The following is a 107,227-nucleotide window of genomic DNA, read 5'->3' as shown; positions in this document are numbered from 1 at the left end:
TGTAACTGGGAGGGCTCCAGTAAATAGACAGGTAAGAAGTGAGGATCTCAGTCAACCCAATCTGAATGCTGCAAACAGTCACTGAGTGAGCCTGGTGACAGACCCTTCTCTGGCTGCAACTTCAGATGAGATGCTAGTTCAGATGAGATTCCTAGTTCAAACACCTTCATTGCAGCCTTGTCATAGGCTGTGAAAACAGGGGACCCAAATAAGCCATGTGAGGTTTCTTGACCCAGAAACTATGAGATAATGAATGTGTGTTGCTCTGTAACAATAGATAATAAAAGATCCTTTTCAGTAAAACTGCTTTTATGTAAGTCCTTAAAAAAAAACAAAAAACAACTAATTAAATGAACAAAACTCATCTTCATATAAATCATGCCAATTTTATGAAACTCTCCTTTTCTAAGAAAGTCATATAATTCATCTGGCAAGGCAAAACAGTATCTACTATAATGTGTCTTCTAGATGTCAGACACTCATGCTATTTCTCCCTAAATCATCTGTTATGATGAAGAAGGGAAATGGGAGATATGAGATTCATCCAACAAAACCTACATGATACCAGAGGACCTACAGCTCACCTTTTTCTAGAGGGAAGGACAGTATCAAATTCCTTCACTAAGACCACCACAGAGTTTTGTGTCAGAGATTTCCCTAGTCATCATTTCCTTCAGACACAGAGGTGTACATACAATAATGTAAGATGGCTTCTTCCCCCATTTGACCTCAGGCAATTTACTTAGCTTCCCTGGATCTCCATTTTTTTATCAATAAAATGAAGTTTTTGGATTATATGATGATGTATAAAAACACCTCCCATAACTACTAAAATATTGCAAATAAGTGCATCTAAAAAGATGCTACATTCTTGATGTGGCCACTCCAGAAGCTTCTGATAAGAGACTATAATCTTTAATGCAAAGTTGTTGGTTGTACAGCCTGAATGTGCCAACAATTTATGCTCACACATTTTATTGCAAACTTAAATCCTCTGCAATCCACAGAGATTCTTTCGAGTAGAGCCTCTAGGCTTTTTTTTTTTTTTTTTTTTGGACACTTGTTTTTTCATATTCCTAGTTCAACTTTAAAAGTATTTATTCCTCACACAAAAAACCTTAAAATACCTAGGAATAAATCTAACCAAAGACGTGAAAAATCTATCCACTGAAAACTATAGAAAGCTTATGAAAGAAATTGAAGAAGACACAAAAAAATGGAAAGAGATTCCATGCTCCTGGATAGGAAGAACAAATATTGTTAAAATGTCAATACTACCCAAAGCAATCTACATATTCAATGCAATCCCTATCAAAATAACAACAGCATTCTTCACAGAGCCAGAACAAATAATCCTAAAATTTGTATGGAACCAGAAAAGACCCCAAATAGCCAAAGCAATCTTGAAAAAGAAAACCAAAGCAGGACACAACAACCCCAGACTTCAAGGTATACTACAAAGCTGTAATCATCAAGACAGTATGGTACCAGCACAAGAACAGACACTCAGATCAATGGAACAGAATAGAGAACCCAGAAATGGACCCACAAACATATGGCTAACTAATCTTTGACCAAGCAGGAAAGAATATCCAATGGAATAAAGACAGCCTCTTCAGCAAGTGGTGCTGGGAAAACTGGACAGGAACATGCAGAAGAATGAACCTGGACCACTTTCTTACACCATACACAAAAATAAACTCAAAATGGATGAAAGACCTCAATGTAAGACAGGAAGCCATCAACATCCTTGAGGAGAAAGCAGGCAAAAACCTCTTCGATCTTGGCCGCAGCAACTTCTTATTCAACACGTCTCCAGAGGCAAGGGAAACAAAAGCAAAAATGAACTACTGGGACCTCATCAAAATAAAAAGCTTCTGCACAGTGAAGGAAACAATCAGAAAAACTAAAAGGCAACCGAAAGAATGGGAGAAGATATTTGCAAATGACATATCAGATAAAGGGTTAGTATCCTAAATCTATAAATAACTTATCAAACTCAACACCCAAAAAACAAAGAATCCAGTGAAGAAATGGGCAAAAGACATGGATAGACATTTCTCCAAAGAAGACATCCAGATGGCCAACTGACACATAAAAAATTCTCAACATCACTCATCATCAGTGAGTTACCACCTTATACCTGTCAGAGTGGCTCACATTAACAACTCAGGCAACAACAGATGTTGGTGAGGATGTGAAAAAGAGGATCTCTTTTGCATTGTTAGTGGGAATGCAAGCTGGTGCAGCCACTCTGGAAAAGAGTATGGAGGTTCCTCAAAAAACTAAAAATAGAACTACCCTATGACCCAGCAATTGCATTGCTAGGCATTTATCGAAAGGATACATGTGTACTATTCCGAAGGGACACATGCACCCCCATGTTTATAGCAGAACTATCAACAATAGCCAAAGTATGGAAAGAGCTCAAATGTCCATTGCTGGATGAATGCATAAAGAAAATGTGGTATATATATATATACAATGGAGTATTACTTGGCAATTAAAAAGAATGAAATCTTGCCATTTGCAACTATGTGGATGGAACTGGAGGGTATTATGCTAAGTGAAATTAGTCAGAGAAAGACAAAAATCATATGACTTCACTCATATGAGGCCGTTAAGAGACAAAACAGATGAACATAAGGGAAGGGAAACAAAAATAATATAAAAACAGGGAGGGGGGAAAAAACAGAAGAGACATAAATATGGAGAACAAACTGAGGGTTATGGGAGGGGTTGTTCGAGGGGGGATGGGCTAAATGGGTAAGGGGCACTAAGGAATCTACTCCTGAAATCATTGTTGCACTATATGCTAACTAATTTGGATGTAAATTCAAATATAAATAAATAAATAAAACTAGTAAAAAAAAAGTAATTATTCCTCATAGTCGTTACTCTAGAAGTGACAATTCCTTTCCTTCAGAGCAAGAAAGAAATAAAAAAATGTTCCACAACAGGGGCACCTCGGTGGCTCAGCTCAGTCACTCAAGCATCTGACTCTTTATTACGGCTCAGGTCATGATCTCACAGTTCATGGGATTGAGCATTGAGTTGGGTCATGGGCTGATAGTGTGGAGCCTGCTTGAGATTCTCTCTCTCCTCTCTCTCTGCCCCTCCCTCTCCCTCCCTCTCTCTCTCAAATAAACAAATAAAGATTAAAAAAAAAATTCCACAACTGCCAAAGAGAAATAAGCACAAAACTGAATGATATTCCCTATGGTAACTCACTTTTAAATAAATTAATATTTATAAGGTGTTTAATGAATCTAAAACTAATGATAGAAGTCAGAGAAATTAGAAGAGGAAAAATAATCAGCACTGTACAAATAATAATTTACAAAAGAAAATCAGAGAAGCAAAAAATAAAGTAGGTAAGAAGCAGATGCTAAAGTGATTTTCTAAAAGACAAATGAAGTCACAAAAAATTAATTCCCTTAAGGAATAAAGATCTATTTTTCCTTGGCATTCTTGCTCTTAGACGTGCACTCTCCAGGATTGTTTAGTAATCCTTTAATGCCTATAGAGACATTTATTAACACCAATATCCACCATTGTTTCATTTACTGTCAGCACCTAGTTTTTCTTTGGGAGAACACCCTGCTGAGGTTTGAGGGCCATGTGGTTCTGACCAGAATGACAGCACATTCTCTGGGAGAAACACTGCAATAACCTTCACTTAGCTATTGCTGTACAGTTTGGGTTCTGATACTCTCTTAAACACTTCTAATCTTGGGGCACAGAGCACATGAGTCTTAATTTCAAGGTCGTGAGTTCAAGCCACATGTTGAGCATGGTGCTTGTGAAACACGGGCCTACGCCGGCCGACTCCACCTTGTTCTGTGTCCCTCACCTTGACCACGCCTCCTCCCCTTGAGTAACCTCCTGCTCACCCATTCAAACTTCCCGATCAAAACACGCCTGGAGACCTGCGTAACAGGACTCAGACCCTTCCCCAGCTAATTGGCTGAGGCCACAGCCATTACCTCACCAACTGCCCCTAGGCCCCAATAAAACCTTTGTGCTTTTGAAACTCGCTCTCTCTCCCCGGCATCTCACCGCTGCATTGGTGCAGGTAGGGGATTGAGCTCGAGCTAGCTCGAATAAAGGCTCTGTGCTTTTGCATCGGACTCGGCTCCCTGGTGGTCTTTGGAGATCACGAATTCTGGGCATAACACTTGCACTTCCAACCTTATGCCTCCCCATATTTTAGGAGGATAAAAATTACACATTAACATCCATAATAAATTACTTATTTAGGAATTTAACTTTTTATAACAAAATCGATTAAAATGTTTAATTCAGTATTTTCTTTAAGTAAAATACAAATGTTCACTGATATAGCTTTTGGAAAAAGACAGCTTTCATAGTTTTACTAGTGAAGATCTGTGCTCCCAAATATATGATATTCCAAAGAGTACAGCCATTGTTGAGCATTCCCTTGTAGTTACGAAAGCTACATGCCTGAAGGACACAGCAGCCAGGCTATTCATGTGTGACATAATTTGGTGCATGAGTACTATATCATTCCAGCAGGTCAAGACATTAGGCTAGGTCATCAAACAGGTTTTTGTATACCCAAACAATAAATATAGGAATCCAAAGACAAGTCATTTCAGTTATTTCTAAATCCCTGAATCAATAAGTTTCATGGAGGAATTTGTGAACCAGAAGCTTTGCTTTTAAGGTGTTTTTTTTTCTCTTATAAGTTTATTTATTTTGGGAGAGAGAGTGCAAGGGGGGGAGGGCAGAGAGAGAGCAAGAAAGAATCCCAAGCAAGTTCTGCACTGTCAACATGGAGTGGTATGTGGGGCTCAAACCCATGAGCTGTGAGACCATGACTTGAGCTGAAATCAAGAGTTGGATGCTTAACTGACTGAGCCACCCAGGCGCCCCACTCCCACCTTTTTTTTTTAAATCATAAAGACTAATACACCATGAAGTAGTTGAATTGTAAAGGCAGTCACAAGAGTCTCACTGGGGCAAAACAAAACAAAATGGTGCCTCTTCCCTTGTATTCTTAATCTTCTAAACCAATAGATGATATCTGTGATGAATGAAAACCACAGGCCAGTTGATACACTTCAAGTGTGAAATAGGAAAATCTTTTTTTTTTTTTTTTACTTTGGTGTTCTAAAAGTTGCCTTTTTCATATTCAATTCTCTTTTCAAGGCAGGCCAATTTTACCTTTTAGTCAAATTTATTTCTTCTCCATCCCTACCCTACCACTGCCCTAATAAGCCATCATCATTTATCTCTCAAACCTAACTTCTAACCTGCCTTCAAGCAGCTGTCAGATTGACCTACATGAAACACTATCTAGCCATGTTACTCCCCTTGCCTAAAACCTTTCCAAACCAGCAGCGGCTGTAACCACCTACAACATGAAGGCCACACTCCTCCTTCCATGGTCTGGCTTCTGATTTCTTTTCAAGCTTCATCTCTTTCTGAATTCTAAACTCCTGCAACCTAGAAGTGCTAGAAGTTTCCTACATGTATCATGCCTTTCCTCACATAGGATCTGGAATGCCATGCTCCACTTTGAATTATCAGCCTAGCTAAGATCGGAACACCAACTTAGGTGGCATAATTTTGTGGCCGATGGGATGATTTTGAAATCTATCAGAGTAGTGTTTGAATGTCCCTTTGTTACACACTATGTATGTGGATTCAAACAAACTATTTAACCTGCTAAAGCCTCAGTTTCCCCATCTCTAATATAGGGGATATAATACTGATTATAGAGTTGTATTGAAGATTAATTGAGAGAGTATTTATAAAATTCTTAGAGGAATATGTGGCACATACTAAGTCCTTATAAGTGTCTATAAATTCACTTTCACATGAAGACTCTTCTGAGACCTCCGCTCCCTGACTATGAAAGGTGCCTCCCTTCCATTCTCCTGCAACAACCTATCCACATTTCTATCATAGCAATTACAATATTGTAATACAATTATCTTTCATATAATGACTTTCTTCCCTTGATGGTGAATCCTTTCAGTACCATAACCACATCTATTTCATTTTTGCAACCCTGAATTAATACTGTGCTTTTGGATACTTACCGGAATTTCTAAAAAAAATGTAAATGCGCACCTCACATACTATTCCATGACTGTGAACTGTTTCTCTCATTTAACAAAAGAGTATCCTAGTGTGTCAAGTTATTTTCTCAACTAGTTTATTTACTACCCTCTGACTTCAAAAACTCCCACAGTGGTTGTCATCATCTTTTTATGTATGGTTTGCAAAATTCTAGCCCTGAACTTTTTTCCCAAGCACCTGTTAGATACTGAATATCTAAGTGTCACATTCTAGTAAACATCAATTCATTTTCCAGTATACCAAAGCTAGAAAATGTGAAGTCATCCTGGACTCCTACCTCTTTCTACATCAAATTAACCCTGTTAATTCTGTCTCCAAAATACCCACCAATTACTCTTTCATCCCTGTTCTCTGCCAGTGACTCATTCAGGCCTTTAGCGTGTCTCACCTAGATTATAAAAATCGGAGCCTCCCCTCTCTCTGTCTCCATTTCTCTCTCATCACTTCATTTGCTTTCCTCTTCAGTCTACTTACACCCCATTGTTACAATAGGTTTCTGAAAACAAAAACCTGATGTGTTATTTCCTTGCATACAGTACAATAGCTTCTGGGCAGGAAAATGGTGAAATGCTAACTAGCAAGACCTTTTTCAAAGTTCTTCACCAACTTGACTGAAATTGTTTTTTCCACACATAACTCCTGCCACTTTTCTCCCTTTTTCCTCAAATAACTTCGATTTTGTAATATGAAAGTATTTATAAAGCCCTAATTCGAAAATACATGAAACTCTAAAAATTATCACAGATTTTAAAAACTGACTTAAAAAATGAATTCTAAGCTGTAGTTTTCACTGGAGACACACGGTGGCACCATTTTAGCTGCCTAACAGTATTGGAGGTCCTTTGTTAAGGTCCCCTAAATACGCTTTTAAAGTTGTGCATGTGCTTGTGAGGACTGCTGTGATGTCATCCTAAACATTATTAACAGTATGCTAGGGTTAAAATGCTTCACAGTAACTTTGAAGCAAATTTAGAGGTGCTAGAATTATTTACGTATTAGGATTTTATTTATTATTCCCTTTATTATGGGCTAAATTGCCCCTCCCCCACCTCCAAATTCATATGTTGATGTTCTAACCCCAGTACACCTCAAAATGTGACTCTATTTGAGGATAAGATCTTTAAAGAGGTAATTTAGAATGAGGTTTTTAGGGTTGGTCCAAATCTAAAATGACTGGTGTGCTTGTAAGAGGAGATAAGGACACAAAGAGGTACAGAGGGAAGGCCATGCAGAAACAGGGAGAAGACAATCACCTATTATCCAAGGAGAGAGGAGGCCTCAGGAGAAACCAGCCCTGCTGACACCTTGATCTCTGACTTCTAGACTCCAGAACTATGAGAAAATGCATTTCTATTGTTTAAGCCAACCAGTCCGCGGTACTTTGTTATTGCAGCCCTAGCACACTGAGAAGCCCTTTAAACATGTTTTAAAATACATGTATACAATATACATAAATACAATAGTTGTGGATTGATGTAACCAATCCAATGTAACCAACTGATGTAATACTAAGGATGTAATCTCCCTATTATATAGTTATTCATGGGGGAGAGGATTCTTGATTTATGTCAGATTTTAATTATGTGAGTTCTTCAGAAGTCCTTGCCTCAAAATGCCACTGTCCCAAGTCTTGCCCATTTCCCTCTACCGACCATGAATTCAATAGTTCGTATGTTTTTACTTATTTTCCCTTGCTCAACAGACTTTAATGGAATGGTTAAGGGTGCAGACTCTGGAGTTAGACTGTTTGGGGTCACAGCCCACTTCATCACTAACTGTGTAACTGTGGGAAGTTTCTTAAAAAGCCACATTTTTCTCAGATGTCTGTAAAAAATAGTCACAAGAATACCAGCATTCCAGGGCCCTGTAAGGCTTAAACAAGTTGATAAAAACAAAGTTGTGTAGAGTAGTACTGGGAACATAGTGGGTACAATTATGCTGTCCACAATCCCTCTGCTTGGTTAAACTATAGTAAAACTTTTTATCCTTCCAGGCTCAGAGGATAATATACCTCCACTTTGAAACTTTATTGACTCAACCTTCCCTTTCTCCCAGATTGAAAACCAAATAAACTTGTGCTGTCAAAGATATTGCAGAGGGATGAGCTCTGGTTTCAAATACAGATTTTTCCATTTTACCTATTATGTGATTTCAGACAGTTTGCTTAATTTCTTCGAGTTCCCATATCAAGTCCAGTACCTGACACAACAAATGCTCAGTGAGTATTTTTCTAATGAATACACATCCGTGGGTTTGGGAATGTAGCATCAACCCCATAAGATATTGCAGTGTTCCCAGAATGTGGGACTAATGGAGGTACCAAGATGACTTTAGGTGAGACAGACATGGCATCCAGAACACTGAATCATACAGAGAAAATTCTTCCAATTTTATTTCAATACCGCTAATTGAGTCAAGGAGAAAAATCTTTGTTTAGTGCTATGTTTCTAAATTCTTCTGTAATGCCTGCTAATCCATGTTTTCAATCAAGAGAGATTCAGAGCCTTTCACAGGTAAGATGTTAGCATTGAATCACATTTTTTAAAAATTAATTACACTTATTTTTACTGTTTTAATTTATGACAGGTCATTCTTTTTCTATTTATAGTAAGGATACAAATTTTTCTTTTAAAATAAATTAAGTATCAAAGATAATTTGATTTAAAGAAAAATATTAAGTATATAAAAGGAGTATAAAGATATGGTGAAATCGATGAGAATAATATTCAAATTACTGCTGTTTGGGCAACACCGATTTCTGTAAAGTACCACGAATTATCATGTTCATTGTACTTCAAGGTACCTGTAAAGTTTATTCTCTAACAAAGGTGACAGTAGTAATTAGTGTTGTAACAAGTACTGTTTTGGTTAATTAATAGGAGTCCAAGAACAAACTAGAACCAATACAATGGTGAACTCAACACAGCTGCTGTTACCATTCCTCTGTATCGAACACTAGATAGTCCAAAAAAGCTCAAAGGTGATAGTGGGGGACAGACACTGGTCTCATTATCTCTTATCATTACCACCCACCTTACTTAGCCAGAGCTCTGCCCTCTGCAAGGTCAGTATTTGTTGACATCGTAACTTGAAGATGATGGAGACTTCTGGGAGTTCAGTGTGTAACTTTTTTTCACCTTCTCTCCTGTCCCAAACTTTCCCAGGATACATTATTGCAATCAATTTTACCACCCGTGTCCTTACAGGTGCACTAAAATATTAGCAATATCACTAACAACACGGGGACTCTATTTCGACTTTAAGACTTTCAAAAACAGTTGCAATATTATTTGCCATTTGATAGGAAGCTAAATGCCAACGCTGTTTCGAGCTCCAGACTGACACTGCTGGAGAGCGCTTCCCCTCACGTGACTCCCTTACAGCCCCGCGCAGAGGCACGCCGGCGTCACGACGTCGGGCGACGTGCAGGCGCCGAACAGCGGCGCTGCGTCCCCTGTGTCGCACCGGAGTCAGTAGTTGGGCGGAGTTGTCCTCGGCAGCTTTTCTTCTCCGCCGGTGTGAAACGGTTTAGGTCTTTTTCGCCGGATCTTAGCCGGGGGCATCTTGCAGGAAATCGCGCTACCGGCGATGGCGCAGAACTGTCTCGAGGTGCAGACCTGACGCCTGCGTCGCGCGAAGGGATGTGGACTCTTGTGGGTCGGGGCTGGTCGCACGGCCGCGCGCTAGCAGTGTGGGCCGCAGGGACCGCACAGCGGGGACGCCTGGAGCCTCTTCCCACGCCGACCCGTGGGGCCCCTGCCGAGTTCAGGGCTTGGGACAGGCTCTACACCTCGGCTGAGCGCAAGGTGACCGCCGTTCGGCTCTAATTAACTCTGTTTTAAAACTTGGGAGGGCGCTCCTGGCGGACTTGGACTCGTGAAGGGCTTCCTAAACTACCTGTGGACGCAGGTTGTGATTCTTTAAAGGCGGCAAAGCTGAGAGCTCAAGGTGCGCTCTGGGTTCTGAATCCTCCACCACTCCCCAATGTGACCTTGGACAAGTCACGTTCTGACTTTCCTAGTTTGTAATGTGGGTAACTATTGTTTATTTTATGTGACCCCAAACAAACTTGTTTTCTGAGCCTTTGTTCTTGTGGTGGAGAAGGCACTGTTTGATAACTATGAAGAGATACAGTGTAGGCAGAGAAGTAGAGTAACTGGATGCAAGTTATGAGTAATTGGAAAAAATAAGACTTAAATGTGATTAATTGCCCTTTTCTAAAATGCCTGGGGAATGTAAAATGAATTTATGTTGCAATTTCAAGTTCTTAAAAGTGGTATGGTCCTGTATATCTTTTTAATTGAATGCCAGTTGAAAGATGAAGGGGAGGAGGAATCCACTGGGCAAAAAAATTAGGTTGAGTTTTTTCTTAGAATTTCTTTCACATGTAAGTTGCACCTTCATTGTCTGCTTTGTATTAGAACATTTATAAAGGTCACGACTATTGTGGATTTCACTGTAATTTTCCTATTTTTAATGCTGGTTATGAAATACAGATTTGATTGGAAAAATAAAATATTTAGGGTACAAAAAACCAGACATACTCTACTCGTATACCCACTTTTAGCAGGTTGCAGTGAGGCTTCCTAAAGCATTAAAGATGATGTATGCAACTAAAACTCAGGAGTCACATTCTAAAATGTTTTTAAATTTTAAGTGATAAGAGTTTTTATTGTTTGTTTTTTGAGAGTTTTTTGCGGATGTTAAAACTTTTTTCTCTGTCCAAATAAGTTGTCAAACAACAACAACAAAAATATAAAACTTTTGAAGATAATATTAGGAGCACAGGTTTTTAACTAGATATGATTGCTGGTTAAATGTATTATGGGGGCAAAGAATTTCCTTTTTTTTCTCCTTAAAACATTTCTGTAGCTTTTGTTTGTATGTTTTTGTTTTTGGCCTCAAGAGGTTTTGTTAGACAAGGTGCTTGCTCTAAGCTTTTTCAGGAGCTCTAGGTGTCTTGGGTTCTTCATTCATGAAAGTCATTTTCTCAGTGGTGGGAATATTTATAAGGGACTCTTAATTAGCTAAGTTATCACCTTAACAGTGAAACTCATGTATTTGATGAGTGCTATTTTAATCAATTGTTTGTAATAAGAGTTTAGCTGTATATCTCTTTATTGTCAGAGGAATAATATAAATGTTATAAATGAAATTGTTCAAAGAAGACAAAAGGAACATTTTTGAATTAGTATGTTTGTTTCCTATCATGCAAAATGTATACTCATAAATGTTTCATTTCTCTCTTCTTTCTAGGAAAAAATTGACATGTCTAGATTCTCTGTTGAAAATATTAGAAATTTCAGTATCATTGCACATGTGGATCATGGCAAAAGTACTTTAGCTGACAGGCTCCTGGAACTAACAGGTATTTTCATTTTATAAATGGCCATGAGTGATTAATCATTATTTTTACCATGCTTTTTGAAGTTTTATTTTAATTTAATTTTTATTAAAAAAAACCTTTTAGTGTTTATTTATTTGTTTTGAAAGAAAGAAAGAGCTTGAGCAGGGGAGGGGCAGAGAGAGGGAGAGAGAGAATCCCAAGTGGGGATTCACAAACTGTGAGATCATGACCTGAGCTGAAATGAAGAGTTGGATATTTAACTGACTAAGCCACCCAGGTGCCCCAATTGGTTTAATTTTGTATCCAGTATTGTGTCTTTTTAAAAGCTCTTAGAAGTGTCAATAACTATTTCTATTTATAGGCACAATTGATAAAACAAAAAATAATAAGCAGGTTCTTGACAAATTGCAAGTGGAGCGAGAAAGAGGAATCACTGTTAAAGCACAGACAGCATCTCTTTTCTATAATTGGGAAGGAAAGCAGTACCTTTTAAATCTCATTGATACACCGGTAAGTTGAGAAATAACTTTGTTTTTATTACTAAAGTCAGCCTTGTATTAAGAGTGCAAACAAATCCTTGATCAATTTTTGAACTGAACATTAAATAAACACTTATTTCCTCAGTATTCTTATGTTTGAGTAACTTGTTTCACAAGCATCCACTAAAAAAAGAAACCTATTAACTTTCTATCAAGAGGAGTCAGTAGGTTTGGCATAAAAAAATAATTACGGCTAACTTCAGAAGTATCAATAATTTTTGTTCCTCAGGGCCATGTGGATTTTAGTTATGAAGTATCCAGGTCCCTCTCTGCATGCCAGGGTGTTTTACTTGTGGTTGATGCAAATGAGGTAGGTACTTTTAATCCTATGTGGTGTGACGTGCTCCTTGGTTGTTCAAGAGATTTTCCTTAAAATATATTTTGGAAGTAGAATTTTTATGCTTGAAAATACAATTTATTGTATTAGTTAACCAAAATCATATGCTTTGGTCCTGTTAATTTGAAGTTTTATTGCACTAAAGCAGTCTGGAATGGACTAGTCCGTATTTTAAACATTTTATGCTGATCAGAACTGTTAAGAGATTTATCCTTCCAAAAACTCAGTTTATAGTAGTTCTTAATTTGGGGTTTTAATACTAATTTTTAGCAAACCTTGAACATGAATTTATTTTAGAAGTCATTTTGGATAATTTTAAGGTAATAATTTGGGAAATGTTAGGTTTAAAGAAACATGCCAATAACATTACTAAGTTCTTTTGTGGTATAAAGATAAACAAAAACATATTGAGTGATGATGTAAGAGTTGTGATATACTATTTAAAGTAAGCTTTTGATGTATTTCAGCTTCTCATAAACTTTTCATTCTAAATCCGAAGGTATTTGTTGTGTTAGACCTTTCTTGATCTTTTCAGGGAAGGTCAAGGCCTACCTTATATGTATAGTACTAGGTTTTATAAACTGAACTGCATGAATGTGTTCTTTGGTAAGCTTTTAGGGTTCATGTTGCACGTTTTTGTCCCTAGTCCGAACAGTGTCCTCCAATAAACGTTTCCTGAAATGAAAGGAATTTTCACAAGGAATCATCCAGATGCATGGAAGTATAGATACCATAGTTTATACCTCTGCTTTTGGGGAAAATGTGTGGGATGGTATTATATTACAAGTTTTATGATAGTTGGTAGGTGGTCATATCAGTATCTTGTGTCTTGATATTTCTAGGGTATTCAAGCCCAAACTGTAGCAAACTTCTTTCTTGCCTTTGAAGCACAGCTATCGGTAATTCCAGTTATAAACAAGGTAATTCCAATGAGACAACAATGCTGTTTACTATTTTACCTTCTAAAAGTAAATTTAGCGTTTGATTATTTGGTATACTATTTTTATATGAGGGATCTTGAACTCTATATTAAATATATTGGTAGGATTTACTTCTTTGAATTTGCACACAATAGGATTGGCAACTCAAATTCCTGTATCCTTACATGTAGTTTAGAAGACAGTCTCCCTGAATTACATGGAGGGATTGAGGGCTATTTCTGCAGGAAAGGAATACAGGCAGGGCAGCCAAAATATGTCTGTTACACTAAAGCATAGATAGGAAGGGTGCCTGGGTGGCTCAGTCAGTTAAGTTTCCCACTTCCACTCAGGTCATGATCTCATGGTTTGTGAGTTTGAGCCCTCTGTCGGGCTCTGTGCTGACAGCTCAGAGCCTAGAGCCTACTTTGGATTCTGTGTTTACCCCTCTTTTTGACTCTCCTTGACTCATGCTGTCTCTGTCAAAAATAAATATAAAAAAAATAAAGCATGGATAGGAAAAGAAAAGGCACTTATAATCTTCGGGGAAATAATGTAATACATGAAACATAACAAGTGCTAAACTGAGCACTGTTGTTAAACTTTAACTTTTATGTTTTAAAACTAATAAAGAATCTTAATTTAAAAATCTACATTGCATTTAGTTGAATTTTTTGATATTGGAGTTAAATTTAAAAGAGGCAAAGTTGCCTTACAGGTAAGACAGTTTGTTGTCATAAGTTATATCTAACTTATAAAGTCAGTTTACAGTTTGGTTGACAAATTGTTACTGAACACTTCTCCTGCCTTGAGTTGCCAGCTGCCTAAATTTTTTGCACGCTCTGCTATCTGCCCTTGGTTTTTCAATGGCTATACTTGTTAAAATTGTATTGCCTGTATCTAGGTTATTTTAACCTTTTTGAAAAGAAAAATAGAGGGATCAATTAGCTTATAAGTATACTTTTAACTATTTCCAAATACTATTAATATGTAATACATTTTATTTTTACTGCATTAAGTAAGGCATAATGATTTTTTTTTTAAAGATTGATCTGAAGAATGCTGATCCTGAAAGGGTTGAAAAACAAATTGAAAAAGTGTTTGATATTCCAAGTGATGAATGTATTAAGGTAAGATACCCCCCCCCTTTTTTTTTGTGAAGACATAGTTATACTTTTAAAAATCTCAGGTATTGGCCTAGTGAAATTTCATAGTATTTGAGAGTCCATCATTATATAAAGTTTTCATAGTTTTACAAAGTTCTTCATATTTCATTTGATCCTCCCAGAAATCCTTGTTACATGGTTATGACAGATAGGAATTTTCTTGTGATACAGTTGTAAGAATGTTTTTTTAATGTTTATTTTTTGGCAGGGAGGGGCAGAGAGAGAGAGGGAGACAGAATCTGAAGCAGGCTTCAGGCTCTGAGCTGATAGCACAGTGCCCAGTGTGGGGCTCTAACTCACAAGCTGTGAGATCGTCACCTGAGCCAAAGTCAGATGCTTAACCGACTGAGCCACCCAAGCGTCCCACTTGAGATACAGTTGAAAGAACTAAGGCTCAAAGATTTTATTCCATTCTTAAGAGTAAGATCTAGAGAGCTAATGTGCCAGGACTAAAATGTAGGCCTTCTGCAATTGATTGCAGTAGTATTTCTTGTTAGCCATTTTGTCCCTATGGAAATACTTCCTTTGACGAGCAGGTTCAAACCAATTTTAAGACATTTGTATGTGTTACAAGTCGGGGAGAGGCAGAGAGAGACAGAGAATCTCAAGCAGGCTTTATGCTCTGTGGAGCCCAACTTGGGGCTCTGTCTCCCCAACAGCGAGATCATGACCTGAACTGAAACCAGAAGTTGTATGCTTAATTGACTGAGCCACCCAGGTGCCCCAAGTTAATACTAGTTTCAATTTGAATTTTCATTTTCAAGTGATGATTTAAGTGTTGAATAGCCACAACCAAACTGTGCTGTGCTAGTGCTTGTGTAGTAACTATGTTAGTGTAACAATGTAATGTTTAGCTTCCACTTTCAGTCTTGTTTGATTTTTGAAAAGGCATATTTCAGGTGATAACTGTTTTTTATCTATTTAACCTTAACACAGTGGTTGATTACATACAACATTGTAATAACTGAAGAGCAGTATTTTTTTTTTCCTTAGAGACAGATACACATACACAGAATTTAATGTTTTTTATTATAAAGAGGGACCTCATATAGCAGTCCTGGAATTATGGTTTCATAACTTGGGTTATGTTTTATTAAAGTGTAATTAACTATTCTGATTTTAATGCATCTTTACAAAATTTATTCAGGTACTTATTTGGTAGGTGTCAGCTAGGAGCACAGCAGTGAGCAGAATAGACAAGACCCCTGTCTCAGTTCATCAGAGAGGCCTCCCTAAGTTACTCTGCATCATAGCATCTCTCTGAGAAAAATGTCTCATTGTATTTACATTCTCCTTGGGGAGACAGTCATTTAATAAGTAAAGAAAGAAGTAAGCATAGTAAATAATTGAATAAGACAGGTGTTGTCATGGATATTCGTTTAACAAATTGTGGTGTTTTAGGTGGAATGCCATACTTATCATCCACATATATTGTTTATTCTCTTCACATGACGATCTTGAGATTTAGGAAAAATATAAATAATCATTTATTAGATGAGGAACTTGCAGCTCAAAGGAATACATATTGGTCAAAGTCATGCATTCCATACAGTCATAACTACTCAGATTTTTTAAAACTCTTAGACCACTGTTCTTTCAATACCATAATAGAATGCTTTTGTAATTTAATTAAAGAACTATAGAGTCACCCAACTGTAATGGAAGGACACTTGACGTATAGTATAAGTTTTGTGCTTCCTTTTACTACTTCTTTAAATTGATAACTGTTAGAATTCTTTCTTTTTTCTGATCATAAAACTCAGTCACCAGGTAGAAAAATAGTATTTAAATGCTTATTTTTTTAAATTTAGATTTCTGCTAAACTTGGAACAAATGTTGAAAGAGTTCTTCAGGCAGTCATTGAAAGAATACCTCCGTAAGTATTTTGCTATTTTTCTATAGTTTGTTTGTTTTTAATGGTATAAAGACTGTCAGTCTGATGTGTTCTTTTAAATTTTTTTTTTTTTAACGTTTATTTATTTTTGAGACAGAGAGAGACAGAGCATGAACGGGGGAGGGTCAGAGAGAGAGGGAGACACAGAATCTGAAACAGGCTCCAGGCTCTGAGTGGTCAGCACAGAGGCCGACGCAGGGCTCGATCTCCGGACCGCGAGATCATGACCTGAGCCGAAGTCGGACGCTTAACCGACTGAGCCACCCAGGTGCCCCCTGATGTGTTATTTTAGATTAGCCCATTCTTGTGGTTGGAGAGGATAAGTTATTTATTTATTTATTATTTATTTAATTTTATTACCATTTTTTTAATGTTTACTTATTTTTGAGACAGCACAAACGGGAGGAACAGAGAGAGAGGGAGACACAGAATCCAAAGCAGGCCCCAGGCTCTGAGCTTTCAGCACAGAGCCCGACCTGGGGCTCGAACTCCTGAGCTGTGAGATCTTGACCTGCGCCAAAGTTGGACGCTTAACCGACTAAACCACCTAGGTGCCCCTATTTTTTTAGAAATATTTATTTATTTTGAGAGAGAGGGTGCATGCCAGCTGGGGAAGGGCAGAAAAAGAAGGATAGAGAATCCCAAGCATGTTTCATGCTGTGAGCCTGACTCAGGGCTCAATCCCATGAGCCCCACTAACTGTGATATCATGACCTGAGCTGAACTCAAGGGTCAGGCACTTAACCAACTGAGCCCACCAGGCATCCCCTCATAAATCATTTTAAAACAGTCATTCATTTAAAACTTAAGGTTGAATTAAAACTGATTTAAAAATAGGCATTGTAATTTATGGGAAGATGTTTTTATCTTGACAGTTATCAGCCTTTCTCAGGTATAAGAGTAAATTAAGCATAATATTTGAGTTGAAAATAGACATTTTATTAAGATTTTAAATTTGTTATGTGTGTGTGTTTTTCCTTATTTTTAATAGTCCCAAAGTACATCGCAAAAACCCCCTGAGAGCTTTGGTATTTGACTCCACCTTTGACCAGTATAGGGGCGTGATAGCCAATGTAGCGTTATTTGATGGAGTGGTTTCCAAAGGAGATAAAATTGTATCTGCACATACTAAAAAGATACATGAAGTTAATGAAGTAGGAGTTCTGAATCCTAATGAGCAGCCAGCACATAAACTGTAAGTAATCTACAATAGTAATTAAAATACATTTGTATGTGTTTCTATCTCTGCCTTTCTTAGATTGATATCCTTAGTCCCAATTTCATAACTCAGACAAAACAAAAAACAAAAAACTTACCATTAAATGCAATTAAATATTAAATGCTTTTGCAATTTCATGTGTGAAGGACAGTATAAATTTGATGTATTTTTATTCCTTTTGACTAGTTGTGACAAATTTTATGATCCTAGTGCACATTGGGTCCTATATTGATATATTTGATGAGACAGTGAAAGAGATGGTTCTGTCACCCATATATATCCACATTATACTGGGTATTAGTTTTGATACTTAATTTTTTATAATTAGATTTTTCAACATAAAAGTAGTGAAGAAAATTTGGTAATTCTTTTCTTTAGTATGGAATTCATGGTAAAACTTTGATTGGGATCCATGGCATGTGGGGATTAGCGAAAAACTGAATTCTGAGTTCACTTACAAATATTTGCCTGCCTACTCCATCAGTATTCTGGGTACTGATGGGATAAATCACCTGGTACATACTTGGAGCATTCGAAGGTCTTTGTTTCCTCATCTGTAAAAATTAAGGTAGTAAATCAAGTGGGTATATAGTCACACTTGATCGTTTAATCTTGTATGTCTAAAACTAGCACTATTTTGCTCGTTACATTTTTTAATTGAGTCATAAAATCTATTTTATTTTTATTCTTTTTAAGTTTCTTTTTTTTTTAATGTTTATTTATTTTTGAGATAGAGAGAGACAGAGCATGAGCGGAGGAGGGGTAGAGAGAGAGAGGGAGACACAGAATCCAAAGCAGGCTCCAGGCTCCGAGCTGTCAGCACAGAGCCCGACACAGGGCTCGAACTCACAAGCTGTGAGATCATGACCTGAGCTGAAGTTGGATGCTTAACCTACTGAGCCACCCAGGCGCCCCTTAAGTTTCTTTTTAATGTTTATTTATTTTTGAGAGAGAGAGCAAGACAGGACATGAGCGGGGGAAGGGCAGAGAGTGAGGGAGACAGAATTGGGAGCAGGCTTCAGGTTCTGAGTTGTCAGACTCAGACAGAGCCAGACACAGAACTCGAACCCCCGAGCCATGAGATAATGACCTGAGCCAAAGTCGGACACTCAGCTGACTGAGCCACCCAGAACCCCCCTAGTCATAAAATCTATTTTAATTTTACTCAAATTGAGGTCTCAGTTACATCATATAGATCATAACATTGACTATTACTGTATCTTCACTAAAGATTTTGGTACTTTATCCTAAATGTGAATTAGTTTGTTATCATGTAGGAAATTTGCTTAAAAAAAAAAAAAAAGAACTAGAACTAAGGTAAAAACTCTGAAATTTTGGGATCTGCTCTTTTCCTATAAGAGGAACGTCAAATTGACGTCAGATTTGTTTAAGAGTTCACATTTTTCTGCTTGGTTAAAAATCTATTTTTTTTTTTTAAGTACATTTGTGACACAATTCACTAATAAAATAGTGTTTTACACTATAGGAAACATTTGATGTTTTTGCACTTAGTTTTACTGTGTTTACATTATATTTTAGAAGCTGTTGTTTAATTTGCAAAGGTGGGCAGAGTCATGAAGAAGACCATAGACTTGTTGTGTTGCAGAGGTCCTTGATAATGGATTGTAAAGCATGGTATGTTCTTTTGCTGGCAATCCTTAGCATTGAGAATTGTGATAAGTAATACTTACTTTGAATTAGACAAGGTTTTGTTTGGAAAGTGTAATAATTTCCTGGAAAGGTAGAGCTAATTATGAGTTTGCATTTGAAACACTAAAGCAGTCAATATTTCCATATAATAATTTTATTTAGATATGCAGGACAGGTGGGCTATCTGATTGCTGGGATGAAAGATGTCACTGAAGCACAAATAGGAGATACATTGTATTTACATAAACAACAAGTGGAGCCCTTGCCTGGGTTTAAATCAGCGAAACCAATGGTATTTGCAGGTGAGGAGCTCACAAATTCAAAGGATGAGGGCCAATTTGTTGTGTAAACTGAAATAAAAATTACTAGAAATACTCATTTTAAATAACAGCTAAACTAGAATTCTCTGCTTCTTTTAGATTTTTTGTGTGCTATTCATGTGTATTAGTTAATTTCATATGTGTAGTGAAACTTTATGTAGGAAATCATTTCCTAAACTTTTAGAACTTAGAAAATACAAGGGCTTAAGAAATAAGCTATCTGATGTATTAAAGAGCATAGTAATATGAATCTCCTTCTTGTTTTCGTAGAGAGTAAGTCATTACATTTGGAATATTTCTCTCTTTTTTTTTTTTTTTTAAGTGTATTTATTTACTTTTTGCTGGTGGCAGTGGGAGAGAGAGAGAACATGAGTAGGGGAGGGTCAGAGAGTGAGGGAGAGTGAGGCTTTGCCTGCCAGTGCTGAGTCTGACACGGGGCTTGGACTCGCAAACTGGGAGATCATGACCTGAGCCAAAATCAACAGTGGGATGCTTAACTAACTGAACCATCCATGAGCCCCTGGAATATTTTTCTAATTAGGATGTTTTTATCACTAATTACCAGTGGACATTTACTGAGTACCTTCCTGTTAGTTGGACTTTCTTTAATACTGTACAGTGCTGAGGGTGCTTAGGTGGCTCAGTTGGTTGAGCATCTGACTCTTGATGTCCACTCACGTCCTGATTTCGTTGTTTATGAGATCAAGCCCCTTATCAGGCTTCATGCTGAGTGTAGAGCCTGCTTGGGATTCTGTCTCCTTCTCTGTCTGCCCCTTCCCCACCTCAGAATAAATAAACTTAAAAAAAATATATTGTACAGTGCTAGTGTAGATAGTGGATAGTGGGGATAGTGTTACCCCTCCTGTGTATAACTTCACAACCTTTTACTACTGTGTGGTATTACAGACGTTTGAAAAAGAAACACCTGATTGAACGTCATTAAGTTACTCTATGCTGGGTATCTAGCGTTTGGTTTTCTCCATTTAGGATCTTGCACTGGGAAGTAGGAAGTTTGTTTATGCCCACTTTTAGGCAAAGTCAATCATATCTTTGGTTTTAATAGATTATCTGCCCTGAAGAATTAAGGATTTGGTGTAGTTTTTATTTTTACTTGTTTTTTTATCTACTAATGGAGTTTCATTTGTAGCTGTGGAATGTCTTCAACTTTTGTTTCTTGAAATATATTTTTCTTACAATAGGTTTAATTTTCATGGTTCTTCTTTATTTTAATTATATTTGTGCAAACACATAAAAACATCACTTGGAGTGTGAATCCAGTTGTAAATTCATAAGGCTTTGAAACTTAAAGATATTTAAAGCCAATGTAACTTAACATTCAGTTTTTTTAGCATGCCAGTTCTTGTGGTCAGTGAAATATAGGGAAGTAATTTAAAAGGTAAATGATTAATTTTGATCTTGGAAGCATTGTATATTTAGCTTTTAGGCATATTTTCACATGTGATAATTAGAAATCATTGTGTCCTCAGGAATGTACCCTATAGACCAATCTGAATATAATAATCTGAAGAGTGCTATAGAAAAACTGACTATAAATGATTCCAGTGTGACGGTTCATCGAGATAGTAGCCTTGCCTTAGGTGCTGGCTGGAGGTAAGATTCTATTACACCGTAGTGTCAGATTTTTATTGAAAAATGAAGTTTAAGTGGTTTACTGCTCCTGTACATTTGATTACTGAGGATAAGTTCTTGTTAGTGTAAAGCTAACTAAAACAACCATCTGCCTATTTCACCCTGTATTCATGTCCTGTGGGTAAGTTTTATAGCAATTTTAAATAGAATCCCAATGGAAATTTTGAGTCCTATTTAATAACAGCATTTAATTATGGTGTGAATTGCTTGAATGACTTTTGATTCTACCCTTCCTCCACAAAGTAAGACTATGTTCATCAAAGGAACTAGACCCCTGAGACAGATATTTGGAGCTTGGCTTTTTCTCCCCCAGGTTGGGATTTCTTGGACTTTTGCACATGGAAGTTTTCAACCAGCGACTAGAACAAGAATATAATGCTTCTGTAATTTTGACAACCCCTACTGTTCCATATAAAGCTGTTCTTTCATCAGCAAAATTGATAAAGGTACTGTTGTGAACCAGCATACATGGGAAAACTAAATACGTGTGTGTGTGTGTGTGTGTGTGTGTGTGTGTATGCGGAATGCAAGAGAAACTTTTTAGTACACCATTAGCTGAGTAGCTATTATGTGAGCTATTTCTTGATTAGTAGATATTAAAAATTGACTTACCTTATGACTAATGATAAAGAAGCCGCTTAACTAATCCATGCAGTATTTTTCTTAACCTGATAAAAATCTGTATATTGTCAATATTAGCCTGTTACTGAGAGTAAAAAGTAGAATTAGTAATTTAAAACTGTTCAAAATCTAGCACAAAAATGAAGAATATAATTTTGGTCATAAGTAGTTTATCTTATGAAAAGTGAAGCATTTATTGCTATCTGGCTGTAGGAAATTTTAGATTTCCGGTTAATGAGAGAGACAATACTGTATTCCATCTAAGTGGTAATATATTCATTCTAAACAAATTTTAACATTGGCATCTGTAAATATCTTCCAACAAAATTAACTTAGGAAGCTAATGCCTTATAATGGGCAGATTAAAATGTACTTTCACATCATACTATTTCTAAGTGGTACATGAGATGTATTTAGTAAATGTCGATGAACACAATATATTACTTATGAAAAATTGTTACTAAGTGGTTATAATTCGATAGTTTTAAAATATAAAGCATGTTAAGGTAATAGTCTAACCTTGAGGAATTATTTTGTTTTTATTCAACAAGTGCAATAACAAAATAAATGCTAACATATACTGTAAAAATTGAAAATTTTAAAATGTAATTATTAAGATCTTACTTAGCTATTGGTGGTTTTCTTATTTTTAGGAATACAGAGAAAAGGAAATTACAATCATCAATCCTGCACAATTCCCTGAAAAATCAAAAGTAACAGAATATTTGGAGCCAGTTGTTTTGGGTACCATTATCACACCAGATGAATATACTGGGAAAGTAATGATGCTTTGCCAGGTATAAATGTAATACAATTTAATATAAAAGTAAATTTAGTCCTCCCTAACTGGTTCCTGCTCAGGTTTTGAAAGATTTCCTTCTGCAGAGCACATTGAATTTATAAGAAATTTTCACAAAGGTCTTATCTACATGTGTATATATAAAGAGAGAGGTGTATAGATATCTATACTTTTAAAATCAGTTTGATTTTAAGTAAGAGAAAATAGAATTGCAATTTTGATCATCTGTCTTAATTTACTGAGTTGATAGTTTAGCAAAGGAAACAAACTTGATGCTTATTTATACTGACTAGCTAAAAGAATAATTTAGCCTTTTTATACTTGAAATTGAGGATAGTTTGAAGGATAACTATAATATTTGAGACTTCTGACTCAAGTTTTTGCCACATTGTAATAAATGACTTAATCCACAAATCACAGTCCTCAAAACAAACCTATTGAAATACTCTGACCTGTATTGGAAAGAATTCTAAAATGATTACTAGTGGACTTGCACTTTAATTCTGTATTCACAAATTAGAAAACTTTGGTCAGTCACTTAATTTCTTTGGGCCTAAGTTTTTTTATTTATAAACCAAGAAATTAGAACTTTTACTTTATCTATAATTACATTTGGTTTATTTTTGCATACTATGTAATTTTAAAAAGATAAAATTCTTAGATAAAGACAAAGGATTAAAAGCTTTAGTAATAAATATGTTATATACAAAATAGTCCTCTGTATTATAAGTATTGTTTTCAGAATTCTAGTAGACCATTAAAGAAATATTCCTTCATTTTGCCACTCTTTATTAGGATTTGTAAGGAAATTTTTAAATTAGTAATCAACCTCTTTCTGTATTCATTTTGAACCATTTAAATAGGTTATCATTAAACACATTTTTTTTCTTTTTTAGGCTCGAAGAGCAGTTCAGAAGAATATGATATTTATTGATCAAAATAGAGTTATGCTTAAATATCTTTTCCCTTTGAATGAAATTGTGGTGGATTTTTATGATTCTTTGAAGTCCCTGTCTTCTGGATATGCTAGGTAAAAATTTAATGAGAAATTGAGATACCTGGACAATTCGTTTGAAATATTGACCAGCATGAGTATTCTAATACTCTATTTATTTAATAATCTCTGCTCTCTTGAGGATAGTTGAGAAACCACTCTAAGGATAGAAAGTCTTGGAGCAACCTTGTAAGTGTTAGGGAGTACTCATAATTTGCTTATGGAAGAATGAGTTCCTTTGATTCATCAAGCTATTACCCTGCTTTTAGGAAAAAAAAATATTGTAGTATCCCCTTGATAAAAAGAGTGTACTCCCCCAGTCCCTTAGAATTATATGTAATTTCAAGAAGCTACTATGATGGAGTGCCCGGGTGGCTCAGTTAAGCGTCCAACTTTGGCTCAGGTCATGAGGTTCGTAAATTTGAGCCCCGTGTCGGGCTCTTTGCTGACAGCTCGGAGCCTGGAGCCTGCTTCAGATTCTGTGTTTCATTCTCTCTCTGTCCCTCCCCTGCTCATACTCAGTTTCTCTCTCTCAAAAATAAATAAAACATTAAAAAAAAAAGCCACTGTGATCTCAGTGGCACATTTAATATGTATTTGTAGTTATGTAATCCTAAGAGCACCTCTATACATTTGGAAAACAGAAGTACATATTTAGTCTGTAAAAAATGGTCGGTGTGCCCTTGTATCTGTGAACACTTTAATAACTTGTTCTTCCCTGGAATAAGTGATCCACATTATGAAAACCATGGTCTCATCCCCAGGAGTACATGGAGGAACAGTCCTCTAGAAGTGAAGGAAGATTTAATACTAAGTAACAACTCAATGCATAGCATTTTGGGAATAGTTTATATTGGGGTAAATAACTCTAGATGCCCTGAGTATCCTGAAATCTTAAATTACTGGAATATAAATATATTTTTATAAATATATATACATTTAATTTGTATATATTTAATTTAATATAAGTTTAATTATTTAAATTATAAATTATTTAAATATAAAATAAATTAATATATTTAACTTAATTATAAATATATAAATTACTGGAATATAAATATATTGGAATACAAAGAAAATATGGAATATGCTGGGGGAGTAGAAGGGAAAATGAATATTCACATCTGTAAAAAACACATTCAAAGAAAAATTACAGTACTCAAAGAAACATGCTACAGTGACCTGGAAATTTAGCTTTATGAAAAGGAGCTTTTTAATGAAAAAGTCATTATAACCCTTGATACAAAGGAGTATTCTTTGTGTGCGTTTGTATTGAGAAATTATTTTTTTCTGCTTTGTCACCCAATATTTTTCTTCTTTGTCTTCTTTCAGACAAGAACTTAAATAAGTGGCAATGGGATTTAAACTAAAATGAATTGAGGCAGCATGTTATTAAACAATTACCGTAATTAAAAGATCACTAAGCTAAGTGGTTATAAATAACATTTTAAACAAAAGCCTGTCAATTGTAGTTTGCATTTGGATACCACTGTGTGAATTAAGTGATCTTAAAATCTTTTAGTTTAGAAACTTAAATTTCAGATTAAATGAGAGAACATGTTTAATTTTGAACTATGTAAAAATAAAATAATGCCAGCTTCCAGAATTGAGGTAATTCTTATGTTCAAAATGTATCTTTTTTATATGCAGTCAATTCCTTACTTAAAAAAAAAATCCATCATAGCCTAGGTTATTGGCTTCTCATGGATTGAGATTAGGAACAATTTCTCTTAAACCAAGTGGCAAGAATCTTCTGCAGCTGGGTCAGAAGAGGAAATTCCTTTCTTATATAAAGACTATATTGAAGCTGCTTCTGACACTTACTTTGATAGACCTGTTTGCCCTCAAACCCCAAGTAGCCTTTTGGAATTCTGAATGTGTTTCCTTCATTCCAGTGGTACGCTTGAATGAATATTTTGAATAGAGGTTAGGTTTCCATTGGGCTGGCTTAGAAATACAGACATTTGTATAATGGCTTCTTTTGAAAAAATGAGTGAAGAAATTGTAAATTTTTGGAGCACAGAACATTTTTAAAGTTGTAAACGGGTGATATCTAGGGACTATGTCTAGGTCTTCTTACCTCTGTTTGTGTTCTGCATAGTCCTTATGATGGTATATAATAAATGCTTAATAATGTTTGTTGAAGAAAAAGGATTTAGCAAAACTTGATAATAATCTGGTTTTAGAGAGTATGAGTATCAACTTGTCACCTTCCTGCTAAAAGCTTTAGAAACCAAACATTTGCAACTCTAGGCATGAGTTCGTTTTCCAGTTAAGACAGTTTAAGACTATCCACGTTCTTATCCATAACTGAAAAGACATGCAAGCATAATTAAAGTTTTCTTTCTCATTGGACCTCAGTTTTGTAAGTTAACTGTGTTTTAATTGGCGTGATAAGCTTTGACCATATTGTTTAATAGTAAACAGCTGATGCTAACCAAGTGCTTCTATGTGCTAAGCTAGGCTCTGTTCTAAGTAGCTTGGGGGCGCCTGGGTGGCTTGGTCGGTTAAGCATCCGACTTTGGCTCAGGTCATGATCTCACGGTCCGTGGGTTCGAGCCCCGCGTCGGGCTCTGTGCTAACAGCTCGGAGCCTGGAGCCTGTTTCAGATTCTGTGTCTCCCTCTCTCTCTGCTCCTCCCCTGTTCATGCTCTGTCTCTCTCTGTCTCAAAAATAAATAAACGTTAAAAAAAAAAAAAATTTAAATAGCTTGTTTTTTTTTGTTTTTTTGTTTTTTTTTGTTTTTTTTGTATTAGGTACTATTCAAATGCTTTATATGTATTAATTCATTTCATCCCTAAAAAAGCAGATTCAAACTGAATAGCAATATATGAAGTCCGAAAGTCTTATTTATGACGACTCTTTATCAAAGCCATAACATTTATTTTACTGGCAACAGAAAACTAAACAGAAACCCAAACTTAGTGAAATTCTGAGAATTAATATATTCTATTGTCTACAGCCAGCAAGCAGCTGTTGGGAGGAAACGTTGGGAAGAATGTGACATTTGCCTTCATTGTCCCATTTTCCTAGACTGGCTTACCAATTTCTTTTCCTTTCCCCCATAAAGCATGTTCCCCTTGCTTTTGCCTCTCATTTCATAAATGTGAAAAGATGAGGGAGTTTGTTTCTCACTCTGGTCATTTAGATCTGTTTATGTGAAATGTATGTTTAATATTTTGATAGAAAGTTGGGTGGAGGATAGGGGAAGAAAAAAGATATTTTGCAAAGAGAAATAATCTGTTGGGAAGTATAACATTTATCTACCACTTGGATATTTTTCCTTCATAGTTTTGATTATGAAGATGCAGGCTACCAGACTGCAGAACTTGTAAAAATGGATATTCTGCTGAACGGAAATGTTGTAGAGGAGCTGGTAACTATTGTTCACAAGTAAGTTGAATAGAAATTAGCATTCATGGAATGTGAAAGTAACCACTTTTGACATGTTTTTAAATTATTGATCATTTTTATTTGACAATGACATTTTGAAAACTTAAGAGTAATTCATTAAATTTTCTTGTACTAGTTTCTCCTTCCATTCTTTTTCCATGCTTCTTTTTTCCAAACTATTAAATATGAAAGAAGAGAATTATAGTAAAAAAGGATAATGTCATGGAAAGAAATGTTTTCCTTACCAAAATAGGACAAAATAAATGATTTTTAAACTTCATGATAGGTTTAAAATTGAGAACAAGTTTTTATCTTCATAAAAAATTTTTAATAATGAAAAATGAAATACCTTACGCATTGAACAAATAGATTGATAAAAATAATGGAGCACTTGTTTAATAATCATGTTATGTTAAACCATTCTAAAACTATATTGCGGAGTACTGTTAAGTGACAAAAATGCCTACTAAATAAAAAGCCAAACACATATACATTATGTTCCAAACTGTAAAATAACAAATATAATATATATGCAGAAAAATAGCTGGACGGATATATGTTTAACACAGAGATTCTAAAATGTTTAACATTGGTTTTCTATGGGTGAGGGGAATGGTTTTTATGTATGTTTTTCTAGATTTTCTGTAATAGGTCATGTTATTTTTGCAATCAGAGAAGTCCTATCATTCAGAGAGAAGCGATGTTTATGACAGATGAGTTCCATTTGAACCTCCTGAAGAAATCACCTTTATTGGGCACCTGGGTGGCTCAGTCTCTCTCTTTTTTATTTTTATTTATTTATTTTTTTTTGAGAGAGAGAGTGCAAGCAGGGGAGGGACAGAGAGAGGGAGACAGAGAATTCGAAGCAGGCTCCAAGCTCTGAGCTGTCAGGCCAGAGCCCAATGTGGGGCTCAAACTTGTGAACTGCAAGATCATGACCTGAGCCAAAGTTGGAAGCTCAACCGACTGAGACACCCAGGTGCCCCAAGGTCAGTCTCTTAACTCTTGATCACATCAGCTCAGGTTGTGAGTTCAAGCCCCGTATTGGTCTCCACACTGGGCATGGAGTCTACTTAAAACAAGAAATGGATTAATCCAAAAAAAAAGAAAGAAATCACCTTCATGTTTATTATACATATAGGCTAGAAAGCTACTTTGTTATTATTTTTAGTTTTGAGAGAGCGAGCATGAGCTGGGGAGGGGCAGAGAGCTTGCACAAGCAGGGGAGGGACAGAGAGAGAGGGAGACAAAGAATCTGAAGCAGGATCCACACTGTCCGCGCAAAACCCGATGCAGGGCTCAGGGCTTGAACCCGTGAACCACGAGATCGTGACTTGAGCTGACACTGGACCCTTAACCTACTGAGCCACCCAGGCACCCCTAGAAAGCTACTTTAAATGTTTGTATTTAGGATGTGTAAATAGTTGCATTTTCTCTCTCAGAGACAAAGCACACTCTGTTGGCAAAGCCATATGTGAACGTCTGAAGGATTCTCTTCCTAGGCAACTGTTTGAGATAGCAATTCAAGCTGCTGTTGGAAGTAAAATCATTGCAAGAGAAACGTGAGTTGAAATTCATTTTTGTTCCCTGTTTTAGAAATGATAAATGGTTAGAAATGATATGACTTAAGAATGAAATAATACTGAAAAATTTAACTTCTCATTGGCCTAAGCTTTATTCCTACTCGGGGAAATACTAAACTGGTTTTTAATTCCATTTAATTAAGTGATGACTGTTATAATGATTTACTTAAATTTAACATTTTAAGCTATATTATGTATAATTATTAACATAATGGACATTGGTTTGATGAATTGCTTTATTTCCATTCATTTTACTGAATGACTACTGAATTTCCTGAGTTAGGAATAGTGTATAAGCTACTAGCAACTGAAACTTTTGAAGAAGTTTTGAAAAAAAAGAATTGTTGGAGATATTCTTCCAAAAGACAAAATTAAATTATGATTTTTACTTAAAGCACTTAATATTACTTCCTCAGAGTTAGCAGAATTATAAATCAGAAAGATGAGAGAAGAATGCTAATGTATTAAGCTTTGCATTGTAGGTTGATTATGTGATTCAGTAGACATGGAAAATAGGCTAATTTATGTAGGAAACTGGTCTTTTTTATGATATGTGATCTATAAATTGGGACATGGAATAAGCTGTTCTACTAGTAACAGTAAGTGCAAGAACTATCTGGTAGCATATTTCTTTCCTTGACTTCTGGGAAATCAGAAGTCTTTCCTTAGCTGGAAATTGCTATTCAGTTGTAGTTTAAACCCAAACTTGCATGTGTCAGTAGTGGTGAAGTGACAACCACCGTTTTTATATAGTCTTTGGATAAATTTTATGCTTGTATTTGTAACAAATTTTTCTTTCCTAACGCAATTTAGCTTTAGTTAATTGTTTTGAGTTTCGTGAATACCCGGAGATTGGTCAGGAATTGATAACCAGGGAACATCCTGGAAAGTGCAATTTAAAATATCAAATAATTCTAACATAAGTGTGTTGAAGTAGAATACCTTAAAGGAAAAAAATAGATTTTTATATCCTACGAATATATATAAATGGAGCTTTTTTCAAATTTCCTGTCTTCTACCAAATGCTGTAGAAATTTCTTAATTCTTATCCTTTTAGAAGCACTATAGAAAGATTAGTTTATAACTGCTTGAGTGGATATATTAAAATTATTTACTTTTCCCAGAAAAGAGTTTTATAAAAATAATATATTCTTTATATTCCTAGTCACTCTTCACCCACATTTGGTAGAGTTAGTGATGTGATGATAACCATTTTTAAATTTTTTGGTAGTAGTGCTTAGTAGTAGTTTTAGGTTGAGCCAGAAATTACTTTGTATAATTCTTATAATTAAGGTCATATAATTAAGGCTTGAATTTGGCCTAATCAAGAATACACACAAGCCTTGACCTTTTTTTATTTTTAATAAAATTTATGTTGATGTTCATGCTGAATTCATTTTCTATTTTATGTCAAATACACCCAAATAGATACAAGAGCATTTGAGCTAATTTTACTTACATATAACATGATCATTTAAATCTTTGGTAAAGGAGAGATTGTTTTTGAAAATAAAGTACTTTTAAAGAGTGTAATGAAATTATGTAATTCTTATATAAAATTTCCTCTTTTACAGTGTGAAAGCCTATAGGAAAAATGTTTTGGCAAAATGTGTACGTATCTACCTGTATTCTACTTTGAATAATAGATCTATTTTATGGGTTTAAAGTCAAAAGCAGTATAAATATATTGGTTTCCATTGTTTTTACAATAACTTTTTATTTCATCTCTAGGTTTTTGGTTTTTTTTTTTAATGTTTATTTTTGAGAGAAAGAGTGTGAGCAGGGGAGGGGCAGAGAGAGAAGGAGACAAAATTTGAAGCAGGCTCCAGGCTCTGAGCTTTCAGCCCGGAGCTAAACATGGGGCTCAAACCCACCAACCATGAGATCATGACCTGAGCCGAAGTTGGACGCTTAACCGACTAAGCCACACAGGGTCCCCTAGTTTTTTTTAAATAGGTAAATCTCAGGTTGACTAACATATTGATTTTGATAACATTCTTATTCCATCTTATTTATAAAAATTTCCTTATATTAAGTACTGTGTAAGATAGTATTTTGTAACAGTTAAGATCAGGATAACATTATTGACCTAATTTCCAAGGAGAGATTTTGAAGACAATGACTGTGGGAAGAGTATGGCAGTTTGAAATCCACCTCTCTTACATTGCTTTGTTGAGGTGTCTTTTCTGTTAAAACGTTTTCTTAACTCAGTTATGAGAATTAACCAGTAAATGCCTTTTCTAAATCCTTAGCATAGGGACTGGCACATTTGTGCCTATGTGAGTTTATTGGACTATAGATAAATGATGCAAAATTTCAAGACTTGAATCAGTAAGAGGATTGATAATTCTTCTTTGACATGCATAACATAGTACTAGATTTCATTGGTGAGTTTCATCTCATCCAAAATATAAATAAAGCCTTTATCATTCTTTGAGAAGATGTTAAATTGAGATCTATGAAAGGATTAGAAAGGTAACTGCAGATGTGTATCTCATGGGTAATAATTGTAAGGTTATTGTAATTGTGTTGATGTCTGTATGTAATTGTATGATTAATTTTCTATGGAGTAATTTGTTGGACTTCAAATTTTTAAAAATATTTTTCAGTATGGTGGTGATATTACCCGAAAAATGAAACTTTTGAAGAGACAAGCAGAAGGAAAGAAAAAACTGAGGAAAGTTGGCAACATTGAAGTTCCAAGAGATGCCTTTATAAAAGTTCTAAAGACACAATCTGATAAGTAATTGCTGGAAAAAAAATATAATGAATTTTCATAAATTAAAATTTGTGTATCTTTTTTCTTAGTAGCTGTATATGTTGACAACAGAGTGAAAATTATAAAACTTGCTTGTTGCTTTCAGGGTTTTTGGGTTTAAATAACCTATTAGCAGGGACACCTGGGTAACTCAGTCGGTTAAGTGTCCTACTCTTGATTTCGGTTCAGGTCATGATCCCATGGTTTGTGAGTTCGAGCCCCACATCGGGCTCTGTGCTAGCAACTCAAAACCTGCTTGGGATTCTCTTTCTCTCTCTGCCCCTTCCCCACTCATTCCCCACCCCCGCCCCTCAAAAATAAACAAAAATAACCTATTAGCTTTTCTTTGAAAAGGAAGTAGTAGATGGATAAGAGCTTGGATTCTGAAGCCATATTGTCTGGTTTCAAACTTCTGTTCCACCACTCACTGGCAAGGTAGATTGTTACTTAATCTCTGTTTACTCTTTAGTAAAATCAGGATTATACTATTATTTACCTCCATAGGTTGTTGGGAAGATCATATCAGATAGTATGCTTAGAATATTCAGAAGAGTGTATGACACAATAGTATGTACTTAGTGAATCTTAACTATTTTGTTTTCACGCATATTTTTTTTAAGTTTATTTTGAGAGAGCAAGCACACATGAGCAGGGAAGGGACAGAGAGAAAGGGAAGGAGAAAATCCTGAGCAGGATCCTTATTGTTGGGGCAGAGCTTCAGGGGGCCCCATCTCACGAACCAAACTGAGATCATAACCTGAGCTGAAATCAAGAGTTGGACGCTTAACTGACTCAGCCCCCCTGATGCCCCATGAGTATTTTTCTTACACTGAAAGTCCCCATACTTAAGATTCTCTCTAGTTCAACCCCAAGATATTCTCAAAATCACCTTATCAATTTATTGTTAGCTGGATAAATTTAGATTTATAGGAGTTATTGAAGTCAAATAGCATACTAGCTGGACATGTGCTGTTTAGTTTTTGTTAAAATTTTTATAAATATTTGGAACTAGACAATTTATATACACATCTAAATTAAAATTAAGGGTAGGAACTGTCTTAATTTTATAATTAAAATGCATTTGGTGCAAAATGATGGGTATTTGGTATTAGCAGCAGTATTAATAATATTATTAATTGCTAGATTTCATAATTGAAAATTTGAGCTTTAGTTAATTTAGTTGAAGTCACACAGGCAGTAAATGGTTGTCATGCTTTAAAATATGTCCTTTTAACTACCATGTTTACCAAGTTAATGAACAAATGAGAGGGCAGATGGTATTACAGTAAGAGAAATAATTTAGCGATTTAATTTTGTCCTCTACCTTGAATGTACTGAATGACATAAATGTCTTTTGGGGATAAGACTATTGATACATGTTATACTAAGGTTATTACATTATGAAGTAATTCTACAGAAGATAGGATTTATTAAAATTGTGTATAGAAGTTAATTACCTGTGATTTCATTCTTATATAACCTTAGATATCTTTCCTATCTCTTCTAGCTGTATTAGAACAGATGAAGTATGAAATTCTGTAACAGTATTTTGGAAAATGGCAGTTTATTTGAAACTAGAAGAGCATTTACATATAATTTCTAATACAGAGTGTTCTGTTCTACCATTACTTTCAGGAGAAAGAAGCTGGTACCTGACATGAAGTATACACGATGTGTGTACTATGTAATATTTGTGTTTTATTAGTAGGCATAGAATTTGGACACATTTAATTTTCTTCCTTTAAGCTCTTTTTAGGAAGCAATTTTACTTAAAGTAATAAAATATATTTTTCAAATTTTTTAATATAAGCTTAAGTTCTCTCCCCTGGTCACTCTACCAAACAGATGATTTTCATGGTTTAGAGTTGTGTGCCTTCTAAGTGTATCCCTGATAGGACCTTGCTATACTAAGATTTTTGCAGATACTACAATAATGTAAATGAGTATTAGAATAGCCACCATTTATTGAGTTTAATATTTGACAGCCACTGAACTGAGCTCCATAGGCATCGCGTCATTCAGTCTACACACAGTCAAGATACAGATACTATTACCATCCTATCTTACAGGGCAAGAAGCTCAGACTCCCACATTGCCAGTGTCATTGACAGAGCTAGGATTTAAACAGTGGTTTCTTTATCCAAACCCCACCAGTTCTTAGCTACCATAGTTTATTGCCTTGTGGAAATATCTATTAGCCTTCTTAGTTCTTTACTTAGCAGCAGCTTGGCCTCTGAGCTAGGGAGCTAGAGTCACCAGAAATCAGTTTGCTTGAGGACCTGAACCTAAAACCAGCACCTAACATCAGGGGCAGTGATGGAAAGATCTTCTAAACTGTGTTTCAGCTATCCCATTTAAAGCACAGAAGTTAACTACTGAACCATGTACTAAAACAGGTATCTTTAGCTATTTCACTATAATACTAGGACATTCTTAGTTCAGATTGTTTGTAGTAAACGGTACAATTTTATTACCAGGTGTGTGACTGGAAGATTATACTGACATACTAGTCATTTAAAGACCATCTGTAACACTTAAGGTTATTGTAACTGCATTACCTGTAATTAAAGGAGCATATTTTATTTTAAATGTTATATTTATTTTTAATTTTTATTGTTAATACATTTCAATCACATTTCAATTAAGGTATGCTTAATTATGTTAAATAATGTTCTTCTAGGTGCAAACAAAATATGCAGAAGGGAGCATTTTTTATTCCCCAAGGAGTGACTAAGAAATTATAGGTAGAATCATTGCCTTTTCACTTAGATCTCCCCAAATGCATGATGGCAACAAACAAAAATAAATGCAGGCTCAATACAACTATTAATGTTGGAATCTCTCAGATGTGTGTATTCAGTTTCACTTCTGGAAATAAAATTTAGATGGCATTTGTTTATTATAAGCTTTATTTGAATTAAAGATAGAAAACAATATAGTTTTATTTGCAGTTTAATGATGCAAGTTGTTAATGGCAATCTAAAATAGTTTACAGTAATTCCTTTTATATATACTTTATCATGTTATCTTTTTAGACATATAAGTAAGGAATAAAGCTAATCATTTATGAAGTTTAACAATAATCAGAAAATTGTCTTCAAAAGAATTTCCTTAAGAGTGTTGCTAGGTATAAAGTTCATAATTGCCAAAATACTTATTAAAAGCATGAACCCAAGTCATTAAATAAAAATAAGAGCACATTTGTAAAAAAAGTGCTGTAGAAGGTGGTGCACAAAAATCATGCACTTATACATACTTTCCAAAAGGACGTAAACTGTACTTTTAGGCACTGTCATTTCTTCAGATTTTCTGTTCCAACAATATACAGCAGGACTTTTCATGTCCAGATGCCACTGCAGGAAGGGGACTAAGGCAACCACGTGCAGAAAAGCTTGTGTGTAATGCACAGAAAATACAAAGATTACATTCCAAAACTAAAGGTTTGCAATGATTTTTTGATACCTGAAAGGTGGAGTGTCTTTATGTGATTAAAAAATAAAATTCTTGAGAATGCCACCAGATTCATATGAATGATACTTGATGTATATTCTTCACATTTAAAATGACTTGAAATTTTTAAACAGACATTTCATTTCTGCACTGTTTTATAGAGTGGCTGTGTGGCTTCTGTACTTTACAATAACAGCTATTTGTGAGAGCCAACTACTTCTCCTAAACCTTAGTATAAAATGGACACATTGTAAATATGGAATGTTTAACATATAGGTATTGGACTTCAAAAATGACAGTCTTCAAAAAATCCCCATGTTTTATCATATTGCATAGCTGAAAATTCATCTACTTATAAAAGTGTTCTGTTCATTCAAGCAGAATTTTGCTCCAATCTCCTTCAATTTCCTTCTTTCATACTGTATAGTGGATCCACAAGTTTATTGTGCACATGCATTAAACCTTAAAGAAAAAAAGCACAGTTCTAGTTTTATTTTTAATTTTGAATTATATCTCATTTACTTTAGAAACTAGAAGAGTTTATAAGACACAATAAGTATATCATTTCCTGTCTGATACAGAATAAAGTTTTATTGAAAAATGAAAATAGAAGTGTTCTATAATGGTTAGTTGTAACTACCTAGCAAACAGCAATTTACAGTATTTATGGAGCTGTATATCTAGGATGTGTACAGATTCTTTGGGAGTAACCGGAAGTAGAAGCAGTTCTTGTCTTCAGAGCTTCAGTATGGCAAAAATCACAAATGTGAATACTGACTTGATGAATACACTTTAATTGTATCTGTAAGTGTGTTGAATTTGATCCTCTGGCATTTCCTCTACCAGACTCCAGCTAGGGACAGAACTGTTGTTACACTAGGATAGTATTACCCTATTCCTTCATCTGGAAAATTATTTTCCATTATTTTGGCGTGTGTGTTTACAGTAATAAGCCACACTGAAGGAAGTTAGTGAAAAAAAATCCAAGGTACTATTAAAAAGTTGGACAATCCAGGGGCGCCTAGGTGGCTCGGTCGGTTAAGCATCCGACTTTGGCTCAGGTCATGATCTCACGGTTCGTGGGTTTGAGCCCCGCGTTGGGCTCTGTGCTGACAGCTCAGAGCCTGGAGCCTGTTTCAGATTCTGTGTCTCCCTCTCTTTCTGCCCCTTCCCCACTTGCACTCTGTCTCTGTCTCAAAAATAAATAAACGTTTAAAAAAAAAGTTGGACAATCCATATTTAAACGTTAACAAAAGAGTTAAACTTAGAATACAAGAAAAAATAGAGCAGTCAGTACTGAGCCATCTCTGACTCCCAAGTGCTGAGAATTGGAAGCTGCCCACCTGGCAGAAATCAAGTACAGCCCCAACTCTTAGGATGTAACAGAGCTAGAGACGGTTCAAGGAGTCTTTGAATCTCCCACATTAATATACAAATGTGTGTGAGCATGTGTGCATTTTTTTCTGAGGACAGTCTCTTCACCAGATTTTCAAAGTGGCCCATGACCCAGAAAGTGAAGAGCCATGACATGAACCCTGGTTTTTCTTTTTGCTCTTAACCCCTACCTTCCATTTTGCTTTAAAATTTTTGGAGTATAATCTGCCTGGCTGGCTCAGTTGGGAAGAGCAGGTGAGTATTGATTTCAGGGTTTAGTTCAAGCCATACGTTGGGTGTAGAGATTAAAAAAAAAAAAGTATAATCTAGCCCTGTTTTATCAATACACTTTAATGGTTCTCTGTTCTATTAACAGGAACTTTTTCTGCTGCTTTGTTAGCTCTTCCTTACATTTGTGCTATTGCTTTTGCCATTTCCTCCCAATCTAAATGCTACTATCCATTTTCTGGGGCTTTGAATCCTATCAAGTTAGAAGTTAAACTATGCTATTTAACTCTTTCTCCTTATTTAATATCCTTTGGACTTCATGGGGTTATTTATAGAATTCACTGCTTAGATGGTTTCATAGTCTTGTGTTCTCCCATCTATCTACCTATCCGACTATCCACCATTTATCAAATGCCTCCAGTATACCAAGCAAACTTCTAGACAGTGAAATCATGCAGTGAAAAAAACTTAAGTCCCCACCTCTATGGAGCTTTTATTTTAATGAAATACATTTTATTTTCTCAAATCACTTAATGAGCCAACTTTTTATGATACTGAGTCACCTACTTGCAGATAGGGATACTTGTTACATTTCTTTTTGCTAACACTATGGGAGACTATGTATTTGAAGGCACTTAAGCCCCTTGGCTGATGACACTAATTGGTAAATATACTTTTATGTTTACCAAAAATATACACTAAAAGGTAATGTGTATAGTGCAGAAGAAATATTTGCTAATAAAAACTATCAGATGATATCTCCTATTTAAAATAGGATTTAACTGAAAAGTTTAATTCAACAACCAATATGTAAAGAGCAGTAAAATGGGGACTAGAGAAAGCCAGGAGGAGAGGGAACAATAAAGACAAAGGTAATTTTAGCCACTTTGTTCAGAAGATGTATTCTCTTATGGAGAAGTAGCTATAATAAGGTTCATTCTACTTGATACAATTCATCTATCATTTACTTACAGCTTTGATCATGGAGATAATACATTAGAGACTTAAAACACAAAACAAAATAAAAGTTCAACTCTATAAGATTTAACTATATATTGGCTGTAACTTTTAAACTTAAGGCTGTTTCCAAACTAGAAATTATTTTGAAAATTTTATTACTTGCATTTTGGAGGACACAAAGAATTTACTATGACCTAAGGTTAACCTGACAACTTTCAATACAAGAATTTGATAGAAACAAACCATTGCTATTTAAATCACTAACAGACAAAAATAAATTGAATACTAAAACGTATAGACTTCCTGACATGTTGCCAGAAGAAGTGAAATGTCATAGATTCTAAATGTCAGTTTTATGGTTTTGGCTCAATCTGAACTCATTCAACCTCTGTCAATCTATTGGAGCAGGGCCTACAAAGGATGAAGCCAAAAAAATGTTCACTATGATGATGATGTCTTGAAAATACATTCTCTTAACATAAAATAAGTTTTATATAAAATTAGCAAAAACAAATCAGAAAACATTCAATATTAAACTATATTTTCCTGTGATTTACCGCTATCTTTTAAAAGGTATACCTGTATACTGAAATAAACTTCCATTAACTAATGATTTTTATTTTAGATGCAGTTAACCTAGATTTTCATAGAGAGCTAAATAATTAGAACCCTTTTAGGCACTTTTTAGTGATGGTAGAAGAAAGAGTAGTGATGTGAACACAATACGAAGAATTATAGACGGTAACCACAAGATTCATATTCTCCAGTACATCTTGAAGTGATAGAATAACTCAATGAAGATATGGAAAATATATAAAACTACATTTGAATATGCATAAATCTATGAATATTCAGTTCTACCCTGTATTAAAATACCGTACTATGAAATGAGGTCTGATATAATCAGCCTGAACAAGATCTCAATTCCATTTTTCTCCATATTGGAGGCACACTGACTGAGGCTGATACCCTGAACCTCTTCAGAAATATATGCAGCTCCCCTGAGGTACAAAATACAGTGTCTTCAAAAGAGCAGTGCAGTGATTTTCTCATAGTCTACACTTCAAGATGTTTCAGAAGAACTTAATCTGATAGATGAATTAAAAGAACAAAATATATATAATCACCTACCTCCTGTCTGTTTTAAATTACCTTTAAAATAGGTCGGAAGCAATTATTTTAGTATGAAAACTAAAATTGCTTTTGGAAGCAGTTGTTATAGTATGAAAACAACCCAAACAAACAGAAATATGGTTTAGATAGCCAATTTATACCTATTCTATGAGGCAGCGTAAGAGTGGACAAAAGCCTAGACTCCAGATAAGCGTGGTATCACTTAACCCGCTCTACCCACATACAAACTGACTTTGGGTGACAATATCTATATTAAGCCTGTGAACTCATCTATAAATGGGATTATATAAGAGTATCCACTTCATAGAATTGTGCAAATTAAGTAAATCAAGTATAATCCATTTAGAATAGTGACTGGTCATTTAATTATTATAGGCTATTGAGTATTTCATTAAATATTTGCTTCACATAAAATGTAAACTTTTTCTATAAAAAACAAATGGAGAAAGTCTGATAAGCACAGGGGTTTGAGGATTGCTGGTATATTAAAATATGAGAATGTTAAAAAGAATCTCCTTAAAACCGGCATTAAATAAAATATGTGGATAATGGGGATTCCTCCTGTTAATTTTTTCAAGGAGTCTAGTATTTGTAATGAAATCCAAAAGACTACATACATGGGTAAAACTCCATCCAAGAGCTCTGTCATATTCACAACTCATGACAGATATTTCTGCTTTTACCTGCTAACTTATTAAACAGAAATTTTTCAGTTTAATTTGATATCTGTGTGGCTTGGCAAAAAAAAAGTAATTTTGATGAAAATATAAATACTGGCAATAATAAGGAAATGTTTAAGTGAATTATGATACATCTACTTGACTATTATATAGTCATTAAATTTACTTTTGAAGATTATTTAGTAAAATAGGAAAATGCTCACAACAGTTAAGTACAAATAGAAACCATATAAACATCAAAATTGTGTTTGTTTACTGTTCATCCAACTTCCATCATTTGTGCATCACCTTCAAGATTTCTGCCACATTCACACATTTACATGAACTATAGAGTTAATTTAAAAATTTCCTTTAAATTGACATAAGTTACATACTATATTTCATGAATGAGACACTGAAGACTATAAGACACACATTATTTTATGTACCATTAAGAAAAAAAATGCTACCAGTAACTGACAGTGACACGAATTTTAAACACATCCCAGTTTCAGACAAAACAGATGAAAAAAGATGTCTTAGAGGCAATAAAATATGGTAACTTCTTTAGCCCTGTCAAAGCAATTATATTCATGAAATATAGGTTTGATTGGTTCAGTATATTTTTCCTAATACATGTTAAATAAATACCTAGTTACTAGCGTAAGAAAATTAAAAATACATATTCATTCATGTAATAACAGTATTACACATAACTACATACTTTGTGAATTACTGACATGTGTGTGTCTCTATATATATGACCAGTTATATTTTCGTATCAGCTACAGGTACTTTATAAAGAGCACCTATTTATACAGCTTTTCATGTGTATATGTGGAATTCACTCTTAAGCAGAGAACGGGTTCTAAACAGTATAGTCCTTGAAAACCTGTTAAATCACCCATTACATCAAGCACTTGTGGTTTCATGTATAAAACCTGGTACAGCAAGGTTTAAGAATTACTGAACTAGACTGCAGGAAGAGTCAAAAGGAAAATCTACATGCAGAAGTCTGGGCAGTCAAACCCTGCTTACTTGCAGAGTTTATTCCATACTGTTGACACAGAACCATTATAACTACATGGGAATAATTTGAATTTGTGAAGATTAGATGAGATAGTGGGTGACCCAACCTATCTGCTGATTAGGTTCCATTTTAAACATAGCTTGGCGAGGAAGATGGAACAGGGAAACAATGGAAAAATCAGAACATATATACATTTCCTTTTGGGTTATCTAATTTTGCATATACAATTATGAAAGTAAATATTTTATTAAATTTGGATTCAAGAAAAATATTGTTCACTGAAAATACAGATTGAAGAGATTCTCTTCATGAAAAAAATAGGAAAATATTCTGAAAGCAACTATTATCTGCAGTGAGACTTTTCTATTTTCCTTAAAAAAAAAAACAAAAAAAAAACTGGCTAGTGTGTTGGTAAAAAGCCAGTTTTCAATAGGCACAGTGCAGGATGTAACTCCACAGTCTCATTAGGTTTTAACTGTCATCTATAATGGAACGTTCTCACAATCTGCTTCTGAAATTTCAATGCTCACCTTTAAAGTATTTCACAGTTTTAACTCTTAATTCTAAAGTAGCATCTTCATCACACACAAAAATAGTTCGGGGATGCTGCTGGAAAGCGGAAACAGTCCACATGTGATTTACTCCTTCTTCTATTGCTTTGTAGAGAGCAAATGCCTTGTGTGCACCTGTTATGAGGATCATTACCTGGAAAATCATGACCATTACATATTAATTCTTAAAACATGTTTCAAATGACGAAAAAGCTTTTTTTTTTTTTTAAGAAACAAAGATGCTAGCACCAATATTCTTCTGAAGGCAAAACAAAAATAAATAGCTACATATTTCTTCACAGTTCAAGAGTTTTATTTCTGTTCAAGATAAAAGGAAAGCATAAACTGTATCTCTCTTCTGGTATGAAAGTAAAATAGTATCTTATTATAGAGTATTGCTGAATATACCATAATGCATAGTTATTAATACATTAAATACTGACGTGCAGAAGAGACCTGGGAGAATGAAGAAGAAAGGAAAGGGCTGTTTTGCAAAAGCAGAATTACAAGTCAGCAAAGAATTTATATAACCAAGAATGATATACCAATTGCTCTAGTCCAGACAAGCAATACAGTAGATATTACTTTGAAAGTAAGAGAAAGAAGCCTAAAGACTATTTCATTGAACATGTGCTATCTAAAGTTGTCTTGAAACAAAAACTAGATTTAAAAAAAGGATTAGGGATCTACTGAAATGCAAGAACTGCCCTTCAGGCACACATGACTGAGAATACCCTTATGAACTATAGAAAATCCAAGCTCTTGGTCCCCAATTCCTACAACCTATAATTCAAAGAACATGTGCAAATGAAAGTGGCTATGCATCAGAATGAATCCCTACCATTTTTAGCACTAAATCAATCCTATTTTGTAAGTTAATCTAAACAATATATGTAATCTTTTAAACATGACTTTTTCTCACTGGAATGGTTAACTAAAAAATGAATATTAAGGTGGTTTTAATTCAAAAATATTGTAACAACATAAAAATTCTGCTTTGCCTATTTTAAAACCACACTTCTAAACTAGGAAGAAATTAAAGATTAATGAAACAGATACTATACTTATTTTATCAAGATTTAATACTTTTCATTTTGAAGCTATACATACTCATTACTATTAGAGCCCATGAACTGAGAGATATGTATGAATTTCTACAAATGTTCTTACTGAGATTTCTTGTTCTTAAGTATAAAGATCTAGGCTAGTGGAAAATTCATCACATAAAAGCTTTTGTTTTTTTAAACAAAAACTGTATTTGATATAACAAGGTAAGCATAACACAGATTAACAGATTTGTTAATTAGTTTTCCCTGCTGGATATTAACCAGTGTTTTGTACTGTTTTGTTTCTTAAGAGTAATATATGTGTTATAGAGGCATTAAAAAAAATACAGGTTCTTTGTTTCATCCTGTCTTTCAATTTATGATCTTTGGAGTTAGGACCCAGGAACCAGGGTCCCCTAAGTGATTATTAAGCAATCTGGCAGAAGTCCTTAGACTAACACCTGAGAAGTCTCTACCAAGTTTCTTTCATGCTTTCTTAAATCTAGTGATTACAGCATAAAGGATACTTTCTCAAGTTTTATTTTAAGACACCGTCAAAATATGATTTGGTGGTTACAAAGTTCAAACACTGAACTTAGCACTTTCCTTGAATTACCTCATTTATCTCCTCAAAACAACAGCATGAGATACTGTTCTTATTCACATTTTACAGAAAATGAAATAGAAGCACAGATATTCTGTAACTTGCCCAATATTCCTGTAAGACTAAGATATAAACAAGTCTTATTCCAGGGTCTATATCCTTAACTACATTAGATTGTCTCTTGAGAAATAAGGAAACTGTTAAAAAGTCTGCCAATTAGACAATATGAGCTAACTGTCATTACTGAAGCAAATAATGTAAAATAGTAATGGGAGAAGTGGCAACAAATTTCTATGTTGAATGTATACTGTGAAAAAACAAAGACAAACATTTACCAATGAGTAAGGGTAAATACACAGTATTATGAAAAGAGTGAAATGAAAGGAAGCTGCTGAACGTCCGGTGTGGGATGAAGAATTACTCATTAGTGTGTGTGCAAGCCTAAGACATACATAACTTTTAACTGAGAATTAAGAAATATCTAGAAGAAATGAAAAAAATATTGCTCTCGGAATGTAATTTGATGGTGGTATGTGATTAGTTTTACTCTACGCACTCCAGTATTCTCAAGGAAAGTATTTCTCACATGAAAAAGCTTTAGAGTAGCTCCTATCTGAAACCAAGTCTTTAAAGATAAGCAGGAAAGCTCCACACAGGGGGCATGTCAGACAGTTATGGGGTGGTCAGTAAAAAGCTAGAAATTTGATAAGGCTGGAGTATAGGAAAATGAAAGGAAATGCTTGAACACTGGTAGAGATCTGATAATACAGAATCTTTTTATGGCAGAGAGGCTAGGCTTCATTTTTTGATAGAATAATAGGGCATCAGAGACTCTTAATTACATAGGTAAGTAATAAACTGAACTATGGTTTTGAAAAAAATAATTCAGAGTGTAACACACAGAACGTGATAAAGAATGGATATAGCCATGATTTAGAATGGGTTTGCAATAATTCTTGAAAAAACTGATATAGGCTTAATAGGCAGTGGTGATGGAGGGAGGGCAGGATCCTTATTTACCTTTAAGTAGTTTATTAAATAGTTGGAATTTGGTGACTCATTAGATGTAGAGAAGATGCTGAGAATGACCCACGTTTCAAGCTCAGATAATCTTCATGGTGAGTGCTGTTATTCACCAAGAGAGGGAATATTCAGAAGGGAAAGGCAAATTTGGTAGAAAGATAAATTTAAATTTTGGACAGTGTAAGTATATAAGGAGTCTTTAAACATCTCGATGTCAGCTAGAAGTTGGAAATATGAAACTTGAACCTTCAGAAAGTTAAGATAAAGATATGTATTATTATTACTGTACTGAGAGTACTTTATCTTTTTGGAATAGTAATAAAACTACAGAAAGAAGGTTACAAAGAGTTACTGCTGTTGACTTATTAAAAAAAAAAAAAAAAAAAAAGTCTTGCTCTAAAGCATGGAGAGTGGATATACAGTTCCAGGATGAAACCCTAGGGAACAACAATATTCAAGACGCAGATGAAGGAAGAACAGCCTGGGAAGCAGACTGAGAAGGAATGCTCAGAAAGAAAGAAGAATGCTAGAGTTTTATGATGGAAGGAATGGTCAACAGTCGTAGATGATGAAAAGACACTCAGTTGGACCAGAACTGCAGAGAAGATGCCAGTTTTAGCAATGAAGAAATCATTGGTGACGTCAGTGATTTATAGTAAAGCAACAAAATCAAAAGCAGATTCTTAAGTTTTATTAGTTTTTCTTATGTCATCTTAAGAATAAATATCTAAAGCATTACAATAATATATAACAAATATAAATGTTACAACGGTGAAAAAAATTTATCTTTTCTTTTGAAATTACCTTTAGAACATATGACAATATCTTTAAATATACCTCAGTAAAAACAAATTTGAATCCTTTGAAGGCAGATTTAGCTTTTGACAAAGAGCCAAAAGTCAATAAAAATCAGATCTGATGGTTCAAGTAAATAACCAAGCTGTGGATAGAACTAACCTTGTCTAACATGAATCATGAACATAATGCATTAAAACTATTTCCCAAAGTTATTAAATACTTATTATATTGCGGGCATTGTAAGGTACTAGATATATATGACCTATAAACTCACAGGATTGTAAGTTAGTAAGAAAAAAGATATTAAACCAGTAAACATACAAGAACAATCAGAAATTGTGAAAAGTGCAAATAAAGGAAAAGAACAATGGTCTGAGAGAAAATAGAAAAAAGTAACTCTGATTATGAGGATTATGGTTAAGAAAGGGGTTTATGAATGTTGAAAACTGCAAGGTGCCATTTCAGCTAAGCAAAGTCCAGAGTAGAGCATTTCACACACACCATTAGTGTGAAGGCCTCAAGCCAAGGAAAGAGTGATAAAGTAGTGAAGGGTGTGGTTCCTTATCTAGTTGACAATTCCCAATCTTAAAGAAACCTGTAATAACTTCCAGGGTGTCACCTCCAGGGTGTGTACAGAGGTCTTCATTAACTGAGTTGCCAAAATGAGGCTGCTTAGTGATGAACTAATTAACCACTAAGGAATTTACTTTCCTATTCAAATGTACTTTCCATTTAACAGTAGCATCTGCCCCATACATTGATTCAAAGTTCTACTAAGTGTATTTTTAAATTTTTTTTAATTTTTTTTTACATTTATTTATTTATTTTTGAGAGACAGAGAAAGAGCACAAAGCAGGAGATGGGCAGAGAGAAGGAGACACAGAATTAGAAGCAGGCTCCAGGCTCTGAGCTGTCAGCACAGAGCCTGACACAGGGCTCGAACTCACAAACTGCGAGATCGTGACCCGAGCCGAAGTCGGACGCTTAATCGATTGAGCCACCCAGGCGCCCTTAAGTGTATTTTTTTAAATATTTTATTTTTAAGTAATCTCTACACCCAACGTGGGGCTTGCACTCACAACCCTGAGACTAGAGTCGCATGCTCTACTGACCAAGCCAGTCAGGCACTCCTTAAATGTATTTGTTCTTAATGAAACTGAAATTGAAGAGCAGCTTACATCACAGCTAATACCACTGGCAAATGAAAATCTGTACACATTAAGCTCCTTAAAATTAAACGTAAGAAAATCATTAAGTACCATGACATGATATTTATTTCAAAAGAATGCTATAAAAATCAAAGTACTAAGGCTCCTGGGAAAATAATAGAGTCCTACAATAGTTCTGCCATAATGATTTATAATCATGCTGGGAGTGAAAATTGTGAGGTGAGTGAGTGGCATCATAAAATCTTGTTGGAAAAACTGACCAAAAGAAAATCAATACTTGAACAACCCTCTGGTCATTCTAAGAATTAAAGTAAGTACGTTATAACTTTCATCTTATTAAATGGAAGAAATCTATTTGTATAACTTTCATATTTTAGAAATACAATTGCTCTAAAATCTTTTTTCAACTTATAAAATTTCAATCCTTAAAAGGCCTTTCTTCATATAGTGGAAGTGATAACTTCCACATGAAAAACTACATTTTGAATGACAGTTCCTAGGTGTACGTTAAAGTCTAGACATATTTACATTAAGATCATTTACTTACTCATCATAACTTTTCTGTACACTTTACTCAAAACCTATCCCATCTTGTTGCCACAAAAGAAAGGAATTTCCATATAATGTAGCCACTTAGAATCATGAGCTGACTATAATTTTTTCTGTTATTCTCAGGGAAGGAAATGAAAGCCCAATTAAAAATTAAAAAATTAGGGGGCGCCTGGTGGCTCAGTTGGTTAAGTGTCTGACTCTTGATTTTGGCTCAGGTCATGATCTTGCAGTTTGTGGGTGCAAGCCCATGTCAGGCTCTGTGTAGACAGTACAGAGACTGCTTAGGATTCTCTCTCTCAAAATAAATACACTTTAAAAAACATGATGGTTCTTTTAAAAAAAAATTACAAAGGAGGGAAGGTCTGTGCAGAGTTCTTGTCTTTTTAAGTATACCAAATTTAGAACAGATCCAGCCTTAGACGGGTTCTTTTTCTGTTGGAAACTAACTGGCTATCCTCCTACAGTCAAGATGTACTTTACACTGAATTATCCCAAGCCTCCAAAATTATCTACAGCCTAGGGCTGTAACTAGCCTCATAGTCCTTTCACCAGATTATTTCACTTAGAAACAGACCATTTGATCAGTATAATTTTAGAAACTCAAACTGTAACGCAAGGAATAGGCACATGAAGCAGTACTCCAAAAGGGATGGTACCTAATTCTTAGTTTACATAAGCTACAAAAACTTAATTTAGTTAAATTTTAAACACTGCAATGAGACTTACACAAGCTACTGAAAGCTAGATAACAATTTACATTGTGAATAGGATGTAACCAAAATATCACTTATTTGGTGCTGTTATTTCCTACAAAATCTATAGACATCAAAGAATATTTAATTCTTACTTCTCTTGCATCCATCACTGTCCCCACGCCAACTGTTAGAGCCATAGTTGGCACCTTCGATAAATCTCCATCAAAATATTTAGCATTTGCCAAAATGGTGTCCATCGCTAGAGTCTTTAATCTTGTCCTTGACACTAAACTGGATCCTGGCTCATTGAAAGCGATATGGCCATCTGGACCAATTCCTTTTAAAAGAAGTATACATACACATATACACATAAAGTAAATAAGGTTTCCCAAAGTTCAAGTTGTTTTAAAGAGCAAAGTCATAAACACGCTCACCTTGTTTTATTTGATAGCCGAATATCTAATGCTGCATGAAAATATTTGTTCCTGTATTTGATTCAACAAGTATTTCAAAGTTTTCCACATGCTTAGCACTGAGCAAGAATGAATGTAATAGCAGTAAAATTAAGTATTACCTTATATCAGCATAACACTTCACAGTTTATAAAGCATTTTTGCATCTCAACAACACATATTTAAAAATCTTTAAGATAGTCTTACTAGGCCTATTTATTTGCCTCATCTCCCCAACCTGTTTTTGAGCTCAAAAGAAAATTCTGGGGGTGCCTGGGTGGCTCAGTTGTTTTGAGGGTCTGACTTCAACTCAAGTCATGATCTCACTGTTCGAGAGTTCGGGCCCCACATCAGAGGCTCGCTGCTGTCAGCACAGAGCCCGCTTAGGATGCTTTGTCTCTGTCTCTGCCCTTCTCCCGCTTGCACTCTCTCAAAAAAAAACAAAGAAACTCTGGCATTCAAGGGTAATACATGACTTATTCAAGATAACAATTTAGTAAATACTGAGACAAAACTGAAATCTAAATCTTCTGATGCCTAACACAGTGGTGTTTAATACTTTAACTTGGCTTGGTTCTAGTCTAGATGGGGCAATTAACTACTGGACCTCCCTGTAGCAGTTTCCTCACTTACAAAAATGTCTAGAACGGATAATACTGGGCAGTAGTTTGCTTCAGACTTTTTTGACTAGAAATATATATGACACTGCAATCTAGTAATACACATGTAAACACATAAACACAAACCAAAGTAATTAAAAACAAGAACGCATGAAACAATACTTACCCCTGCTAGGAGCCATTCTATTTAATTCTATTTCATTAGCAAAACACACAAAAGGGAAATGCTAAATGTGAATGACTATATTGATTTCATGACTTAATAATGGGTGACAACTACAACTTGAAAACACTGCTTTAAACAGACATACTGACAGTTCTAATATTCTAGGATCGCCTCTAAATAATAGATGGGAACATGACATTCTTTATTTGAATGAAACTGGAAGTATATCTTTTTGTAAAATGAAGAATCTCTATAGCATGAATAAATCAAGTTTTACACATGGGTACTCTAATAGATTTCTGACAACCTCAATGAAAAAATAAACTCATACGTTCTGAGTCAAAATATTTGTTACATTTATATTTTCATATTAACTTTAATGATAGATATGTGTATTTTACTGACTCTTAACCTACAAGTCTAACCAATTTCTCCCAGATTACAACAAAGCAAAAATGACAACAAATAACCTGGTTTTGATGGAAGAAATGAAATCTAAGGGAGCAGATATAAGCTACCAAAGCACTACATTCTAGAAATTTTTAATGTGGTGACCTAAAGTCTGACCTACATGTCAGTGACCTACATGTAGTGACCTACATGTGGTTAATATGTATGGACTTTTTCCATTAGTGTATATCTGCTTGTTAATAAAATTTTTAAATTAAAAATATGAATTTCTCTCTAGATTGGTAAAATTGTTCTGTTTCTCCTCTTAAGTGTACATCGGTGCAAATATTTACATTTTTCTATTTATGTATAAAGAAGAAAGGATAGAACCATGAAAATAAAAGTTCCAGAAAAAATAGGAAGTCCTCAAGGATCAACACCAGTGTTGTCAGTGGTGATGTGGGTCATACAAAAGTGTACAGTACGGCTGAAATTATCAGTAGTGTCAATACAGCCCCTTACTAACCAACAGTAACTATCAGAAATTGAGCTTCCTGATATATTTTAAAAGTGTTCAGAATGTTTCATAAAGCTTTATAAAACTTTCTTTAAAATAATCATGAAATGTAACAACCATGGCAAATTCTCAGTATTTAAGTCAACCTAATACATTAGCACCTTTATGAAATATCTCTAAAACCTCAGGATCTAGATTACATGCCTTTCCTATGTCCCTAAAGTTCTGTGGGGTAGAATGTAAATTTCACTGGAGTAAGGACTCTCTCTATAACCTTACTTACTTACTTAATTACTGTATCCTTACCTCTTAGAACAATACAGGACACATAGGAGGCCCTCAATAAATAATGGCTGAAGAGATGAACAGATGGTTGCTATTCTTTGGTATGCTCAGTATACTTTCTCCCTCCTCCTCCTACACTGCTCTGCTTCCCTCACAATGGAGGGGACCTTAATCTACTCTATATCTCTCTGAGGGAGGATGACTGTGGTCTAGTGATAAATACTTGTCCCCAGCTGAAACAATCAGAATTTCGCTCAGGAAATTCTGAAAATTGAGCAAGGATGCAGAAAAGAAAAAAGGTATCTAGAGCTGAGGTATTTGATGATAGCACTGCAGGAGAGGGTCCATGAGTTCCTACTTTGAAGATCTCAGGCTCCTTCATTCTTGTTCTTCCAAAGACTTGGCTGTTTCAACCCGTCTCCAAATTCTGTGAGTTAGCCTAGAATCATTCCAATGAATTCACTTTTGGTCCCAAAATAAGTCACAGTTACTTTCAAACCAAAGAATCTAATCATGTAACCAAAGAAGAAGGTTAAAGTTTTCCCCACTGTCTTATTTTTATTTTTTTAAAAACAGTACCTTAAAATAATTTTAAAGTTAGTAATACCTTTAGTTTATTTATAAAATTTCATATTTGTATATTTTATTGCTGGGGGTAGGTAAGGGATTGCACGACACACTTTGCTCTTTCTCTTAACAAATCTGTCGTCACAGAAAGAATGAGAACTTCAGAGATTATACATTTTCCTTTTTTCCTTTCTACTGAGGAAAGGGAATTCCTATTCTATTTACCAGGAGTAAGAAATGATGTGTTGATAGTCTTAAGCTCTTCTTATCCTACTATTTCAAATTCAGGTGTAAGGAATAGGAAAACCCATTTTGGCCTCAAGCCCAACCTGAAATCTCTAATCCAACTTTACCTTTATTAAGGCTGTTATTTTGATCCCATTTGGCTCAGTTCTTAGTGTTTTTATTAACCAACAAACCCTGGAACAAAAGAAGGGTAAGTGATAAGACCCAGATACCAAGCCTCATCTTGAAAATCCAATAACAAACCTAGATCAACAAAAGCAAAGAATCAAATGAGATTCTTTCATGAGTATACATCCAATAATAGGGTACCCCCAATAGGAAAAAGTTCAAAGAAAATGCAATAAGCTAACCCTCCTCCCTGTATACACAGAGTAATTATGTCCTTTGAATGGACCATGACATGACTACAGTGAAGATGTTAATGTAAGAGGAAGGAAATCATCTTTTTATATATGTGTGTGTGTGTGTGTGTGTGTGTGTGTGTGTGTGTGTGTGTGTGTGTATGTATGTCAGGGGAGAATGCAGGAAGCTTAAGAACAAAAATTGGTTAGAATACAGGTTCTTTCTAGAAGTAAGAGTCAGTCATAAACATAAATAACTATAATTTATACTCTATCTGTTCCAAATGGAAAACTAAGGTGACTTATAGTAAGGTAATATACCAAAATCTAAGAAGAAATGAGAAATGACTTAAAGCTATGGGGAAAGAAGAAAGTCTTACTAGAAATCTTTGATACGAGCACGTGGGTGGCTCAGTCGGTTAAGCATCCGCTCCTGGTTTCAGCTCAGGTCATGATCTCATGGGCTGTGGGATCGAACCCCACGTTGGACTCTGAGCTGACAGCACAGAGCCTGCATGGGATTCTCTCTCCCTCTCTCTCTGCCCCTCCCCCACTCTCTCTCTCTCTCAAAATAAATAAATAAACCTAAAAAAATAAAAATCTTTGACAAGGGACATTCAACCTTACACATCACTTTAAGTTATAAATGCTTTCTGAGAAGCGGACAGAAAAAGAAAATGGAGTTTAGTTCTTATTTTCTCCCCCCAACCCCAGTAAATTCTATTTCCTAGCATTGAATCCCCAAGGGATTTGTCACATGGATCCTTATGTAAGGCAAATAAATTAACAGGAAAAAAGATATTCAAATGAAAAAGCAAACAAGATATTTTTCATTAAGCCATGTTTAATAATGAACCTCTAATAACTACCATGCCTTTTTGTATGATGGTAAATGAGTGCAAATATGTCTTGATATAACTAAAATATAGACACATTATGTATAATTATATTACAGTAATTAGGTATACATTATAGTAATTCTACTTGATTTTGGTATGTAGTTTAGAAAATATGAAGAATGCATGGGTAATGCATTCCTTCAACATTCCCCAATACAAACTGCCTTAGTCTTGATACTGACAAGTACAAATGGTAATTATCTCAGAATTAAGCCATATGGACAAAACTGGAATGCAAATGCTTTCCAGGAATACTGAAATATTAGCAAATTTTATTAAAACATAGATAACTTTCAATTTTGAAAAGCAAAACAGCCTAGCTTGGATTCTTGCTCAGAGAACAACCATCCCATCTATAACAGAAAGTAAATGACACTGGCTCTGCTATGTGGAGATAAAAATTTCCTCAAAGAGAAAATTTCAATCTCACTCAATACGCTTAGAAGTAACCCAGTAAAAAAGCAGGAAATTCAATAAACTACAGAACAATTATTTCAGTATCTACAGTTCAGAAAGAGAAGACTGATGTACCAACCACTATGCAAGATGTTTTACATGTTATAACATAGTTAGTTCTCACAAGTTTTGGAATGGTTAATATTAATTCCTGTTTTACAAATGACTTAATTATACTGAACTTCAATAAATTTCTCAAAGTCATACAGATAATAAGTGGCCAAAACAGAATGCAAATTTATGCCTGACTGTAATACCCAAATTTTCCCCAAGGGCAATCAACCACCTCAACCATACTTGCCCACCTCACCCATAAATTAACGTCAATGTACAGCTCTACTAAAGGTCTAATTCATGTACTTTTAAGCAATCTTCTAGTAAATTAAATATAAGATATATCCAGAGAACTTAATGTTAGCTTAGAGCTTTGGCATGTTTAATTGCATAATAAAAACTCTGGCAAAAATCAATTTTAGCTCCAGTTTAGTTGATGTTATTCTTATGGTAATTAATTAGCTGTCCCAGAGGCTTCATAATAATTACAGAAAACCATGTTGTCATTGCAAAGAAAGACACTTCTGGAGCACCTTGGTGGCTCAGTTGGCTGAGCGTCCAACACTTGATATTGGCTTGGCTCAGGTCATTATCTTGCAGTCATGAGATCCAGGCCCACATCAGGCTCCACCACTTGGAATTCTCGCTCACCCTCTCTCTGCCCCTCTCCCTTCCCTACTTGCATGCACGCGAGTGGGCACACTTTCTCTCTCTCAAAATAAATAAACATTAAAGAAAAAACATTCCTCCTATTTTCAATGGTACGTCATGCACACGTGACGTGCACACGCGTGCACATGTGTATATATTATATATGTATGTTTGTGTGTATATGTATATACACATATATGTATACATACATATATACATATTTTAAGTGGAGTTTAGCCAATTAAACATTTATTTATCTGGAGTTTATAAAGATAATTATACAGCTTAGTTCATATTAACTAAAGGGTGATGATAAAGTCTTGTATCATTCTTAACTGACTTTTTAAGTGAGATGAAGCCATTTAAGTGATCAGTACAGAAATGCTAAAATCTATCTGTTCCACATGCAAACTTTTAGAGACTCAACCCTGTAATTTGGTAAGAAAGCTGAGCTGGAATTGTAAAGAAATTGTAAAAAGGTAAGAATAGTATTTAGTTAAAGAAACAGCATGCATTTTGTAAGATGTGATTAATTGTGAATTCTACACAGATAATAGAAAAGTTTAGCAGGCATTGGGACTTATTTCTCAAGACATAATTTAAACAATTCTAACTTAGAACCTTAAGATTACTGTTGATGAAAATAAAAAATAAAAATCAGTACGGATATTATAGACAGTTACAGGTGTTGCCCGCATCACACAAAGGTAAGAGTAATGACAAAATGTTTTACATACCTCCAACAAAAAGGTCAATTCCTCCAGCTTCTTTTATTTTTTTTTCAAAAGCATCACATTCTGCTTGTAAATCTGCAGCATTCCCATCAAGGATATGAGCATTATTAGGATCTATATCAATATGCTTAAAAAAGTTATTCCACATATAAGAGTGGTAACTTTCAGGATGATTTCTGGGAAGTCCTAAATTAAAAGTTAATATATAAAAATGTAAGTATTTCTAGGAATAAATCCAAAGTTTGCTTTTCTGATTAAGCCACAGATGCTATTTAAAATATATAACTTTTCTACAACCATATTCAATTTAAAGGCATTTTTATGTGGAATATATGCTCATTATATTCCAGACATTGTATTAACCACCTTACACGTATGTATCAATTCAAATAATTTGTACAACATCTATGGAAATACTGTTATCATTCCTATTTTATAGATGAACATCAAAAGCACAGAAAAATTAAGTAAACTTTCCCAAGGTCACACAGCTCACAGAGAGGCTGGAATTCAACACAGAAGTCTAGTTCACATGCATTTAATCACCGTACTTCACTTCTCAAACACAGAAAATTTTACCAATGGAACTGATTTGCGTTAAGCTCCACAGAAATTAATCTGCCATACCTCTGAAATGTTGGTCTATGTTTCTAATCTATTCTTCCTGCATGCATGCAAAGTATACTGAATCCTAACAGTTCTTTGACTATCACTTGGGCTACCATTAAAAATGTATTCTTGTGTTTCCTGTTAAGCAAGTTAACAATGAATCATAAAATCTTCACAGCCATAAATATAAATACATTTATGTCTGAAAAATCTTTATTTTACTAATTATTTTTACATACATGGTACTCAATCCGTCTCCACAAAACCAGTTTTAACTCTGCCTTAAGGAAAAAACAAAGAGGGGCGGGGGGAGGCAACCCTGGGTGGCTCAGTGGGTTAAGCTGAGGTCTTATTTTTCTTTATTGTCCATGTCATGTAGCACTATCAAACTGATTTCAATTTTATAAAACCTGTAAAAGAATCACATTTATAAAACAATAAAATCAAGACTCAGATGAAGTATCCAAAGCCAAGATCCCATTTCCCAGAAGTCATTTTACTTTATACATTTTAGCTAATACCTGCTGAAGATAACACAAAATAAGACACAGAACCTCCAGTTAAAATCATAAAGGCTAAGGTTCCTCAGCTTAGGTGCCTTCAGCTCAGGTCATGATCTCGTGGTTCATGAGTTTCTCATGAGTTTCAGAGATCCCCTGCACTGGGATCTCTGCTGTCAGCACGGAGTCCGCTTTGGATCCTCTGTCCCCCTCTCTCCGCACCTCCCCTGCTTGTATTCTCTCTCATAAATAAATAATAAAATATGAAAAAGAAAAAAAAAAAAAGACTAAGAACTGTGAAGGGACTGGCTCAAAGCTGCATGGCTGATAAGTGGCAGAGCCCAAGATGAATACAGATCTTCTGATTTCTAGTCCCATATTCCTTCTGCTATATCATGCTGGCATCACAAAAATACAGATTTTTTTAACGTTTTTATTTATTTTTGAGAGAGAGACTGACTGAGCACAAGCAAGGGAGGGGCCGAGAGAGAGGGAGACACAGAATCAGAAGCACGTTCCAGGCTCTGAGCTGTCAGCACAGAGCCTGACTTCAGGCTCATACTCACGAACCGTGAGATCATGACCTGAGCCGAAGCTGGATGCTTAACCGAATGGGCCACCCAGGCGCCTCCCCCAAAAATATAGATGTTTTTAATATAAACCCCCAACCTCACCAAAAGGCAGTACGTTATCTTCTAGAAATAGTCATATTACATTCAAAACATAAATTCAAATAATGTATTAATTCTGAAACTATATTCTTTTTATTTAACATATTCAAATAATATATTCAAACAACACAGCTTACCTACATATTCATCCATGTTAAAGGTCTTCACATATTTAAAAGAAAGGTCTCCATTCTTGTGATATTCTATTAGTTTTTTATAACATCCTAATGGTGTACTCCCTAAAACAGATAAAGATTCCATTTTCTAACTTAACATGAAAAATATATTTTTTAAATATTTATATTAACTTTATTCTGTTAATGATTTCTAATTTACTAGGGAAACCATTATTCATTTAAATACATATTCAATTAACAAATATTTTTTGAATTATACACACATTTGCAAAGTACCTTAAGGCTTAGTAAAGTAGAATTTGCTAAAGAAAACTAGAAATCTGTCAAAAGAAATCATAGTTTGGAAAATGATTCTAGAGTTGTTGAATATTTGGAAATAATGGATACTCCAAGATTAGAAACTTCTAGGAAGCATATGTGAATTAAAAGAAAAATAAACACCCCACCTTTTGAGAAAAAGCTTTTTTAGAGAAGGATCTGTAGCATGAATGATATATAAATAGGTCAAGTTGACCATTTAATGAAATCAAAAGGGAAACCAGAGCTAAATTTAAGTATTGCCTCCACTTTCAAAATAGACTCAGAACTTGGCAAGGACTCATTGAGGAACCTTAGCCTTTATGATTTTAACTGGAGGTTCTGTGTCTTATTTTGTGTTATCTTCAGCAGGTATTAGCTAAAATGTGTAAAGTAAAATGACTTCTGGGAAATGGGATCTTGGCTTTGGATACTTCATCTGAGTCTTGATTTTATTGTTTTATAAATGTGATTCTTTTACAGGTTTTATAAAATTGAAATCAGTTTGATAGTGCTATATGACATGGACAATAAAGAAAAATAAATTAAGCCACTTGAAGACAGCCTCTGTTTTTGAAATTGCTGTATTTTTTCATTTTAACTACAAATTGGAAGGGTAGATTGACTTCATCCGTAACAAGTGACCTGGCCCTCCCAATCCTAGCTGGAGTATTGATTAATTCCTAATCTATTCATCATCATAAAACAAATTATACAAAAAACAAAACAAAACAAAAACCAGCATGCACACAAAATTTCTGCTAAAGTGGCAGACAGAATATGACAGAAGTAATCAGTCTTCAACAAAAAAAAATACAAAGCGAATTCTAGAGTAGTAAAAAGACTGCCTTTCACTTGAGATGAAAGAATAATACAAGTGGCTGCAAATAATACATCATATAGGTTCAGAGAACAGAAGTCTAAAAGAATTTCTTAAAACTAAAGAAAACATACTGTTTTCAACTCTAATTAATAATTTAATGGTCAAATTTTATAATTCCATCTCTAAGAACTATGGTCCTCTAATATAAAACTTATCTAACGGATGGATAAATTGCTTTTTTTTCTTCCTTTCTAGAAGCATAAACAAATCTGTGTTTGTTTCAGTGTCAGGAGAATAATTATAGGATTCCTTCCTTAACTTAAGAATATATGAATAAAAAAAGTAAGAAGTTGGGGCACCTGGATGGCTCAGTCAGTTGAGTGTCCGACTTCTGTTTAGGTCATGATCTCAGGGTTTTCCATTTAAGCCCCACGTGGGGCTCTGTGCTGACAGCTCAGAGCCTGGAGCCTGCTTCGGATTCTGTGTCTCCCTCTCTCTCTCTGTCCCTCTCTCACTCAACTCTTCCTCTCTCTCAAAAATAAACAAACATTAAAAAAATTTTTAATAAAAAAAAAAAAAAAGAGGAGCGCCTGGGTGGCTCAGTCAGCTAAGCCTCCAACTTCGGCTCAGGTCATGATCTCGTCGTGGTTTGTGAGTTCGAGTACTGTGTTGGGCTCTGTGCTGAGAGCTCAGAGCCTGGAACCTGCTTCAGATTCTGTGTCTCCCTCTCTCTCTGCTCCTCCCCTGCTCACTCTCTGTCTCTGTCTCTCAATAATAAATAAATGTTAAAAAAAAACTAAAAAAAAAAAGTCACAATGGTGATGACAAAAAATAACACGTTCACTTTCTAGTTTTTAATCAAAGTGGCTGAAGAAAAAAATAATGAAATATATGGTACATAGTGAACTGGTTAAAGAAACTTCATTTTAGTGTCCACTTTGCAAAATTTACTAACATAATTATTATCAAGTGTTTACTATGATTCAGATAAAACAAAGATTAAAACTGTTTCTATCCTAAAAAAAACTCACAAGATAAGATTAGGCAAATACAAATAACCATAACAAATAAAAATGTTGTAAATAACCTATAAGAAGTTTGCAGAACTGTTGTAAATCGAAGAAGAAAAGATTACAGTTTTGTTTGTTACAGGAAGGATCAAACAAGATGACATTTCATCAGTCTTGAAGAAGGGGTAGAATTCCAATAGTCAAAGATAGGGTTGAGTTGTAATTGAGAACAGAAAAAAGAGGGAGGAGGTTCAGAGATAACATTTGTATGCTTACCTTATGATAGCTATACTAGTATTTTTTTTAAAGTTTCTTTTAGTGTTTATTCATTTTTTTGAGAGAGGGGCACAGAGCATAAGTGGGAGAAGGGCAGAGAGAGAGAAAGATACAGAATCTGAAGCAAGCTCCAGGTTCTGAGCTGTCAGCACAGAGCCTGATGCGGGGCTCAAACTCACTAACCATGAGATCATGACTTGAACCTAAGTTGAACGTTTAACTGACTAAGCCACCCAAACACCCCTTAGCTATACTGGTATTTTTACACATCAGCTCATGTAAATCACACAACCTTGGGAAATTGGCATGATCTTTCCCATTTTGAGGACTGAAGAATTGGGTCAAAAAGATTAAGGAATTTGCCAAATATCACATGGCAGTGAAGCCAGAGGTTCAAGAGATTCTGTCTGGTTCCAAGGCTCACATAGTTTTCATTACTTAATATACTAGCAACATGAGTGAAAGTAAAGCCAGCAAGTTCAGGTCTATTCTTTGAACTATAAGCAGTCTAATTATCCTATCATGATTCAGAGTAAGAGAATCAGGGAATAAGTTTGAGAGGCAGGAAGCATGCAGGCCCTTACATGTGAAGCTTGTTAAGATCACATCAATAAATACCAAGTAGATATTCCCCAGAAACTGTGCTTTGTGGAGGGAGAATTACAATACAGCTTGCTGTCTGCAATTACAGAAATGTATACTCAGGGGCACCCAGGTGGCTCAGCTGGTCAAGTGTCTGACTTCAGCTCGGGTCACGATCTCACGGTTTGTGAGTTTGAGCCCTGCATCAGTGTCTATTCTAACAATGCAGAGCCTGCTTTGGATTCTCTCTCTCCAGTCTCTCTCTGCCCCTACCCCACTCATACCCTCTCTTTCCAAAAAAAAAAAAAAAAAAAGAAAAGAATAAAAGAAATGTATATTCAAACTTCAAAAGCAAGGAGGAGAAGAGAGCATGATTAACATTGACAATGGTCAATGAAGGAGGAAAGTGAAAAACATCCACAAAGGTTTTCCAAAATACTCCTTGGCAAGTGCACTACTAGGCAGTTAGACTATCTAAAACTAAAGCAAAAGTTGTAGATCTAAACACACAAAAGCATGTTTAGGACTGCTTGCATTTATGACTTTGAAGATTTCCTGCCCCCAAGCTAAAATTACTGTTTAGTTATACATCGTATTTAAAACAGAATAATCAAAGCAACTAGCCTGAGTGTAGCCCTGGTTTGCAGTAAACAAACAGATAAGAGGCCATATTCAACCACTGGGGCTCATGTATCAAAAACGTGGGTGCTGAGGGGGCCAGTCTGGTGTGTACAATTTTTACAAACCCTCCTTTGCCTGGACCAAAGACAAAAAGCAAAATAACAAATGAATGAGCTAAACAATACCTTTCATGAAAATTACACAAATGGAAAAAATTATGATTATAGCTTTTATGTAGTTAGCACATATGGGGGAAGGAGCAGAAGGAAAAAAATACTGTTTTAAATAAGACACACTTATGGGAACCTTAAATTCACACAGTATTAAAGTACACAAAGGAGTGGAACGAGCACCACCTTATCTGTGCCTCAAACAGCATTATCAGCTATTAATAGCCTCATCTTTCTTAAAGGTAAGGAAACCAAAGATCAGGGGTGAGGAATATATGCCTTGCAGTCACCAAGAAAGTAGCAGCTCTGATTCCAGGTCCAATACCCTTTGCTGTGGAAGTCAACAATATCAAATTAAGTGAGATCATGAGATCAATAACACTACTTGGTTAATTTTTAAGAAAAACCTTAATAGTGAACTAAATACAATAAAACATGAAATTAATACTTAATGTTTATTATCATGAAAACATATCAGTCTTCAATTTTTCACTCTTAATACTTCTATAATAAAAAGAAAATACACACAGAAATAGTAAAGGGCTAATAAGATAGTAAGAGTATATGAGGCAGAGAAGATGAAATGAAGAGACAATAGTACATACTTTTGGTACCTCTTAATGATTATTGAAAAGACTAATTCTACTAATTATATGAATAGGAAAAGCAATATCCCTCAAAAACCATACAATACCTAGGAATAAACCTAACCAAAGTGGTAAAAGATCTGTACATTGAAAACTATAGAAAGCTTATAAAAGAAACTGAAAAGGACACAAAGAAATTGAAAAACATTCCATGCTCTTGGATCACAAGAATATTGTTAAAATGTCAAAACTACCCAAAGCAATCTACACATTCAATGCAATCCCTATCAAAGTAAAAACAGCATTCTTCACAGAGCTACAACAAACAATCCTAAAATTTGTATGGAACTACAAAAGACCCTGAATAGCCAAAGTAATTTTGAAAAAGAAAACCAAAGCAGGAAGCATCACAATCCCAGACTTTAACCTGTATTACAAAGCTGTAATCATTAAGACAGTATGGTGCTGGCACAAACACAGACACAGATAAATGGAATAGAATAGAGACCAGAAATGGACCCACAAATATACGGCTAACTAATTTCTGACAAAGCAGGAAAGAGTATCCAATGGAAAAAAACAGTCTCTTTAGCAAAAGGTGCTGGGAGAACTGGACAGCGACATGCAGAAGAATGAAGCTGGACTACTTTCTTACACCATACACAAAAATAAATCAAAATGGATGATAGACCTGTGAGACAGGAAACCATCAAACTCCTAGAGGAGAAAACAGGCAAAAATCTCATTCAACATCGGCCACAGCAACTTCTTACTAGACATGTCTCCAGACCAAGGGGAATACAAGCAAAAATGAACTACTGGGACCTCATTAAGACAAAAAGCTTCTGCACAACAAAGGAAACAATCAGCAAAACCAAAAGGCAACTGACAGAGAGGGAGAAGACATTTGCAAATGACATATCGCGTAAAGGATTAGTATCCAAAATCTATAAAGAACTTACCAAACTCAACACCCAAAAAAACAAATAATCCAGTCAAGAAATGGGCAGAAGACATGAGTTGACACTTTGCTAAAGACATCCAGATGGCAAACAGACACATGAAAAGATGCTCAACATTACTTACCATCAGGGAAATACAAATCAAAACCACAGTGAGAAATCATTTCATACCTGTCAGAATGTCTAAAATTAACAACGCAGGAAACAACAGATGTTGGCAAGGAAGTGCAGAAAGGGGAACCCTCTCGCACTGTTGTTGGTGGGAACGCACACTGGTGCAACCACGGTGGAAAATAGTGTAGAGGTTCCTTAAAAAATTAAAACTAGAACTACCCTAAGACCCAGCAATTGCACTACTAGGAATTTATCCAGAGGATACAAAAATGCTGACTGGAAGGGGCATATACTCCTCCATGTTTATAGCGGTGCTATCAACTACAGCCAAATTATGGAAAGAGCCCAAATATCCATCAAGTGATGAATGGATACACTGATGGACAAATATCCATCAACTGATGAATGGAATACTACTTGGCGATGAAAACAAATGAAATCTTGCCATATGCAACAATGTGAATGGGTCAGGAGGGTATTATGCTAAATGAAATAAGTCGGTCAGAGAAACACTAATATGTTTTCACTCATATGTGAAATTTGAGAAACTTCAGAGATGAACATAGGGGAACGGAAGGGAAAATAAGATAAAAACAGAGAGGGAAGCAAACCATAAGAGACCCCTGAAAACAGAGAACAAACTGAGGTTTGATGGGTAACGGGCATTAAGGAGGACACTCTTCAGGATGAGTACTGGGTGTCATATTCAAGAGATCAATCACTACCTGAAGCCAAGACTACATGTATGTACGTATGTTAACTAACTTGAGAATTAAAAAAAAATCCCTAAAAACAAAAGACTACTAGAAAAAGGTACAAAAAATACTATGACCATCACTTAAGTTAGGATATTTCCTTTTGCATTTTGGAGATGCAAGTGATGTATAATTTTAATACAAGAAATTTCCTTTTGCATTTTAGAGTGGTAAGTGATATACAATTTTCATACAAGAAACAATAATGAAACATAGATACTAGATAGATATACACATTTCTGGCTGTATACACTAACATGTTCAATCAGTGATATGGCTAGAAATAAAGGGGAAACATATTTTACTAAAGGAAACCCTTCAATTCCATGACCTTCAGTATCTAAAATGGAAAAAATGGTGTATTACCTGTTGGTAAACCCAGTGTAAAATATCTGTCCTGTCCAGGTTTGAACTGAATGATGCGATTACAGATGTATTTGGCTGCCCATTCACTAGCCAAGTCATAGTTATCAAGAATTACGAGCCTCATTATGGTGATGAACAGTTTCCAGGACAAGTAGTTCTAACCTGAGAAAATTCCATTGTAGAACACTTTAAGTAATTTGCAGATATTCAAACAGAAATGTAATATACTAATGACTTTAAGAACATTACTTAAGAAAAACATGCATATATACATAAATACAATATGTACTTTTAAAATACCAATAATAGCTGCTCTCTTTTGAACAGACATTGGTTCTGGGCAGTGGGCTAGGTAATTTAAATGCATACAACAATCTTCTAAAGTAAATATTTACAACACCCAGTTTTAGATGAGAAGAAGGGCTCACACAATTTAACTGAGGTCACATAGTTACTAAATGACAAAGAATTCATATCAAGGCAAATTTAAGTCTTTGTAAGATAGCATAGTACACTGTCCTGACAGATATTATATAAAGCAACATGAAACAAACCTAAAGGCAAACAAAGCAGTTCTCGTTTTTTAAAGGCAAGTTAATGTTAATAATGATTACTCAGCAACCTTTAGGTTACTTACTAAAATCCAGAACTTTCTCTGTAAATACCATAATAACCAAACCTCTCTGTGTTAAATGTTTTTATAAAAATTATGCCTGCACTTCTTAAAAATTTCTTTCAATATAGAAAGGTACAAGAGGAAGAAAAAAATCAACCCAAATCCTAACTCAGAAATAAAAAACTATTATTATTACGTATATAACATTCCAGATGTCTATTTAATGCACACATATAAATAGAATGTATAGAAATAATTTTTAATAATGAGATCATAATAGACATGCCATTTTTAATAAAAAGCATAACATTTCATTCTTTCTGAATTTAAACAAAAGAAAAAGTGAACTAAAACTGCTGATCTCTGGAGAAAAAAGAAATTCTTCATAAAAAGCAATTTTAGTTCCTTAAAAACAAAAAAGCAATTTTAGTTCCTTAGAGAGTACTCTAAGGTTAAAACAAAATACTGCACAAATATTAAAGATCAGAGTCATTTAAAAACTGATTCCACTTCAGACAATGTAGACTGACCTACTACCATGAGAGATGATAATTGTACTCTTACACTTCCTCACAACCCCTGATTTCTGTAAAATGTATTATTTTTACATTGACAAGATTTGTAATATTTACACTGTGTTCTATAACCATAGTTTCCAGAATTTAATTCTTAGCTTCATATTTAAATGGATCTGTCACCCACACCAATCCTTTTACAAATGGCTTCAGCAATCCTGAGTTCCCATACACTTTCCATACGATAATAAATCAAATTCCTGAAATTAATGGGAATAGTAGGTGAATATACAATATACAGTTCATATGAAAATACAATTCATATGAATATACAACTCATATACAGTGAATATATGAAATCTGAATGAAATTCTTAAGAACAAAATGATTCAGAATTCTGGAATAGTAACAAGAAATTATCACTATGGTATAGAATTCTGGCATAGTAACAAGAGACAAATAGCATTTACAGACAATAATGTACACAGTAAGTCATAAATTCACTTCAACAAATGGACTCCGCCTGTATTTAAATTCATTAATGATCTAATGCTAGAAACAATTTCAAAGTTACACCAAGAATCAGAAATATTTTCTGGTCATAAAGAGGTACACTTACTTCTAACAAGTATGACCATCAAGAGATACACTTACTTCTAATAAGAATATTCAGCATACTCATTCATAAAAAGGAAAAAAAAAAAACTGTAAGGTACGGAAGGAGGGCATTAGAGCTTTCCAAGTGTTTTCTGTGTTCTGGGAATACGATCTCTTTTTCTCAGTTCAACATACTTGTGAGGGCCTATTAAACGCCAACCACCAAGTTCTGCAGTCACAAAAATGATTAAGATATGGGCCCTATTATTAAAGGGCTTGGATCACTGAATAGTCTCTGAGGTTGAAATTATCATCCTCTTTTCTCAGATACAGAAAACTGCAACTCAGAAATTTATTGCGTAAGTTATAAAGCTATTAATGGTAGAGGGTCTTTCTGATGGAAAGATCCATGCTCCAGATGTGCTATGTAAGAATCACTTAGGATGCTCCTTAAAGATCTAGATTTCCCAGGCTCCTCTCCCTGGACACAGTGTTTCAACAGATGTGAAATGAGATCAAGGGAATCTGCACTTTTAGAAATCTCACAGGTTGATTATTAAAATCAGGCTAAATTTCAAAAATAACACCACAGGAATCGACCTCATTAAAAGAAGTTCTTAAGTCTCTTAGATCGGGTACAGGCAAGTTTTGTTTGTTTTAAACTCCTCAGACAGCTCCGAGTTCATTACAAAAGTCTCAAATAAAACCTCCCAAGCAGAGGAAATCAGAATGTTTTTGCCACATTAATGCAGATTAAAAAATGTGTTTCTGCCAGTTTTTGACAATCCTCATCAATCCAAACTGCTGTGGCTCTGGGCAATTCTCCGACATCAAATCCAGATAACACGCAAAAAATGACAAGGCACCCCCCTTCATTCCCTCATTTTCCTCTGGTGCTGATTCATTCTGAATGTGCATTAACTTGGAGACTGGGCAGCTGAATACAAATCTCAGAACTTCAGAGCTGGATGGGAACTTCCACACGACTTAGGCTGCACAGTTAGTCTAGAATCTACACTTGCATCTAAATTAACAAAATCCCTGCTCTGTGCTTGTTTCCTACAACCTGACCTGAAAAGGTCGCTGAACTGCAGGACGCGGAAGCCGCATCCCTGATGGGGGAGAAGCAGCAGAGAAGGCTGAGGTCCCTGCCCGGAAGGCCAGGGCTGCAAACCCACCTCAACTGCATGGCTGCTGGGCCCTATCTGTCCGCAAACTATAAGGAATACAAATGAGGATGGCTGTTACTGATTTTTAACAAGTGTCGGGAGAAAGCCGCCAGAGAAACAAAGATAGGAAGCCCCTCCCGGAGGCCCAATTTCGGAGAGCACCAACAGCCTCGGCCCACCCTCCGCCCCGCCTCAACGCTCCCGGGACCCCAATCAGCCGGGCCGCGCGTCCCCGTCTCGGCACAAATCCCACTCGGGGGAGCAACGACCCACCCGGTCCCCCCTCCCCCGCCCCGACTCCCCTTCTTGCCCCCCCGCCCCCCCGCCCCGACTCACCTGTCTGCCACCCACCCGCACTTCCGACGTTGGAACAGCGGAAACAACCAACACCCAGCAACCCTGAGCGACCCCAGCCGGCTAGAGTAGCGCGAAGCCCAAAGACCCGGATGTAACCCAAGGCGCTGAAGGAACGGCAGCGCAGCTTGAGGGTGCTGCGCATGCGCGTGCCTCCAGTTCTCTAGGGATGAGCTGTGCTAAGGTCGTGACGAATTCCGTGAGGCAGGAGCCCCATCCTACTTGGGACTCTCCGGTTCCTGGGCCATCACCTTGCCGCTATTCTTTTTATCAACTCTCAGAGGTTGAATTGAGGTAGATTCTTTGGGTTTATGAAACTTAGTATGTAGGGCTGCAGTGCTCATACATAAGCATTACTTAAGTTGTCGCTTATAATGGCAATATGAATTCATCTCTAAGCTATTGAATGTTTACTGTGCACGCACAGCTAAGAGCCTTTTATCAATAAGCTCATCAAAGTTATGTTTGTTACATGTTGCAGAAAAGCGAAGCGTATACCTTGGGAAGCCTTGGAGTGGCTCAATAGGAATAAGCTGTAGGACACTGTAGGGCAGAATTCTTCCTCTACCCTTCACAGTCTTTCAGCTAGCTGGCTTAAGAATTCAATTTTTGTGACAAAGAATAACAGGAGGAAAAATAAAAGTTTTATTACCCATGCACAGAAATTGGGACCCAAAGAAATGACCAAGTCAGGCAGTTTTTATACATTTTAGACAAACACAATAAAATTGTCAGGAATTTACAGAATAAGGAAAACAGGTGTTTGGGAGCTTACTAAGGGGCTGAGGTAGTAGATTGGTCAAAATGTAACAAGGATTATTTCTGCAGCTTTCTCTACTTTAAAGTCCCTATCTTTGGGGATAAAGGTGTCTTTTTATTTAGTACAGGGAGGAGTATGGCAGAGTGGTTTCCTGCTTTGGGGGTGATACACGAGGGTCTCAGTATCCTTGCACTAGATTTTTCCCCAAGTAGCTTCAATTCAAAATAATTAATATACCATTGTGGTACATTTCCAGGCGGCTTGTCCTGGGCTCCTACAAGACTGTAATAGGATATGGACTTGTGCTGAATCATTCTAAGAGGGGTAGAGGAAGTGGAATCAGCTATGAACTAGGTATCATAGATCTTTGTTCAGGATGGGGAATGATGGAAGCACGGATAGGGAAGTTGTTGTTAAGACAGCAATGACTCAAAAGAAGTTTGGGTGGCCTTATTAATGTCCCGTTGGAAACACTGTTTAGGGTTCTGTTAGGAATAATACAATCTGACTACAATCATGGGGTGACAGGTAGACTCAAGGTACTGTTTCCTTGGACATGACAAAATTAGGATAAATGAATTGTCTCTAAACTACTTATCTGAAGTTCTGCACATGGGTTGTTAATCCAGCCTGTTTCTCAGAGTCAAATGATGCCCTCTTGCTTAAATTCTTTAGGTGAGAGTGGGTGTTGCATTCTCAATGGTATCAGGAAACTGATTTTCCTGAACTGATCAGAAGACAAGATTTCTTAGTACTAGAGCCTTGAGTTTGTTTTACAGAAGCAAATTTTAACACCTTCCCAGTACTCTACTTGTCATCTAACAAAATCTATTGTACATCTATTGTGGTCAAAAAGACCTTCAATTAATAAAAAAAGAGCTTTTCAGGGAATATTATTGGAACATAGAAAGATATTTGTGTAATGTATTCTTTCCCAATGGTTTTACTTCTTTATGTGTTTCTGACACTAGAAAAATAAGTTCTGTCTCTAAGTACTATGATTAATGTGCTTTATTTGTCCTATATCATATCCTGTCTTCCTTTTCTCTCAAGTTGGTGTTTCTTACCTCTTGCAACCCATATGCCATTCTCTTTGTACCAAGATCAAAGCAAGAAGTTACTTCCATTAAAAGAAAAGTACCTAATACTAAATGGAAAAGTTACTTATGACAAGGGCAGGGACATTTGAATTATTTGTTTGTTCATTCAATAAATACTTGCCAACCCCCTATTATGTGCCAGACACCAACATGAGTAAAACAGACCACAGTCCTTGCTGTAAACTAAGTCTTGTGGGAATATAGAAATCACCCAGTAAATCCTAAAAAGGCCAAGTATTCTCGGTCATGAGACTATAATTAAGGTATTCCTTTATGTTTGGGGATGACCTGGGCATAGAAAGGATCTGTGTCTTCTCCAAATAAAGCCCCCAAGGGATGGCAGGATTAACAGAAAGGTCCCCTGAACCAAGGCTTTGGATGAAGAGTTTAGAAGAAAAATTTTAATAGGCTGTCACCCAAGGAAAGTGACAGATTTACAGTAGTATAGGAGCATTATAGTAGAGGTGGCTATGTAAGTGACAGGAAAATGTGCCTGATGACAACACTGGTCTACTACAGGGCAGTGAGAAAAGCATCAGGCAACAGTCATACCTGTAATCCTGAGTAACTGATGTATAGCTGAGGTTAGCTGACATAGAGCCTGAAGTGGTATTTTAGTTAACATGGATCATGCCAATGGAGACCAACGGACAAAAAATGTGTCAGCAGGTATCAATTGGGATATATACTAAGAGACTAAAAATACACAGGTAGAGATGACTATCATTTTAGTGGATAGCAGAGAAGAGAAAATGACACCAGTTACAGATGCCTCCATGGATGTAAATACCAGTGGTCTCTCTACCTTAGATGCCATCCTGTATCAAAGGTAGGGAAGAGGGATACTCAGAAAGGACAACATTTATATTTGAAATGACTAAGTAAATACTAAGACAATTTAGTGAACCTGAAAATAATTAAGTTTCCTGTTGTCATGAGAATGGAGCTTGAGGGAAAGCTTTAAGTAAAAGTTTTATTAAAGACGTAGGTTACATAGATATATTAAAAGTCAGACTGGCATATTGGGATTTACAGCTTATGAGATTTCTGTATGCTACAGGATGTTTTAGTAGGGTATACCATGATCGAATTTGTATGTAAAACAAAAATTGTCCTATATGCCTGTAAAATATAGGTTGAAGTTGGGTCAGGAGTAGATCAGAGTAAGCTGGATTTTTTCAGAAAGAGAATACAGAGGAGGACTTTTTAAGCCCAGGAAATAGCTTGCACAAGGTATGCATACAGAAAAGGAAAAAGGATGCATAGGGAATTCTGAATGACTTCATTAACTAGCAGAAATTGAATCTCGAGAGAGAGATGGAGATGAAATGAAGTACCTCGTAGACTATGCATAGGACTTAGACTTTATACTGTAGTCAGTGGGGAGCCATGTAAACTTTATGAATGCGGTAAGAGACTAACAGATTGGGTTTTAGGAAGAGGTAGAATGGGCAAGGATTGTATTGTAGAAACAAAGATCCAGACATAGAAAGATTAGGCTCATTTTGTATTTTACCTGCCCCAGCTCTAGTATCAGGCATTTCACTAAGGCTGATGGTTTTTATTATTTTTTTTAAATCAAGAATGGACATTAGGTTTTTACCAAATACTCCCTGTATCTATTGAAACAATGGTGTGGTTTTCCATTTTAGTCTGTTGATGAATCAGACATATCTGATGAATGAATATCACTGTGAATATCTGAATATCACTATGAATCAATCAATAGTGATTGATTTTTGAATGTTAAATATACCTTGCATTGCTGAGACAAACCTGGCTTGGGCATGATTTTTCTTGGTCATGGTCTTTCAACCAGAAGCTACTAAACACTTGGCTGTGAAGTTTTTGACAAATGCTCTTTCCCCCCCAGGACTAGCTGTAGCCCTAGAGGAGAATTCTGAGTTTGACAAGATACAGACAGGACTTTCAGTGGCTTTTTTCAAGGCATGTCCAGTATTTCCATAGTAAGCATCTTTTCCATAGGCATGCCCACACATTTTCACTGCATAACTAATAATTGCAGTGAATTGGCCATAAGGAAATTTTTCCATAAAAGATTAAAAAAAAAAAAAAAGAACTGGTTGACAGTTTGGTTTCATCAACTGGTTGAAGTCTGGTTTCATTTCATTTCTCTATTAGCACACTACTCCCATTTTTGTATAATGATCTGTATAGTAGTACAGAGTGTCGATCTCACTTTTTTTTTTTTTTACTGTTTATTTATTTTTGAGAGAGAGAGAGAGCCTGAAATGGGGCTCGAATTCACAAATCGTGAGATAATGACCTGAGGCAAAATCAAGAGTTAGATGCTGAACTGTCCACATCACCCAGGCACCCTGTGAACTTACATTTTCCATAGACCTTTGGAACACCCATTAATGGACATATGACAATATGCCAAGAGCAAACAATAGCATTGAAGACTTTCACAGCACAATACAACACTCAAGTTACAAATATGCATCCTGGTATCTGGAAACTGATACCTCTCTTAATGAAGGAAGAAATTTGAGCTAAAAAAAGAAAAAAAAATGTGATGCTGAAAAAGAAGACAAATTAACAAGCAAAAAAAAAAAATGTATAGTACTATGAATGAAAGACTTTAAAGAAAAGTGCTTAGTTACAATGCACCAAAATAAAATCGGTGCACAACATTGTGCACAACATTGACATGAATCTACACACATTTAAGTATATTCAAATATTTCATATTTCACAAGTCTTTTTAATTTTGTTACTTTTTGTGTTTCATTATGTCTTTTTTAATGAATGACTTTTTATTTTTTTATGATTTTATCTTTTACAGCAAAATTGCCTTATGGCCAATTAGTTATGTGGTGAAAATGCTTATAGTGAAACTACCTAGAATGTGTGAATAGACCACTTTATCATTATGAAAGGATCTTCTTTATCCACAGTGGTACTCTTTGCTCTCCTATCTCTTTGACATTAATATCACCATTCTAAATTTCTTTTCATTAGTGTTCAAATGGTAAGTATTTTCCATTCTTTTACTTTTAACCTATCCATGTATTTATGTTTTGTTTCTTTAAAAAAGAACTACATTGATTGAGGTATGAGTGATATACAAAAACTGCATATATCTAATGTATACAATTTGATATGTCTGGGTATATGCATACACCCATGAAACCATCATCACCATCAAGTAAATAAACATTCCATCACCTTTAAAAATTTTCTTCCCTGCTCCCTAGTTTTTTGTGTGGTTAGAACAGTTAATGTGAATTCTACCCTCTTAATAATTTTTTTAATATTATAGACATTATATTACACAGTGCATCTCTAGAACCTATTTATCTTGTATAACTGAAATCTTAACATTAAACAAAAAAAAAATTGCCATTTCCTCCTGTCCCCAGCCTTTGGTAGGCAGCTTCTGTGAGTTTGGCTATTTTAGACACCTCATATAAAGTAGAGCCAGGCAGTATTTGCCCTTCTGTTACTGGCTTAACTTTTTTAGCATTATGTGCCTCAGGTTCATTCATGTCATTGCATAGGCAGAATTTCCTTCATTGCAAGACTCAGTGCTATTCCATTGTATGTATATATCACATTTTTAATCCATTCATCAGTTGATGAACCTTTAGGTTAGTTTTTTATTTGAGGTATTCTGAATAGTGCTGCAATGAACTTGGGACTGCAGCTATCTCTTTGAGATTCTGATCTCTGTTCTTTTGGATATATATCCAGAAGTGAGATCGTTGGATCAGATGGTAGTTATATTTCAAGTTTTTGAAGAATCTGCATACTGTTTCCATAGTGGCTGGACTATTTTACTTCACACCAACAGTGTCCAAAAGTTCCAATTTCTCTACACTCTTACTAACATTTGTTATATTGTTTGTTTGTGGATAAAGCCATCCTAACTGGTATAACATGATATCACATTATGGTTTTGATATGCATTTTCCTCATGATTAGTGATATTGAGCACATTTTCACATTGCCCGTTTCTGTGTCTTCTTTGGAGAAATGTCTATGAAAATCTATTGCTCATTATTTAAGTGAGTTATCTGTTATCTTATTATAGAGTTGTTGGAGTTCCTTATATATTTTGCATATTAGCCTCTTATCAGATAATTGGTTTGCAGATATTTCCCCCCATTCTTTAGACTGTCTTTTTATTCTGTTGATTATTTCCTTTTCTGTCTAGAAATTCTGGGGTTGATAGAGTCCTGCTTGTTTTGTTTTGTTTTTTTGCCTGTGTTTTTGGTATACCCAAGAAATCATCGCCAAACCAACGTCAAGAAGCTTTTCCTATGTGTTTTCTTACAGGAGTTTTACAATTTTAAATTTTAAATTTAAGTCTTGAATCCATTTGGAGTTGATTTTTGTGTCAAATTTCGATTTTGCAGGTGGATATCCAGCTTTCCCAGCATCATTTGTTGAAAAGACTATTCTTTCCCCATTGTTGATTCTTGGTTCCTTTATTAAAGATCAGTTGACTGTGTGATGTATGCATAGGCTTTTTTCCTAGCTGTCTATTCTGTTTCATTTACCTATATAACCATCTTATACCAGTTCCAAACTATTTTAATTACTATAATTTTGTATTACAATTTGAAATTGGGAGGTGTGATGCCTCCAGGATTGTTCTTTTTCTTATTGCTCTGGCTATTTGGAGACATTGTGGTCTAATATGAATTTTAGGATTGTTTTTGTTTGTTTTGCTTTATTTTTATTTTTTTAATGTTTATTTATTTTTGAGAGGGGGCGGAGCAAAGAAAGAGGGAAACACAGAAACTGATGCAGGCTCCAAACTCTGAGCTCTCAGCTCCGAGTGGGGCTGGAACTCACAAACTGTAAGATCATGACTTGAGTGTGGTCCAACACTCAACTGGCTGAGCCACCCAGGCACCCCAGGATTGTTTTTTTTTCTATTTCTATAAAAAATGCCATTGGGATTTTGATGAGTATAGCATTGAATCTATACATTGCTTTGGGTTGTATGGATTTTTTTTAAAGTTTATTTTGAGAAAGAGAGAAAGCGTAAATGGTGGTGGGGCAGAGAAAGAAGAGAAGGAGAATCCCAAGCAGGCTCCACATGGTCATCTCCAAAGTGGGGCTGGAACTCAGGAACCATGAGATCATGACCTGAGCCAAATTCAGCCACTTAACCAACTGAGCCACCCAGGTACCCCAGGTTGTCTGGACATTTTAACAATACTAAGTCTTCCAGTCCATTAACATGAGATGTCTTTCCATTTGTTTTTGTCTTCTTTCATCAGTCTATTGTAGTTTAAAATGTATGTCTTTCACCTGCTTGGTTAAATTTATTCCTAATTATTTTATTCTTTTTGATAATATTGAGAATGGGATTGTTAATTTCCCTTTTTGGATAGTTCTTTATTAATGTAAAGATCTGCAACTAATTTTTATATATTGGTGTTATATCCTATAACTTTACTGAATTCATTTATTAGTTTTGACAGTTTGTGGTATCTTTAGAGTTTTCTGCATATAAAATGAGGTCATCTGCAAACAGAGATAATTTCCTTTTTCCTTTAAAATTTGGAAGCCTTTTATTTCCTTTTCTTGCCTAATTGCTCTTGCTAGGACTTCCAGTATTATGTTTAGAAGTAGTGAGAGTAGGCATCCTTGTGTTGTTTCTGATCTTAGAAAAAAAGCTTTCAGTTTTTTACCATTGAATATGATGTGAGCATGTGGTTTATCGTATATGGCCTTTATTATGTTCAGGTAAATACCTGAACTTATTATTTCATTCCTTCTGCTAACTTTGTGCTCGATTTATTCTTCTTTTTCCAGTTCTTTTGGGGTGTAAAGTTAGGTTGTAAATTTGAGAACTTTTTTCTTTTCTAATATAGGCATTTTTGACTATATACATCCTTCTTAGAACTCCTTGTGTTGCATCCCATGTATTTTGCTATGTTGTGTTTTCATTTTCATTTGTCTCAAGATATTTTTTGACTTCTCTTTTTATTTCTTCTTTGGTCTCTTTATTATTCAGGAAGGTATTGTTTAATGTCCAAATATTTGTGAATTTTCCTTCTGTTATGATTTCTAGTTTTAGTCCATTATGGTTGGAGAAGATACTTGGTATGTTTTCAACTTCTTAAGTCTGTTATGACATGTATTGTAAACTAACAAAATGCAGGGTATTTTCCAATTTGGACATTGTAGATTTTATATCTAAACATTTGGTTTGAGGGTTTTTTTATATTGTCCATGTTTCTACTTAACATCTTCAATCTTTAGTTTCTTGAACATGTGGAATATAAGTCTAATAACTGCTTTAATTTCCTTGTCTAAGTTTATCACTTGTGTTATATCTGGTTCTCTTTCAATTGATTGATTTTTCTCCTTATTATGGTTCCTATTTTCCTGTTTATTTGCATTCTTGGTAATTTTTATTTGACTTTCACATCATGAATTTTACCTTCTTGTGTGCTGGTTATTACTATTGTCTAAAACTATCTTTTAGATTTGTTCTCGGACATGGCTAAGCTACTTAGAAATAGTTTGCTCCCTTTGGGTCTTGCTTTTAAGCTTTCTAAGGTAGGGATAGAGCAGAGGTTTTACTAAAGTTAATTTCCCCTACTTGTAAACCAAGAACCTTATTAGTATTATAACCTTACCTCATGAATTATGATATTTCTATTCTAGTTGTGGAAACAGGAACTATGTCTGTTCCTATGTGTGCTTCAGACCTGGTTCCCTCTAATCCTTTCAGGTGGTTCTCAGCCTCAGGTAGTTTCCTCACAAGTTTGTACTGATTGGTACTGAACTAAATATTCTGGGAACATTCCAGAGATCTTTTGAGTTCTCTGTGCATTTTGCTGTTCTTTGGTACTCTGCCTTACCAACTGTGGCTACAATGGCTTTCTTGGACTCCCAACTCTCTCTCCTGAACAGAGAGACCATGAATCTCCACCTGAGTTCTGTTTCCTTGTGTTACATTGTGGGGATTTTCTCCAGGCATTAAGCTGGGACAATCTCAGGGCTCACTTTTTGATTACTCCAGGATTACTGTCCTTCATTGCCTAATGTGCAGTGTTTTGAGAGCTGTTATTTCATATATTTCGTCCATTTTTTTGTGTGTAAATCAGAAAGGTGAATCAGATCTCTCTGAATCCATCTCAGCTAGTTCTAAAGAATGGTTGGATCCTTGAAATACCATTTAATGAAATTTTATTACTCCAATTCTGTCTAATGCTGAGAAGTGAGTTGCTGTGGCTAGTGGAAAAGTAATATATTTTCTTCTGTCAGTGTTACAACCTATTTGTTTCCTATAGAAGTGACTATTAAACTTTCAGAGACGTCTTCATTAAAAAGTCATTATCAGGGATTATTTATAGCTAAACATAAAAATCAATAAAAAACATGTTATGTTCATGGAATCAAGTTCAAATTCCTCAATAAAAATAAAAAAGATTTTATTTGAAAGTTTTATACAAAATTAAAATTTAGTATCTTTTTTAATGCTATATATATATGTCATTTTTCTTTTCTGAATTATGTAATATAAAGAAGTTAATACAATTTTCCAGTAGTTTGACATAAATGTCCTCAAAACTCCTCTAGTTTACTTCAGTGTGCTGTATGTGTATGATCTTTTTTAATGTGTCCTATTACATGAAAACATTTGTAAGCTCTTACATGGAAAGTGAGTCTAAATCTTGAATGATCTTTTGCTGTAAGTAGCAACTGGAGAGATAGGAATTAGCATGATTGAGCTCATGAGTGTTGGTGGGGACACCCAGAAAGTTTATGTGTGCATGCATGTGTGTTTTAATTTTAGAGTTTATAATTAAAGCAAAAGTAAGGTCTGATTTGATTCATAAAGGAGATAATTTTATGGTCATTATAACTGGATTTCTTGTGGCATACTGATTGCAGAAATGGCTTCAATTCTCTATCTTCCCTTATATCTGCACCTTTTCTAATATGATTGGGCATGGTGGTGGCTTATTTCACATCATTGTTATAGCAATTGCTAACTGATATACATCTGTTGCAATGCATTGGAGAAAGAATGTGATCATGTATGGATCCCTCCACACTCAAACATGATGACAAAACTTGTACAGTTGTTGGAAATACCTGCTGAAGTGGGTTTCATGACTTCCAAGCAGAGATGTTGTCTTCCCTTTTGCATCACACAGGAGTAAATGTTCCACAAATTAAGTTCCTTGGTTCAAGACTTAGACCTCCAAAGAGAAAGCAGGCATTGCAGGAGCATTAAAAGTTGACAAGATTTCATTCATTATTTTAGCCAGATATTTAAATATAAACAGTAAGATGGGCAAAAGCATTCCTAAGAGAAAATGCAAAATGTTCATATCATTCATTTCTTAAAGAAAATTTACAAGGTCTGAGAGGGCAGTGGGGGCATTTAGATATTTTAATGTAAATGGGAGTTTTAGTCAGTCATTTAGTTGTAAAGAGAGACTGGGGAACTTGATTTAAAGCTATGTTTCCATAGCAGGCTCATTGTTTTAAATTAGAATTTAAGTTTATGTGGGGTCATTTGGGCTTTGATACACGAAGAAGCATTAATGTCACCACTCATAGGACTAGCCTTAACTAGATATTCCCCCAAAACATTGCAGTAGAATAAGACAACAATCTTACAGTAAGAGTAAGAGGAATTGAGCGATTGATTAAATGAGAAATGCCCGGTGGGTCTTCCCACTTAGGAATGACAGCACAATCTCCTGATTTAACTGCTAAGGGTGAAAAAATAGTCTTTGTGTAATCAAAAGCTAGAATGGATGAGTATTGATTTAAATGTTTCATTCAAGTCAAATTCTCCCAAATATGCCTGCCATGGTTTGTATCTTATATTTGTATTCATTATAGGAAGGTTAATTCTGGGCTACATAATATGTCATCAATATGTAGCTATCACAATTGATTGGCCATTCCTTTAATAAAAGCAAGGACTTTTGTTTTTGAAAGCCACAAAAACCAGGTAATAAGATTTGAGAAATTTATATCAGCACTGAGATTTTTCTTATTTTTTTAGATAAGATTCATAAAAATGCAGATGGTAAGAACATATAATGAGATTTAGGGAATTTTAGTTTTAATAACATAGACTAAAGTATTGTCTCTTGTTGGTAATATAATAAAGAAAGTCTTCCTGGGATTATAAACTGTGAAATTATAGCCTGAGAGACTTCTCAATGACAACTAACGCTGAGATTAAATAACAGCTTTAGAATTAAACATCACAACGTACTTTATTGAAGATTATATCTTTGTAAATAATAGATATAATGCTAAGTCAGTGTGTTATGAAATTTTTATCACTAGAAGTTAAGGAGAAAAGTTTAGGGCCAAACTGAATCAATAATTTAACATTGTAGGCTTAAGAAATTATTGACAATATTTCTTTTGTAACTGGTACAACTATTTGTACCATATAATGAAATGTTTAACCTTCATACACAGATTTTCATATAGAATTTACACTTCTGTAATAATTAAAATAAGTCCTAAATAATCTCCTTGAAAATAAGGACTTTGTAGGTCTTATCCACAGGTGTATCCTCAGCATAGGACCCAGCATAGAACCTGCAACGTAGTGGGTGTTAGTTTTCATCATTTTTCAATTTAAAATGGGAGCTGCTATGCTCCACTTATACGCAAGAGGTCATGATTGAACCTGATATCCAATAGGCTGTGCTGATAGCAGCATTTTCTTATAGTGTGGGTTTTGTTTTTTTCCAGCTGTTCTTTATAGATAGCAGCTCATTCTGGCTGACCTTCTAAAGCATAGCCATAACAGAAAATAGAGACTATAAAAAAGTCCATTAAACTGAAATTTACTATAATATAAAACTTAGTTTCTACTTTCATGTATAATATTTTAAAGATTTACCAGAGAACAGAAAAAGAAAAACGTAAAATAGAGTGATATAAAATTTTAGGATCTTGTTTTGTGAATAGCAACTCTTCCACATGAGCTGGGACTCTGTCTCAGATCACTGCCACAGGAATTGTGCTTTTATTTGGTTAGCATATTCCTTAAATTTCATTTTTCTCCATTTTTGGGAGTAGTGAACTGAAGGAAATTAGTGTAAGAAAATTAACGTTAATAAATAAATATGCATTCTTCATAATATAAAATAGTGATAAAAAGCAAAAGGTAGAACTGAGAAGTGACTCTCAATATTTTATATGTGGGGAGAAGGAGAGAGCTCTACTGACCATCCCAGGTTTTTGGCAGGTGACCGTGCTGGTTCTACAGTGATCCAAGGCACAGACACTTCCTGGCTGTTGTATGTTACAATTGTATTACCATTATTGATCATTCATACTCTCCTGTCTTCCAGCTCCTTCCTGTGGGCTTACATTGCCTTCATAAACAAATAACAGCATAAGAAATAACTTTAAAAAACCCTATTTCTTTCTAACTACCCCACTATGTGTTTTTCTTTCTTGGCAAAGGTTACTGTGACATATTTGTTGCTCATATTGGTAGGCACTCTTCATGTTACTTGATTTCTGGGAAGCACTTAGTACCATCAAACTCTCTTCTGTCTTAAAATATTTATCTCTCCTGCTTTCTTTATTACTTTCATGGATCTTCCTTTTCAATCTCTCAAATGGGATTCTCTTTCCAAGATTTACTCTTTGGCTCTCTTCTCTAACTGATTCACACACTGTCTCTGGACAAACACTTTTTCTCTGTGACTTCAGTTATATTGTCTCAAACTTATAACTCTAGCTTAACTCTCAATCTTGAATTCTAGACCCCTATGAAACTGAGCTAGGGGCTTTCCAACTAGAAATTCAAATGTGTTCAAATGTGTTCTTCAAAGAATGTGTTCCCTGCCCCAAACCTGTTCCTCTTGCATTGCTTAGCTCAGTGAATGGCAGTACCATCTGGACAATGGTCCAAGCCAGGTGTCTAAGCAGTTATTTTGATTTCTTCTTTCTCAGCCTCCATATCTAATCAGCCACTCTGGAAGACGCTATTGGTTGTCTCTCCATAGCCAATCCCAGGCTTCTTTTCACTGCTATTAGAACCTTCCTACCATTATAGAGGCTAAAAGGGCCAGATTTCATTTTCTCAACTTTACTTGCATTTAAGGCATGGACATTTGGCCCAATCTGGTTAATGCAACATGAGGGGAAACCTACTTTAAGGCTTCTGGGAAAGACCTTTCTCTCCTTCCTGTTATGGGCATTACTGTTTGAGGATGTGATGTTCCAAGCTGCTGCTTGAGCAAGGCATATGGAAGTCAATAGAGTTCTGACAGGGATGTAGCAACTGTGCCTATCTCCATTCTTTTTATAGAAGTGAGGGATCCCTAATTTTTCTCTTACTTAAAGTTAAAATTATTGTAACTCAAAGATGTAAAAATATGACTTGAATGTCAATTGATTTTAGTTCCAAAATGTCTGTTAAATCTGTGCCTTTCTCTCAGTTCCATTTGTTAATACCTTTATTTGAGCCTTTATAATTTTTTATTTGGATTGCTGCAACAGCAGTCTGACTGATTTATCTTCTTCCACTCTTGTTTCGTCTTTTCCCATCCAATTTTCTCTCCAGTACAAGAGGGATTTAATTTCAAACTTCATGTCAGATCATGGTTCTGCTCTTGTTACAAAAATTTTCAATGATTTTTCTTACTTAATAGTTATGGTTAAGTGGTCAAACAGCCCTTAGGCAGCAGCCACTACTTCAGTTGATAGACTGACCTGGTTCCTACATTTCCATAAATTTGGTCAGTAAAGAAACACTGAGCTTAAGTGGATCAAGACAGTTTATTACTCATGGGGCATCAGGCAGCACGAGCTTCATGACTGCATTGGTCCCTCCTGTGCTCCCTTAATCACCTGTGGGTTATGCAAAACAGGTCCTGGTAGACATCGTGCATACAATGGGTTTGTGTCACAGCTGAGGAACACTGAGTTTAGGAAACCAGTTACAAGGGAGTTCCAAGCTGCAGGCCAATCTGTTCAATCTTTGCTTCCAAGGGAGACATTACTTTAATTATCTTGATCAGGAAACAAATCAGCCTTTCAACCTGAAGAGAGACACTCTCTCCAGTTTCTAAGGATGTAGGGTGTGTAAACATCCTTAAAAAGGTAATATGAGACATGTAGAAATGCAATGGAAAATTGCTTTCAACAGTTAGGAGCCGGGTTTAGGAATCAAACTGATCTAGAATTAAATTTGAATGTCAATGGCTTCCAAATCTATTTGTCCAGCCCAGAGTCTTTCCACTAAACTCCAATCTGGCATATACAACTTCCTACTTGACAAGTACATATAATATCAAATTTACCATATCCAAATCTAAGCTCCTGGTATTTCCCATCAAACCTCTTTCTCCCAAAGACTAATGGCAACTTATCTTTCTGGTTGCTCAAGCTTCAAATCTTGCTGCTATTTTTGATTCTTCTCTTTTTCCTGTACCCCATATTCAGTCCATCTGCAAATCCTGTTGGCTCTATTTTGAAATACTATGTTGAGATATCTTGCCATTTCTGTGTTGCTAACACAAGGCTTTACATTCTGATGCCTAGGCTATTGAAGACATGTTCTCACCCGCCTCTCTCCTTCTTCTCTTCAGATTGTGTTTGACTTCTCCAAAGTGATCCTGTTAAAACATGTCTTCCCAGGATCAAAACCCAATTTTTTGTAATCAGGAACAAATGCCAAAGACCTGACTATGAAGTATAGGAGCTGCCCCTCTCCACCATTACCATCCAGATTTCATCTACTGTTGTTCTTCCCTCCTCCCACTTGGCTTTAGCCACACCAACCTGCCATCTCAGCACCTTTCTGTTTGCTGTTTATTCTTCCTTAGATACTTTTCCCTTCAAAGTCTGCAAGTCCAATTCCTTCACTGCCTTTAAGCAATTACTCCAGTGTTGCCTTCTCTTGTATATTCACTGCCTACTCAACAAATATACTTGGATGCCTAACAAGTATATATATTATATATATAATATATATACTTGGATGCCTAACAATATATATACTTGGATGCCTAATATATATACTTGGGTGCCTAACAAGTATGTCAAATTTAACATGTTCAACATGAGCAATTTGTTGATTATCTTAATCAAAATTTCAATCTCACTTTCTTCTATTTTATTTCCATGTTTCATTTATTTTCATTGGCATTTAGCATGATCTATTATATATATATATATATATATATATATATATATATATATATATAACAGAAAACATAGTGTAATATATAATAATATAAAACAAAATGAACAAGATAAAAAGTATATATATGATACATATATATACTTTTTATCTTGTTCATTTTCTGTTTCCCTTTCTATAATATAAGTTTCTCAAAGGTAGGTATTTTTATCTTTTGTCTTCACTACTGTAACCTCAGGATCTGGAACATGTCTCATACACAGTAGGTGCTCAATGATAAATCCATGAAAACAATGAATGACCTATGGCTTATCCTTCATTTTTCTTGGGCCTTGGAAAAATTAGTTAGCATATTTTTACATAACCCTTATCTTTCTCATCAGTTAAAAGAGAAAATAGCACTACCTCATTGGTTTATCGTGAAGATTAAATGATATAATATGCATGAAACAGTATGCATAGTACCTGGCAAACAGCAGGCACTCTGATTTCCCAGGAATGGAAATACCTCACCATCCCCCTTCCAATTTGTGTTAGCCATGGATCCTCATAGCATTCTGTGTCTTATATTGTATATTAATTGTTCAGTTATTGTCTAATTCTTGTTTGTGTGCCTGTCTTGGTGTTTGACCTATAGTAGGAACTGAGGGGGGAAAAGTGATTTGGCACATTACAAGTTGCTTTAAATACATTATCTCATTTGATCCTCAGAACTAACCCATGTGGGGGGTGGCTTGGTAAACTCATATAGAAAAACTGAGGTTTAGAGGGACTCATAGTACATTGCCAGATCTTATCTGGTGATGAATTTTTCATTGTTTAGATAAAAAGAGTCTCATACTTTTTAAAAAGTTACTGAAATGAGAGAATTTTTGAAATAAAAGCAATCTGTATACCCATGAATATTACTTTGAGTTCTGCGGGTTCCCAACTGTGTTTGACTTTCACAGACACCTAAACACATTTTTACTGTCTTGGTGAAATTGCGTTAGAAGTGAGATAACGCCTTTATTCTCCTTCTTTTATGCTTCACTTACATACCTATTATTGGAAGATCAAACACACAATGCCAAATTTTCTTAAATAGTTTGTTTTTTAGAGAAGAGATAAACTCACAACAAAAAACAGCAGGTTTGTTGTCTCAAAAATAAAATATCTAAAAAAAAATTGTGTGCTATTTGAGGGTCTAAAATATATTTTGATTCTAAATTTGTGTCTGAATGACATTAATTAAAATAGGTGTATAATTATGACTTAAATATTCATTAAGTCTTCGGCAATATCTTTTCTAGTAATTGTTTTGACAAAGCAATTTATAGAAAACGTCACTATCTTATCAGATTATAATTATCATCTTCCAAATAAAGATAGTTTGGGAGTACTGACAAGTGATTGAAATAGGAAAAGATATTTGATAAGGGAGGATTTCTGCACTTTGGGTAAGGTTAGAATAATTTTCACGGGAATATTAGTTTCCTATTGCTGCTGTTAAAAATTGCCACAAACTTAATAGCTTAAAACAACACAAATGTATTATCTTATAGGTTTGGGAGTTCAAAGTATGAAGTGGGGTCTCACGGAGTTAAAATTGAAGTATTGGCAGGGCTACATTTCTTCCTTGGAGGTTCCACAGGAGAATCCATTTTCTTGTCTTTCCCAGCTTCTCCAGATTTCCTGGATTCCTTGGCTCATGGCCTCCTTCAACCTTCACAGCCAGCAGAGTCTCTCTCATGATGCTATGTCTTTGGTTCTGACCCCAGTGCTTCCCTCTTCCCCATTTGAGGGGACCTTATGATTACATTGACCCACCTGGATAATCCAGGATAATTTTCTTATTGTAATTTTGTCTGATTAGCAATCTTCAATCCATCTGCAACTGTAACCCACTTGTCATGTAACATAACATATTCACAGGTCCTAGAGATCAGGGTATGGACATCTTTGGGGACACATTATTTTGCCTGCCATAGTGGGTAAAGCAAAGATAGAGGGCGTAGGTGGTATACAATTATACCATATAGTTATGGTTATTTGTTTAGGTAAAGAGCTCAGGGGTGAATATGCACTACAATTTAATACTTGCTCACATCTCAGTTCACCACTTATTTTAAGAAGTTCTAATCATTTTAGTAAGTTCTGATCATGCTTCTCTATAACTGTTTGATCCAAGTGGAACTCATCACTGGCAATCACCTTAAGTACTTGCTTTTCTGCTGAGTTGCCACTTCTGTTTTTTCAGCAAATGATTTTGCAATCCATAATATGTGTCTGTTGATTTGATATGAGCTTTCTCATACTTGATATCCTTTTATTGTTACATTCTGGCAGGTAGAGAACAATTTTAATCATCTTACTAATGTTAGCTCATATATATTTCTACCCACCACCAAGGGATAGGGATTGTGTTTGGAATGGGGAGGATGAAAAAGTAAGTAAAATTTTTGAACATTTTTTAAATTGACAGAACATTTCCTTCAAATGATGTATTCTGTGGAAGTCTATAGACTGTTAAGTGAAACAGATAAAAACTGAACTTTTTATTGGCAGAGGCAAAGCTCTAATCTCACTCATCCAGTACACTTCCTACTCTTGGTGACTCTATATTGAAAAAGAGTAAATTCATGTATCCTCAGGAAGTGTATAAGGAAGTTAAGGATAAAACAAGTAAAACCTTTTATTTTTTATTAAAATATGTTTTCCTCAACTTTATTCAGATTATAGTTGACATATAACATTGTATAAGTTTAAGATGTACAATGTAATGATGATATATTTATATCATCTGCAAAATGGTTACCACAATGAGATTAGTTAATACATCTGTCACCTCACGGAGTTATAATTTTTGCTCTTTGTGGTCAGAACTTTTTAAAAGTACTCTTGTAGCAACTTTAAAATATACAATACAATATTGTTAACTCACCATGCTGTACATAACATCCCCAGTACTTATTCACCTCATAACTCAAAATTTGTACCCTTTGACCATCTTTACCTATTTCCCCTGTCCCCGGGTCACCACTCCCCACCCTTGGCAACAGATGAAAACTTCAGTAGAAGGCAGAGTGGAATAAGTGACAAGAGTGAGATACAATGTGGAGAGGAAGTTTAAGAAAAAGAAAAATCATAGTAAGTTTCTGGAGTTGTTGGATACAGGAGTCATGACTTGGAGGACCGGTAAGATTTTGGAAGAGTCAAGATTATGAGGAAGAAGCACAGGCAGACAGCAAAGAGGTGAATGAGGGTAAAGAAACAAAGGAGGACAGAGTATGTTTGTGGACAGCACAGAGATCACTTGGATACCAGCACAGGCTAAATTTAAGAGAGGGTTGAGAAATATGGGTCGGGATATGAAATGGGGAAGACTGGGGAAAGCCTTCAAATATCAGGGTGATAAAACTGGATTTCTTTTATTTATTCCTGGTAAACTTGCAGTAAACATAGGAGTCAGGAATGAGAAGCAGATTGAATTACAAAAGTGAACCTCATTTATAAAACCAGTTGATGGTATGACAGTCTCCTTTGAACTAAGCAAAGAATGTGTGTTTAGGGACCATGGCAGCTACTGTGACATCCTTTCTGTCTTGCAGTAGCGTGTCCTAGTTCATGACAGTGAATGCTCTCTGTCACTTTCCCTGACCCCAAAGACTTTCTCTCTCACAAACCACTCTGCTCTTTTCTATAATAGCACATGTGAAATTTTCCTATTCCTAGAAGGGCCTTTAACTTGATTTAAACAGCAGAGCTCAGTGAATATAAAACCTATTTATATAGCATCCTTGACAATGGTTTCATTTTGGTGAATTCCCACAAGAAGTTTGATTTGGCAGATGTGAGTGGACTTTATATTGCCTCAGACCTCAAAGGAAATCATAGCTTGTTTTCACACATTCTGTCACTGTTTGCTATAAAATTCAGTAGATTACACTGCCGCATCTTGCGACATATAGTTTTCAATAACAACTTTAAAAAAAATTGAGTCTTATGTTGAATATTCTACCATAGTTCTTTCAGTTGCTATCACTGTGTTGTTTGTGTGGATTTATCTTTTGGACTACTGGAAACACGCATGGAAATTTTATTCACTTTCTGGGAAAAACCAGCGAGGGGTCCTACTGGCTTCCTCTATGTAAATGGCACCATTATCATCTCAATTTCTTAGGCAGGAACCAAGGAGTCATTATTGATATTTTCTTTTCCTCTTATCCATCAGTTCTGTTTCAAAAAATGGTGACAATTATCTACTCTTCTCTGTCTCTACACCCTTTAGGAGATGACTTTACAGATCCTCCCATCAAGAGATGGATTAACTTTGGGGCACCTGAGTGGTTCAGTACATCTGTGTGTGTGTGTGTGTGTGTGTGTGTGTGTGTGTGTGTGTGTGTGTGTGTGTTTTATTATATAATATACATAACAATATATATTTATATTTTTCCTTGTTCCAAATATTTACACCTTAAATGTGGACATTTTTTTTTCCAGTATCAAGTATAATAGCCATATTTGCAAATCTTTAGTTCCAAGGTCATCCCAGTTTCCTTTTATCTTTAGCTCAATAAGTCTTCCTTTAACCTAACAACTTTATTGAGATACAATTCACATTATAAAATTCAGCCATTCAAAATGTAGAATCAAATAAGTTTTAATATAATCACAGAGCCATGTGACTATCATTATAACCAGTTTTGGAACATTTTCATCACCCCCAAAAGAAACCCTGTTAACTGTGAATTAACAGCCACTCTCCATAGCCCTTCAATCCCTGGATCCAAGGCAACCACTAAGCAACCACTAATCTATCTTTTATCTTTATAGTTTGTTGATTCTGTACATTTCATATAAATGGACTCATGTAACGTGGTTTTTTGTGTCTGACTTCTTTAATTTGGCACACTGTTTTCAAGGTTATCAATGATATCTTAGGATTTTATTTATTTTTTTAGTTGCCAAACAATATTCCATTGTGTGTGTGTGTGTGTGTGTGTGTGTGTGTGTGTGTATGTACATATATATACACTACTTTTTACTTATCTGCTCATAAGTTGGTAGACATTTGAGTTTTTCCACTTTTTTGGCTACTAGGAATAATGCTGCTATGAATATTCATGTACAGGTTTTTCATGGACATATGCATTTATGCCTTTAGTTTATGCTTAGAAGTAGAATTACTGGGTCAGATGGTAAATCTGTTTAATTTTTGACGAGCTGCCAAACTGTTTTCTAAAGTGGTTACCATTTTAGATTCCCACTAGCAGTGTATGAGGGTTCCACTTTCTCCACATCTTCACCAACACATGGTATTGTATGACTTGTTTATTATAGCCATCCTAGTAGATTTGAGGTGGATCTCATTATGGTTTTGGTTTGAATTTCCCTTATGACTAATGATACCGGCATGTTTTCTTGTTCTTATTGGCCATTTGTACATCTTCCCTGGAGAGATGTCTTGTAACTTATTTTGATTAATAGATGTTGGAGCTATTTCCAAGCCTAGTCATCAAGCAACCTTGCATACTTCTCCTGTTCTCACCTAGACCTCTGTCCTACTGCCTTGAGAACAGGCCAGGGCTAGCCTGTTGTATGCAAAGGATCATGTAGAACAGAGCTGAATCCAGTGATTCGTCACAGCTGAGGCCCCTGATATGCAAACCCAGCCAAGATCAGCATAGCTATCTTACAGCTCACCTACCAGTTGACTTAGGCACATAAGCAAGGCTCTTCTAAACCTTCTTGGCCCTAGCTAATCCATAAACTTAATATTAAATAAATGCTTCTTATTTTAAGCCACTAAATTTTGGAGTGGTTAATTATGTGATAAAAGCTAATGGATACTGCCTCCTTTATTTAATCAGTCTCTGAGTATCATTGCTCTATTTCCTTAATATAATTTCTCTGCATTTCATTTTCTCCTTCTTTACTGCCTTCTATCTCAGTTTTAATTCTGTATCATTCTACTATTAAGATAGTGATAATCTTCTACTTAAAACCCTTTAATGGCTCATCATTTTCAATGTAATGTAGTACACACTGCTGAGGGGAGTCATCCTAATTGCTAAGAGCCCAATTTTTTATGTCAGAATCCTGGCTTTTCTACTTTCCAGCTATGTGACCTTGGGCAAGTAACTAAACTATTCTGTGCTTCAGTTTCCTCATGCTTAAGGTGGAATAAGAACACTATCAAACTGATGTTTGTGTGTGTGTATGTGTGTGTGTGTGTGTGTGAGAGAGAGAGAGAGAGAGAGAGAGAGAGAGAGAATCAAATGAGGTTATGCAAGTAAGTCTAGAATATAACTGGCATATCATAATTCCTCAAATATATGTACTACAGATTTTACTCCCTAGGGTGAACTGGCTCTTTTATTCTCTCCCTAAAGTCATATTTCACTATGACTTCTTTACAATGCAAGCCAAAGCCCTCAGTTCTTCCAGTGTGTACCGTGTGTTTAAAGTCTCCATATTTTTATTCGTGTTGCTTCAGTTTTTCAATACTTGGCCCCTGCCTCTCTTATCTCCTGCCTGCAGTCCCCCTCTCTGCCCATATGATTACTTCTCTTCCAGTATTTTCCTTAAGTAGTACCATCTTAATAAACTCTTTTCTAGACTCTGCTGGTATAATCAGTCATGCCCTGATTTATGCCCCTGTAGTATCCTGCTCATATTTCTTGCACTGCGTGTATTGGCTTATGCGCTCCAGACTGTTGGTTACTTTTGGGAAGAAACTGTGTCCTATTTGTTCTTATTTCTCCATCACTTAGAACATTTTCTGACACATATTGTGTACTTTATAAATGCTGGTTATGAATTTAGGACATTTTAAAGAGACAAAAGAAGTAGTTAAGAAGAAATTGATCAGGCGCTAATTTTCTGTTTCCCAAATGCCAAAGCCATGGGTGCTCTTGGAATGACTGCACATAACTGTAAGCAAAGAGGCCAGTGGGGTCGTGCTGAATAGAGGCAAGAGGGTGGAGGTAGGAGGGCTCATGTGAGTAACACTGTAGATCTGTACGGAACTTGAAGAACTTGGAAAGTGATCATAATACTAAAACCCTAAGAAGAAGTTGGAGTCCAAGAACATGGCAACACTAAAGGCATGTAGAAATTACCCAGTTTGGTCAGAATAGAAGGGTTCCTACCACATTAGCCACTATGAATGAATACAAAGACAATTTAAAACATGGAATCTTTTACAGTAAAATAATTTTACTGTGTGCTAACTTTATGCTTGTTATATATTTTTCGTTAGTATTTTCTCTTCTTGTGAATGTTCCAAATGCTGGAAGGAGGGATGGGATACATATATGCTGAAGAACAGTCTCAGGAATGTTGGGATGGGAAATATTAGATGAAGTTAATTATTCCTGGATTTATTGACCCAAGATTGTGATTTCCAATGATTAAAAAAAGCATTCTGATAGATTCACTGTGCATGAAACCAAATATCATATATCTCAGTGGAGAAAGGTGGAACTCTCTGTCAATTACACAATAACCCTCCGTAACTCCTCCCACAACTGAAAACCATCATTCTACTTTATGTCTCTGATTTTGACTACTACAAATGCCTTATATAAGTGGAAGCATATACAATCTGCCTCTATGTGATTGGTTTGTTTGACTTAACTTACGTCTTCAAGTTTCATCCATGTTGTGGCATATGTCAGACTTTCCTTCCTTTCTAATAGAGCTTAATCATGTTCCATTGTGTGTATATAAAATATTTTGTTTATCCATTTATCCACCAATAGACACTTGGGTTGCATCTACATTTTAGCTATCATGAATAATGCTGCTATAAACATGAGTATACAAATACTCTTTGTGAGTCTACTTTTGCTTCTTTTGGTTAGATACCCAGAAATGGAATTGCTAGGTCCTATGGTAATGATATGTTTAGCTTTTCACCACACCATTTCCACAGCAGTTGTGCCATTTTATATTCCTGCCAAAAATGTTCAAGGGTTCTAACTTCTCCATATCCTCAACACTGGTGTTTGTTTGTTTACTTGTTTGTTTTAATAGCCAATAGACATGTGAAGTCATGTCTCATTGTGGTATGTACAAGGTAGAATTTCAATGTAATTTTGATTTGCGTTTACCTAGTGCTTGGTGATTTTGAGTATATATTCATGTGCTTATTGCCATTTGTATGTTTTTGGAGAAATATCTCTTGAGGTCTATTGTCCTTTTTTGAATTGTTTATTTTTAATTGTTAGTTTTAGGAGTTCTCTATTCTGGATATTAATCATTTTTCAGATATATGATTTACTAATATTATCTCCTATTCTGTGGGTTGCCCTTTTACTCTGTTGATAGTGTCTTTTGATGAACAAAAATAAAAAAAAAATAATGAAGTTCAGTCTGTTTTTTTCTTTTATTGTCAGTGCCTTTGGCATTATATCCAAGAAATTATTGCCAAATTCAATGCTGTGTATCGTTTGCCCTATGTTTTATTTATTTTTTCCTGAGGGTTTTGTAGTTTAAGATCTTATGTTTAGGTCTGTTTTGAGTTTTTATTTATTTATTTATTGTAGATGCTATTAGGTGAAGGTCCAACTTCATTGTTTTGCATGTGGATATCCAGTTTCCTCAGCACAATTTGTTGAAAAGAGTGACCCGTCCCCATTGAATGGCCATGGCCCCCTTGTTGAAAATCATTTGAGTATATATGCAAGGGTTTATTTTTGGGCTCTCTATCTCTTCCATTGTTCTGTAAGTCTGTCATTATGCAAGGACCACACTGTTTTGATTATGGTAGCTTTGTAATATATTTTGAAACCAAGAAGTATAAGTCCTCCAGCTTTGTTCTAAGTGTCTGATACATTTTTATGACATCCTGATCCATGGGAGCACTTAACAGCACTTACCTCAAAACTTACCTCAAAATACTTGTGGATTTAATGATAAAACTGCTACTATTATGTAATGTGCAACATGCTAGGAGACTTGCTCCCATCTTGCTAGACCTAAAAGAATTTCCACAGAACTAATTTTAACAAGAAAATATCAAAACACTTCTTCATTATATAAATTATTCCATGTACTACTTACTGGAAGCTGCTATTCTGGTAAAGAACGAATTGACTTATTATCACAATGTTTTGTCCTCTTTTATATTCATTAAAATTCAGGTGATTTACAGAGAGAAAATCTCTTTCAATTTAGTCATGGATTCTGAGCATAAAGTTTTTCAAATGCTAGAAAATTGATCTGACAGAATTTCTTATCCATAGAAAATAGCATGATCTCTTTATTACAGTTTTCACTTAACATTATGGTATGGATTAAAAGCCTAAGGAAATATGATGTTAAGGTTATATTTAGCAATGCCATGATATAAAGACTAAATGATTAGAATCCAGGGAAATGGATATCAGGTGATGTACATTTCAAATCATCTTAGTAAGAGAAGTCTAGTGCTGGGGATTCTAGTTTTATTAAACCATACTTTGTTTTTTTAAATTTATGAACATAACATTCATCACCACTTAAATTTTCTGATTAAACTTCAGAATTTCAGAATTTAAGGTCTTTAAATGTTCACTGTGTTAATTAAGCTAAGGTTTGTCTGCTGTGACAGAGAACTAACAATAAATAGTTTAGTGGCTTAAAGAAAATAAAAATCTAATATGTTTTCCTCAGTGCAAGTTTTTTGTTTTAGGTCAGACCTGGAAGAAGTGTCACTTTTACTAACGTTCCCTTGGTGAAACTCTGTCACTAAGCCACACCTATGTACAAGGGCCGTTGGGAAATGGAATCCTGTTTAGGCAGCCATGTCAGGTATAGCTCTCTTACTATGCAGAAAAGGAAAAATAAATTTCAGGTAACTATCAGTGTCCTCCACAGTCACCCAGACCAAAGCCCTCAGTTTCCAACGAGAGGAGGGAAGCTGGAGACACATTGTCATTCCCCATCTATGTCATCTTTGACATATAGCCTTTATACCACCCATCTGACCTTGAATACCTAACCTCTATCATTTATTACATATGTGACTTTGGGCACATAATCTTTACCACTGACTCTCCATGACTTAGACTCATGACATCTACCACATAAATACCTTTGTGACCTTTGACTTCTACTCTTTAGTACTTAACACCTATATGATATTGGTCTATAACCTTGCTAAGCAGATTTTTCTCTTCTTTACCTCATAGGATTGTGTTAGCCAAGATAATTAATATAAAGACATTAGAACAATAGCTAGCACATAGTGCTCAATGAATGGAACTATTGTTGCTGCTATTATTAGTATCGGTGTTACTGCTCTTTTTGTTATCTAGTTAACAGAAAACTAATAGACATTGTAATTAATCTTTGATTGATCATATAGAGGAATGTTTCAGGGCCTCAAGGTTACTTATATGGATTTTAGTTATTGCTAACCATGGAAATGCTCCTGAATAAAAAGTTATAGTCGATATAATACTGCCATGACAGACATTTAATATACCTACTTCAACAGTATATAGTATTTATAGTCTCAGATTAAGTGGAAAAATAACAAATTTTTATATTCTGGTTCTGTTTGCCAGTTATAAAATTGAATGACTTGTTTATTGGGTATTGGTCCTGTAGGGGAAATTAGAACATCACAACTGAGATAATTTATTCTGAATATATTCTTAGAGTTAAATCAACCATAATGTGTTTTATTCATCCGTTTGTTATGCTAACATCTCAGGGAAACTAAGTGACCCTAATGATAATTAGCTCAATGAATAAACCATTTAGTTGGAAACAGAAGTCCCCAAACTAAAAAGCCCAAGTAGCAGTTTGCCAGATTTTCCAAAACAAAAAGTTCTGTTAATTTGTAAATATGTCCTCACATGTGAATGATCTGTCCCTTCCCACACACAGCAAATATTTTGGACAATTGAAGAGTCCTTGTAAATTAAACAGAGTAAACAAATTACAGTCAAAGTCAAAGTTAGTTTTTCTTTGTTGTATAGACCTCAGAGTAAATGTTTTAAACATTCGACTTCAAGTGATGTCAGCTTGCTTTTCTCTGAATCACTTTGTTTATATTACCAACAGTTCCCTTTCAAATTGTATTGATACCTGTTACTCTACATGAGAGTTAATAGTTGTTGGCCATGTGTGCAGTGTGCTTTTCATGTAGAGTGTGAAGGTGTATGTTTTGATGTATATTTTAAATCCCAGCACTAATTCAAAGTTTTATGGATTACAGAAGGTCCTTGATATTTGCAAATGATTCCATCTGTATGCATGCATGTGCACCGCCCCCCGAACACACACAGACACACACACACACACAAAGATTTGATGGAAATGTATTACATTGAAAATAGACCTGAAAAGGAAATGAAGATTTTTGTTAACGATGACAATAATGACCAAGTAAAGAATCTTACAAAATGACTTCTTAGAAAATAGAAACTTGGGATAAATTAAGACAAGGTAGTCAAATTCGGTGGTGGCTTGGCTGTTATGTCATGAGCAAGTCCACCACATGTTTTATATAGAAATGTGAAAATGTGAATCATGATATTATTTCAGTAAGTGCTCCAGGGAGAATTAATTTCTGTAGCTTTGTAAGTGAAAAAAATTAGAGCTATTTTATAAAATCCAGAAGGGTGAAAAGACGCTAGATGTTTATAATTATTTATTATACATTATGAAGGAAAATATAGGTGTTATATTTAAGAATTTGAGGAGTCTTCATAGCCCCAGACTACATGGCAATATTTATTTAGCAAAGATACAATCATTGCACTCACTATTGGTCTCTTGCTCACTGAATGCTTACAACATGGATTGTGTTTTGCCTGGGTTTTACTGAAGTAGCACTAACATTAAAATATAGTTTATAGTCAGCTATTCTTAAAAAAATCTATATTCATAGTTTAAAAGTTTATGTTCATAGCCAAAACTTTAAGTCAATTTTCAATTTGATTATTTTTTAGAATATAGTCAAAATGAAAATATGTCACATTAGAATTAAATGACACTGTTTAATAACACAATAATGAAACAAGAACATCCCACTTCTTATTAGAGATAGGTCATTAAAATTCAAGAGAAAACCATTTGGTCTCTTTTATATTTTAATTAAGTTATGGGTTTACTGGATACTACCATGTGACTATTAATCAACTTTCTTGTGAATAACATCCCATTTTATTTCAGTTCTTCAGCTTGTAGGTACTAACAAGTTTTGCCACTGGGGGTCACTATTTATCTATATTTTGCAAAATCAGTTGCTTAAAGGTAAAGTGATGTAACTGAATAACTTACAGTTCGTGGTTTACATTTTAAAGAAACATCTCTGCAGGAAGTCTAAATTTAGACCGTTTCCTACAGATTAAACTAGCATCCTTGATAAATTAAGTGATTCCACCAAGCCAATGATTTTTCTAAAAATTTTATTCAAAGATAACTAAATAGTAATTATGTTCAAAGTAGCCATATATGTATTTTAGGTGAGTTAAAAAGGCTTTGCCAATTTGAGGCAGTTTTGGACTGGATGCTTTCCAAGGCCCCCAAGAATAATGGAGTAGGCATGGTACAAGGAAATGGATAAATGTGCCTGAGGACTTGGGAAGGAAGGCCAAGGTTCCACTCTGGCTCTGTCCCTCCCTCCCTAGGGACCTGGTCCAGTCTCTCAGTTTTTTCCTTTGTAATGTGAGGGTGACAGTGTCCATGATTTCCGTAGTCCCTCCTGGTCCTGTCTTTTTGATGTTTATTTATTTTTAAGAGAGAAAGAGTGAGAGAGAGCTCAAGTGGGGGCAAGGCAGAGAGAGGGAGACAGAGGATCTGAAGCTTTGTGCTGATAGCAGAGAGCCTAATGCCCGGCAGAACTCACAAACTGTGAGATCATGACCTGAGCTGAAGTCAGATGCTTAGGTGACTGAGCCACGCAGACACCCCTGGTCCTGTCTTTTTAAGAATACTTGTCAGTATCTGTCTGATTTTAAAGTTTTTGGACAAAAGGGAATTAAACTATTTTTACTCTTTTATCTCCATGATAGACAAAGAGAGCAACAACCAAAAAAAGTGTGATTTTTTTGTTGTTGTATCAAACATTTTATGACAGCAGGATGAATTAAATGTTTCTAGAAGTTCTTCTTTCAGATCACTGTAAAGTACAAAGGGGAAGCTACACCCTGGAAAGTTTTATCACGTTTTTGGTCAGGTTAACATGCTTTTGATCAGTTTTGCTTAATGAATGCATTTATGTTATTAATGCCTATTTTTCCAACTAATTTATCCAAAGGAATAGAGATTCCTGGCTCAGGAGCTGCTGGATTCTTTTTCTTTTCCAGCCTTTGGCGGAAGATTCACTCTCAAATTCACTGACCCTTTACCTGTCATCTTCAGACTTGGTGTTGTTTCAGTGTCTAGCCTTAGTTCTAAGCCAGGTATCCCCTGATCTTGTGCCTCAGATCTTTTAATAATACAAAAAATAACTAGTGTTTGTGGTACATTCTGTAAAGAATTTCACACATTTTATTTTCATAACAACCCTGTGAAATGAAGCAAGTAGTATTACCAACCCCTGAACCTCAAGGTCAGGAAATCAGGATCCAGAAGCAATAGATAATTTATCCATATGATTTGTCCAGTTTGTAAGCTAACTCCTACTTGAACCCAGATCTTTAGTTTCCGAATTTCATATTCCCTTTTCTTTCTTTTTCGAGACCCAGATTCTCTTTTATACTAAAGTTCAGTTCACAGCTCTCTGTTCTGGCATGTTTCTTTGTTTTTGAGACTCTGGACAAGTAGACCATCTTTCTGTGCCATTCATTATGGGCTGAAGTGTGTGTCCACAAAATTCATATGTTAAAGCCTGAACCCTCAGTACCTTAAAATGTGACTGTATTTATAGATGAGGCTCTTAAAGAGATGATTAAGTTAAAATGAGTCTATTAGGATAAGCCCTAACCCAATTTGCCTGGTTTCTTTATAGGAAGAGGAAATTTGGGCACATGTCTAAATGTTCATGCACAGCGGACAAACTAAGTGAGGACAAAGAGAGAAAGTGACCACCTGCAAGCCAAGGAAAAAGGTCTGAGAAGAAAACAAACCTGCTGACACCTTAACTTGGATTTCTAGCCTCTAAAATGGTGAGAAAATTAAGTTCTATTGTTTCAGCCACCCAGACGGTGGTATTTTGTTATAGGGGCCCTAGCTGATTAGGATACCATCCATCCATCCATCCATCCATCCATCCATCTATCCATTGTCCACAATGACTTAGTATCCAGCACTGTGTTGATTTTTGGGATACATACATAAAAAGTATAGTCCATGTTTTCAAGGCCCTCACAGTCTAGTGTTATGTGTACTTATAGTGGTGATCTGGGGGGAAAGGGAAGTAAACAGCTAATACTGTAAGGTGGATGTGCTGAGCTTTCATAGGGGATGCACAGAGAATCATGGGAGTACTGAGAAGGAGATGTTTTAAAAAAGTATTCATTTTAGGGGCGCCTGGGTGGCTCAGTCGGTTAAGCGGCCGACTTTGGCTCAGGTCATGATCTCACAGTTTGTGAGTTCGAGCCCCGCGTCGGGCTCTGTGCTGACAGCTCAGAGCCTGGAGCCTGTTTCAGATTCTGTGTCTCCCTCTCTCTGACCCTCCCCCATTCATGCTCTGTCTCTCTCTGTCTCAAAAATAAATAAACGTTAAAAAACTTAAAAAAAAGTATTCATTTTATTTAAACTAAAAAAAAAGTATTTCACACATTTCTCCCGTCCTCCACCCCCCATCTCTTATAACCACCAATCTGTTTTCTGTATCTATAAGCTTGTTTTTGTTGTTTTTAGATTTGATATATGAGAGATCATGTGTTTGTCTTTCTCTGTCTGATTTATTTCCCTTATCATAATGCCCTTGAGGTCCATCATGTTGTCTCAAATAATATGATTAAATAATATATATGTATATATATTTGAATATATGAGTATATGTATATATACATAAATATATGTATAGCATATGCTATATTATATGCTATATATAGCATATATAATATGCTATATATATAATATAATATAATATAATATAATATAATATAATATAATAGTGGAAGTTAGGTTCCCCCTCCCCCATAGACTATTTTATTGGATCCAGTCATAGTCCTGAACTGCATCGGATAAATTTCAGTTACCTGCCAAGACATTCTTGGCAAAAACCTTTGGTTACTCTGTTGACAAACCTAATAGATCTCTGATACCTATTGTTTGCCTGAAGTACCTACACCCCCCTTTCTGTCAAAATCCTTTTGGAAGCCATGTCTCAGCACATGGAACTAGTACTTGCCATAACTTGTGAAAACTTGTAATTCTATGTTCTAGACATGTTATACTTTCTTCTACTGAGTATAAGTCAACTAGCCCATTGTAGACCTTGTTCTAAGATCTAACAGTTTTCTGTATGGAGTGATACAGAAATGATACACGTTAAGTATAGTGATTCAGGCTTCCTACAAAATACCCCTTATTTATGGACATCTCCATGAATTTTTGCAGCTCATCTTTATCTAAAGGTCTTTAGAAAATTAGAGAGAAACATGATATCATCGGTATGGTTACATTGTTGAATACAGGGAAAATATCGTGTACTGTGAAATAGGTTTACAATGTGCGTAAGTAATATAGGGCTTCAGAGAAGATACCATCATGGAACTTGTGGTTCTATACCTGGATCTGCTATTGGGGTACTAACTCTCTGGGTATACTTCAACAAATTGTAACCTCTTCTTGATTATCTATAAGTAAGTGATTAGACTAGATTATCATTATGGACTATTATGTTTTTTTCACCATATTATTTTCTTTCCTAAGGCTATTTCCTCACAAATTCAAAAGCAGTCGCCTTTCTTTGTCAGCAATACTTGTTAATTATCTGCTATTTTCCAGCAATTTTATTAAATCCTCTATTTTTCAAATTTGCGTTCAGGCTTTAAGATATTCTAACGATGCCATCATTGTAACAAACCCATTTAAGTCTGTGATTCCATGACGACTTTTCTCACCACGGTTTCAGCCATGTACCTTTTAATCTCTAGGTAGTTCCAGTTTTAGTAATGGTAGGGTACCTAATATATGACTAACTATCTCACAGGTATCAGTTATAAACTCTAGATAAGGTACAAAATAAAAAAAAAAAAAACTATTTTAAGACTCTGAGATCAACCCAAAGCAAATAAGTCTGGAAATTATCTGGCCCTTGAAATAAGGGAAGTCCCCTAGGTGAGTTCAGGATGTTTATTTCCTGAGGGCACATCCTTGTCCTTGTGGTACTGGGGAGCTAAGACTCAGCTAAGACTGCTAACAGCTTAAATGGTTAGGGCTAGAGTTTAGGTTTGCTAAATCAGTTGGAAATTGAGGAAGGAAGTACTGAAAAGGAAAAAGCCACAGAAATCTGTGTATAAACTTCTTCTCATATCTTTGGATAAACCTGAACTGTGTATGCACAGGGCTGATGCCTAGGAATGTAGGCAAAACAACAGCTTGTAGGCTGAGAATGTGAAGCAAAGATTTGAATTACAGCCTACCACATGCAGTGACAGGAATTGACATTTAAATCTTTCCAAATGAGAAGAGTTTTTCATTGAAACCCCAGAAAGGCTGTGACTAAGGAATAATTATTATTTCTTCAGGTTTAAGCATTCTTCCTAAGGTGAAGGCTAAGGCTAATCTGAAACAGACCCTTCCTAACCAAGTATAAAAGCAAACTTCCAAAAATTCAAGATATGTAGTGAACAATTTAGGTGTCTGCTAATCAAAAATCAACACTCTTTTGAAAAAGATTTCAGAATCCAGAGTTTTACTATGATCTATGATATACAGTATACAATTGAAATTTACTGCACATGTGAAAAAAAGGAAAATGTGGCTCATAATCAAAGGAAAAGTCCATAGTGGAACATTCCTTAAGATGATTCACCAGTTGGAATTGGAAGACTTTATTTTTTTTGTAAGTTTATTTATTTTTTGAGAGAGACAGAAACGGCACATAAATCGGGGAGGGGCAGAGAAAGAGGGAGTGAGAGAAAATACTGCCAGTACAGAGCCCTATGGGGGCTCGAACTCACAAAAGTGTGAGATCATGATGTGATCTGAAGCCCAGAGTCAGATGCTTAACTGACTGAGCCACCCAGGTGCCCCAGAAGATAAGGACTTCAGCTATTATAGATATGTTCAAGGCTGTAAGGAAATGATGTGGAACAGATGAAGAATCTCAGCAAAGAAGTGGATGTTTAAAAAGGAAAAAAATGAAAATCCTGCTTAAAAGTGTAATATTTGAAAAGCAGAATATGCTGATGGGTTTAACAGTAGATAGAAAATGGCACACAAAAGGGTTGGTCAGAGAACTTGAAGACTGATTAATAGAAATGATACAATCTGAAGAATAGAAAAATAAGTGGAAAAAAAGGAACCTTAGTATATGTTAAGACATATCAAACTGTCTAACGCAATATAACTGATTTTACAAAATGTAGAGAGATAAAATGAAGGAGAAAAATATTTAAATGATAGCTAAATTTTTTTCAAATTTGGTGAAAAGTATCAATGTACGGAAACATAAAGCTGAATAGATATAAGCAGCATAAAGACAACACATACAATAGTAGGCACATCATTGTCAGATGATTGATAAAGAAAAGGTAAAGAAAGTTAAGGAAAGAAATCTTGAAAGCAGTGGAGGTAGGAGAGAATACATTTCCTAATGGAGAACAGTGATAGAAATTACCACTGACTTCTCAGGGGAAACAATAGAGCCAGAAGATAATGAAATGCTGACTTTGAAGTTCTCGAAGGGGAAAAAAAAAATCAATCTAGCATTTTATACCTGGCATTCTATATCAAAAATACAGATATATAAAAAATCAAATCAAAATAGGCATTTACAGATACAGAGAAGTTGAAATAATTCAGTTTCAGAAGACCAGAAGGCCTGGAGTAGAAGAAATGCTAATGGAAGTTCTTTACAGTAAAGAAAATGTAAGCCTGTATCTATAGGCTTTAATAAGAATTCTAAAAATGGTAAAATGAGAGTAAATAGACTAAATTTTTTTCCAAATTTTAAAAAAGATTTCTGACTACTGCACTTTATACTCTTGGATTGTGAGGTTATAACACTTATAGATATAAATTATAAAAAATATATAACAATAGCAAAAAGGTCATGTGGGAAAGGGTAAATGGAATTATATTCTTGTAAAGTTCGTACATTTTACATAATGTGGTCTAATATTAACTCTAAGTATGTTGTTATAGAAATGAGTTTTGTAATCTCTAGAGTAACTAGCAAAGAATACCAAAAGTTAAACCTAAAAGGCACTGGAGGAATTAAAAATAAATTACTGAGGTGCCTGGGTGGCTCAATTGGTTAAGCATCCAACTCTTGATTTCGGCCCAGGTCATGATCTCACAGTTCGGAGTTTGAGCCTCACATCAGGCTCTGCGCTGATACAACTGAGCCTGCCTAGGATTCTCTGTCTCCCTCTCTCTCTGCCCCTCCCTGCTCATGCACGCTTTTGCTCACTCGCTCTCTCTCAAAAATAAACATTTTAAACAATGTAAAAAAATTAAAAAATAAATTACTAAATATATTTGAATATTTTTAAAGAAGTCTTGAAAATAAGAGAAGCATGAACTAAAATAGATCAGACTAATAGTAAACAAACAGAAAAATGTTAGACCTAAGTACAACCATATTAATTATATTATGAAAAAAATAGGATGGAAACGCATACCAAAAAGCAGAAATTGTCCTACTGGATAAACAAAGTAATTCCCAACAATATATCATTTATAAGAGATTCACTTAAAGTATAAAACCCAAATAGATGGAAAGTAAAAGGATAGAAAAACATAAACTGTGCAAATGGTAACCATAAAAAAGCTGATGTTACTACACTAATATCAGACAAGATATATTTCAAAACAATATCATCTGAGATAAAGAGAGTCATTTCAACATTTCATAATGATAAAAGGGCCAATTAATCAAGAAGACATAATAATTATAAATATACATAAAAAACCCAGAACTAATTGGAGAAATTTACACATGAGCATAGTTAGAAATTTTAACATTTGCTCTGTCAATATTTGATAGAATAAGTATATGTAAATCAGTTTTACTGATTTTACTGATTACAAGATTTTAACTTTGACCTAATTGATAGTTAGAGCACTTCATCCAACAATTGTGGAGTATATATTCATTGCAAGGGCACGTGCAACATTCCCCCAGATAAACCATATACGGAGCCACAAAATACACCTCAATGCATTGCACAAGATTGTATTTTACAGAGTATGTTCTATATCATAACAAATATATTAAGAGTTTACCATCTTGTGATGGAAAATGGGGAAGAGAAAGGGGCTTTATTATAAATCCAGAAGCTATGCTTATGCCTAAAATTATGTTTGGTAAATTGTATCCAGAGTAAGTATCTAAGTCAGAAATCCACATTTACCATCTATTTCTGGAGAGGCCTTTCAGTTAATAATTCATAGTGATAGTCTCACAGAGGCTTTGAAAAATCCTTTAATACTGCCATGATCATGCTGAGATTGGGTGCAGGTAGCTGGGCTCCTAAGCACTGACAGCCTGATGTGCCTCTCCTGTTGTTTTCTATTGTTTTATTTCCCCCATGCTGCTTAATTTGTCTTCCTCTGCATGGCCTTTCCTGCTCATCCAAATCATCTGTCAAACTCAGTTTTGCTGGAAAATACTACATCCAGTCTTGATTCAATATATCTAGTTCTTCAGAAAATCTATGTCAGCTCCACTAATTGCCCAGATTTAAGGACACATTATGTTGTTTTCTCTGAATATCAGTAAAATAATTGGTATTCTCACTCCATTCATACTTCCTTCTTTCTTTCCTCCTTTAAGCAACAAAATCTGTTACAAGAAAGTTATTTCCTAACTAAAGAGAATATAGAAGTAAACAAAATAAAGTCCTTATTCTAATAGAAATATTAAAAAAAAAGAATATATCACATGATAGTGTACTGTCACTGGAGGAGGTCAATGAGAGAATATGACTGAAGGTTAACCAGTGAGAGTGAGGCAGCCTTGAGAGAGTAAGGTGTTTTTGAGACCATCTGGACAGTGTATGTGACCAAACCCAGTTAAGGTTAAGGTCTCTACATACACTCGTAAGATTACTGCAGGCGGGTGCAGAGATCTACTAGTCTTATAGCCACCCAAGATAAGCCTTCTTTGCCGGTTCCTTGCTTATTAAACCTACTACCTACCAATCTAGCCTTTCCCTTTCTCTGGTATCTCCTTGCCTTTCATGAACTGCTGCTTGACAGTTTCATATTTTACCTAGGGAATTCCCAAGGTTGCAAACTAACAATTGAGGAGCCAGCCAGAATACTAGAAAAATGGGTCTTGAGAAAGGGACATCCATGGGGGACATCCTTGGTTGGCCATCAACCTCTATGTGAGGAAGGATGGCCCTTATGTTAGAAGCTTGCAGATAGCTACATGATTTTTCAGGGAGTGTCCTGAAAACTCTTGCTGTTTTAATGAATTTGTTTGAAGAACTGTGAATAGTGTACAGAGGCAGAGAAGGGAAATGAATGGTGGCTACAGTGGGCTAGCCTCTACTGTGGGCAGTTCTGTTGGTCCCTGCTGCCCACTGGAGGCGGAAGCTTAGGTTAGAAAGTTGGAGGAAGAGCTGAGGTTAGAGAAGGATGTATGGGTGCCCACTACTCTGCTAGCTTCTGGGCTGGAAGTTAAGGTGAGAGAGCAGGATAATAAGTTAGAGACCTTAACTTGCTGTTTTGCAAAGCTAGGAGGGTGCAAACTACTGTGGATTAAGTTCTGAGTGCTTGTAACACAGCCTGATTGGGACACTAAGTAGGGAAATCCCTGTGAAAGTGAGCAGAGTGAAGAGGAAGATGTTGTCATGATTGTGAAGTGGACAAAATGCCCCTGCTACCTGACCCCTAATATGATAGAAAGCAAAAACACAGTAACAACCCCAGCCGGTGAGGCAGCCCCCAATTGAGGAAATGTTCATGATGAAAGAATATAGTCCCACTGAGCTTATTGATATGGCTGCCAAGTTCCAGCAGAAGGCCAGGGAAAGTAGCCAGGCATGGTAAATGTGGCTATAGGATACAGGGAGTGATGGCTTTTCTCTGACAGGGCAGGAAGCAGAGAAAATGAGTATTGTTACCACACCACCCGCCCTCTGGCAGTGCCTGCATGGTGCTCTGGGAGTTCAGTTTACTCATTCCCTTACAGAGTGAATTATTTTATTCTGTGGGGAGGCTTGGTTCAATGAGGAAGATCCCTCATTGCGCGTGGGACCCTGGAACTCTATAGAGGAGGTACAATAAGTTCTTAGGGATCTGGCAATGAGACAGGCTATTTACTCCCCTGTCCTTGAAGGCCCTGATCAGGCCACATTCACCGCCTGAGTGAAAGTCAGGATCCTCTAGTCTGCCCTCAGTACCTGGTATGAGATGCTGATATTGATGTTAATCCCAGATGTAGGATAAGACATTTATGATATTGGGCAATACATTGCTTATCTGGGGGAAACTGACACATTCTGGGAATGGACATAGACTGTGGGAGAGACCCAAGACAGGGAGGGAACTCAAGAAGCCATAAAGCTATCCTAATTGGCTCTAATGGGTCTGGTAAAAGTAATCCTCAAACAAATGTGGTTTGACCTCATTGCTGATTGAGACCCCACCTGAAAAGATAGGCCTGCAACCCAACACTGTGTTGGTTGATCTGTGGAAAGCCTTAAAATTTGAACAACAGTTCAGATCTGCCCCTACTGTCACTAGGGCCACCTTCTCCAGCAGAGACCTTAGGGATATAGTCCTATTCAGGACGGATGCCTCCCATGCCCCAAGTGTAAGATGCAGGCCAAGATGACCTCCAGGTAAGGCCCCATATTGAGGTCACTGTTCAGTAGCCCCCCAGAAATAAAATGTGAAATCGCTGGTTGATACTGAAGCCAAATGTAATCTTTTTATTTTTTCAAGCAAATGTACTCTAATACATGGTAATGCTCAGAAGTTTTCTGGCCCCTCAGTGCCATCAGTGGTTGTAGAGGGTAAATGGTTATGGTCAGGAAGGTCCTTTTCATACTGAAAATTGGATGCTCTCTCCCATGGGAATGTAAGGTTTTTCTCCCTCCAATACCAGAGGGCATATTGGGCACTGACATCCTACAAGGTCAAACTCTGAAAACTTTTATCAGTGAATTCTACTTCTGAGTTAGAGTACTCCAACCACTGCTGAGGGAAAACACCAACCAGGAACCACCCTGCAAAAAAATCTATCACCTGCACAAAAGTCTATCACCCTGCAAAAAAATGGTAGCTGTCAAACAATATACATTTCTGAGGTAAGAGGGAGCATAAGGAGATATGAGAAACTGTTTGAGAACTGCTTTGGGTGGGTATTGCACACCTTGTTCACAGTGTTTTCAACATCCTGGTATGGCTGTTAAACAATAATAATTTTTATGATGAATAAACAATAGTAAAGATAAATGAAGATAAAGCCATGGGGGCTGGGGGAGTTGAGGTGGTAGCTGGTACTGTTTTGTAGAGGATTTTGTCAGGAAGGTGACTGCTTGGTGTATTAGAGCAATAGCCCTGGAGTCTCATGAACATGGAGAAGCCAGCAGTGGTGGCCATAAGTCCTGAGAGATGTCATGGATTATAGATAGTGGGTTTGGGATTTTACTGTAAGGAAAATGGGAAGCCAGTGAAAGGTTTATTATGTGCAGAGAAGTCTTTTAGATTTAGTTTAGTTTTTCTGCTAAACTTTCTGAAATTCATAAAATTGGTTAAGTATTCTAGTTCCAATTATGCTAGACTTTATATTCAAAAGTAGAACGAATTGGGGCACCTGGGTGGCTCATTCGATTAAGTGGCTGGCTTTAGCTCAGGTCATGATCGTGCAGTTCGTGAGTTCCAGTCCTGTGTTGGACTCTGTGCTGACGACAGCCCAGAGCCTGGAGCCTGCTTCAGATTCTGTTTCTCCCTCTCTCTCTTACCCCACCCTGCTTGTGCACATTCTCTCTCAAAAATAAAGAAATAAAAAAAGAATACTGTGCATCAAACATAACTTGTTAAAAAATAGGAAGAATTAAACTTTTATGTATTAAACAATTATAAATAAACAGTATTCTGGGGAGGAATGTAATTTCCCTGAAGTAAATAATAAGACATCTTTAGTTGATAAATAATAGTAATATAACTTTATTACAGCTGTTTTGAGCTGTGTATTGGAGCACTTGGTGCACTGTCAATTACTAGCAGGAGTAAAGAGTGTAACTTGAAAATTACTCCTTTTTTAGAGTTTATTTAATTATTTTAAAGAGAGAGAGAGTGTGTACACGAGCATGAGTAGGGGAGGGGCAGACAGAGAGGGAGAGAAAGAATCCCAAGCAGGCTCTGTGCTGTCAGTGCAGAGCCCAATGTAGGGCTTGATCTCAAGAACCATGAGATCATGGCCTGAGCTGAAATCAAGAGTCAGACACTTAACCAAATGAGCCACCCAGGTGTCCCCCAAATTATTACTTAATATTTCCTCTCATAATAAGCATTATACTTAAGTATTATCAAACAATGTTAAAATAAATGTGGTGTTTTTGATACTTTTGAACTTATAAGACCAGGCTGAGTCTGAATCTTTTCTTTGCTACATACTTTGTGGCCTTGAGAATATCTCCCCAGTGTCTTTGTGTCTCAGGTTCTTTATTCCTAGCATGGGCATAATAGTCTCTAATTCATGGGTTATGTATGTTAAATACTTACCCCACTTTTTACCACATAGTAAGCATTTAAAATAATTATAGCTATAATAACTATATTATTTTTGTCTCTCCTCGTATTGTTACATATTAAACAGACTAAAATAGGTTACAATGTTTGCAATCTGTTCACTTAAGCATACTTATTAATATAGCCTCATTTTTTGATAGTCTAAGGATCTAAAAGTAATATGTACAGAAGTAAAACAAAGAAACAACCACTATAAATTAAAATACTTTAGATGGCTAAATAATACATTCTTTACAATATGATGAAATTTTAATTTCAGACTCTCCAGTATTATTAGGACTTAATTTTTGTTCAATTAGTTTTGTTCAATGAACGTTTGACAATTGCCTTATTTATCTGTGACTCACTTGGGCATCTTGTAGATAATAAATGTTCAATAAGTGCTTGTCAAAGCGTGTGTGTGTGTGTGTGTGTGTGTGTGTGTGTGTGTGTGTGTGTGTGAAAGAGAGAGAAGGGGGAGGGAGAGGGAGAGAGAGGGTTTAAAAAGTAAAACATCTTCTTGAAATTGAGAGTTTTGTGCCCTATTTATAGGAATACAGAATGGTATGAGCCACTAGAAAACAACATAGCAATTCCCCAAAAGTTAAACATAGAATTATTACATGATCCAGAAATTGCACTTCTATGTGTATACTCAAAAGAAGTGAAAACAGGGACTCATAGCAGTATTATTCACAGGCAGCCAAAAGGTGTTAACAACTCAAATGCCCATTATCAAATAAATGGATAAACAAAACATGGTGTATACATACAATGGAATATGACTCAGTCCTAGAAAGTAATGAATTCTGATTCATGCTACACCATGGACAAACCTGGAAAACATTATGCAACTTGAAATAAGCCAATCACTGAAAAGCAAATATTGTATTCAGTTATATAAGGTGTCTAAAAGTGGCAAATTTATAGAGGCAGAAAGTATAACAGAAGTTACCAGAGGCTGGAGGAATGGTAGAATGGGGAGTTACTCTTTAATGACTACAGAGTTCTAGGAATGGATAGTGGTGATAGTTGCACAAGTTTGTGAATATACTTAATCTGTTGGAATTGTGCACTGAATATGGTACATTTCATGTACGTTTACTTTACTTCAGTGGAAGTAAAGCCATGCAGTTTGGGGGAGAGGAATTGGGTGTTCATATTTCTACATCCTCCAGAGTTGTTTTAGCCTATCAGGGTAAGTTGGTATCTCTTGACATAGAGATTGCTTCAGAGATGGACTTTGCCCAGGTGTAAAATGATACATAAAGGGTTACAATATTAATGTCTACAAAAGGAGCATGGCTGTAGAGTAACTACATCAACTAAAAATGCAGAGTTCCCTGTGTTCTGGACACTTTTATAGCCTAGCATCATAAAACATAACCAATCTATAATAAAGCTATGTTTCAAGTAAATGCACTGGCATGCTATGAAATATTAAAGGCTCATGTGTCCTCAGATTAAGTATCAGTACTTTGGTATTTTTTTAAATATTAATTCTTGAGAGAGAGAGAGAGAGCACACATGTGAACAAGGTAGGGAGGGGCAGAGAGAGAGAGGGAGACAGAGGATCCGAAGCAGGCTCTACAGCATGGTGATCTGTGAAACGATCTGTGAGATCATGAACTGTGAGATCATGACCTGAGCCAAAGTCTGACACCTAACCGACTGAGCCACGCAGGTGCCCCTGGGTAATTTTTAAATTTAAACTTTGAGAGCACTGCTAGAAAAAGACTGGCAAACAGAAGGAGAAGCATGCAAAGCAAAAAAAAAAAAAAAAAAGAAGAAGAAGTTCTTTCTCTTTCTCTTTGTTTAATATGCTAAATGCAGAATAATGCTAGTATATTCCTAGGTTATCTAGCTTAAACTCTAATTCTGGTCAAAAACATTCAGAAGAGAATGTCCATCCCATCCCCAACCCTCCTTAGTTAAAGTGAGAAAATCTCCTAAAGCAAACAGAGACAAATTGTTCCTAGTCAAAAATAAATCACCTTTGGTGGAGGTGGGAAGGGCCTATGACTACAAAGAACACAATAGCTGAAGTTATTTTGGTTCTGTTTCTCTGTTCAGTAAGTGCAGGCTTGTGTCCTTTCTTCTCCACTCCTCTCCTTTTCCATGATCTGTTTCTCAAAAGAGAAACAGCAAAAATAAAGATAAAATAGTAAATAAAAATGATAGAGACTATTGAATCAGATATAATCTTAGAGAAATAGTGTTTAAATTCTGAATTTGCTGTTTTAATAATGCAAGTATACCCAACATTCATTTTAGTATAATTTTTGTAAAGGGAGATGTTTTCATATTTAAACTGCTTGCTATAAATACATGGAAAGGAGGTTATATTGGAAGGGCTACCAAACAGGAATCCTAATGTTACACATCTTAAGATTTCAAAGCATTCGACCACTGTCACCCTGAATGTCTAGTTGAGGAGAATAAATTGCCAAAAATTGTTATACATTTTTCTAAATAGTACTTTGGTAAGTCAGAAAAATGGCATTCAAGGGGAGATAAATGGTTAAAGGTTTTAAAAGAATGAACAGAAGAGGAGTGATGGAGCAAAACCCTAGAAAAGTGTTGAGAAGGTATGGGAATCACCATTTGACAGGGATTTTGGAGAAAAGTGGCTTCTCACTGCTTTTCACTTGAGCTTTGAGCAATTGTTTGTGCCTTTTAGTTTAAATATGTATATATGACTTCAAATTTTCTGTAGATAAGGAAAGTGTAAGTTTCTGTTTTTAGAAACCTAAGTGAAAGATTAGAGGAATTATTCCTCTAAAGCGCTAGAAATAAAAGGGGAAATGAATCTAACAACCCAACCATGGGCAACAAGTGGAGAACTTTCTGTTCCTTTAGAAGATGATCTAAAAATATTAAAATGATCCCTGCAGCCTTTCAGCAGACGTATGTGGTGGGAGGGGTCAAGGTGGGCAATCTGAAACTGCATTTGAGGCTCTCCCAGACTAAGGTGTCCATGGTGGTTCCAGAACAGCTCTGGGCAAATGACTTACTCTTGCCTACTTTGTAACTCCCCTCCCACCGCATTTTCCTTTATATGTATTTATTAGGCAAAGAAAATTATAATGAGTTAACAACTTTGAAAGAAATAGATTCACTCAAAGCTCCATCTCTTAAATGATTTTAAATAAGTTTGATTTGTTTATTTCCATGCTCTTGTAAGGTATTTATTGTTCATATGTGCCCATTTTTAAATAATCGCAATCCCTTCACAGATACAATTTTGAATTCACAGTCATTTCACTCCAGCCTTTGTTTATAAGAATTACTCCATGTTCCTGTTAATTTTAAAATAATCTCATTAGTGGCTATCACTGCCTATTTCTGTAGTGTTTAACAATTAAGTTTTTTCATTCTTTCATGGTCATAAATAATATTGAGAACAGGTACTAAAATGTCTTTTAGAGGGTAATTGCTTTTATAAAAATATATTGCAAAAGCCTGAGGCACAAGGTGAGACATTAAGACTTTGGCTAAGATCAAGAATTCTGACAATGCACAGTAGTACACGAGAGAAGCATAGATGAGAAATTATTGAGGATCCTTGTTAGACAATGGAAAGTGAGTGGTGAAAAGAGCCATTAGTACTGATATGTTCACTGCTGATTAGCTTTTTTTAAATTCTTTTTGCTTTATCTTATTTTTATTACTTTCCTTATTTTTTAATTCAATTTTTATTCTTTCTTTATAAAGATTTAAAGAAACAATATATGCCTGATAACAATTGTTATTCATAAAAAGTGCCAAATTATT

The 107,227-nt window shown here is 35.4% G+C and overlaps 2 protein-coding genes across 6 annotated transcripts; one reads left to right on the top strand and one right to left on the bottom strand.

Annotated features, from left to right (window-relative positions):
• The first annotated feature begins 9,593 nt into the window (after positions 1–9,593).
• GUF1 (GTP binding elongation factor GUF1) lies at positions 9,594–31,490 on the top strand. Of its 3 annotated transcripts, none has more exons than XM_042936479.1 (17): positions 9,594–9,914; positions 11,365–11,476; positions 11,817–11,965; positions 12,224–12,304; positions 13,174–13,251; positions 14,295–14,378; positions 16,226–16,290; positions 17,300–17,503; positions 19,340–19,479; positions 20,985–21,108; positions 21,461–21,593; positions 22,422–22,565; positions 23,464–23,597; positions 26,853–26,954; positions 28,397–28,516; positions 30,112–30,148; positions 31,147–31,490. In XM_042936479.1, the coding sequence occupies exons 1-17, from the start codon at positions 9,750–9,752 to the stop codon at positions 31,282–31,284; spliced, it is 2,010 nt and encodes a 669-aa protein (XP_042792413.1). In that variant the 5' UTR covers positions 9,594–9,749; the 3' UTR covers positions 31,285–31,490. The 3 variants fall into 3 exon arrangements, with proteins under 3 accessions (XP_042792413.1, XP_042792414.1, XP_042792415.1); XM_042936481.1 differs by having other exon boundaries at positions 9,836–10,056; XM_042936480.1 differs by lacking the exon at positions 13,174–13,251.
• A 2,756-nt stretch (positions 31,491–34,246) lies between these two features.
• GNPDA2 (glucosamine-6-phosphate deaminase 2) lies at positions 34,247–64,783 on the bottom strand. Of its 3 annotated transcripts, none has more exons than XM_042936476.1 (7): positions 64,660–64,783; positions 61,427–61,588; positions 54,864–54,965; positions 52,950–53,132; positions 46,721–46,905; positions 40,661–40,835; positions 34,247–35,207 (listed from the first exon to the last, which is right to left on the bottom strand). In XM_042936476.1, the coding sequence occupies exons 2-7, from the start codon at positions 61,548–61,550 to the stop codon at positions 35,146–35,148; spliced, it is 831 nt and encodes a 276-aa protein (XP_042792410.1). In that variant the 5' UTR covers positions 61,551–61,588; positions 64,660–64,783; the 3' UTR covers positions 34,247–35,145. The 3 variants fall into 3 exon arrangements, with proteins under 3 accessions (XP_042792410.1, XP_042792412.1, XP_042792411.1); XM_042936478.1 differs by lacking the exon at positions 64,660–64,783 and adding an exon at positions 64,333–64,413; XM_042936477.1 differs by lacking the exon at positions 64,660–64,783 and adding an exon at positions 63,177–63,231.
• Positions 64,784–107,227: the final 42,444 nt, after the last annotated feature.

The sequence above is a fragment of the Panthera leo genome, chromosome B1 (genome assembly GCF_018350215.1).
Source record: "Panthera leo isolate Ple1 chromosome B1, P.leo_Ple1_pat1.1, whole genome shotgun sequence".
Taxonomy (NCBI): domain Eukaryota; kingdom Metazoa; phylum Chordata; class Mammalia; order Carnivora; family Felidae; genus Panthera; species Panthera leo.
Note: the sequence above shows the minus strand (reverse complement) of the source record. Positions and strands in the feature narration are given on the sequence as shown.

Excerpts from the sequence above, each read along its gene's own strand:
- GUF1 (XM_042936479.1), top strand. The coding sequence starts at position 9,750 with ATGTGGACTCTTGTGGGTCGGGGCTGGTCGCACGGCCGCGCGCTAGCA. Across the intron at positions 11,477-11,816 it reads CAGGCTCCTGGAACTAACAG|GCACAATTGATAAAACAAAA; the intron begins GTATTTTCATTT and ends TTCTATTTATAG. Across the intron at positions 14,379-16,225 it reads CAAGTGATGAATGTATTAAG|ATTTCTGCTAAACTTGGAAC; the intron begins GTAAGATACCCC and ends TTTTAAATTTAG.
- GNPDA2 (XM_042936476.1), bottom strand. The coding sequence starts at position 61,550 with ATGAGGCTCGTAATTCTTGATAACTATGACTTGGCTAGTGAATGGGCA. Across the intron at positions 46,906-52,949 it reads AATTGACCTTTTTGTTGGAG|GAATTGGTCCAGATGGCCAT; the intron begins GTATGTAAAACA and ends TTCTTTTAAAAG. Across the intron at positions 40,836-46,720 it reads CAGTGATGGATGCAAGAGAA|GTAATGATCCTCATAACAGG; the intron begins GTAAGAATTAAA and ends ATGATTTTCCAG.